At 46.1% G+C, this 128,346-nt stretch overlaps 2 protein-coding genes and 1 long non-coding RNA gene across 13 annotated transcripts; 2 read left to right on the top strand and 1 right to left on the bottom strand.

Moving 5' to 3' along the window:
• Positions 1 to 6,780: 6,780 nt before the first annotated feature.
• On the bottom strand, positions 6,781 to 56,488 carry LOC142467344 (uncharacterized). 7 transcript variants are annotated; one of them, XR_012788371.1, is made up of 8 exons: positions 56,294 to 56,488; positions 53,812 to 53,943; positions 49,050 to 49,142; positions 47,450 to 47,572; positions 42,957 to 43,709; positions 42,071 to 42,248; positions 9,706 to 10,429; positions 6,781 to 9,300 (listed from the first exon to the last, which is right to left on the bottom strand). It is a non-coding gene; the product is annotated as an uncharacterized LOC142467344 (long non-coding RNA). The 7 variants fall into 7 exon arrangements; XR_012788374.1 differs by having other exon boundaries at positions 6,781 to 9,864; positions 10,259 to 10,429; positions 56,294 to 56,478; XR_012788376.1 differs by having other exon boundaries at positions 6,781 to 9,859; positions 10,259 to 10,429; positions 56,294 to 56,478.
• On the top strand, positions 12,885 to 34,309 carry P2RY10 (P2Y receptor family member 10). 3 transcript variants are annotated; one of them, XM_075572910.1, is made up of 3 exons: positions 21,405 to 21,625; positions 29,450 to 30,478; positions 30,757 to 34,309. In XM_075572910.1, the coding sequence occupies exon 2, from the start codon at positions 29,495 to 29,497 to the stop codon at positions 30,464 to 30,466; it is 972 nt and encodes a 323-aa protein (XP_075429025.1). In that variant the 5' UTR covers positions 21,405 to 21,625; positions 29,450 to 29,494; the 3' UTR covers positions 30,467 to 30,478; positions 30,757 to 34,309. The 3 variants fall into 3 exon arrangements, with proteins under 3 accessions (XP_075429024.1, XP_075429025.1, XP_075429023.1); XM_075572909.1 differs by lacking the exon at positions 21,405 to 21,625 and adding an exon at positions 12,885 to 13,426 and having other exon boundaries at positions 29,450 to 34,309; XM_075572908.1 differs by having other exon boundaries at positions 21,406 to 21,625; positions 29,450 to 34,308.
• GPR174 (G protein-coupled receptor 174) lies at positions 55,619 to 72,057 on the top strand. Of its 3 annotated transcripts, XM_075572905.1 has the most exons (4): positions 55,619 to 55,804; positions 60,373 to 60,489; positions 63,875 to 64,048; positions 68,381 to 72,057. In XM_075572905.1, the coding sequence occupies exon 4, from the start codon at positions 68,882 to 68,884 to the stop codon at positions 69,872 to 69,874; it is 993 nt and encodes a 330-aa protein (XP_075429020.1). In that variant the 5' UTR covers positions 55,619 to 55,804; positions 60,373 to 60,489; positions 63,875 to 64,048; positions 68,381 to 68,881; the 3' UTR covers positions 69,875 to 72,057. The 3 variants fall into 3 exon arrangements, with proteins under 3 accessions (XP_075429020.1, XP_075429021.1, XP_075429022.1); XM_075572906.1 differs by lacking the exon at positions 60,373 to 60,489; XM_075572907.1 differs by lacking the exon at positions 60,373 to 60,489 and having other exon boundaries at positions 63,849 to 64,048.
• The last annotated feature ends 56,289 nt before the right edge of the window (positions 72,058 to 128,346 follow it).

The raw sequence follows: 128,346 nt of genomic DNA, 5'->3' as shown, positions 1-128,346 counted from the left end.
AGAGAGAGAGGAGGGGGGGAGAGAGAGGTGGGGGGAGAGAGAGAGGTGGGGGGGAGAGAGAGAGGTGGGGGGGAGAGAGGTGGGGGGGGAGAGAGGTGGGGGGGAGAGAGGTGGTGAGGGGGGGGGAGAGAGGTGTGGGGGGGGGAGAGAGGTGGGGGGGGAGAGAGAGGTGGGGGGAGAGAGAGGTGAGGGGGGGCGAGAGAGAGGTGTGGGGGAGAGAGAGAGGTGGGGGGGAGAGAGGTGGGGGGGGAGAGAGAGAGGAGGGGGAGAGAGAGGAGGGGGGAGAGAGAGGTGGGGGGGAGAGAGAGAGGTGGGGGGGGAGAGAGGTGTGGGGGGGGAGAGAGGTGTGGGGGGGAGAGAGGTGTGTGGGGGGGGAGAGAGAGGTGTGGGGGGGAGAGAGAGTGGGGGGAGGGGAGAGAGAGGTGGGGGGGGGGAGAGAGGTGGGGGGGGAGAGAGAGGTGGGGGGGGGAGAGAGAGGTGGGGGGGAGGGGAGATGGGGGGGGGGAGAGAGAGAGGTGGGGGGGGGGAGAGAGAGAGGTGGGGGGGGGAGAGAGAGAGGTGGGGGGGGAGAGAGAGGTGGGGGGGAGAGAGAGGGTGGGGGGGAGAGAGGTGGGGGGGAGAGAGGTGGGGGGGGAGAGAGAGGAGGGGGTAGGGGGAGAGAGGTGGGGGGGGGGAGAGAGGTGGGGGGGGAGAGAGAGGTGGGGGGAGAGAGAGAGGTGGGGGGGGAGAGAGAGGTGGGGGGGGGGAGAGAGAGGTGGGGGGGAGAGAGAGGTGGGGGGGGAGTGAGAGAGGTGGGGGGGGAGAGAGAGAGGTGGGGGGGAGGAGGAGAGGTGGGGGGAGAGAGTGGGGGGGGAGAGAGAGGTGGGTGGGGGGGGAGAGAGAGGTGAGGGGGGGGAGGAGAGAGGTGAGGGGGGGGAGAGAGTGAGGTGGGGGGGAGGGTGAGAGAGAGGGGGGGGGGAGAGAAGAGGTGGGGGGGGGAGAGAGAGGTGGGGGGGAGGGAGAGAGAGGTGGGGGGAGGGTGAGAGAGAGGTGGGGGGGAGAGAGAGGTGGGGGGGGGTAGAGGTGGGGGGGGGAGAGAGTGGGGGGGGAGAGTGAGAGGTGGGGGGGAGAGAGAGGTGGGGGGGAGAGAGAGGTGGGGGGGAGGGGAGAGAGAGGTGTGGGGGGGGGGGAGTGAGAGGTGGGGGGGAGAGAGAGGTGGGGGGAGAGAGAGGTGGGGAGGAGAGAGGTGGGGGGGAGAGAGAGGTGGGGGGGAGAGAGAGGTGGGGGGGAGAGAGGTGGGGGAGAGAGAGAGTGGGGGAGAGAGAGAGGTGGGGGGGAAGAGAGAGGTGTGAGGGGGGGAAGAGAGAGGTTGGGGGGGGGGGAGAGAGGGGGTGAGTGGGGGGGGGAGAGAGAGGTGGGGGGTTGGGGAGAGAGTGTGTGGGGGGGAGAGTGGGAGGTGGTGGGGGGGGGAGTGAGAGTGGTGGGGGGGGAGAGGAGGTGGGGGGGGAGTGAGGTGGGGGGGAGAGAGAGGTGGGGGGGGAGAGAGGGTGGGGGGGGAGAGAGGTGTGGGGGGGAGAGAGTGTGGGGGGGGTGAGTGGTGGGGGGGGGGAGAGAGGTGGTGGGGGTGAGTGGTGGGGGGAGAGTGAGGTGGGGGGAGAGGAGGTGGGGGTTGAGAGGTTGGGGGGGTGTTGGTGGGTTGAGAGAGAGTGGTGGGGGGAGAGAGGGGTGGGGGGGGTGAGAGGTGGGGGGGGGTGAGTGGTGGGGGGGAGAGAGAGGTGGGGGGAGAGAGAGGTGGGGGGGGTGAGTGAGGTTGGGGGGGGGGTGTGGAGAGAGAGGTGGGGGGGTGGGAGAGAGAGGTGGGGGGAGAGAGAGAGGTTGGGGTGGGGAGAGAGAGAGTGTGGGGGGAGAGAGAGAGGTGGGGGGGTGAGAGGTTGGGTGGGGGGGGGAGAGAGAGAGGTGGGGGGGGGAGAGAGAGGTGGGGGGGGGAGAGAGAGAGGTGGGGGGGAAGAGAGAGAGGTGGGGGGAGAGAGAGAGGTGGGGGGGGAGAGAGGAGGGGGGAGAGAGAGGTGGGGGGAGAGAGAGGTGGGGGGGAGAGAGGTGGGGGGGGGAGAGAGGTTGGGGGGGAGAGAGGTGGGGGGGAGAGAGGTGGGAGGGTGAGAGAGGTGGGGGAATGAGGTGGGGGGGAGAGAGGTTGGGGGGGGAGAGCAGGTGGGGGAGCAGAGGTGGGGGTGAGAGGTTGGGGGGGGTTTGGTGGGGTTGAGAGAGAGAGGTGGGGGGGGTGTAGGGGTGGGGGGGGTGGAGGTGGGGGGGGGGGTGAGAGGTGGGGGGGAGAGAGAGGTGGGGGGAGAGAGAGGTGGGGGGGAGAGAGAGGTGGGGGGAGGGAGAGGTGGGGGGGGAGGAGAGGTGGGGTGAGAGAGAGAGTTGGGGGGAGAGGGAGGTGGGGGGGAGGGAGAGAGGTGGGGGGGAGGGAGAGAGAGGTGGGGGAGAGAGAGAGGTGGGGGGGAGAGAGAGAGGTGGGGGGGGAGAGAGAGAGGTGGGGGGGAGAGAGAGGTGGGGGGTGAGAGGTTGGGGGGGCGGGGGTGAGAGGTTGGGAGGGGGGGGAGAGAGAGAGGTGGGGGGGAGAGAGAGGTGGGGGGAGACAGAGAGAGAGGTGGGTGGAAAGAGAGAGAGAGGTGGGGGAGGAGAGGGGTGGGGAGGGGAGAGAGAGGTGGGGTAAATGATGGGGAGGTGGGGTAAATTGTATTGTATTGTATGTCTTTTTTTATATAGCGCCATAAATGTACATATCGCTTCACAGTAGTCAATATATATCCATATACACATAACCAAATAATCATAAATAACCAGATCATGGGAATAAGATGCTTCAGACCTACTGTAACAGTAACATTAAGGAAGAGGAGTCCCTGCTCGAGGAGCTTACAATCTAATTGGTAGGTAGGGAGAACGTACAGAGACAGTAGGAGGGAGTTCTGGTAAGTGCGTCTGCGGGGGCCAAGCTTTATGTATCATGTGTTCATGATTATCCAGTGCTACTCAACTGCTTCTTAAGCAGATGTGTCTTAAGGTGAGTCGTAAATGAGGGGACGGTGGGGTAAATGAGGGGAGGTGGGGGGGAGAGAGTGTGGGTGAGGGGGAGACGAGTGTGGGTGGGGGGGAGAGGGAGGTGAGGGGAGAGAGCTGTGGGTGGGGGGGAGAGCGGAGGTGAGGGAAGCGGTCAGCGCACCTCTCTGGGATTTATAGGGCGCACCCAATGCATTCTGGGAACTGGGCAATACCTTTACTAAGCAGATAAGGATCTGCTGTAAGGTCTATTCCTGAAGCGAGAAGCGGGGTTTCTGGTTACATATTTGCACTTCACCAAGAGAGCTCTCTAACACCAAAAACTGTGACAAATGCCATGTATTGTTATTGAAATAAAAAATCCATATATCAAATGTATTCTGGTTTTAAATGCACTGTTTGTTCTACAAACCTTCTGATAATCGGATTGCAGTTCGTGCAGGAAAGGAATCCTTTGAGAAAAGCCTTTGTTTCCACGTGAATATTCCCCGGCCTGGGCAGAGGATTACTGGGGTGCAGGGGTCCCGCTCTGAGCTGGGGAGCGGGAGGTGATGTGCTGGGCCCGCTGTAACCCAGAAAGTTTGGGGGCAGCAGTGTATCTATATGTGAGGAGTGTGTTTGTATACTGGGTGTATGTATCATTATATTTATTTAGCGGCAACTCAGCGCTTTACAAAATGACAATACAAGGTAAATAGCTGAGAAACACTGGGAATAAGTGGAACGGGTAAATGACAACAGAAGGCAAAAGGAGGCCCTGCCCCAAAGAGCTCACACTCTAAGTGGTATGTTGGGAGACTTACAGACAGTAGGAGTTAAAGCTGCAAGTTGCGAGGGAAACAGAGGGTTGGATAAGGGGTGCGCAAACTGGGGGGGCGCCAGATTTTTTTTGGGGGGGGCTGGTCAAATGACGTTGCATATCGTGGTTTAGGGCATAAACACGGTCCTGTATTACTACTCACAGGGGGAGATAGGGGGGCTGAGATATACTGACCCTGCCGTGCTCAGCTCAGGAGAAGGACATAGGCAGGGCATTGCCCCATCCCAGTATTCTGTGATACATATATATATATATATATATATACACACACAATTTATTTTACCTATCTTTATACATAAACTGTGTTGCTTTTGGCTTGTGTATACTTTCCCTAAAGAAGTGTAATTTCCTGAGATTTATTTCCCCAGAGAGGGGTCTCTCCAGCTGGGAGGGTTTCACTATAATACTAAACTCAGCCCCCTTCTCTTATTTGTATTATGAGAATTAATGACATTATAAAACACTGTGTCATTTCTATTCAGTTGAATGGAAGTGTGTGTGATGTAAGTGATGTGATAACAGACCCTAATAATGTAGAATATAGTAACCAAACCTCCTCCAATCAACAGAGTAAGAAGTTCAGTGATGCACAGGTAATGATGAATGAACTTTCATTCATGTGAAGGGAAGCTGATACATTGTTACCTGTGTTAATAGCTTATCATTGTATTGAATAGGGGACAGAGTGAGACTCATATGAGCTAATTGATACAATTAATTCACATTGTTCTATCACAACTAATGATCCTCATACTACACCTGTGCTGCATCCTGATTGGTGGAAAGCTTGATTCCTATTGGCTGAAAGAGACCCATGTGACCCACAGATGAGGGTGGTGCTGGGTATAAAAGTCTGTCTTGCTGCAAAAAGCTTCCTAAAGTGTGCGACAATACACTCAACAAGAGAACTTGGAGTAATGAGGCTCAAGCCTCGGTATCCAATATCACCACTGACATATTTAATCTGTCAGTAAGAACAGAACGGTCAGTAGAGCATAGATGTGGGCTGGTGTGGGGGTGTCCATATGCTCAGGAGGCGTGCGTGGTTTCTGGGGGTACAGGACTAGTGTTTTAGCTGGGGCCCCCATGGTGATGTCCTTGCAAGCCCCCCTCTTTTGCACCACCTTGCAAAGTTCCCTCTATCCCCATATATTTCTCTTCATGCCCTCTTCTCTCACCTTCTCCACACAACCCCTTGATACCTATACAATCTCATCCCACACACAATATACAATACCCCTCATCTGCTATCACTTAATTACCCCCTCACACTCATTCCCCCCTGATACCTGTACAAGTTCTGCACAATACGACAGCTGTACCCTCCCTGTGTGTACTGCACAAGTTGTTCCTCCCCACACTATACACAAGCTCTATCCCCCCAACTTTTGGGTTGCTCTGTGGCTCTCCCCAGCTGCTGGGCTCCTGGCGGTGTGTGCTTGAGGCTGGGCCCACCCATAAGATGTGCACCAGTGGGTGCCTGGCAGTGAGGGATCTGCAGCAGCTGAGGAGAGCTGGGCCCGGTAGCCATATACAGAAACTGGGCTGGGTCCAACTTCCAGCGCTGGCTTAGCTCCCTGCAACCGCAGGCCTGGGGATACTTGTCCTGGCTCCCCCCTGGCGGCCCTGGCTGCTGGGTGGGATTGTGAAGTTGATGGGTTCTCTCTGCTTTTCTCAGGTCCCTTCTGTAACAGGCTGGAGGGGAGGCTGCATCATACTGGGAGAGGTCATTGTGTTGCTGCTGTGCCTGGGTGAGTCAGTGTTACTATGTGATATAAAGCTTTGCCCATGTTGTGGTTCTTCAGGCCTCCAACACGGTTGTATTTCTTTTGCTTCTCTAAGGCTTCCCTGTATCCATATGATGTATAACTGAGCTGTCATGTGCAACTTGTGCCTGCCTTGTGTTCTCTAGTTACCTGCAAGGCCGGTTTAACATTAGGTGGCAGCTGAGGGGGGCAGAGGGGGGGCAGCTGCCTAGTTTGCCTCATGCAATTTCCTAAATGGGTGGGGTCTGTATGCAGCTGGGGGAGGGGAGATTTCAGCTTCCAAAGGGCACAGATTTGTCTTGTCACAAAAACATTTAAAGAATATATGGGAGACTTTTTGGGTTTCTGACAGGAAAAGTGATGCACTGAAAATCCTGAGGCCTGATTAAATCTTTGTCCTGTACAATACTCCCATGTTTATTTTTATATTTAGCAGCCAAAGCACCATTTGTAACTCCTAGTGCACCCCAGGGGGGTGGGGGGTGTTTACATTTCATATAATTGGAAACCGTTACTAAAAAAACATAGCCTGACATTAAGCCAGGTGGTGATGGACCCTTCTTGGCTGGTTACATGTTCTGCCATCTCCCCACCTCTTCATATGACATTGTGCTGATCTCAGTGGTGGAAGTGGTACCCGTTACCACCAAATGCATATAGCAGAACATCCACCAACTGCATATAGCAGAACATCCACCAGTCCAATTAACCCCCCCCCCGCCCCCTTCTCGGCCAGAGGGGCCTGCAACACCTTGCTCCCCCACTAATTGAATAGCGATTAACAGCATTAAGCAGGGACCATTAAGATTACTGTAAGGCCAGTTTTCCCATGTTAGGGCCATTCACACGCGTGTGCAAGGGGCAGGCAGCTTCACAGTATATTGAATCAGGGCCCGAGAGATCCGAGCATACTGACCAACATCTGAAAACTCGTTTACGGGAGATTTGCGATGAAAATACGGGACATCTCTTCAGCTGCCATACACCTGCCCTGGGATAAAGGGAACACACATATAAAATAGGAGAGATGACCAATATGGTGCAGAGATATGTATGTGTCTTTATTTATATATAGCGCCATTAATGTACGCAGCGCTTCACAGCAGTACGTGATAATCGTATAAATAACAAATAATACAAATAACACATAATGGGAAGAAGTGACATTTAGGAAAAGGAGTCCCTGCTTCGGGGAGCTTACAATCTAATTACATTTATTACAAATTATTGTGCTCAGAATGACTAGGATTAACCATGTGTTTTTGTTAACCCAGAAAGGGGAGCGGTGTGAAGGAGAACGGCAGTGACGGACCTCAGGATGCCGGCTGTTGGAAAGCACCCCGGATTCCCTGCAGGTAACTGGGAGATGACTGGGTGCTCCCCCCTTCACTATAGGGTCAAAGTCAGTGCAGTTAGCTGGGCTCAGCACCAGCTGCACATTCACCTTTCACAGGAGCAGCTCTGTTTAATGAATATATTTATCATACTGACAAACTCGCCCTATTTATGAGTAAAACGGACAGCTGACTTGCTTCTGATTGGACCCATTGAAGGAGGAGATCCCGTCAGGTGAGATCCACCAGCCCCCCTCAGAACAATGTTGCTTGGGCCTGGTTGAGGCTTGAGTCCTGGCCCCCCAGGAAACTTGTTGTTGAGGGGGGGGGGTGCACCTGTACGCACACAATCGGAAAGGTGCAAAATACAATTTGTACAGTAACACGCCATCAACATGTGTGTGATGGGGGCAGGACACAGACATTGGGACACATAGGCCCTACATATTATATACAGGGGGTTTCACCCCTTGCAGGAACGGCCCTATAAAAATGCATTGTGTCTTTGCAGAATCACAGATAATTAAGCTGTGTAATTACACTACCAGTCACGTGGTAGGGCTTTTATTTTTGAAACACTAACAGACTTCTATGTGTATATCTTTATTAATATAGCACCCACAATGTACTCAGCACTTTACAAAAGAGACAATACAGTAAAGGAAATTATAATACAATGAGCGCAACAAACTTAATCAGAAAATAGGAAAGGAAATCCCTGCCCCGGAGAGCTTACAATCGAACTGGGTAGAGTTACAGAGACAGCAGGTGCAGGAGTAAGTGCAGTAGATGGCAGTGCTTGGCCACAATGGTTGGTAGGAGTGACTGTGGGACAGGATACTTCTATATACTACATATTACACTGCACTCAAACATTAAATACACTTTTTGAATTGGCAAAAAATGAATAGGAAATCCCATGAACATACTGTAGGTTGGAAAGCCCTGACTGGCATCCCGGAAAGACAAACGTATACTCGCTAGGGGCTGGCAAATATAATCCCGGGGCGAGCCCAGCTAACATGCCCAAGAATCAGGTGGCCACACACAGACGCACGCACACCAGGTACACACACCATACACAGACGCACGCACACCGGGTACACACACCATACAAATGCAGATACACACCGTACACAGACACACAACACACACATGCACCATACACATAGATACACCAGACACACACCAGATACACGTACAATACAGACGCACACAACACATACACGCACCATAGACAGACACACATCAGATACATACACTATACACAGAAGCACACGCACCATACAGACACACATGCACCATACAAACACGCACCATACAGACGCACATACACCAGATACACGCACCGTACACAGACACACAACACATACACGCACCATAGACACACACACCACCCACACACATACATACACTATACACAGACGCACACACACCAGATACACGCACCATACAGACACCCATACACCAGATACACACACCGTACACAGAGCCACACCAGATACATACACTATACACACCAGATACACGTACCATACGCACCATAGACACACACACACATCACACACACCAGATAAATGCACCATACACAGACGCGCACACAAACCAGATACACAACACTTACATGCACCATAGACAGAGACACACACCACATACACAAAAGACACAGTGCACAACGCTCATAGTGCATTAAAAGTATATTAAGACAACAAATTAATAAGGTAAGTATTGTGCGTACATCAAATAAACTTCAAATATGTATTTCAGGGGTAAGTTACCCATACACCAACACTGTGGACTGGATCAGATGTCATCTAATGGAACTGGAGCTGGTACGTGATTCCCAGGTTCCGGATGGGTAGGTATGGAGTCCTTTTAAACAGTCCTCGCTCAAAAGCGAGCAATGTCCAGCACACTTGCGGCTCACGGGGGAACGGCCGTGTCCCGCGGATCTCCGCGACGGCTGGTTTTCTCCTTCTGTCCTCCGCTCCAGCACTTCCGGATTATGACGTCATAAGGGGGGTTGCACCAAGGTTCGCTGACTTAATTATTTCGTTATAAGGAAACCAACTTTGTGTATGAGAGTAAAGGGTGTAGCTAGTCATACAGCATGTCGCATAGAGCAAGAATGTAAAGACCAGACTCCGAGATAGTTGTTGGAATAGAACGTCTGCGCGTGTCATGTTCTCTGGATAACAGACAGACGAATTGCAGAGTAGTTGGAGTAGGATAACATCAGGATGAGACGTTTCCCAGCAGCGAGAAGCAAGACATGACAAGGTCACCATCTTTGAGAGCACATGTAAGAACTTGATGTGAAATACGATGTATCTGTGAGCTGTGAGTAAATATTGAATAAACATTGTCTATGTGCTAAACCAGAAATCTGAAATGTCATATCTAAGGCTGAATCCCCGCTGGCGCTCAAAGCACGCGAGCCGAATGTCCTGCGTCTGCTCGCGCACCCACAGGGGGAGGGAGAGGGGGGCGGCATTGAGCGAGCGGGAAAGTTAAAAAAAATTGTTTACATAAGCGCTGAGCGCCGGTGAGCGTGTGTATACATACATACATACATACATACATACATACATACATACATACATACATACGTCACCTCACCAAGCACCGCCCGCTCAGCGCCAGCGGGGACCCAGCCTAAGAAGACATGACTGACATTTGATTTTATACTGCAACAATGTTGAGATGCTTTGTTTTTTTGTTTTTTTTCTTGATTTCCTCTTACCTCCCACAATGTACTTTCATTGTCTTGTTTGACACCACCACCTCCTCCTCCGTCGATCTCTCATTGGGGGTACCCCAGGGAGTATTTCCTGTGACCTCCTCTCTTTTCTCACACTAGGTGACCTCTTCACAACTCTTGGGTTCAAATATGACCTCTATGCTGATGACACACAAATGTACTTTTCAACCCCTGACTTTACTCCTGCTCTACAGACCAACTCTATAAATGGCTCTCCTCTGGCACAAACGTAACATGTCAAAGGGGGGAGGGGGAGAAAAAAAGAGGAGGGTGGGAGAGAGGAAGAGGAGGGGAGAGAGGGGCCAAAAGGATGTGGAGAATGGAGGAGGGAGCATGGGGAGAGAGGATCCGAGGGGGGTGTGGTGAGTGGAGGTGAGGGGCATGGGCTGAGAGAAGGTGGTTGTGGGCAGAAAGGAGGCGGGGAGGCGTGGGGACGCGAGGAGAGGGGAGGAGGTGGGGAGAGGTAATTATGTTTCTCGGGTGAGGTGGGGACCTGACGCCCCATGTAGAACAGGATATAAGCTTTTGATGTTACCACAGTTTCCTCTGGTCATTGAAGTGGAACCAGCGGCCCTCATATGTGGCATATGCGATGTAGAGACCGGAACCAACGCTGGGGGAGTCAAGAGACAGCCAGGCTTACGCTGGGGGAGCCAAGAGACAGACAGGCTTACGCTGGGGGAGCCAAGAGACAGCCAGGCATACGCTGGGGGAGACAAGAGACAGCCCGGCTTAGTAGCCATTTTAAAATAATTTGGGGTTATATATTTGTAATTTTTTTTAGTAATAATACACCCACAAAAAATACCAGTAAACACCTGAAAGACGCGAAAATTGAACACGGTGAAGAAATAACAAATAAATAGTAATAGTGTTAGGGGAGCTTGCACCTTTAATATCCCCCCTCTTTATTTCTATCCTCGTGTTTCTTACTTTGTGTGATGAGAAAATCCGGGGATTTAGGGGGATTTTAGGAGAAAGGAACCTTTGTGACAAAGATCTTAAGGGAGCAGTTACCCTACAAAAAAGGTGGGAATCAGGGAGCCTCCTGAGAGAAACTGTGTTTATTTAATCTCTAGGGACCCCCTGGATATTTACCGGGAAAAGTGCCGCCGATTCCTCCCCTCCAGGGGATACAAAATGGAGGTTTACATCCCCTGCATTATGTGGGCCAATCTTATTGGCCTTCACGATGCAGGGGATCGAAACAACCAGATAGAAGCAAAAAAAGTCAGCAGCAGCACGTCTACCCAGACCAAGGAGGTGGCTGTGAGTAATAGCAACCATTATTGTGTAGAAAAGGTGAAAGACAGGCGCTACTTTGTGAATGAAATAAATGAATAATATAGAGAAGTGATTCTGATGGAAATAATGACCAAACCCCTTGCTCAAACCTCACTGGTGGGACCTGTTTCACGGGTTCCAAGGATTAAGGATTATCTCAAAACATCCAGGGGGAGCATGTGGGGGAATAAGAGAATAAAAATATATATAAGTGCAGACGTAATGTAACATGTAGGTGTACAGGCAATGACTTGGCTCGTATAGCTGATCTACTCACAGGAGCAAAGGTATATATACAGCAGTTGGCAAATTGGGTTGCCCAGTGACATCTTATAATACCCATTAAGGGTTTAATTGTGATTTATATTCATTAAAAGCTGTTAAGTATAACTCCTGATATTAATAGAGTGAGGTTTCCCCATGTTTAAATGTTGCCTATGTTCGTTTTCTATTATCATCTATTCCAACCCCCACTCCCTAGTGCAATCTAGGCTAATTGACTTATTGACTAATTGAGCCGTTTTATTAACATAGAAAGATGTATAAATAGCCACCAATAGAACACAAACCACACTCCTGACGAAGCCGAGAAACAGTTCCTGGTAGCTGGGCGAAACGCGTAGAGTTTACCAGTGGACCAATTTTGGTCTAGGAGACGATCCGTAGAATCAGCTCTGAACGCCGTGACGTCACACCTTACAGACGGGCGCACAGAAGGAAGCTCCGGTCCAGGACACAGAGCCGCGGAAGCCAGCAGACTGACCTGAGGGAGGCGGTGAGCTGGCTCAGGACATCCTCCATTCACTATATGTGATACATGCTTTTATTCTTTGTGCAAATTGTAAGTGCGCGTTTTATACTGTGTTTTTATACATAAAGTTTTCATACTGATCGCACGATGTAGTTCTCTCCCTCTCTCTATATACACATACTACTGACGGAGAATTGCCAGGGGGTTCAGCTCACAGACATCTTCAAGGGTGGCAACCCAATTTGCCAACTGCTGTATATATACCTTTGCTCCTGTGAGTAGATCAGCTATACGAGCCAAGTCATTGCCTGTACACCTACATATTACATTACGTCTGCACTTATATATATTTTTATTCTCTTATTCCCCCACATGCTCCCCCTGGATGTTTTGAGAAAGTAATAGCAACCATACCTTTATGCCATACGGACATTACCAATGAGATTGAGAGTGGGTGGTCACTCCACTTACCCCCAGTTTTCAGGGATTATTGTTCATACTGAATGCTTTATGGATATACTCACTTTTTATGCCAATTATTGATGCACCTATACCTATGGTTCTGGACTAATAATATCATTGCTAGCGTGGTACTTGAGCACTCTTGCCACGCTTCTCATCAGGATTGAAACAACCAGAAAGTACAGCACCTTCCCCGGTAAATATTTCTGGGAGCAAAGGGTCCCCGGAACGGAAATGACACCAGTTCAGGCATGGGGGAGCACGTTTCCGATTCTATGTCACTGCGATGCATTGACCTTGGATTGTGTCTTTAAAGGTGTGATTCTGAACTGGGGCGTGTGGTTCACTATATATATATACATATATATATATATATATATATATATATATATATATATATATACATACATACATACATACATACATACACGCACACCCCAAACCCCAAACCTATATGCCCACCCTGGAATAAATAATATATATAGGGGAGGTCTAAGGTACCTCCAGTAATCAATTGGGTGACGGTGGGGTCATACTTGTGTAGCCCGGTCCTCCCTTTAGCTCTCATCACCTCCGCTGCAGGCGGGTAGCCGTTAAGGTCGCAGTCATTTTGTTTGTGCGCTCGCATGCACAGAAAAAGTTTGTGCGCTCGCATGCGCAGAAAAGGTTTGCGCATGCAAAGGTTCCAGCTGCCCCAGGGGCTGCACAACACATGACACAGTACAGCCAATAGGGCTGTTAGAATCTCCTGAGGGGAGATTGGAACTTTGGGTGTGCTTGAAGTTTGAGCTGACAGTTAGAAGAGTGGCAGTTAGAAGAGTGGCAGTTGGAGCTGGGACAAGGAAGGAGTAAGTTATATGTGCAGATGACAGTGGCATCTGCACTAGGCCAGATACCCCCTATTATGCCCCAGCTAGGCACCGACTCCCACATAGTTTGTGGCTGTGATAGGGACTTGCCCCTCAAATAGTGACCCTGCCCTGCTTAGCAATATTAGTGTTAGGGACACAGGGAGATGCCGCACGGTGGTTGCGGCCTGTGGTCCAGGACACAGATCGCCCTACATTAATAAAGACATTGTTTACAGTGGAACAATCCATGAGGGACCCACCTAACGTAGAGGTGGAGGCTTCGCAGTATCAGCATCGGATCTGTGGATCCCACCATCGTGGCATCAGCGCGCCAGGGTGTGGCATCACCCGGCAGGTACCCAACGCATCAGTGCACCAACTCAAACACTATAGTGGGGCAGCGCTGTCACACACACCTTGAGTGGGGGAGCGGAGCATTGGAGGGTACGGCCATGCGTGGCCTGGTTGGTGGTATATATATATATATATATATATATATATATATATCCTATGTTATGTATGTTCAGTAAAACTGTTATCTTTCATAAGACAAAAAACAAGCGCAAAACGCAATAGTGAAGTATATCAAGTCTTATTAAGTGTTTAAAAAAGGGTAATAAATCTGTGTACATCAAAGGAATAGAACATAAGCATTTCGTGTATCAATACACAAGTTACCACACAGCTGTCGACAGGATAGGCTATCCCTGAAGAAGTATCATCTAGATACGAAACGCGTAGGATTACTGCTTTTATTTGTCAACCTTTTATGCCAATTTTGTGTGCATTTGCACAAGAGATTTACTGCTCGTGTTTCTCCCGTTGGAGATACGCCTCTTGCGTGACGTCACACGCTTGCGCGAGGTGCAACGTCACTGCGGATCGACGGGCTGCTAGGCGTGGAGACGAAGGCACTGGTGACTCCTGCTCGTGCAGGCTTTACTCCTGTGTGGACTGAGAGACTTTGTTCGAGCACACACACAGTGGGGTTGTTCATTACAAATGATTCTCTGCTGCCTACGGAGGTGTAACAACAGTAGCCGTGAGATGATCTGCATGCCGGTGACCGATTACAGCAACGGAGCCAAATGATACCTGGAGAGTGCAGAAGTACACACCTACCTGAGGGTTTCTCCACAATCGCCTATCCTGCCGACAGCTGTGTGGTAACTTGTGTATTGATACACGAAATGCTTATGTTCTATTCCTTTGATGTACACAGATTTATTACCCTTTTTTAAACACTTAATAAGATTTGATATACTTCACTATTGCGTTTTGCGCTTGTTTTTTTGTCTTTTGTTTCTAGCTCTTGGGAGTGTTTGAGCCACTCCATATACCCAGCAGCATACGCAACTTACCAACGGATATGTATGGTCACGTAATTTTATCACTTACACATTAGGGTTGTGCTTGATTTTATTGTTTTAAACAAATTATCAAGGAGGGTTAATTTAATCACTTGAATTCACTATTAGACACTGTTCTGGTATCACAATTTGGTTATTTTTGGTTGCGCACTTTTCTTCCTTATGAAAGATAGTGAAAAAGTGTGTGTTTTATTGTATGCGGGTCCTGTAGCGGGGTTATTCTACATCATAGAATCCTGTAATAATAATAATAACATGTTCTTTTATAGCGCTGCTAGTTGTACGCAGCGCTTTACAGAGTCATTTTGCAGGCACAGGTCCCTGCCCCGTAGAGCTTACAATCTGTGTTGTACAGGTACAACTGTACAGGTGGAGGCGCTACCGACTGAACATCGACTCAGGTATACCCCAGGTTCCCTGTACCGGATACTCAGATCTCCTTTGCCCCACAGGTATTGCACCATATACACACACCGTAGCCACACATCTCTCAGGGGGTGGGGAAAGTGCGCTACATTTGGCTTGGGCGGCCATTATGGCAGCGACCTTCCAGTGGAGGTATTGTTTTATAACAAGTGGGTGGGACGACTACTGCAGTAGAGGTATAAGCCGGTGGTATCTGGCGGGGGGTATCCCAATTTAGCAGGGTACCCTAGTTTTGGTTATATTCTGTGTAACGGCATTTCTGGCCCGGCCTGACCCACCCAATCTCACATTGGCCCCTGTGGTCTAACCGGTCCCCATTACAGTGTGGTAGTGTCTGGTGGTGCACCTGTTGGCTACAGGACTCCTGAGTCTCCCGCATGATGGTGTGTGGGGAGGACCCGTCCAGACAGGCAGCTGAGGTAGTGTGCTGAGTCTCACCTAGTTCCAGTGCAGCGCCTCCACCTCATCAGGGTCCCTGCGTCCGCAAGGGGATGGTCCTGTTGAGGAACTCCTCCGTGGTGCAACCTCCTGTGTAATCATACTCTCACACACAGGGGTCTTTCTGATCAGCTCCATCTTTATTGTACAGGTGGGCATAGCTGCCCTCAACAATGGGGTGTACTCAGCCAATCATTTTCCAGCCGCTTCCCTTTGGTAGGTATGTCTCCTAAAATAGGGATTCACTGCTCTGTGCCAGGTCCCTGGACACAGACTCCTATATCAGCTACTATAACATAACCGTCCACTAGTCTCTGAACTCTGCAAACACCTTGCAAGAACTTGAACTCCTTCCTCAACTAACTGTTAGTCACTGTGCTGTGCCTTATGTAACTTCTGAGGCTGACACACCTCTGACATCACTAACCAGGGAGTCAGAGCATGTGACCAGTCCCATCCATACACAGGGCACCCCACCAGGGTGTGAGGGAAAACCTCCATGATTACTGCTGGCATGCCCACACTTACCAGGCCTTGCTGCCAGCAGGAGAGATGACTGTAGGCATTTTACATGACCGCTACATTCTCCCCCTGGTGAATCCCATCGCCCTCGCTGGGACCTAAATTTGTATACCTCTTTCCAGGAAGCACTGTAACAGAAAACATAATCAACATCACACGATTCAAATACAGTATACATGAATACAGTCATCCGCCAAGCCCGCCCCGACCAGCAGCCACGGACCCGCGTAATGCGCAGTACCACCTAAAAATAGTGATAGGGGTCCGGCTTCTTTACTTCCCTACCCCCCATATCTAGAACTGTAACTGAGTAATGCCGTGGTAATCCCTTCTCGGGTCTATATGTTACCTTGTGTTTGTGGATATTTCTACCAATGGCCCATATGCGGATCAAATGCTCTATCCGTTCCTCGGCCTTCTTCCCCACCACATCACTCCCCTTACTGACTAAGTGCATCTCAATATTTTCCCGGAGCCACCTATCCCTATTCTCCTCTATTTCATCCATTAGTGGTTCAGGAACATACGGGTACTCCAACCCGTGGGATGACTTGTAACGAGCCATTATGGCCCGTTCGGCCCTACTGATCCTAGTCAGGTCAGCCTTACCTGCCCTCCCAGGTAGCACCCATGATAGGGGTTCGTCAGGGTCCACGGGGTCTGACAAGATGCTGGGACCCATAGGTTCTATCTCCCTATGCTCTATTTGAAGCCAGCGCTCCTGCAGTTCCCTGTCCCTCTGTTCTGGGGTAAACTCTCCCACCGCCCACCAATAGTCCACTACATCCTCTCGCCGGATGAGGAACCGAGTGCGGTCCATCCAGGCCGAGTACCCTTCAAATAGTGGGGCCCACCAACGGTTCTCCCGGAATCTGTTTGACCTCCCTGATTCCCTATCATCGTCCATGGAAAATACCCCCGATGACCGCTCAGATCGCGGTACAGACCACCTAGACGATCCCGGGGCCTTTTTTACCGTCGCCGGAACTGCAGGGGGCAACCACAGGCCTACCGCAGCCACTCTCAATTCTCCCCCTCCCCTGGAGATACCTTCCGTAGCGCCACTGCGCTGTCTTTCCCCAGTCCGTCTCCCCTCCTCTTCTGAGGGGATGTCCACTGATTCGAGGCTAGGCGGGGAACCCGGGGACCGTGTGACAGGGGTAGGGGTCTTAGCTAGGGCATGGGGTTGGGCATACGGACGGGGTAGCGATTGCCACGGGGCTGCGACCCGTTCCTGGCTGTCCGTAGATATTTCAAAGGATGATACTTCACCCTCCTCAGTCCTCAGATCGCCCGTCCAGCTTCTGAGCCGTTGAGGTGATTGGGGACCTTCCCCCAATCGCCGAAGCGTCGCTGCATCTTCTCCATGGGTTCCGCCGTCACCACCGGAAGCGATGTCTTCCCCGGAACCGGAAGCGTCACCATCTTGCGTGGGACCCCCATGCGGGATCTCTTCTTCCACGACGACATCCGTTTGCTCCGCCGTCGCCGCCGGAAGTGATGCCGCCACTCCACGTGCGCTCGGGGCCTGGCGCGGCCCTTCCAGCGCTTCGCCGCCTGCTGCAACCAAGTAAGTGATAGGGCTGCTTGGCTTACCCATCCGCAGGGGTGTAGGCGTCTCTCTCCCGTCTCCTAGATCAGGTCCTGGGATGGCGGGACTCCGTCTGTCGGCTCGCCGATCTGCGGGGGACGCCCTGTTCTCAAGGCCACCACTCACCCCACGGGGTGTCGTCCTTCCGGTCTGCCTTTTTGGCTCTGCTTTTAACACCGCCAGCTCACGGAGGTCCTCGTCCGAGTAATCCCCTTTCCCTGACTTAGGGGTCTCCGAGCGGAGTGAAAGTCTCTTTTCCCCGATTGCGGGGGGTGATTCAACCGCCTCGATCGCCACTGACCCAGCCGACTTGACCGGCTCCAGTCCCTTGTCTCCGGGACTCGCGCGGTTGATCCATAGCGCGCCCGGGGACTCGGCGGAGCGCCTTGCCATGTCCACCGGGGGGTCAGCAGGCTGGATTGGAATAAATGTGGGCATAGGCCACAGGTATAAAGTCCCGCAATGAGGGCAACGTGCCGCCGTGTTGACCGTGCCTCCGGGCAGCCCACATTGTAGGCAGAGCCCGACCACCGTCTCGGTGTTGGCCACCCTCACTACTAGCAACCCGCCGGGTACTGAGTAGGGCTGGGTGGAGACCATCGTGCCCACAGTGGAGGAGCAGGCCATTCTTTGTACAGGAGCCACTTCCTGTACAGGTCTCTTCTTCTCAGGGGTTCCTCGCAACTGACTGGTGGAAGTTGCTGGATCCGCCACTCCCTGCTTCGGCTCCTCCCTTCTCTGACAGAGCTGGAACCCGCCCCCAGGGGTTGCAATTATGGGCGGGTCCCACAGGGGAATATCATGCCCCTTAATTAAGGCCGCACCTCTCTCAATCCTGGTGGGCGCGGTTAGCGTTTTCGCGCCAATTTCCCCACAAGGGTGGGGGTCTTTTCCCGCGGCTAGTTCCCGCCTTCTCCTGGCAGCCGCCCTTTGTGCAATATAACCCTCCTTTTTGCACGGCTCTTCCACGGCCAGAACTACCTTTTGTAGTGGCGCCGTCTGGATATCAGTCCCTGGGCCCAGTGGGTGCATCCCCACAGGCCATAGTTGAAATTCACTCCCCCTGGTAGAAATCAGGGGAGGGTCCCATAGACTAAGCGGTTGACTCAGCACGGGGGCTGAGTGAGTCACTGTCCATGCAGGCGCAGCCATAGCTTTCGCGCCATACCCCCCATCAGGGCGGGGCTTTGCTGATCGCGCCATTCCCGGACAGCTTTTTGCAAGTCCTGCACCAGCCACATTTTCTGTGACTGTCCCATGCGGTGTCCCTAGCAAGCGGGAACCACCATTTTGGTTGACTTTTAAGCCCAAAAAGTCCGTTTGTTTGCTCTCCTCGCGGGGTTCTCCCCCAATTATTACAATTTCCTCACACTCTTCAAGGGTGGCCCCTCGCTGTCCCAAACAGGATAAAAACGGGGCAGCCACAGCCTTCGCTCCGCTCCAGAGCAGACTGGTTAACGATAGCTCGGCGACTGTTTGCTCTTCAGTGGGGTGCACGCCACGGGTGCCCTCCCCATCAGCCTCTGGTCGCCATTTTGGGTTCTCCGCACCACGCGGATCCTCCATTCTTTGGGTTGTCTCTCTCTCGTACCAATTATCGTACATGGGGCTCCGCTCTGCGGGGCAGCCACCACACCGGTACAATAAAGATTAGCTTCAGATGCACCACCACATGTGTACCTTATCTAGGTGTGACCCAGTGTTGCACTACCTCAGGCTAGGCTCACTCTCTCAGTGTCTGCTGTAACTCCTTCCTCCCAGTCTGTGCTCCCTACGGTGAGTGTCTGGAATGGGCTAGGTACTCTGGCTCTGCCATGCAGTACTTGGGGCGTCTACCTCTCTTGGTCAGCCTAGCGCAGACCCTCTCCAGGATTCCTGACCAAGTTAACAGGCTATCCCTTCTGGCATCCTACCAACTAGCACTGCCTCAAGGTGACTCGGTCAGCTATAGCCCGGCTCCAAACCCCTCACTCCTTTCAGGCCCCTAGGTTGTCCCTGCGAACTGACAATATCCCGTCAGCCCTTGACCACCCCTAGGTCCGTCCCTACGCAGCACAGAGTGGCAGCAGACTCTATCCCTGTTTCCCAGTGTGCCTAGCTAGAGCCTGTCCTGATGACAGATCTGATCTCAGCAGCTCGCCTCCAAATGTAACGGCATTTCTGGCCCGGTCTGACCCACCCAATCTCACATTGGCCCCTGTGGTCTAACCGGTCCCCATTACAGTGTGGTAGTGTCTGGTGGTGCACCTGTTGGCTACAGGACTCCTGAGTCTCCCGCATGATGGTGTGTGGGGAGGACCCGTCCAGACAGGCAGCTGAGGTAGTGTGCTGAGTCTCACCTAGTTCCAGTGCAGCGCCTCCACCTCATCAGGGTCCCTGCGTCCGCAAGGGGATGGTCCTGTTGAGGAACTCCTCCGTGGTGCAACCTCCTGTGTAATCATACTCTCACACACAGGGGTCTTTCTGATCAGCTCCATCTTTATTGTACAGGTGGGCATAGCTGCCCTCCACAATGGGGTGTACTCAGCCAATCATTTTCCAGCCGCTTCCCTTTGGTAGGTATGTCTCCTAAAATAGGGATTCACTGCTCTGTGCCAGGTCCCTGGACACAGACTCCTATATCAGCTACTATAACATAACCGTCCACTAGTCTCTGAACTCTGCAAACACCTTGCAAGAACTTGAACTCCTTCCTCAACTAACTGTTAGTCACCGTGCTGTGCCTTATGTAACTTCTGAGGCTGACACACCTCTGACATCACTAACCAGGGAGTCAGAGCATGTGACCAGTCCAAACCATACACAGGGCACCCCACCAGGGTGTGAGGGAAAACCTCCATGATTACTGCTGGCATGCCCACACTTACCAGGCCTTGCTGCCAGCAGGAGAGATGACTGTAGGCATTTTACATGACCGCTACATCTGTATATTTGTAATAAAGCTGCAACCTGTTTTTCCAACCACGTGTATGTGCATTATTTAATGAAGGGTAGTTTTGGGGGGGTTCAGGGCGCAAATCCCCCCCGCCTCCAGGAGTCGGGGTATAAGTAAGTCATGGCCACTCATAACCACAATTTTAACTTCACACTAAAAGGAAGTCTTATGTTCTATTAATCTATGACTTTTTGTGAAATGAAAACGAAATCTTTGTTTTGTAGAGCAAGAAACAGCCGCAGGTGCATCCTGTTATATACCTCCTCATGGGAGGGAGGGAGAGCAGTGAGCACACTGGCAGGACGTGGCTCAGAATATTACACAATATAATCTGCACATGGCTCGCACACATACATCACTTTCCCATCAATAAATGTCTTTTTTTATTCACCCAATTTTTTTTTTATTGTTCTGCATTTACATCACAGATAAAATGTATGTGTTAACCCAATTCTGTTTCCCTTGCAGATTAAAAAAAATAAACCGGTGCTTCTGTGTAACTAGCACTGAGAAATCCCAAGTTTGCGCACCCCGGTATCTAGGTGTTAAATACGTTGCAGCGAAAGAGTTACAATAAGTATTCTCGGAATCAACAAGTAAAGTGCCACAACACCTTTTTTGTGCTATTTGGCTATTAATGGATTCAGTCTTGAGGACTGGAGTTGAGCACCACTGTCTTAGCAAACTGCAGCTGGGGATTCTGGGAAATGGCATAAAAAATGAGCACGCAGTGTCACCTTTTACTTCTGTGTCCATTTTAACACGGATCCCTATAAGCTTATCCCTGCCGTCTTACACCGCTTCGCTTCGCAGCACAGCCTGCAGAGACAGTAATGCCTACACCACATTCTGTGGTACAACTGCTGCCACTCATTGCTAGTGATGGTTTTAATTGCAGTGCAGTAGCAACGACAAAATGCAGGAAATACACATTTTACCTCATTTAATAAGACATTTATTTTATATCGATATTCCATGTCTTACTAAAAAATGTCCCCCCCATCTCTGTGCTGGATTCGCCTGTATTGTATAACTGCAGGTATTGCAGGTATTCCAGCAGTGCAAAGGTTACACTGTTACAGTGTAAGATACTGTCATTCACCATAGCAACACGCACGTTTTCTGTGGTTCGTGCTTCTAGCTGAGAACTTCCCGTTACATCTGCATACAGTTACTGACACGAAGAATAAACTTTGTGCTGAAGCTCTCTGTTCATATTTAAGTGTGTTGTGCGGTGTCCATACGTACCAGCGCCTCGCTGCAATAAAACAGGTAAGCACTGCTTATATTTGGCTTTGAAAACATAAATAACATAATATGCTATTATGGGTTTATATCAGGTGGTTCTGTAATCCATGGCTCCGACAAGCACAATGGGTCAGAATTACTATGTGGCAGTAATTGATTGACAAATAGATTATGTGAAGCGAATATGGTAAATAAACCTTTAGATTTGCACTAGAAAAAAATGTACATCGTTTTCACGCTATTTCACAGGAACGAAACGGATGTCTCTTCTTAACAGACACTAAATGTATACATTTAGGAAACCAGATTCATGTGATATTTATTCAACACTAATAGGGTGTCTTCCACCAGATAAACATTATAAAGCCACAGCGACAGTTCAAACTGCCCACACATACACCTAGTAACAGTGACACGTGGGTGTGGGTATGGGTGTGGGTATGGGTGTTCATGTTGGTATGGGTGTGGGTGTTAGTATGGTTACGGGTGTGGGTATGGGTGTTGGTAGGAGTATTTGTATGGTATGGGTGTTGGTATGGGTATGGGTATTTTTTTATTTTGCTTGAATTTGGCTGTTGAATGTAAGAAGCTTTCTACGCCAAAGCTGAAGCCAGCTCAGACCTCCTGAAGGTAATAGACACAGAGAAAAACATTGCTGTTGTTTGCAGATGCAAAGTTTGATCGTGTTTGTATTGCTGCTGCATGGTTTGTAAGCACATGTACTTCCATCAGTACTGATGGTTGCATTGACGCTAATACCATATTATAATGAGACACTAATGACATGGCGTTTTCACCCATATCTCAGAAAATCTGGCAATGCACCAAACACCTTGCAGCTTGAAATGCAAAATGTGGATTTTAAAAGCTAATACGGCCAATGAGTATATGGGACTGTAGGAGACGCCCGCTGAGGTAGTGACAGGAGGCCTGTGTTTGGAGAAATAAATATTGGCTTTTATTTAGCCAAAGTTTATCAACGAAATGAACAGGGCATCTCCTCAGCCAAAAGTTCAGCAATATGATGTGTAACTGCTAATACTATGCATCTCTGATCAGGTCCACTGCAATGGTATTTGGTACCCTAGGTGAACCTTCAGCTTGTGTCCCCACACCCTCCCACAAACACACACAAAATTCACTTTCAGATATTTTTCTTTCCTACCCAACTGAAAAATGTTAATGTTTCAGGGTAGCCCTGTATTTTCATCTTATCTTGGCTTATATAGCCAAGTATGTGTGTGTAAAGTGATTGCACCGGTTATTATTGCTGCACTATAGGTGTTGGTGTATAACTGTGTGTTCTGAATGCCGTGGGTGTGCTAGACTGGTAATACACTTACTCAGCCTGCACACCCAGGGATCCGAGTGTAAAGGGTCACACGAGGAGGTTGTGGACAATGGAGGGTGGAGATGGGTAGTCCTCTGGTCCGGGAGCCATTGGTCTGATTAATGGGACCATTGTCTGCCCAGCCCGAGAGACGCCTATCTCATCAAGAGGTAGTGAGCCGGTCTTGGGAACAGGAGGTAGGCGCTGTTCCCATTGGCTGGTTCATTATTCCCGCCCTCCGTTCCTCGGCCTCTAAGTCACGTCGCCTGTCCCGATTGGCCAACACAGTTGAGCCCTCATCTTGTGATAGGTCCACCACCAAGCTTCCTCTGATCCTTTGAGCACCAGTGTGCCCTGCACCAACTACTGGAGGTGGACTGGGTCAAGTACTTGGGACCCCAGAGGAGCAGGAAAGCCGCAATGGCACACCGAGAGATGGACTGGGAGGATGCTGGTGATTACGCCGCGGTGAAGGAGTGTTTGCTTGCCTGATGCGAGATTACCCCGGAGATTTACAGGCTTCAGTTCCGGGCCCTGGAGAGCGAACCCAGGATGCCCACATGAACTTTGCAGCCCCTCCACCACCCTGCTAGCATGTCCTTACTGCCCCCACCCTGCCAGTGTGTCCTAAACTGCCCCCACCCAGCGTGTCCTTTACAGCCCCCACCAACCCAGTGTGTCATTAAAGACCCCACCAAGCCAGCATGTCCTTACTGCCCCCACCCAGCCAGCATGTCCTTACTGCCCCCCTCACACCCTGCCAGCGTGTCCTTACTGCCCCCCCCCCACACCCTGCCAGCGTGTCCTTACTGCCCCCCCCACACCCTGCCAGCGTGCCTTACTGCCCCACACCCTGCCAGTGTGTCTTACTGCCCCACACCCTGCCAGCGTGTCTTACTGCCCCCACCCTGCCAGGGTGTCCTTACTGCTCTCCACCCTAAAAGCGTGTCCTTTCTGCCCCCACCATGCCAGCGTGTCCTTACTATCCTCACCCAGCCAGCATGTCATTTCCCCCCTCCCAACCCTGCCAGCGTGTCCTTACTGCCCCCACCCTGCCAGCGTGTCCTTACTGCTCCCACCCTGCCAGTGTGTCCTTACTACCCCCCACCCTGCCAGCGTGTCCTTACCGCCCCCACCCTGCCAGCGTGTCCTTACTGCCCCCACCCTGCCAGCGTGTCATAACCGCCCCCACCCTGCCAGCATGTCCTTACCGCCCCCACCCTGCCAGCGTGTCATGTTTGTATTATGGGTGATTTTAATCATCCAGACATAAACTGGGGCAATGAGATTAGCATTACAACATAAGTAACAGGTTTTTAGGGCTGCTTAAAGATAATTACATGACCCAAATTATTGAGGGGCAATACTGGATTTGGTAATAACAAACAATGTAGAGGTAATAACAAATATTCCAGTTCGGGAACATTTGGGTAACAGTGATCATAACAAGGTCTCATTTTAAATAAATGATCAAAAAACAGATTACTTGGGTTCAACAAAGACCTTAAACTTTCGAAAGACAGATTTGAATAAACTGAGGACTAATCTACAAGTAATACTGTACATTGGGATGACGATTTTGCAGGGAAAATGTAGAAGATAAATGGGTAGTCTTTAAAACATTGTTTGAAAAGCACACTTATCAGTGTATACCCTTAGGTAATAAGTGTAAACGAAACAAGTCAAAACCAATGTGGCTAAATAAACAGGTAGGGGAGAAAATGGAAAAGAAGAGGCAGGCGTTTAAATTCTTGAAGTCAGAAGGGACGGAGGCATCGTATCAGAATTATAAGGAATATAACAAAAATTGCAAAAGGGCAATCAAATTGTTTACCAGGTAAGAATCAATTTCAATAGTAGTGCCGCAGAAGGAAGCCACAACCTCTATATTAACAAACAATTGGTTAACCAAGGAAAAAGTTCATAGGCGGCTTGATAAAATTAAAGCAAATTAGGCACCTAGCCTCAATGGCATACATCCAAGAGTTCTTAAGGAGTTAATGTCAGTAATATCCAAACCATTACATTTACTATTCAAGGACTCCATTTCCACAGGCTCAGTACCACAAAGGACTCGGGTTCATCCCTGAAAGTTGGAGGAAAGGAGATTTCACCAGCAACAAAGGAAAGGGTTATTTACAGTAATGGCAGCTAAATGTGGGATTCATTACTCATGGAGACTGTGATGGCAGATACAATAGATATCTTCAAAAAAAGGTTGGACATCTTTTTAGAAAGGAAAGGTATATCATATAAGTAAAAATGGGAAGGATGTTGATCCAGGGAGTAATCTGATTGCCAATTCTTTGCGTCAGGAAGGAATGTATTTTTCCCTTAGTAGATATCATTAGATGATATATCACTGGGGTATTTTGTTTGCCTTCCTCTGGATCAATATACTGTAAGTACGGATATAGGATAAAGTATCTGTCGATTAACATTTAGCATAGGTTATTCTGGATCCAGGGTCATGTCTGGGGTATGAACGAACCCAGCTAGCTTCAACTCAGCCCTCTTTCCAAAGCACAACAAGTCCTGTATATTTTCTTCACTTTATTTAGGAAGGCAGCAATAAAAACAGGCACTTGTGGATAAGATGTTTGTGTTGGAAAGGTGTATCTCTGTGGGTGCTTTGTAGTAAGGGCAGGTGAAAAGAATTGGCTTTGCCATAGGGGTGTAACATGAATGTACTCACTCTGCCAATGTCAGGAAGTAAAAGACAGTGGGTACTGCTTGTGACACAGGGATAGGGGTCAGGCCATACTAACTGTCAGCAGCGACATGGGGTAATGGGAAAGACCATTAACTTGGGGGACTGGAGATGTTGCCAGGGCAACCAGGGGTGTGACAGACTGGAAGGAAAAAAGGCAACATAATGTATCCATTCAATCTGCACTGGGAGTGAAACTGCCAGGAAAGTAACATCCAAATACAGCTAACAGGCAGAACTGCCAAGGAAAGGGGGGGGGGGGGGGGGTGAAACAGAGAAGGCAGACATGGGTATTTCTGTTCCATGACATAGGTTGAACTTGATGGATGCTTGTCTTTTGTCAACCTCATCTACTATGTAGCTTTATAACTATATGAATGGGACTATATAATTATGTAATTATGCCCCCCTGTTGGCGTCGGAAGCTGGGGGCAACACGATTCTGTCCCGTGATGCCCACCTGCCCCTTGGTTGGCGCTTGAAGCTGGGGACATCACGATTCTGCCCCGTTGGACCCACCTGCCCCCCAGTTGGGACCTGAAGCTGGAGGCGTCAGGATTCTGCACCGTTGGACCCACCTATCCCCCCACCCCCCAGTGGGTGCCTTGAGCTCGGGGCATCACGATACTGCCCGTGAGACTCACCGGCCTCCCAGTGTATGCCAGAAGCTGGAGGCATCATGATTCTACCCTGTGAAACTCACCTTCCCCCCAGTTCTTTTAAGGTTAAACAAATGATAATTTGGGGCTGGATTGCTGCTTTGAATCTTTCTAAATGTAATGGCTGGTCACTACAAACTGGACTGGACCACGAGGCCGGGGTAGGGATATCGAAACATCGACCTGGAGCCGTGTAGCTCGCCGGTACACATATCCGCAATGGCTGAATCGCAGAGCGCGACGTATGCGTTCCAGATGGAGGACCAGAGAATGAATGGAGCCAGGAAGCGAGGATGCGCATGCGCAACAGCTGAAACACAGAGCGCGACGCGTGCGTTCCAAAGGGAAGACCAGGAAGAAGGACTTCAGGAGTGCACATGCGCAGTCACTGACGCAAAGCGCGACATATGCGCTTCACGGAAGGAAGCCTCAACATGAACTATGGCAGGGGATAAGTATCAGGAGAGATACAGCCAATGGGATATGACGGATTAATGAGATGCAGATAAGGGACCCGGATGAGACTTTATGTATGCACATTTTAAGGAGGTTACTAGTGTGCTCACTTTGATTGGAGACAAAGGTGTTTCTAGCACATATGTATACCATCAATAATGATTGAACAGAGAGCATTATGGGGTTTTGGGTGCTATATAATGGACTTCACAGGATTGTGTTATTATGCCACTATGTCACTTGATAAAGACCAATAAGGTTGAAACGTTGTTTGGCTCAATAAATAAGTTAATTATTTGAAATCCGTTTGTGCCCTGTGTTCCTTCAACTACTACTTGTATTGGATTGATGACAGGCTATCGTTCAAACATAGGAGCACCGGTAATTGTATCATCTTTTATTATACTCTTTTAAGGTGTGCAGCATTTATTTCATATACTTGGTCTCCATTCTTGTAAGGCCATTTTTGTGTCCAAGAGTTCTCGGTTGCCCAAGTAATAATTTCGTTTGGCTGGAGATCATTTTATGAGAAGAATGCACAAGGGTGCAACTTAGCTTTTGAGTTTATCCGCTGGGATAGCACCACTCCTGCCCCGACACCCGATGCATCTACCTCTAGAGTGAAGGGTAAAACAGGATCCGGATGCCCCAGAACTAGAGCCGAAGTGAAGGCTGTTTTTAGTCTGTCAAATGCCTCCGCCGCCTCAGCAGACCATTGAGAAGGATACGCCCTTTTCTTGGTTAATGCGGTGATAGGCGCCAAGACAGACGGAAATTTCTGGATAAACCGGTGGTAATAATTCGAAAATCCCAGAAACCGCTGAACAGCTTTCAGGCTAATGGGACGTGGCCACTCCAGAACGGCTTTGACTTTGGCTGGATCCATGGCTAATCCAGTGGCCGAATTGATATATCCCAGAAATGAGGTACTGGACTGGTGGAATTGGCATTTCTCCAGCTTTGCAAATAGACGATTCTTCCGCAATCGTTTTAGGACCTGAACATCACATGGCCTGAATGTTCCAGTGCTGACTTTGTCAAAATCAGGATGTCGTCCAGGTATACGATGACATACTTGTCGAGAAGATCCCTAAATACCTCATTCACAAAGTTCTGGAATACAGCCGGAGCATTACAGAGTCCAAGCAATGGATACATTACAATATTTTATGAATACCTGAAACATACAGGTCCATATTTACTAAGCAGTCTATTCCATAAGACACCTTCCAGCCCTAGAAGACACCTTACAACCCATTAAGTTCAGCTATATTTACTAATAAGCTCTAAGCATTATGGTACCTTACATACTATCCATGTATATGGTAAGTGTGAGTCAGTAAATATGACCTATGGGGGAAAATTTACTATAGTCCGTTGCAGAATAGAGCACTTTAGTTGTCATTAACTGCTATTCATGTCGCTAAATCGGGTGGATTTTATTATATGACCGCCAATAAATGTAGCTCAAGGCATCTGCACTAACCATTTAGCACAGGTAAATGCCACCTTCACTTTAGAACATACATATAGATCTAGAATATATATTTAAAGACAATTGTATTTTTGGGACCACAAGCATTTTAAAAGTAACCTACAGTATTTCCTCGATTGTAAGACGCCATCGATTGTAAGACGCACCATCGATTTGGCCCTTACAATCCAGGAAAATTACGTTTTCACTCTCCATGTTTCAGGAGAGGTCCCATGTTAGCGCACGATGAAGTTTGCGGTGGCGGCAGGAGAGGTCCCACGTCTGCAGAGGATTGAAGATGGACAGCGGACGGGAGTGCGATGGCGGCAGCAGGACAGGTCCCAAGTCTGCAGGTGAATGAAGATAAGAAGACAGTAGGTGTGGGGCAGCAGGAGATCATAATAGCAGGAGAGCTGAGCAGGAGCAGAGCGGCATAGGGGAACGGCTTGAGAGGTGCATACTGTAACCGGAAGTCAGACACCGGTCAACTTCCGGTGTTACAGTGTGTACCTCCCAAGTTGTTCCGCTCCTGCTTAACTCTCCTGCTATTATGATCTCCTGCCACCGCCACCCTACTGTCTTCTTATCTTCATTCGCCTGCAGACTTGGGACCTGTCCTGCCAGCGCCGCCGCACTCCATCTGCAGACGTGGGACCTCTGCTGCCGCCCGCTTCATCCTCCGCTGACATGGGACCTCTCCTGAAACATGTTAAGTGAAAAGAGGGGGTTAGTACTGTAGACCCTTTTTTCTTTTTTTTAATACATCGATTCTAAGACGCACCCCGATTTTAGAGATGTGAAAATCCGAAAAAAGGTGCGTCTTAGAATCGAGGAAATAGGGTATTATAAATATTTTAAACATCTGTCTTAAAAACTAGCTTTATTTTATGCTACCAAGATTACATAATGCTCACTGCGCCTATTACAGTACTGCCAAAATGCAATATGCAAAGACTGATCAGAGCGAGTGAACAGCTGTGGCTTTTTTGCGAGTATACCATGAAACAAAGTTACAAGTACAGTATAGCTATGGGCATGTATTTTATGTTAACCGCAGGTGAAACGTTGATATTGTACAAACACATTTAACCTCATTTTTTTTTACAAATCCAGGAAACCTTTCAACTTTTTGTTCAGCTCGAGTGCACAATTATTTCACAAATATGTACTCTGATTAATAATTAGATTGTAATTTTATCTTTTCTTCCTTTTCATATAGAAACAAAGATTTGCTCAACCAGGTCTACCAGGAAAATAAGAAAACATGCAAGTTGACAACTCCTCAAGCTGTAGTAATGGCTCTAACTTCCAATACTCATTGTACTCAACGACCTACATCCTCATATTCATACCTGGCCTTCTTGCCAACAGTTCAGCGTTGTGGGTTTTATGCATTTTCATCAACAAGAAGAACAAGGGCATTATTTTCATGATAAATTTGGCCCTAGCAGATCTTGCCCATGTGCTGTCATTACCGCTACGGATTTATTACTACCTAAACTGTACTTGGCCTTTTAAGACCTTTCTGTGCCTCCTGTGCTTCTACCTGAAGTACCTTAATATGTACGCAAGCATCATGTTCCTGACCCTCATCAGCGTTCAACGTTGTGTTTTTATCATGAACCCTTTCAAAGCCAAGGGCTGGAAACGCAGGTACGATGTTGCAATCAGTATTGTGGTGTGGATAGTGGTCGGGGCGGCCTGCTTACCCTTCCCATTGCTCAGAAGCTCTGGATTAAACAATAAAAACGCCACTTGCTTTGCAGACCTTGGAAGGACAAAAATGAAGGTGGCCAATATGGTGAGCATGGTGACCGTTGCAGAGCTCTCGGGATTTGTTATCCCGGTCATAATAATTGTGTACTGCACGTGGAAAACTAGAAAACAGCTGAAAACTGAAGCTTTGAATTGCCAAAACATGAATGAAAAGTGCAAAGCTCTGTGGATGGTTATAATGTGTGCCACGGTGTTCTTCATCTGCTTTGCACCATACCACATCAACTTCTTCTTTTATATGATGGTCACTTCGGATATCATCAAGAACGACACCGTTCATCGGATTGCTACAACGTTCCACCCTTACTCCCTCTGCCTTGCGAGTATTAATTGTTGCTTGGATCCCATCCTGTACTACTTTATGGCATCAGAGTTCAAAAGGGAAATTGCCAGACATGGATCAACGGCAATGCGCATGCGCCTCATGAGTCGGGAGAGTGCCTCGTCCATGAGAGAATGACACGTAGAAAAGGTGGGATATGTCTTTATAAACTGTACAAAGTCCCATGACTAGGAAATGGTTTTCCTGAAACCTGCCAGATGCATTTTTGTCTCATGGAAAGAAAGCAACGTTTTTGGGGTACGCTTGTTTGTAGTTGTTTATGCTACTGAGGGCAGGTTTGACTTTTAACGTCATAAAAGTTGCAGTTCCTCCCAAATTCCCCTTGAAAGCAAGCTTCCTTCAAAGCATTTACTCATATTTCTTTATTCTAGTCGTTTTAGGTTTTATTGTATTTTTTTTCATTAAAGAGCCCCAAAGCCTGAGTGACAACATGGCAACCACTGCTGTTTATTCTAACTTGCTCAACCTCACCGGGAAGATTACTCAGGTGTTGTTCATGCAGATTTCAAATGATCCTGAGCGTCTCTGATAAGACTCTATATCCACCAGAGCAGCAGATCATACAGTACGGTGAAGGGATCCTTACAATGAATATGATGTTCAAGAACTATGCAGCTCTTGGCTTTAACAGTATGTAATATAGTATTGTTTTTACACAGTTTTAGAGTCAAAATGATTTTAACATGACTGACAGTAATAATTAAATGACTCCCTTTGTTCTTACAACACGGGAACAGGTCAGTGCTCAGTAGCATGTTTGTATGTTGGAGAAAGTATCTGGCAGATGAACTCACAGTATGAATTAAATAATCCATACAATAAATCTATGCAAATAACAGCAAATAAACACAGGTAAATAAATGGATCCCTAGTATTTATGGGGGAAAGGGGGTTCACAAACCCATGGTTAGGGGTAATGCACTGCGTTACTATCCCGTGTTACCTGCCAGACATGGAATTACTGTGCCTTATTCCGTACGGGAGGTTAGTGACGCTCCTTCTTATGGGCTAAATACTTACTTACTTTACTTTTTGCCTCTTCACCCACTGATGGGTATAGGTGACTTCCACGGAAAACTTCACTTTAAAAAGATCCATGGAAGTTGTTTAGCTGGATATACCCGAGGGAACGCTAGGCCCAAGGGTCGTGGGCCAATACAATAAGGACCAAAGTGGTAATTCGGGCCTTCTTAACTGAAACCTCAGTTGGTGTCAATGGGAATTTTGCCAGAAAAACAGCCACTCCGGTCTTTACTGAATTAGCCTCTAAGCATCACAAAAACCAGCAGCAAAGTCATCAAAGCTCTACTTATAAAATGTAATACTCGTATGTGCCATTAGTTTGATGGCAAGAATATTATTTGAAAGTGAATAATTATATTAATATAATAATATATTATATAAACTTGGGAGGAAAAAGACATCTGCTGTGTAGTGTTTGCTACAATATGAGATTTAAAAGGCACATTCTCTGAGTATTGTAAGACTTAATAACAGTAGATTTATTCAGTACTTCTTAGTATGGAGAAATGCTGACACATTAAACCTAATCGTCGCAACTCTTAAAATACCTTTATAACTCAGTGCTAATCACTACAATTTGAAATCACTGCATCATTGAAAATTATTTAAAAATAAACCCCACCACATACCAATAAAATTATTGTCCACTTTAATGTATTTGTTGCTTTCCTTTTGCAGAGACTTTAGTAAACAAATCTTAAATTGTAAGGAACTATTACAAACTGGTAGAAAGCTTACACTTATTTTAAGCAGAAAATAATTGACATACTGTAGTTGTAATTTGTCATTCAGAGTTGCTGAAGTTGTAGCATATTTGTCTGCATTGCACTTCTGCTTAACTACCACTTCCTCTGTCACTATTAGCTAACGCCACAGAGTATATTATTTTCACATCTGAAGAATAAGATTTATTTATTTATAAAATGTTTTACCAGGAAGTAATACATTGAGTTTACCTCTCGTTTTCAAGTATGTCCTGGACATAGTTAATATGACAAATAATACATGGTTACAAATACAGTTACATAAATGAACAGGGTATACATTATATACAATACATTGCATGCACAGTTAGAGAAGATGTATATTATAGGCTTATGTAACAGTTACAGACCAGATACCCTGGCTCTTGTCTTAACTGGTATATGACAAGCTACCGGAGAAAGCACAGACATGGAGAACTAAAATGGACAGAGCTATGGAAATCCCATCACATGAGCAAAGTTTAGAAGACCTAGGCTTGCAAGTGGAAGGCAATATACTAGCTTTCTATAAATACGCCAAAAGGATACACCAAGCAATATTCAACTTAAAAGATAATACAGCACATGTTTCAGTGATTGTGGTATATTTTAATAAGCACTTAAAATATATCACAAACTTAAACACATGTACACTGGCTACTTGATCTGTAAACTACTCATAGGTGATCAAATAGCCACGGGACTACACCAGTGGCCTTTCAACATCTCCTTGGGGATCCCTAACCAGACCTTCAGTTAAGCAATACTCTGCGTGTCGTTTCAATGCATTGTCCAGTTTGTGAATCCATTGGCCAGTACTAAATCTGGTGTGGCCAGCGTTTCCCGAGGAAAACCACTCAGCTAATCATTCATTAAATGCGTTTTTTCACTCAAGGAAAAAGATAATTTGCTTTCAGAAATAACACATAATGCAATGGAAGAGCAGAATGTGTTGGACAGGACACAACACTCGATGATCAGCCCAAGAGATACATTGTTACAACACTTCACTCACTTTGTGTAATTGGAGCTGCAGGTGGTAACCTGTATTCATTTCAAGCTTCTCTTGGTTTAGAACAGAAAAAGACCGCTTATAAGCTGCAGGTGGCCAAGCCGTACATGTGTGCAATGGCAACAGGTAATAAACAAACGGAGCTGATGCCGGATACATGTGAAGTTACTGTGGTGCAGCTAAATACTCATGGGGGTTTGTAGGGAGCAGGAGGGGACCATAATGGAGGCAGCATGGGCAATAATGAAAAAAGCCACTAAGTCCTCACGTCCCCGGATCGCCCGGTGTGGAGTAACTATTACTCATGATTGAACACCGTCCTGCATCCCTTCCCTGCTGATTTCACAGACGCTGCCGGGTTCTGTGCGTCTTCCGAATGGCTTCCGACAGTGCAGATTCGATCCTCTCAAGCAGACAATACAAAAATAGATCAAAATAATAAACCGCTCCAAAAAATGAAAAAACAGGGAACTCACCAGCAGGAGAAAATTAAAAACGATTAGGACCACATAAAAAAAACACACGAGCAAACAGTGAGTGGACTCTCCTCTTGGTTTAGACCAGTGATCTCAAACTTTTCAGTACGAGGGACACACCGTATAATCTACACATTTTCACGGGCCAAAGGAAAAAAATCTTTTTATCATTTTTATATATTTATATATTTTATAAATGAATGAATAAGTTTTATTTGGATCTTTTGGGGTAATCCGCATGATATGATTCAGAACAAAAGAGAAATGTGACAATTACAAAGAAAGGATGCCGCGCTTACACCGGGAAATGATATATAATGAGCAAAAATATATATATTTCAAGCTGCTGCGGGCCGGATAAAATCTTGTGGGGGCCTGATGTGGCCCCCAGGCCGTAGTTTGGAGACCCCTGGTTTAGACACTTACAATAAGGATACACCCTTTGTACAACACTTTGTACTTATCTGCATCAAAACATCCATGCTTATCTTTGCTATAGGCCTCTATGGTATTCCAATAGACATGAGCCTTTTTTGAACTGTTATTAAAATGGGCAGCTACTGTATGCATTGCAAAGCGATCCTGTATATTAGATACACTTCTAAATGTTTGTTATGCGAGTTACGGGAGTTACGGGGAAAGCTATTTGTGTTCATAGAATGTTTACAAAAGCTGTAAATATATCTGTCAAAATAAAACTTTCTTTCGTGAATAAGCTGTTTTTGGAAGTTGAAATATAAAGCAATGGAGGGACAATTGGTGAATGTACAGGTAACCCTTCGAATACAACACAGTGCGAGCACTTCCTGTCCTGAGAAAGAGGGTTAGTGAACATCGCATAGTTACAACGTGAAGCATCGGAACCACAAACAATGAGCACATGCAAATACTGCGGGTACACGTTATTCGCTATGTTATTGTGGTATATGGGTCCTTGCTAGGGATGCCAGGTGTCCAGTATAGAACAGGACTGGCCTGGATTTGGACACTGTCCAGTAAAAACATTAGAGTTTATACCGGACATGTACAGAGGCGGCCGCCTTTAGTCTACAGCGGCCGCCTCCGCGGTTATTTTTTAAATGCGTTCAGATGCGGGCTTTTTTTTTTCTTTCCAGCGCCGCAGGCGCTTCCTTTGTTCAGCGCCATTAGGCGCTGATTGGAGAACCGGCTGCGCGCAGCCGTGAGATGCGGCTGGCGCGCAGCCAATTTCGGCGGGGAAAACTAAAAGCCGCAAAAAAATGCAGTTAAGCTGTAGAATAAGCGTGGCCGCAGCAGTATGTGTATACCAGTGTTACCTCTCTGGACATAGTGACCTGACCGGCTTGGGGGGCCACGGGATTTCCCAGAGCAGGGCTGCTGCTAGGGGCTGGGCAGCTTCCTCCATCCTGATTGGTTGCATCACCTAGCAGGAGGAGGTGTCAGGATCCTGGGGGAGGGGCCAAGGAGAGGAGGAAACAGCATGGAGCAGAAAGAGGCGAGAGGGGTGTGTGTATGCGTGTGTCTCGAGCGGTTCTCACCTTTCACCATAGTGTCCAGTATTTTTGGAGAAGCCACCTGGCAACCCTAGTCCTTGCAGGTGAGTACCTCCTATGCAATTTGTTATATGGAAAGATCAGTTCACTAATACATCACTTGTACACCTGGATTTCATGTATATACTTATACACACACAATATATAAGTTGTGATAACTTCCCTGTAACATGCTGATTAATATCAAATTAATCATTGACATTAAATCTACTGTAAATAGCATAAGGTTCAGAGATTGAACCAGTACGAGACAGGCAGTGAAATGCGTCCCGGACCCCACACACAGGCGGGATAGGGGCGAGAGACGCCTGTAAAGCTGTGTTTGGGGAGGTATATAAGGACAAGATGAGTCTCCGGACCTGTAAATATGGGTCCTTGATGCAACAGCCAACATGATGAATAATTTGATTCATTTGTATATGTTTTTTCTTCTCATACACATGGGCCAGTTACAGTCGCTCAATCTTTTGGCCTAAAAAGTGTTAAGCTGCAGCGCCACCTGCTGTTCCACTCGTTATTATAACTTACAGTGAACTCGCAACTACCACGCGGAGCTTGAAATGAATCAGGAGGATGGCGCAGCTAAAGATACAGCATGCTGCTAGAAAACCATGACCTTAAAGAAACCGTTATCTGATTCTCCTGTTATGCACAGTGAAAGTAAACGAAATCACTTATCAACTGAGGGTCAAAAGTCAGATAAAGACAGCTTTCTGTTCTCTAAGGCTAAGGCCCCGGTCACGACGCTGTAACGCGCGCCCGCGCTTTTGGCGGCGCGTTCAGCCGATTCCCCGGTCTGCAGCTCAATGCAGGAGCAGAGACCGGGGGGGGGGGGGCGTGGCGGAGGAGAGATGGGGGCGCGGCCATGACGTCACCCGGCAGGTTCGCCCTCATTGGCTGAACCGCCGGGGGGCGTGCTTAATCGCTCGACGCGAGTCCTGCTCTCAATTCTATTGAGAGCAGGAGTAGCTCTCGCGCGAGCGCTGCGGTCCCCCCTCGCAGCGGGCCCGGCGCCATTGCGGGGAGGGCTCTCGTGCACGCAGCGTCCGCCACAGCGGATGCTGTAGTAGGCAGCAGGGGCAAGGCCTAAGGCTGAGGCCCCAGTGCCCGCTTACCTGTCTCGTTACCCGAGTCAGCGCGACCTGGTGGACTCCAGGCAGCGCGCGACGGGGATGCGCAGCCATGATGTCACGCGGATGGTTCGCCCTCATTGGCTGGACCGCAGCCGCGACGTGGCCAGCGCTCCGTCGCCACAAGAAAAGTGGTCACGTATTGCGATCTCTACACGCGCGTGCAGACCGCTACTGGGCCCGGCCTCATAGAGTAGCGGATCTTGTTCCCGCCGCACGCGCAGCAGCTAACCCTGAGGCCTGCCTTAGTCTTGCCTAGTAGTTCCCTGAGTTCCCAAGACTGGGGGTGACCAACTCCAGCCCTCAAGGGCCACCAACAGGTCAGGTTTTCAGGATATCCCTGCTGCAGCACAGGTGGTGAGCCACGGATTGAGCCAACTGTGCTGAAGCAGGGATATCCTAAAAACCTGACCTGTTGGTGGCCCTTGAGGACTGGAGTCGGCCACCCCTGCTGTCGGGGTTGTCCAAGTGGTGGAATTCGGACTAGCTGTGACCCACAAACATAATGAAGACAACCCTCAAAATGATAGAGCGCGGCAGAAGAAACCAGTAACATAATGTTTATTAAAGAGATGTACAGTATGGCTGGAAACTAGTGCCGATCAGGCAGAGAGAGCATAAGAAAAGTGAGACGAGAAGTTATTTCAGAATATTACTACTGAAATCAGAGGACACATTAATACTGCAGGTAAGCAGTCCGACCCCTGGGGTGACACTGTATACCTCTAAATAATGGGTTTCCATGTAAAATACATGAATTCATCAGTACACAGGGATTGGAAACAGTGCATCTTTTTAACACGTTTAAGTTAAAAGGGATGTTGCCATTCACACATATTAAACAAACAGCGGTTTCCATGTTTCCGATATGACAGGAAAAGAAATCGCGGCCAAAATACAAAGGAAATTCAAATTGTGATAACACAGCAAAAAAATTTAAAAAAAATAACTGATGAGAACATACACAGAGCACGTAACTCCTGCAGTTTCAGATTTGTTTGCTGTTTTAACCAGAAAATATTTTTGCCAATGGCACTGCTGCTTTAATAATTTTTCAGATCTAATAATGTATACGATACTACAGTATATAGATGTATACCAATTATACTATATAGATGTACAGTGGGTCCTCGGTTATCCGACGTGAACGCGTCCCGCAAACCGCCGCCAGTTAACGGGCCGTCGGTAAGCGGGTCCAATGTTAATCGGTGGCGTGACTGTCGGATGCGCAATTTCGGCATCGGACAATGCGTCCGGTTACTGCATTGTGCGGTGTCGGGTACCGCGTTCGTCAGTAAGCGAAACGTCAGATAACGAGGACTGCCTGCATACTATATGAGCTTGTGACATTAACATTTGCTTATATTGTGGTTTAAAAATACGGTACATATATAATTTAAGGTTGTTATTATTTTCTCATACAGCTCTGCACATCGAATGTTGCCGGCACAATGAGTCTGCCCCGCAGAGCTTGCAATCTGATTTTGATGCAAGAGGCACCGGGGACATAAGCCAACTTTCCCAGGGTCACAAGTAAAGCCGACACTGGGATTCAGCCCGCGGTTCCCTCCCAGGTGGGAATAGCACCAGAGCGACGCCTTCAGCTGCATAGGAAATCCCCAGAAATGTCCCATGTAGCAGGTGCAGAATGAACGGTGTAAGTACTGGAAATCACAGGTCTGCTGGTTACAGCTACAAAGCGCCAGCGCCTCGTGTTAAAAAAGAAAATATGACTTTTCCTATAGTCTGATTTGAAACCAGGCTTACTGTATTGTGCACATGTATAGCAGATAGCGCACACATATAGCGTGCACATGTATAGCAGATAGCGCACACATATAGCGTGCACATGTATAGCAGATAGCGCACACATATAGCGTGCACATGTATAGCAGATAGCGCACACATATAGCGTGCACATGTATAGCAGATAGCGCACACATATAGCGTGCACACGTATAGCAGATAGCGCACACATATAGCGTGCACATGTATAGCAGATAGCGCACACATATAGCGTGCACATGTATAGCAGATAGCGCACACATATAGCGTGCACACGTATAGCGGTTAGCGCACATCTATAGAAAGAAAAAGAAAACTGCGCACAAATTGTAAAATTAACTGATGTGAATGTGACAATGCTTATATATAATACCTTATATAAAACCCAGTGGTTAAACCATATATGTGCACAATAGGAAAGTACTTTTCAACCTTTTCAGTGATGAGATGTTCTGCTGCTCGTCAGTAATGATGGCGCAACACCATAAAGATCACTTGTGAAGACAAAAAGGTAGCGCGCGGCCTCTCAGTGTAAAATAGTACAGGTATAATTATAAATATTAAAGTGGTATAATATGCAGGTACTGCACGGACACGGCAGTGGGACAGGGCATGTTCGGGGTACATGTTACCGCTCTGATGATGGATCAAATACGTAGGGTGAGCGTCAGCTAATCCTACGGTTCTCCTGCTCCAGTCACTGCAAAGGCTGAACAGGGCTGAACAGGGCGCCGGTGTGGCACTCAATCCAGGAACACGTCTGCGTGCTTGAAGATTCACCAGCGTACTGTCCCTTTAAGGCGACAAACTCTGTACCAGTTCAGCAGTACAGCAGAACGAATCAATGCCACCCCAATAAACTACCGGCTCTGGGGGAGACCCACAGTATGAGCTCTGACTCCACGGCGCCACCCGCTGCACACTGACGCCACAGGGTATTGCCGTGGACCACGACCAACCCGCGCTGGGTAGTAGTAAGCTGGGGGATACACTTCTACCTCCTGATGAAGTTAGTTTGACTAATGAAACGTTTAGAAGTGTAACCGAACAGTTAATTGGCAAGTATTATCCCCCAGCTTACTACTGTGGCTTGTCCGGTTAGCCTTCAGCTTTGGAACTGAGCCTGCGCGGGTTGGTGGTGGTTCAGGGGCCTTTCCTGGCTCCGATGAATATGGATCGCCTATTTATTTTTAACTTATTTTGCTTGTGAAATCTGCCACTGTACTTGTCCCACACTTCAACAACTTTAACATCCAAATGTCTCGTCTGGCAACTGATTTTACCTTGAGTCAGTTATCAAAAATGTCTTCAAAAATAGTGATTGAATGAGAGCACAATAGAACAGTAGAACTAATTCCAGTCGGATGCAAAAAAGTAAATAAACAGAAAAATGTATATATCCATTATGTATGTATGTATCTGTATGTATGTGCGTGTATGTATGCATGTATTTGTACGTATGTAGGTGTATGTATCTGTATGTGCGTGTGTGTTTATGTATGTATCTGTATGTATCTGTTTGTATGTGCGTGTGTATGTATGCATGTATCTGTAGGTATGTACGTGTATGTATATATGTAGATGTAAGTATCTGTATGTATGTGTGTGCATGCATGTATCTGTATGTATGTAGGTGTATGTATGTATGTAGGTGTATGTAGGTGTATGTATACATGTATCTGTATGTATGTATGTGCGTGTATATATGTATGTGTGTGTTTATATGTATGTGCGTGTATATATGTATGTCTTTATGTATCTGTATGTTTGTAGGTGTATGTATGTATGTATGTATGTATGTGCGTGTGTATGTATGTATCTGTATGTATGTGTATGTATGTATGTGCTTGTATATATGTAGGTTTATGTATGTATGTGCGTGTGTATGTTTGTGCGTTTGTGTGTATGTATGTAGGTGTAAGTATGTGAATGTATGTATCTGTATTTAGGTGCGTGTGTATGTATGCATGTATCTGTATGTGTGTGTGTATGCATGTATCTGTGTGTGTATATGTATGCTTGTATGTGTGTATATGTATGCTTGTTTGTGTGTGCGTGTATGTATGTGAACGTATGTATGTGAACGTATGTATGTATTTATGTATATATGTGCATGTATATATGTATGTGCGTGTATATATGTATGTCTTTATGTATCTGTATGTTTGTAGGTGTATGTATGTATGTGCGTGTGTATGTATCTGTATGTATGTGCTTGTATATATGTAGGTTTATGTATGTGTGTGTGTGTGTATGTATGTGAATGTATGTATCTGTATGTAGGTGCATGTGTATGTATGCATGTATCTGTTTGTGTGTGTATATGTATGCTTGTGTATATGTATGCTTGTATGTGCGTGTATGTATGTGAACGTATATATGTGCGTGTGTATGTATGTGAACGTATGTGTGTATATATGTATCTGTATGTATGTGCATGTATGTGTGTATATATCTGTGTGTGTATATATCTGTGTGTGTATGTATGTGAATATATATATATATATATATATATATATATATATATATATATATATATATATATATATATATATATATATATATTCACATATATATATGTATGTATGTATGTATGTATGTGTGTATGTACAGTATGTATGTGTGTATGCACTTTACAAAATTACAATACAAGGAAACCTAACTATTTAAAAAGTTGGTGTTAAATAAGATCATAAACATAATGAAACGTTACATGACTAAAAGGCGAGTGACTGGTTCCCTTTGTTCTGTAAATAAAAAACAAATGACTTCAAATAAAATATACTCAAACTTATAAAAGTAAATTGTGCAAAAAAATGTCATTTTCAACTAGACCTCACCACCAAAATAAAAAAAATACAGATATTAGTACGTAAAAGTTGTCTGATGCCCAGTAGACATTATGCAAGTTTAAGGGACTATAGGGCTTTTAAGAGGGCAGATATTTGAAGGCTAAATGAAAATATAAGTAAAATCAAATGCGTATTTCCGACATGTCTGTGAGAGACAAAATGATCTCTTAACCACCAGGGGGCCTCGTTTATTGATGAGTAAAGAGTATGGAATGGAATGTGAACTCATTAGGTGCGTATAACTGAGCCTTATTCTATGTAGTCCAATCCGGCAGCGGAATGCTGTTTTTGGACGGAAATCCCCATTGAAGTTAAAACAGCCCAAACAGCCCCAATCTCCCGATATAGAATTCCTCCCTGAGACGTTCCTTGTGCAGTTATAAATCATCATTTATGCACAAGAACCCATTTCTACTATAGGAACCTAAATGTGTAAAGAAAAAAACACGTATGTGGCCCATTTTATAAAGGGCCGTTTCAAGATTATGGAATAAGTGCCCGTACAGGTTAGCGATTTAGCGGACCCGATCCAGGCGTTAACTTCCATTCAATCAAATCAATAGGAGATAACACAGAATATAATATTATTATTATTATTATTATTATTATAGGAGATAATAATAATATTATATTCTGTGTTATCTCCTATAATAATAATAATAATAATAATAATAATAATAATAATAATAATATTATAGTCTGTGTTATTATTATTATTATTATTATTATTATTATTATTATTAGAGATAACACAGAATATAATAATAATAATATTATTATTATTATTATTATTGATAACACAGAATATAATAATAATAATAATAATAATAATATTATTATTATTATTGATAACACAGAATATGGTGTGTTAACCCAAACCTGGCCCGTAGAAATGTTCAATGTCATCGACTCCACCCCTGAGACTATCGTTCGACCAGGAGGATTTTCTATAGCAGTGTTTCCCAACTCCAGTCCTCAGGGAACCCCAACAGGTCAGGTGTTAAGGATATCCCTGCTCCAGCACAGGTGGGTCAATCAGCGGCTCAGTCATTTAGATCAACAAATAAAGCATAACTAGTTGGTGAATTGTCCGGACATAAACATAATCCTTTGGCTAATAACAGAATTTCATGTGGTGTGAGTATATGTTCAGATAAATTGTAAATACCGTGCTCTGCTGGACTACTACTGGTTCGTTGTTTTTCTTCCTTTGCACGCACTGGCTTCCTCTTGATCCTCTAAACTTCTTTTCCCCCTTATTGGGATATTGAGGCCTGGTATCTGCTGTCTCCCCCACCGTGGGTAATTGCCCCCCTTGTCCTGATTGTCTTGCTGTAAGGGTTTCTCTAAAAAAGAAGAAGAGATCGAGGAAGTAGCACTATAGACAGGCAAAGATACCATAGATGTTTCTATTAAACGGGTTTTAGATCTGGCCCCACTTATATGTTCATTATGCTCATAATCTCTTTTACTCTCTTGATGATGGCCCATAGAGAGTTCTTCAAGAGCAAACGTATAATTTATGTTATTATTTTAGGTCTAGTTCAGATGTATTATTTATTAGATAGTTACGTATTTTTATTAGTCATGTTTAGTTGTAATACAAATTGTTATATTCTTGCTCCGCTGACCTTCTCTATTCGTCTACCCACCTGCTCTTGCAGGCTGTTGCTATCATCTCTCTGTTGGGTTCTAAGTTTGCATGTGCTGTCCAGATAGACCTCATAAAAGAGGCACAATGAAAGATCTATCATTTCTCATGTTCTGCTCATTGTAATGATATTCTTTTTCAGAGTACTGTTCATTGGGGTTTGTGAATCCAAATTGGTTATGTATCATAACTTAAGTTATTTTAATTTTATGAATTTCTACTTGATATGTTTAGTCATTGTTTCTACTAGTTGTATCAAGTGATATTAATCTATTACTATGTATCTTTGTTTATTAATTTGTGATGTAAAAATCCATGTAGTGCATTATTCTGGGACTCTTCTGGCTATTACCCTATAGATGTTGGTATAGTATTTTTATTAATTAAGATTATTAGGAACTACCATGATGCTGATTTGCACTTGATTAGCTCCAGCTGGTCTTTTAGGATTTAAATGGGGGCGTATCCAGGACAGACTCAACCACTGAAGAAGTTGCATAGACGCAACAAAACGCGTAAGGTGTTATCCGGCTCCAACCCACGCTGCAGTGCTACCTCACTTCGGACCAGATCCCCACTAAAGACGGAATACATCCAGAGGACGAAAACGTAAGTGGATGAGAGAGGGGGGGGAGACGACGTCTCCCAGGTGGTGGTATCTTTTGCCGAAGGAACAGGTCTCGAGCGCGACGTCTCCACTTCAGGTTCCAGGAAAAGCTACACACCGTGGAGCAAGCAAAAGGGAGATCATGAGGGGCAAAAGTAGCCGAGTCGGAGTTTGAGTATTACACCCATGAATGCATTTTATCCTTTGTTTGTTTGCGAGTTGAACAATTGTAATTTACCTTTTTATTAAAATAGTGCAAGCAATATTTCACTAGTACAGTGCGTCTTCTCTTATTTTTTCTCATATGTATATATATTCAATTGAAAAGCACTTAGTGAAAGTGTAGTTAAGGTTTGTAAGCAAACCCTTCAATAGTCTGAAGATTTCAAAGTTAAGGTGACACGTAACCTCAACTTCCGCCCCACGCTTTGCTGATGTTATCACACATGACGTCCTCCCCTGAAGAAGCGTGCCGTTGCACGTGAAACGTACGTCGGGGTAAAGTGACGTCACGCCGGTGACGATCACCGGAAGAGACAGCGAGTAAACCTGCCGGGAACACACGGAGACACGGTTATATTAATACCCTAAACAGAGGTGTTTCTTCCTAAACACAGCTACTTGCCTCCGATCATATACATGGACAATACAGGGCAATGTCACCTTAGTATATGTCAGGCAATTAATTTGTGTGCCAATAGAATTATATATCTACATGGTGGTTGCGTCTGTATGTATATGCGATAATGTGGAGAGTGTATTTCCAATTTTGGATTAACTTTCGGCTGACTCCACATATTGGCTTTTAAGTATATACATTGACAACATCACCATATAACATCTTAGGTATTTATACTTTATGCCAAAATAAACTATATTTCTATATGGTGTTTTGGTTTGTGTGTATATACAAGAATTGAGAGATACTTACCGTTCTGTTTATTTGAATATACAACCACTTTAACTGAATTTAGGCTGTCTCCTTAAATGTGTTTAACATTGATAATTACCTACCTGCTCCATATACCGATTATTTTGGTTATCTACTTTGTGTTCCCTTTAATATGGATAATTCATCCGGGTAGAAAGAGTTGAATATCTACCGGTTTATATTCTCTACCGTCTCTTCACTGGGGATTTTAGCCTTTGTCTGCACTCTATATATTTGTTCACGTTCTTCGTCGCTATTAAGATTATTAATAAAACGTTATTATTTTATTTTAATGACATATGATTGCACCGTTAAGTCTGATCATTACTCCCTCTATACAAATAGGTAGCTATATCGCCCAATACCATGGGACTGTATGTATATAGCCTATATATATGGATTTAACATTTTCCTGTTATATAGACTTTTGCCGGAACTATTCTAGGGCTTTAGTGACCCCTGGCGGTCATTATATAAAGTGTTCACATATGATGTCACTAATGACATGTTCCCATCACATCAGAGAATGTGACAGCCCCAAATATCAGGCTTTTCTATACCCTTTTCCCCCACCTCCCCAAACATCACATCTCTTTGATCCCTCTCTCCTCATGCTCACAAGACGTATCAGGCTTCTGTAATCCCTTCATCCCTCTTGCCCCCCAAGCCTATGGCTTCACTGATCCCTTTTTCCTCTCACCGCACAAGCATTGGGTTTCTCAGGTGCCTTTCTCCACCTGCCAACCAGAAGCATGAGACTTGCCTTATCCCTTTATCTTCCTTACATCAGGCTTCTCAGGTCTTCTCAGGTCTCCGTGTGTGTATGTATATCTAATATCTTCTCACTCCGCGTGTGTGTATGTATATCTAATATCTTCTCACTCCGCGTGTGTGTATGTATATCTAATATCTTCTCACTCCGCGTGTGTGTATGTATATCTAATATCTTCTCACTCCGCGTGTGTGTATGTATATCTAATATCTTCTCACTCCGCGTGTGTGTATGTATATCTAATATCTTCTCACTCCGCGTGTGTGTATGTATATCTAATATCTTCTCACTCCGCGTGTGTGTATGTATATCTAATATCTTCTCACTCCGCGTGTGTGTATGTATATCTAATATCTTCTCACTCCGCGTGTGTGTATGTATATCTAATATCTTCTCACTCCGCGTGTGTGTATGTATATCTAATATCTTCTCACTCCGCGTGTGTGTATGTATATCTAATATCTTCTCACTCCGCGTGTGTGTATGTATATCTAATATCTTCTCACTCCGCGTGTGTGTATGTATATCTAATATCTTCTCACTCCGCGTGTGTGTGTGTGTGTGTGTATATATATATATACACAGATATACGTGTGTGTGTGTGTGTGTGTGTGTGTGTGTATATATATATATATATATATATCCTCACTCTATATGTCCCTGCTCCACATTGTCAATCCTCATACATCTCCTTTACCTCTCTGGATGTATGTGTCCAGCATTACCTTTCTGGACATAGTGACCTGACAGGCTTGGGGTGGGGGGGGTATTTCCCGGTAAGGGAGAGAGCAGGGTTGTTAGGGGACTGGGCAGCATCCTCCATTCTGATTGGTTGTTGCTGGGTAATGCAGCAAATCAGGTGTCAGAAGCCTGGGGGTTGGGCCAAGGAGAGGTGGAAACGGCAGGGAGCGAAGAGGAATGTGTGTGTGTGTGTGTGTGTCTCGAGTGCGTCACACCTTTCACCATTCTGTTCAGTATTTTTGGAGAAGCCACCTGACAACCCAACATATATCATATTGTTTTTAATTTGAGAAATCTGGTGGTGTTTTTCAGGGGTGGGGGGGGGGGGTAACTACTGTTGCCAAGGTTTATGAAAGGAGAATTATTACTATACTAGGAAACATTGCTTGTGTCTCTGCCACATCTCCTATCTGAACAAATCTGCATACACTGAGTACATTTGATGCTGACAATAACAGATACAATGATAAATCAGTCACATGACCACGTTGCAACTCCAATTTTCAATAGCTTTTTTTCTTTAAACAACTAGAATTAGGGATATGGGGCCAGTCAGAACTAAACCGCACTATTTTTAGCTCTGGAGAGCTAACACCCCCCATTTAGTTGCTGGCGTTACATCCCCACCATTCTGAGTTACCAAATGGGAGAAAAAACTCTGGCAAATAAACCAGTTAGTATCTCAGGAACTGGGGGGTCTCGGAGCTATGAATTGTGCGGGTCAGCTCCAGAGGAAACCGCTTGTAAATCTGCTTTAATACAAAGACCCAAGGCATCTTTCTCCCTTCATCGTTCGTGTGACCACACTGGTTTCTCAAACCTTTCATAGCATGTGTGTGTATATATATATATATATATATATATATATATATATATATATATATATATATATATATATATATATATACACAGTGGTTGACAAATCACCAAAAAATCTACTCGCCACCTAGTACCAAACGTGTGCTGATTGGGCCAATATTTACTCGCCCGGGGCGAGCAAATGTATAGGTTTGTCGAACACTGTATATATATATATATATATATAATCTATATATATATATTTCCAACTCGATGTAAACTCCTTAAGAGCCAGGAAAGGAGGGTTACACTTTCATAGCACTCTATATAACAATCTATACTTCTTACAACATAACCCAGGCTAATTGTCATATACAGTACAGAGCGGTCATGCCAGTTTCAACATAGTATTTACGAACCGTTACCATGGCACATGAAAAAGGGTGTTCTGCTTTTTTATAATTAGACAAATTACAATAGAAACAAAATATATATATATATATATTTCTTAGAGGGAAGCAGATTCCTGCGTGACACTGTGTGTCTCTATATTGGCTGAAGGGAAAAAACTGATCACCAGCAGCTAACCTCCTAAACTGATCCAAATGGGCAGGCACTACGGTGAAAAACCTTAGCGCAGAAACAGCAAAAAGAGGAAGTTATCTGTTACCGTGGCACGTTTCAGCTACATTTGCCAAACGTTTAACATATCGGTCAAGTGTGCGTGTGAAGTTTTATTTCAGTTATTACTCCGTTCTCATTCTGTTCCAGGGCAGGAATAAATTCTTGTGATTTTGTACAAATTTCTTGCTAAAAAGGGACAAGTGCGACGGACAGAGGCCCAAGGAGCAGTATAATAAAGGTTAAGCCCGGTCCCTGGCCCCTGTCCATATGACCACCAGCCCCCTGAGCTACCCTGTTTTAATATACTATTTAGCTCCTTCATACCCTGTAACACTGACCCTTTTATTTCTGTTGTGTAAACGTAATAAAACATAAAACTGTGTGTTTGGTGCAACAATAAAGTAGATAAATGAAAAAGGATACCTGGCGCTGACAATTACACTATGTCCATATCAAACAAAATCAGTCTCTTGAAAATTCCCCAGAGTCCAAATCTTAAAGTTGATGTCTGTAGATTTTCTTTACTGCTGCAGCATCCCAATCTACCTGGAAATGATAAAGAGGCACACCATTGCGCAGTACTGCTGATTTCTAATGGCTTCCCCTTACATAAACAGTTCCCAATGTAGACTGTGTCTACTTACAGGAGTGCCTCTTTCTGGATACAGTGGAGACAATCTGTGCTTTAATCCCTTTAACGTCCACTTGTGCCACGAATTCCCCGGGGGAGAGAGACGCAGGCGCATCAGACCGGCTGAGGTTAAGCACTGAGAGGTCGGACCTCAACCGGAGCAGACAAGGGAGTAACACCACAAGCTGCGGACGGCATTCTCGTGACGTTTTAAACCGCATGTATTCATGTGAGTATATGTAAGTGATTTTAAGGCTTGTTTTAGCCGTGCATTTTAGGCTTGCATTTAAAAGACTGATTGTGTTTCATATGGACATAGTGTAATTGTCAGCGCCAGGTATCCTTTTTCATTTATCATATCACTGTATGCAGGTTGGAGATAATTTGCATTGTGGGAAGCCTGTGGCAGCTTTAGCCTTTTGGTATCACAACTGTTTTTTATTGCACAATATTTTGTTGCACGTGGAAGTCACACATTATAGGTTAAGCGCTATAGTTAGAGTTAATTTTATTATTCCAACAATAAAGTAGAGATGGATTCTCAGGACATGTGGGGCTGAGAAACCCTGTGTTCAGCCGCATGTCCAGAGAACATGGCTGCTGCTGGGGCTGGAGGGGGAGGAGAGGGGCAGCAGCCAAAGAAAATGGTGTCCTGTGCAGGTGTTATGGCCACTTTGGACCATATAGAATGACCCCTGTGAGAGTCTGCAGCACGTCCTCAGATACCACCTGCCTAAGAGTCCACCCTAAAATATTTCGTCAAACAAGAGGAGGTTCTCACCTACTCTTCACACATTTGAAAGTCCCCTAAAAATTAACATATTTAAGGAAACGTATCTTATACCTTCCTGCTACCCCAACCCTTCCTTTTCCTACATCAATAATATCTGTTATAAGATAAGGGAATTGCAACTTCTAGACTCGTAAAAAGCAACCACAGAACCACGCACATTATGACATCTCTCCAACTATACCCACTTACGCCTTACTTTTAAATTGTCAGTTCTATGGTGCAGGGATATCTGCCACTTAGGTCCCAGCAAATGGGAACATTGTAATATGTCTCACGTGTTCTATTGCCTTTCACACCCACTGTTGTACTATGAAAGACTCTGAACCTTCTCACCGTGAGATCATTGGAAGAACCAGTGGGCCAGCAAATGCTGGGGGTGTAAGATACTTTCCACTGTATGCAGTGATATAAATGGCAGAAGAGTACAGTGTCACGGTAGCTTGTGACAGGTTGTAATTTACACCAAAACTATATATAAATATATATATACCTGGGTTTGAACTGGGACGAGACTTAGATATGATAAAATGTAATTTATTCCTTGATAAAGGTGAACACAACAGATATGTACAAATAACAGGCAAAATATAGACACTTACGTAAAATGGAAATGATGAAGCAGTCACAGCTGGACTGGCAGTTCATACAGCACTCTTCATAGTCATCAAGACACCCAAAAGCATGGAAGACCTCTGGCAGGAAGACAGTGCATAGCGTTTCTCTCAGCAAACAAGATGGTATAGAACAGACTGAACACTTGAAGAACTTGCAAAACATGAACAACAAAGGAATATAGGGAACAGCAGTTTATATATCTTTTGTCCCTCTATTCTTAACCTTAAGCACAGGGGATTGGTTTTCAATTACCTCCAGCCACTCACTAACGTGGGAAAGCATTCTGACCCATGCCCCCCTGCTAGTTGGCACATGCGCAGTAGAACTCTGGGGTCTCATTTCTGAAGCCCCACATTTGCATCAGGAATGCCAGCCAGTCTACCCATTTGGCTTTCTGGCAGGAAAACCTTTGTTGGAAGGTGTTAAATGGAACACTTATAAACTGCTCTGGTTTGAGCTTCCTCCGCCCTTAGGTAAACAGAGAGGGTGACAAGACCCTTTGAACAGCACTCAAATCCTAGACATTAGGGCGCCTCTTGGGGCCATCTGCTATCTTGGTGGACAAAGGAATTTCCCCTAAGTCTTTGTCCCTACCTTGGGACACAGTATCAAACATAAAATATAAACATATTGAAATTTCTGGTTCCATTGGGTCTAGCAGAACCAAACTTCCCAGTTCTAATGGCCGGAACTGGAGCACCATATGATCCAAAAAGCGACTTGCTACGACCTATGGAGCCGGAGTTACACAAATGCACATTAAATAATTTTTCATTTTAATACAAAAATCTCCGTTAACAGAAATCTCAGCTTTTCACTAAATCCCCATTGAAAACAACAGGCTCCGCCACCATGGGTTTCAATGGAGCAACTCCGCCGTTGTATTCAATGGGGTTTCCTACCATAAAAAACAGGAAAAAAGTGATGCATCCAAATTGGTCAAAGTTCCTCAATAACATATGTGAATGATACTGGATAGCAATGGAAAGTCCATGAATAATATGGCAATTATCAGGTGCGGGCTAGGAGTCTAGTGGGGTCCACATGACCACCACAGTTGAAACACCATTACAGCCCCCCCTAGTAACCAATATAAAATGAACAGAGGCACTGGTAAACATATGCATATATGTAGGGGCGCTCTGGCCCTATTACCTTAGTGCTTGCAGGACTTCCAGATATCCAGGGCGTGCAGTTCATCCAGGTAGATAGCCAGCAGGAAGATAGGTGAAGATGTGTTGCACTGCCTCAATTTCCAACACCCAATGAGACCGGAAAAAATACAAAGTGAGCACTCAGCTAAACAACAGGTCAGGTTTATTGCAGGGTGGTGCAGCAAGGGGACAGCAAAGCCACACGAACACACCTACGCGTTTCGTGCATGGGGCACTTTATCAAGGTGATAAAGTGCCCCGTGCACGAAACGCGTAGGTGCGTTCGTGTGGCTTTGCTGTCCCCTTGCTGCACCACCCTGCAATAAACCTGACCTGTTGTTTAGCTGAGTGCTCACTTTGTATTTTTTCCGGTCTCATTGGGAGTTGGAAATTGAGGCAGTGCAACACATCTTCACCTATCTTCCTGCTGGTTTCCTACCATAGACTTTCAATAGGGAACCGCCGCCATTGAAGTCTATGAGAAAATCCACAAATCTTTACAGTCGTCCATACTCCGTCTGGGTGGTCTGAGGGGGCTGGAAATGGGCATGCATTAAAGCCGGAACCTTGGCTACATGTCACCCAAATCCCATCCCTCTGGGCATTCCAGAACCGGAGATATGGACTTACACATTTCAACATTTTACACTTAGTCATTTTTTTCACCATGCGGCTTTTCCCCCATTAGAATCAATGGGAAAAAGTCCCGAACTTTCAAGGGGGTCCATACTCCGTCGGGTTCGTCCAAGAGGGTCAAGGATGGTTCTGCAGTGATGCCGGAGCAGTGACTACAGATACCCCAAACCTTGATCCTCTGGTCCCTCCGGAACCGGAGATATGGATTCCTAAAATTCAGCATTTCACACTTAGTCATTTTTCTGAGCCGTTTCTGCCGCCGCCGGCAAAGCCTATGGTGTGACCCGCTCTATATGGTTTGACCCTTATCGGGGGTCCAGAATTCGGGGACCCGGTTGCGGTCGAGTGGGGGGAAGCCTAGGAACTAGGGGCAAAAAGAATTTTATTTCTAGGGCCCCCAGGACAGTTTATTCCCACGCCAATTAACGTTGAACTTGACTCAAGTAATTTTAACTATTTTAAAGGACATTGTATCCACTTTGCGGTTAAGCGGTTTGGAAGGCAGCCAACTCATTCCTGAAAAGCTCTTTCGAGGGTTTCTCCATTGAAGTCAATGAGCCCATAGACTTTCAATGGGAAACCGCCGCTCTCCCTCTAGGACGCCATCTGCTGGTCTTCTCAGGAACCGGACTTCACAGCAAGATTCACCATTAAAAAGCATTGAGCCCTAATGGCGGCTTATGGGAACCTGCAAAATGGTGCCTGAAAAGGCGGGAAAACTTCACAAAGAGCTATAATCATTAAAGGACTATTAACCCTTGTACTCCCGGATGGATTCTAGTGTGTGTGTGATGCAGACACTGACTAACACAGACATTACAATGGAACAGGGGAACAGGGGAAAATACAGTTACAGGTCATAACAAGGGTTAAATCACATTTCTGGACCTCAGTCCAGTTAACCCCTTGTCTCCCTGGTGCGGTCAGGGGTGGCCAAATGGGGTGCAACCCCTTTAATACCGGGCCACCCCCTTTCTCCCTCTACATACAGTTAAATATATCTCTGGTCTAAAGAGCTTACAATCTGATTTTCAGATCTGTAGAGCAGTAAGATGAAAGGACTACACCAAAACATTGTACTGATTTGCACCATCTTCATGTATATAGAGCTATTTTTATCCCGACCCTACGTATATGTTCTATAGGGCAGGCTGGTGGAAAGACAGACAGACACGCACAAGTTAAATGATGGAGCTACCGACCAAACCAACCCGTAAAGTGCATTAGTGTCCAGAGCTGGGGAAGGGTCACTGGGATTGGAACCGTCGCTCGTTACTTTGTTTCCCGATGTCGGCTTCTAAATAACTGTGTGTTTTTTTTTTACTTTTCTTAATTATGATGCGGTGGACTGCGCCTATTTTTTGTGGTTTTCTCAATTGTCCAGTGTTGGAATGAGGAGCACAGTGCAATGGTGCTCAACTCCAGTCCTCAAGGGCCACCAACAGGTCACGTTTTCATGGTATCCCTGCTTCAGCACAGTTGTCTCAGTCAAAGACTGCACCACCTGTGCTAAAGCAGGGATATCCTGAAACCCTGACCTGTTGGGGGGTCACGAGGACTGGAGTTGAGCGCCCCTGGCATATAGTATGATCTACACCAGACCTAGATACAGTATATATATACACACACACACTTGTGGGACCTCCTTTAGGTTACCATTGATGAGGGCTATTTATTAAGGCAGTACTGTATGTAAAGAAGACTCTCTTTATTTGTTTTCAAGTTGATAAGGCCCGGCTTACCATGCTGATGGCGAATTGAAGCAACTTGAGGAATTTGTCCCACTTGTAAGACCAGCTCTTCCACAGCTAAGTCAAAATGCCTTTTTTATTACTCTCAGGCCCAAATACAGCCAGCTTCAAACATTTAACATCATGTTAAAAGTAACGGTGTATCTTCAAAGTACAGATACATATTGGCGAGCCAGGTTTTCGCCGGTAAAGAGCATAGTGTTAACTATAACGAATGTTCGTAATAATGACATGCAAATCATATGCAAATGAGGTATTACCATAGCATCGCAAATCCACTAAAGTCTGTTAAGGTTCATGCAGCGACCTAACGATACATTTACGTTATGCTTAGAGCCTTAAAAAATGATTATCTGATTACAGCAAAAATACCAATGATATCAGCGTTAACTTAACCAATACGGGTGTCAGTGAAAGCAGAGGACTAATGGCGTTCAATGGGGAGGGTCAAGCTCATTGGGAATGAGCAGATGTCTCAAAATGAGAAGATCTGGCAAGGGTCCGTGTTTGAGCCTCTGGAAAGGGGGGGGGGGGGAAAGCTCCACCTATCGTCTGTAAAATGACACTTAGAATTAAGATACAATGCAGATTTTTCATTTCCAGCCCTTACTGATATTCTATGGCTCTCACAGACTGAGACTTAGGGGCCTATGCTATGAGGGTTCAGAAGCCACTTATCGGCCAAAATGTCTACTGCTATTCAGTAAGTCTCGATAAGTGGACGATAAAGGCATGAATCGCCAACATTTTGAGCCTTCAAAAAAAAAAAAACCGCTGGGTGAGCAGTGATTAGCCACTTATCGGCAGGTTCTGAAACTCGTGCAATTCTAGTAGCCGTGATTAGGTAATCGAGGCTAATAAATCGCGGCTCTAGAATGGCGAGTTTCTCCCAAAATCCTCACGCCAGGAAAAGTTGGCGTGAGGCTGGTGAGAAGCTGCTGAAGCGGCGAGAAGGAACTTAGAAAAAAAAATGCTTTTTTCCTGCATCGGATTGATGCCGGGAGTCTCCGGAGCTGATATCCATTAATATCAGCACGGGAGACCCCCGGAGTGAATCCCATGCAATAAAAATGCTTTTATAGGCAACTTAATTACCTTAGCGGCTAACCACTAAGGCAATGAAGGGGTTAACCACTCCCGCTACCCACTATGGGACAAATACCCCTTCACCCCCATGGCTACCCACAATAAACACTAATACCCACCTCTTTTACGCCCACATGATTGATACCAGAGGCCGTGGCTGTCCGGGGGACCTTGGGATGCCCCGCGGGTGTCTGGGGGTCCTCAGATGGTCCCTGCGGGAGTCTGTGGGCCCTCGAGTGGTCCCCGCTGGCCTGCGGTACAAATCCTGGGGTCAATTTTGTTTCCCAATACACTGAAATAAATACACCCAACCCCCCCAACACATACAGTAATGGGCAAAATAACTATTATCCAGATAAGGATAATAGGTCATTTGCCCATTATAAAATAAAATGTTAGCCAGCCAGCATAAATAAAGTAAATAAACCTTTCTACTTACCCCTGCAATCATGAAGGGCAACTTCGTCAGCATACACCAGGTCCATGTTCTCCGATGCCAGCAAGAATACATGAAAAAATACACTCTAATGGCCCCTAACCCCTTAATCACCTTAGCGGTTAATAACCACTATAGTAATTTATAGTAATCTGGATAATAGTTATTTTGTCCATTACTGTACTGTATGTGTTGGGAGAGGGGGGGTGTATTTATTTCAGTGTATTAGGGAAAAAAAGTGCCCACAGGATTTGTACCGCAGGCCAGATGGGACCACTAGAGGGCCCACAGACACCCATGGGGTCCACCTGAGGACCTCCGAACACCCGTGGGGTCCACCTGAGGACCCTCGGACACGCGCGGGGACCACCTGAGGCCTCTGGTATCAATCATGTGGGGGTAGAGGTGGGTATTAGTGTTTTTGTGTTTTTAATGTTTATTGTGGGTAGCAGCTGTTTTAATATAAATTTTAATACAAGTGAAGATGAGCTGGGGGTCTCCGGAGCAGAACCGCGTTGATTTGAGGTCCGGTGACCCCCTGTTTCCTGAGATACAGGCCCCGTTATGGGGTGCCGGTATCTCCTATGCATTTAAATGTCCCGCGTCACCTGACCGTGGGTATAAAATGCATAGGAGATACCGGCACCCCATAACGGGGCCTGTATCTCGGGAAGCAGGGGGTCCCCGGACCTCAAATCAACACGGTTCTGCTCCGGAGACCCCCTGCTCATCTACACTAGTAATAAAATGTATATTAAAAAACATTAATTTTGGGCGAGAAACGCGCAGGGAGAGGCGGCTGCTCAGAGAGAGCCGCCTCTCCCCGCGCAGCTCTCTCTGCAGCAGAAAGGAATCGCCGGGTTAGGCCTTTTCAGAGAGGCGATCACCACGTCGCCGGCTACTCACCCGTTTTGGGAATTTTGTTATCCCAGGTAATCGAGGTTTTCTGAATACCATGATAGCAACGCTCCACAAAATGGCGATTTAAATGGCCTGGCGATTTTTTTTATGAACGCTTGGTGCATAGGCCCCTTAGTGTCCCAGGCTTTTAACATCACTGGTCTCATATAAAGTTTTTCATAGAGTAACTCAGGGGTGAGCAACTCTAGTCCTCAAGGGCAACCTGGTCAGGTTTTATGGGTATCCTGGCTTCATCACTGGTGGCAATCAGTCCCTGCTTCAGCACAGGTAGATCAATCAGTGCTGAAGCAGGGATATCCTGAAAACCTGAGTTGTTGGTGGCCCTTGAGGGCTGGAGTTGGCCACCTCTGCTGTAACTGATAGAAGCCAGTACTTTTCCATAAAAATGCAATTTTCGGTTCCAAAACGTCAGAGTCTCAGTGATTTGGGTCCCCCGAGGCCGACATCTGTGCATCTTTAATAAGGCAGGAAAATAAAAAGTCACCCCAAAAACGACCTGCTGCTTTAATTTCTCAGACAGAGAGAGAAACACATGGCGTGTGACAAAAGGAAACGTGCTGAGGGGGAGTTATTCTAAGATTCGACTCCAAAGTGGAGTTTGTATGCATCGTGCTAACGACGGAGGGTGTAGCTTCCTAGATACCGAGATACGGAGAGTATTGTACTGTACTTTCATGCTGCAAACCAGAACACACATCACTTTTACACTGGAACTAGATTAATCCAAGGAGAATTGACAAGTCACAGAGAAAAAGGTAGGATCTGTTACAATAGCTCAACAATGTTTCACGCTTGTACTATTTGTTTTTTGTTGCACATTTTAGGATGAGATCACTAGCTACATTAAAGTCTGGTTTTACATAAGATTTCTGTAATTCTATGTGCGTGCATGTATATCTTTATTTCTATAGCACCAGCCATGTACTGTACATAGCGCTTCACAGCAGTAATACAGAATAATATAACACACAGTGGGAATAAGAGCTTCAGATGTCATTCAAAAAATAGGAAGATGGAATATTTATCTTTGTACATGATCCCGTCCACCTTTTCCTACAGCATTTGTTACTGGAATAGATTCATATTTTTTTACATTAGAATAAGAAATCAGAAAGTATTCCTAAAATTAGTCGCTGTTAAGCGTTGTGTGTCTGTTTCACAGACAGAAGCCTGGCTTATAAGTTAGTCATTAATAATACACAGAAACAGAGAATGTGATGGCAGATAACAGCCGATTGACTCACCATGTCTGCCCGGTGTCCTAGCTGCTGTAAAACCGAATACAGGACCAAAATAAAGCCATTTGCCTAGTTTAATATCAGCAATAGAGGTACCGTGGCTATACTTTGCCCACAAACAAAACATAATTGTTGGGCAACGAAAGAGAAAGACGAGTGCAGATGTCTCCCTCTCACTGATGTGTATATTAAGCTGTTGCTTGTAGATAACATGTCTGGGCAAGGACATGAATGGTGAAAACAAACAAAGCACAGAAACAATACATTTTGGGGCTCAGTCGTGCATATTAAACATTCTGTGTGTTCTGCTACTATTAAATGAATGGTTGATGAAGCGATTGCCATGTAGTCTTGTTGCAAATGTTGGCGTCCCTCAGCCGATTGTATCGCGTGTAATCTTTTTATTATATCATATAAAAAGAGGAACAAGTGCACCCTTGGATCAAGCTGCTCGGATGAGCAGAACAGTAACTTTTCAAGGCGCCTTATAATACAATGCAGGGTCTTCAGTAATACTTTTGTGTACCTGGCCACTTCCTGTACGTGCTGAGAACTGCTAGCAGAGAGAATCCGTTACAACCCTGCACAATAAACATCATATTAATAAAAACAATTAAAAATAAGACTGTTAGGCATATATGAAAAAAACTTTATATGGTCTTATTAGCATTGTGTTTAAAATCCATGTACCAACATGCAGTGTCAAGGATGGCTACATTACTGTCCTATTGAAACATATAATGTACAGGCAAACAGATAGATTCAGTCCATCATTGAATTGGTTTTACTGCCTTTAATGGTGTATTTACCTGTAAATATCACTCCAGCCTTACAATCGTAGTAGAAGAAAAAAAAAAACCACATCATTATATGTATGCATGTCTTGACATATATATCACCATTAATGTATATAGCGCTTCACAGCAGTAATACATGTGACTATCATATAAATAACAAATAATACAAATAACACATACACGTAATGGAAATAAGCGCTTCAGACATAAAATTAACATTTAGGAAAAGGAGTCCCTGCCCAAAGAGATTACAATCTAATTGGTAGGTGGGAAGAATGTACAGACACAGTAGGAGGGCGTTCTGGTAAGTGCGTCTGCAAGTGGCCAAAGTTTATGTATCAGGTGTGAAGTATCAGCCACGGAGCTGCTCATATGCTTCGTTAAGCAGGTGTGTGTTTATATCTATATATATATTATATCTGTAAATGTCACTCCAGCCTTACAATGGTACAGTAGTAGAAGAAGAAAAGGCACATCTTTATATCTACATATGAAGTTATCACACGGTGTGCATTACCTGGTACCAACATAAATGCAGAAATACAGAGACAATTTACATGATACTGGGTACATTTACCACAAATTGCATGCCAAAAATGTTACATTGTTGTTACATTACACAGAGACAATACAATATATAACATGACATCATTATTTGCCATCTTGAAGCAGAGCAACGATATGTATTAAGTACATACAGTAGGTTGGGTCTCAAGGTGAATTCATTTTTATTATAGATACAAAAGGCAGTGATATAGTGTAAATGCAGTGATATAGTGTAAAGGCAGTGATATAGTGTAAAGGCAGTGCTGGAGCAAAGTTGAACAAAGCTGCATTATTCCAAAAAGACAATTTGCACTAATATATCATCCCGAAAATGTAAAAAAAATAATAATCTGTGAACTAAATATCACATTTTTCTAAAGTGACATGATTCAAACCTGATTTCTGAGTTTCTGTGTTATTTCAACTAATTCTGTGGTCATTATAAAGGAAATATTCAACACCTGGAAATATCACGGGATTAGCACTAAGCCATGATGTTAACATGATCACTGATATCACAGAGTTGAGTAAATATGGGTTTGTAGCCAATTTGCTTGAAAATGTAACAGTACGTTTTCTGTAACCATGTCTTGTTATCTTGCTAGTTGCCTCTCTAGTTATAGATTTAGATTACAATCAGATAAACCAACTACGGTATTATGGACCAGTCCCATGTGGCAATATATATATTGGCGATCCAATATAGGGAAGGTACAGACGCATGTAACTCTTCACCAAGCATTATGTTTGTTCACTTGATCAGGATGTAAATGTAACAAATATATATAAAATAACATTTTGAATATGTACTGTAGCTGTGGTATAGTGGTTAAAGTGTTGATCTTCAACACAAAAGCATGTGGGCCCAATGCCAACCCAGACCTATTTATACTCTACACAGTATATCTCTTGGTCCTCCCAATGACCACAAGATGACAAATATACCGACAAGTTGAACTCTCAAAAGCAGAATGCTACATTCCCAAAATATACAACGCACACGGTTGTTGTGGGGAGCAAGATAAAGAACTAGCAGGCATGAAGGTTTGAGAATATGTATTATGGGGTCAGATAGACCCTGACAAAGGCTATTTCATGTTCGATCCCTTTGTGTTAGCTTTGCTTTGTTTGCATTAAAGAGATTTGGGGAGTTGCTACTGGAGCAGTTTAGAGGATGAGTTGCGTTGAGAAATGTTATCATCAGAGTTGGGATCTGTATCTGGTGCAGTTTTTCTTTCACTTTGCGTCAAGTGATCAGAGCCAGGAACATTATGTATCACATTTCATACGTCTGATACTTGGCCAGCCAGACACGAAGGTCCTTATTCAATAAGCTTCGTCAATGGCAGTTTTCAGTTGATGTTGGTGTTTGTCTGCTTTGGACTTATTGAGTAAGGCCCAAAATCTTGCATCATGTCAGGAGAAAACCCTGCTCACTTGATAGATATTACTCATCAGGGCCTTGGTGTCAAGACCAATTGCACCCGATGTGTCACAGAATTATACCATATGTGACCCCCAAATGCTTAAGTGAGGATGCTGCTGTGATTGGTCATAGTTAAATGATTACAATATTTCTCTCATGTAGAACCCTTCTGGAAGAACAATATATATATATATTTTTTTTTATATAGTGCAACTAATGTATGCTGCGCTTTACCAAGAGGCATTATCGTACAGTAAGAGCGACAAATAATGAAGTAATATTGTATGGGATTAGGACAAAACACCCCATTCTAAAGGCTTTCACTCATACAGCACTAAATACTCATGTTACTTTAAATCCACTACAGTATCAGACATTATTTGCAATGTTTTGCCATTTTAACGATGATAACTAGAGGAGGTGTTTACAATAAAATTACAAACAAAATCCCCTATGACTTTTACTTCCACACAGGGGAAGTCCTCCAGGTTTCCAGATACATCATTCTGAAGGATTCACTTTGCAAACTCCCCGTCTAGGAATGCTGTCATGGGGTCATATTCTTGCCATTGTGGCTCGCCCATTTATTTAAGCTTCTGCTGGCGCTAAACTTCATCACCTCCAGGAGAGCCTTCAAACTATATCTTAAAGGGGGAGAAAAGCTGGCACGGCTACAAAAATGGGATGAGGAAGTTGGACTGATTGGGAATGTGGCAATAATAAATCCTGCAACCTGAGATATATGTATGTACAGTATATATAGCATTATGTTATATTATTATGTCACATGTATTACTGCTGTGAAGCGCTATGTAAATGGATGGTGCTATATAAAGATATACACACATGCATGAGGCTCCCCAGGTGTTATACTCAAGCTCAAAACTAAGACACATGATAATGAAAGGGTTGTCGTTAGGACTGGATACTCTTCCAATGGTATCACCATTGGTATACAAACATCTGCAAATATATATCATAAAGTAGATCATATTTTGCCACCGTTTGGCACCCAAGAGTTGCCAAGCACTGCGCCTGCTCTACATGACTATATCTTCATTTACTAAACACTTAGCGGTTTCCTCTTATTTCATTGCATTGAAATGACTCAAAATTCTGAAAGACAGATTTAATCAGTTCTGGTTTTGTAACTCTCATTTCTTACAAAGGCCCTGGCAACATCCTCCAAAGTTCATCTACTAGGATCGGATGCATGTTTTAAAAAAATATAAACAAACAGACTGCGCCTGTCTCCTGTAAGATGAAGGCACTTCCATTATATGAAGTATTTTCTGCAATCCACATTTATATTTAAGGTGTTCCTCCGTAAAAGCAGTTGCCATCAGAATCCCTAGAAGTGAGAGCCAGAAATGTCACAAGCAGGGTGTGATTTGCGACAAGTCGACACGCCGAAACGTATTAGCTGAAAGATGGTACGATAAATATATTATAGATACCTGGGATTGTTCACTTAATGACCAATGAGTTATTGCAACATTTTTGTTAAATTAGGAATGTATACTTTTCTCTACAGGTTTAAAAAAAAGTAATCTAAAAAATAAGTAGTCTCTTTTAACACATCGATTGATGGCTTGTAATTAGTAATGACCCTTGGAGGGTTTAGATAATTAGTATGTGCCGTATTGTTATTTTCAAATCATAACCAGATTACTGCTAGTAAAGCCTGAAAAGCATTGCTCTGCAAAAGGGGGCTAGAAACTTCTAAAATCAGTAATTTATGTTAAAATAGGTCATGTAAAAAAATGGCGTCTCGCAGTTGTGAGAAGGGTAAAATGTTTGCTAATTGGCAGCTCACGTCTCTTCTGCTGAATACCAGTGAAATGTCAAGAATAGTCCAAATGTTCTTACAAATCTGAAACCATTAAAATAATATTTTATATGGACTGTAGCCAATTACGCACAACTGAAGAAACGGAAACACCCCAAACACGCACCGTACTCAAAAGAAAAACAGGATTTTGTTCTGTGTGACTTCGTTTCCCAGAAGGGACCCGAACTGAACGGGGGCAAGGAATGGATTTCATTTTCCCCTATTCCTCACTGCTCCTGCAATTATGTTAGGCTGATATACAGTGCACGTTGTGAAAGTTTATACACACACACTGTAATTATGCCACTGGTGATTACACACTGTTCAGAAGAACAATCCACCATAAAGGTATCTGTGCAACATGTCACTGGAGGAGAAACTCCTCCCAACCTTAGCAGAAATATGAGAAATATCATCCAAAGGTTTCATTACATTTAGCAACTGCTACATTTCCCCAGTCACACACGGACAAAGTGATTTTTTGTCTGCAATTTGTGGGAAATTTGATGCATTTCCGGATAATATTAGTGATTAAATGCCTCTGAATATAGGCAAATCACCCAAAAGGCGCCTGATTCAAGTCAGCCGGCGAGCGATTAACATTCCCACGCAAAATCACACAATTATACTTTGGCGTTAGATTACGTAGTACTTTCCGCTTAAACTTCATAAACCACCGTCTTGAATTGTTGAGGAATTGTCCTGTTAAAAGTTGCTGCTAGTCTTAAAGAAGAACCCCTCTTTACTCTCAATCCTACATTACCGTTCGATTTTGATGGACAGGGTTTGTAGCTTTTGCTATAAATATGAAAAAGGGAAATAGAATTAAAAAAAACACATGGGAAATATTTAGGGTAAGTACTATCCTTTTATATGTTTGGCTGAAATATTTATTAAAGCAGAGTATGTGCGACAGATCAGTGGTTTCCAACCCTTTCCATTTACACCATAAAAGCACAGCGTCTTTGTAACAGGGGATGTATGTAACAGGGACTTATCCCTGTTGAAGAAACTACCTCTAAATCCAGCAGGGAGCTGGTTGAGTGCAGCCAGGCAAATGACCAGACTCCACCTGCCTAATTAGGACAGGTTTAAAACTCCTGCTGAAACAGACCTAGAGAGTTTTTGTTCAGCACACAAGGTTGCTGACATGAGGAGAAGGGTCTTAAATGCACCGGAGGACTGTGTGTTGACAGCAAGACACAAGGGGACCAGACTTGTTTTCCTGGATACAGAGTACACATGAACCTGCCAGAGGCTGGACCCTGAAGCACACCAAGACACCACTGACCGGATGGGCCACCTGCTTTAAGGTATCGCTGAGACTTTGGGGTGATAAGTGGGTAAATGGCTTTTCCACACTGCTAGCCTTGCACAGAGGGACTGGGGTAGTAAGTAAGCCCTTACACAGGGATAGGGATGTGCTGTTTTTGTATATTTTTGTTTGCGGTGCTGTTTGCGGTGCTGTTTAAAGGCTCAATAAAGCCATATGTTAATTTCACCCTAAACGGTATCCATTTGCATACCTCTACACACATCTCTTACAGCCTTCTCATATGAAAATGCAGGTCCAACACGCAGAATTCATTCATTTTTCAGTAACAATTTGAATTTCATGCACAAGCCAATGAATATAAAAAGGGTAATCTGGGAGGTTTCACAGGGTGTAAGTATTTGAGGTAAGGGCAAAGGGGCTTGTAAAAAGGTATGAGTAAGTATTTGGGTGAGCGCAGTGTTGGTAAGAGGGGGTTAGTAAGAGACCATGGCAAAATGCAATAGGGATTTGTAACAGGGACAAAAGATGTCTTGATGCACACAGAAGGACTGTATGCTGACAGCAAGACAAAGGGACAAGAACTCTATACCTGGACATTTCCATAGCACACAAGGGCGCTGACCCAGGAGAGCAGAGAAGCCTTCCCCTACAGCTACAATAACAGAAACAGATAAGAGACCTTTGATCTGGTTGATCATTTATGTAACTGTATTTGTAACCATGTATTATTTTGTTTTACTCTGTGCCCAGGACATACTTGAAAACGAGAGGTAACTCTCAATGTATTACTTCCTGGTAAAATATTTTATAAATAAATAAAATCCTGATGACAAGGAACCCTTTGTAAGCATTGTATTTGGGAGGGGGGTGGGGGGGGAGGGAAGGGGGGGAGTTGAGAAATCCCAAAAAGAGAGATCCTGGGGATCCATTCCTTGGATGTCCTGTCCTGTCATTATGCAACATGAAAGCATTGTGCACCTCCTCTCACAGCCTCACCATCACATGCAGCCATTATAATACCACATCTCACGTGTCTGCAACACTGGGGCCAGTTCTAAAGTTTAATTCTGAAAGTCGTTAAGCCGTAGAGCTAAAAATAGAAACCTTGATTGCAAAGAAAAGGGGAAGCTTTGTGGGAGTTTAGCGAATGCAATCATGAAAACAAAAGACAACTTTGCATGGTGTTATTTCAGTCTTAAAGCCGCAATCCCACCAGAATCTATATGAATATAACTCATATAATATTAATATTTTGTTCCCTGAGCATCACATGCTCTTTTTTTGTTTTGTGTTCAAGTGTTTTCGTACTGTAAAATTAATAATAATAATAATAATCTTTCTTAGTCTCTAGCTTCGGAGTTTACCATGGTAACCCTCACACTGCAGTGCTGCTCGCAGGAGAGCTCAATTTTAACTGCCTGGACACTGATTTAAAAAAATTAAAAAAGTGTTGGAAAGGGCAAGAAAGCCCGTCTAAAAGTAAGGGGTTTCAAAATATAAGCAACCCCCCCCCCTTGATCAGTGCAGGTCTGCTGCTTTAACAATGTCTCGCAGAGAATTCTATTCTCTTCATTGAAATGTGTATATTCGTACTTATACTTATAGGGTTTCCACCTGCACCGCAGTTGACTTTTAGCTTGTTACAGACTGCAGATAATTAATACAAATATCTATCCCATATGTAGGATTTTCACGTGCGCTGTATTTGCAGGTTACCCACGTAAGCCGTAGCTATAGCGCCCGACGGATTCAATCCATCGCTCTCCAAGTGACCTCGTATTTCTTCACCGTGCGGCCGTCCCATTGGACAAAGCAAACTTCTTGCACGGGGCAACGCCAGATTTCATAGTCACAACGAAGTTTCCTATGAGACTAACGCCCACTCGTAAGTAGTTTTACCGATATGCAGTATTTTTGGAAGGGGATTTCCACCGCCGCGTTGTGCACAGAGCACATGTACACGAGAAAAATTCCACCATCAAAGGAACTTTTTACGACAGGAACTTTAGTTATAAAGTATAGACTATGTAAAAGATTTAACTTATGGAAAACATGTACTGTTCTCAGACTATGCATACACACATCAAGTGATTCATGTGGTAACGGAAAATGTGTCTTTGAGTTAATATTATTAGGTGTGGTGAACATAGAAACGTTTTATGTTATATCAATGAGCAAAGAGGATTAGAGATTTGGAATCGAGGTTTTTTTAAATTTTGTAAAATCAGTGAGAAATGCGATTGAACGCGTGCTGCCAAAATTCTACTGAAATGGACAAAATTGTTCAAAAGAAAAGTCGGTATTTTGCATTTTTAAAGTGGCAAAATAGCAGTCCCACCACTTAAATAATATTTTATTACAAGTTCCATTGAATTTCGAAAGTAAAAATTAGGTCTTAGATAATCGTAGCATGTACGCTATGTTTTACTGATACCAAACCTGCCGTGTTTCTTCCTCGGTGCTGCAAGGGGAAGTCTGGAGGTGTCAGCTTGCAAAAAACCTAATGTAACAATGTAGCTGTGTTCATTAAATAAATGCAAATCAGACAGAGATGTTTTGCTCTTTTGATCTCATCCATGCCTCTGAAGGGGCGATCCTGCCTAGGAACATAATTCCAGTGATGTTTAAGGGGCCTCACCTTGGTAATTAATGCCTTTTTTTACCCAAAACTGACACCTATAAATATTTATATTTTAAAGTGAGACTTGGGAGGGGTTTGATTTCCTCTGACTGTTCCCTTTCATGTGATGTCACTGTGTGATGAGCGAGTGCTAGTACAGGCCGAGTCCCCCCTCCTCTGGTCTTGGTTCTCTGATAAGGGGGGAGGGGGGAGATAAGGGGAAAGAAAACACTTGATTGACAAACACTTCCCCATTCAGAGGCCCCTAAGAAATGAAACTGGATGACTAGGCAATATTGTGCCTCAAAGTTCTAATCAACAAAGTGTTAAGTCGGTAACGGCCAGTGTCCTGATGGAGGGCCAATGCGGATAAGGATGTATTCTAGGGAGAGCGCACATTGTGACATGACACACAAGGAATGTGTCAGCTCATGTTTACAAAACATGAGGTAATATTACTAAACCAGTGCTGTTTTGAGTTGAAGTCACTGTATGTTACTAAAGCAGCAGCGCCTGCCAGTAACACTAAAACAGGAGGTATGTTTTCTTACATGCATTAAAAATATATGTAACCCCCCTGACCGTCTTAGAGAGAGATTACATCGGAGTGCTGTGATTGGCTGCTCAGTATGGGTTGGCGTGACTCAGGGTGTTGGATTTGGGCGGCTGGGCGAAGAGGTGGCAAGGGAGAAAATAATGGGCGCCAGGAACGTTGTAGTACAGCAACAGTCTTTTATTCGTGTCCCCAGGCACGGGGAACGCTCACACATGACAACGTTGTGCTGTTTTCTCATGGTTATTCAGAAGTACTGCGCTGCCATAAGTGCCTGCTCATAACACTCAGAGGGAGGTATATCTGCTTGGTTGCTTTACTGGTTTTGGACCAGACCCTCCTTTCTCAGAGTGGTATCTGTGAGACCAAAAGCCTCCTTTATCTTATAGATTTTTACAACATTATTTATTCCCCATTTATTGCTATCCCAAAGGGAGAAGCGCAGGGATTCACTTTCTGTTTTTCACATTTTATATATTTGTTTTACATTTTCTGTTGGGCCAAATTAAATCCCTAGCAGCACGCTTCCAGTGGGCACCACTATTAGGGTGTGAATAATGTATTTAGCCAAATCACCTGCAACTGCTTATTGGGCAGCTTGTGGGAGGCCAGTCCCTTCTTTTTCAAGGTATAAAATCTCCCAGTGTGGTCCCTGTATTTTCACTATTCACTTTACTTGCAGACATGTAAGTATCTTCACTGGTATATACCAGTTTTAACTGCACTAGGTTATATAAGCATATGCTTGGGTATATTAACCCCTTCTGGGTTTATTTCACATAGCATTAGTATGCATTTAGCATAGGGACCTGCTACTGAGACTTACCTTGACGTGGTTAGCAGGCTTGGCATTATTTGATCAAAGGATGTAACCAAAAGTCTCCTTTATCTTGTAGATTTTTACACCATTATTTATTCCCCATTTATTGCTATCCCAAAGGGAGAAGCGCAGGGATTCACTTTCTGTTTTTCACATTTGTATGGCCAATCCCTTCGCCAGCTGCATGCTCCTTACATGGAGAAGCGCGATGATTATATATTTGTTTGGTATTTGAGATACCCCATTTAATACTGGGCCCTTGCTGGGACCGTGGCTTATCACATGCAGGTGGAGGTGTGGTACCTTGTATTCAGTCTGTGAAGTGCCACTTCCACACCGGTTGAATCGGATACCTAAACAGATCTGCAGGTAGTGCCGACACACCCAACACCCAGGAGCCCTTTATATAGGGCCCTCGTGGCATATCGTTTTTCCCTCTCTGGGGCCTGCTGGACTCCGTTAGTCATCTTCTTGGATCCCGACATAAAGAGCACTGCCCATACCAATAACATAATAAAAAAGGGGGGTTGAGGGGGCCTGGTCTGCTCTACTACTTTATGGTTTTATCCCCATCGCCTCTCCCCGAGGCGCCTCTCCTTTTCTCCTCCTGGAACCCAACTTCTAGAATCTTCTCAACCTAAATACTCTCCCATGATGTCAGAATATCTATGGTAACACAGGGGGGGGGGGGCAACATACACTAACCTGCTAGAAACCCTTTAGGAGGGTTACATATCTGTATTTTGTCACTTTTGCGAGTCAGTTTTAGAAATCACTTGAAAACATTTTAAGTTTGTCCCTGGGATCCCCAATTTGACATGCAAACCATACACATTAATGTTCTGTCGAGAATGCCGAGGGAGTGGGAATAAATACTGAACGCGGAGTATAACGGTTTGGCCAGATGATCTGGGCTTCCTTGTGCTGAAAATCTCCCCAAATAGTCGGCTGCATTATCCCCAGAAGTACAAATGTAAAGCGCTTTGTGGGTTAAACTCTTAATATAAATGCTAATTATTAAGACTTTAGTTTACACACAAAAATAGGTTTTAATATATACATCTATGTCATGTACTGAAACCTGACCCCCAAAATTGGGGAAATTGGTGAATGTAAGGCTTCGAAGTAATGCAATCTTAAAAACAGCAAGACATTGGTGAGATTTCTAAGCAGCATTGATTCAGATTTCTAATGTTATATTCTAAAGCACTTAAAGTAAGACAAAGCTACCGGCTTTGCGTTTTCTGCCCTTCGGTATCAGGTCCCCACTGGCATCAATTGGAATGATTTTAGAAACGAATAAAATCCCTTCACCATTTTTATTTATTTTAGCAAACATTTTCTTAGTCACATTTTTTTCATTAATGTCCATAGTCAGAATACTGATGTATTGTCATTGAACAGGCTGGTTATGTTTCTGGCCACGAAGATGCAATAACAATTTGGCAATGCAATACAATAGAATAACACTACAAGAAGATGCTTCCATCGAGTAGCAGGTTCCTGGTGGGCTGGGCAGTGCGGTCTTACAATACTTCTCTTCAATTTCCACGTGCTGCATTTTGTACACATTCTCACGTTAACGCTGCTTCATCTCAGATATTGGTCAGAGTCTCCTGGCAGCAAAACTGGTGCAAGCAGCAGCCCAACGTATAGCAGGGTTGGCCATTTCAGGTCCTCAAGGGCCAACAACAGGACAGGATTTCAGAATATCCCTGCTTCCACACGGGTGACTCAATCACTGGCTCAGGCAGAATGACTGCTCCACCTGTGCCGAAGCAGGGATAGCCTGAAAACCTGTCCTGATGGTGACCATGCCTGGATTTATAACGTCATCTTTTACAAAATCGCTTCAATGAATTTCTTCCTAGGATAAATCTGATGCAGTTTTGAGCACAACCGTTGCAGACTTTGATCAATACAATAGTGAAAATGTATTAATAAATGGCTGAGAGGCAATATGACATGAGAATTGGGGGGGGGGGGTAGCTATTGTCACTGAATGATGTGGACAGATGAGAGGTTTTCTATTACTGTAAACTTGCTCATCACTAAACATCAATAGAAGAAAGAGGGGGTTCTCAATGCATACTAGTTTTTTTTTTTGTAAACTTTTCTGAATTTAAGGAAGAGTTGGAAACAGTATTTCAACTATATATTTATAAAATGTTTAGTGCTTGAGGAAGATATATGTGAAAGCTAATTTCCTCTCTGTGTTTCACAGATACATTTCTGCAGTAATTGATGTCTCCGCGTGGTTTGGCCTGAACATTGTCGGAGAAGAATGTTTGACTCTCGTTTACCAGATCTAAATATTTGGAGAGTCTTGGATGACAAGGTTACATCTACCAGCCTCGACATAAAATTCTAAGCAGCTAAAGATGGAATTAAAGGAAGACTTTATCCCACGGTGGTTTAAGCCACAGAACTTTAAACACTGTGAGCGGATCAGCTGCAGCACGCCAAGATACTGTCACTAGAGACAGGGCGATGCATGAATTAGAGCACATGGTCAAATCAGAAGATTTAGAAGTTAGATTGTAAAGACTTTAGAAGCAACACAATTATATGATCCTATTAATGCAGGACTCAGATATATGCATAAAACAATCTGAGACTAATCGTTAGTAGTCTGCATTAACTTGGGAACCAAGGTCTACGTTTTAGGTGTGTGTAACATTTAATTTCATTGTTTCACTTATTCTGCTGTCTCTCACATTAGAAAATGCCTAGTGGTGCTGTTAATGGCAGTGACTGTGATGCAGATGCAAAGTTTCTAAATTACTTGTATGCGATCACGTACACTATTATTTTAGTCCCTGGTTTAATAGGCAATGTGCTGGCTTTATGGGTCTTCTACGCCTACATCAGGGAGACTAAGCGGGCGGTGATATTTATGATCAATCTGGCTATTGCAGATTTAGCCCAGGTCCTTTCCCTGCCACTTAGGATATTTTATTATCTAAACGAGTCGTGGCCTTTTGGTAATTTTCTGTGCATGTTCTGTTTCTACCTGAAATATGTGAATATGTATGCAAGCATTTATTTCTTAGTTTGCATTAGCGTTAGGCGCTTTTTGTACGTCATTTACCCCTTTAAATTTAATGATAGCAAACGGAACATTGATGTGTACATCAGCATTACAGGCTGGATAGCGGTTTGTCTCAGCTGTTTGCCATTTCCTCTACTAAGAGCCAACAATAATACAACTACAAATGAAAAGTGCTTTATGGATCTCCCTCTGAAGGACATCGGGGTTTCAAATTCCATAATGACCATCACATTGGCCGAGTTGTTTGGCTTTGCGACTCCTCTACTGATTGTTGTGTATTGTTCCTGGAAGACTATCGTATCATTGCGAGAGCCACATTCAATCGCCCATGACCTTGGAGAGAAAAAGAAAGCGTTGAAGATGATCTTGACCTGTGCAGTCGTCTTCTTGATCTGTTTTGCACCTTATCACCTTAGCTTTCCCTTACACTTTTTGGCGAAGGCCGATAAAATATCATCATGCTCACAACGAAAGGCGATCCTGACATTACACCCAGTGGCCCTGAGTCTTGCGAGCATGAACTCATGTCTAGATCCAATCATCTACTACTTTACAACAGATGAGTTTAAAAGAAGGTTATCAAGGCAAGATATGGCGGACAGTATGGAGCTACAGATGTACTGTAACAAAGTCTTTGCGAAGAAGAATTCCAGACCTGAACTTTAGGTTTTCAGCAATGAATGCTGCCCTGGCATCTAAGCAGCCGCTAAAAGTGCCTACTAAATATTTGTGATATTGAACGCATGGCACGTGATCCTCCCTATTTATAACAATTTGTTGGGCAAAGCTGAAATTTGACCACAACAAACGTACGTAGTGACTCACCAGTATCAGTGCCATAGACGAGTAATGCTAGAAGTTGCCCTCTGAACTATGACCCTGAGAGAATAATGTTGTGGAGCACATGTCGTTAGCAATTCAATATAGTCTTACATGACAGTGCAGGTCATTATTGTCCGATAACGTCCGCTTCCAACTATATCGAATGACCCCTTTAGCAGGTGTCCCCCTCTCACTAGTCACTAGTTTAACCAGCAGTAGCAGATGATCAGAAGCCCTACCAGTGGTTTGAGTGGTGGGTGAACAAGATATCTGCATCCTATAGGGTCACTGCCCTAATAGATGCTGGGGCAAAGAACAAACCATATTTATCAAACACAATCCTACTGCTTCACCAAGTTTGCCTTGAAACAGAGATGTACATGAAACATAATCTAAGCACACCCGCTTGGGGAGTTTCTATAGCACTTTTTCCTGTTTGCTTATCTACAAGGGACAGAGATGGCAATGCACTGCCAGCTTAAAGGGCCAGTTCCACCCAAGACCAATGGGAATTCAGGGTAATTATAACAAGGGTCATTTTCTGTTATGTTATCCACCCGAATGATAATGCAGTCAGATTTATCCCCCCCAGCCCCGCTGTTGCCAGACAGCGATCCAAGGCCCATATTCACTAAATAGTGCTATGAGTGCTATGCGTAAGCACTCTAATGCCCATTAAATGAATGGGAGCTGAGACATGCTAAAGCTTTGCACCTTTAGTGAATATGGAAATGTATTTAACATGCAGACGTAAAGCTAAGAGCAGCAAAACTATTCCAAAATCTCTACTTACAGTGTTTACAAACATTCCCAAAACAACTTCAAAAATGTGTTTAAAATACCTGATTAATACCTAGAGGGAAGATTTTTTTATTTTTTTTTATCCATGAAGCATTTCTCCCACTTGTTAATAATATATAATAGTAATACTGTACGTCGGCCGGCACCTTTCCATTCTGTGCTGGAGGGCCCTTCAGTGCTCTCAGAATCCAATCCCTTCCAGAAGCAGGCGGGTGGAACCTGCATTTGTGTCTGATTTGATTGCACTGTACCCAAGAAATATGAAAGCTAAATTTATTATATTTATTCACTCTGCTTATATCTTGGCACTACTAGAAATACCCTTCCACTTATTCTATCCTGTGGTGCTGTTAAGGTGTCCACTCACCAGCTTCCAAACCCTATACTTGAGGTGTCTGCTTGTGTTGTCATTATAAAGTGTGTGTGTGTGTGTGTGTGTGTGTGTGTGTGTGTGTGTGTGTGTGTGTGTGTGTGTGTGTGTGTGTGTGTGTGTGTGTGTGTGTGTGTATATATATATATATATATATATATAATCACTTTCTAAATACTTATAAGTTCATGTCTCAAAGGGCACCACAGGCTCGAATAAGTGAGCTATATTGCTAGTGATGCCAAGATGAATGTGGCATGTTTGGATCGTCAATAGGACAGTAATTCACTGCGGCGGGGGCGGCTATCTCCAGTCCCCCAAGGGCCATCAACAGGTCAGGTTTTCAGGATATCCCTGCTTCAGCACAGGTTGGTCAGTCGTTGACCGAGCCACTGATTGAGCCACATGTGCTGAAGCAGGGATATCCTGAAGACCTGACCTGTTGGCGGCCCTTGGGGACTGAAGTCACCCACCCCTGCGTTACGGTGTAATGCTGCAAACATCACTGTTTATTCTTATTCCATAAGAGCACCAGCGTTCGTTAATTATTTTATTTATTGCTGTACTTAAAAGATGTAATTGAGTCATGTGGAACTGTAGTTCTTAAATATTGTTTGTTATCAATTAACGTTGAACCTTTTTAGCCGTTGAACAACTAACTGTAGGTTGTTTTTTTTTAATTGCTTTATGTTTTGTCAGCACACTGAATTTTTAAGCAGAAACTATATAGAGATTGAGGTCTGTGGATATCTCTATAGAAAAAATACTTTTCCCCATGGGAAATTTGGCTTGCATATTTATTTTCTTATTTTTCTAAAAAAAACAAACAAAAAAAACAACAACAATAAAATGTGATCGGATTATAACCAATTGTTTCAATGTTTGTTATTTAAACCCAAAGAGGGACAGGCCGAGAATGAGATGAGTAGGTTGGTAAGACACCAGACTGCATCCTTACTAATAGGCAGTCTCCTAACAGAAGACCTGAGCTGCAGGTGAGATATAGGCCTGTTATATTCAATTAACTATACAGTGTCTTCCAGCTATAGAAGGTATCTTATGGCAGAAGAACGCTTAGTAAATCTGGACCTATAACTTGTTAGAGACATTGTAGGGAGGAGGCGATACGGAGAAAAGGTTTGAACGTCAGGCTGTGTTTGGACAGTTCTTACCCAGAATCCTCGGCTGCAGTGGAGGCACGGTATGCTAGGAGATAATGGGGAAGGGCATGGTTGCAGACCCGTCGGAGACGTGGGATTTGTATTTGCTGTACATTGCACGGTGGAGGGGTTGTGTCACTGTTTAGTCACCCTAACTTATTTTGTGTCTGGAAGGTATTCTTGAAGAAGTGGGTGTTAGAGCGAGAGCGTCTGAGAGCATCATTGGACATTTATACAAGAGGGACAGTCCGACTGAAGGCTGGGAGAGAATAGTGGGCAGGGTGACAAGGTGGGTAGGATGAAGTTGCTGTGGGAAATGTATGGGGCTCAGATTGTCTACCTTTCTTCTTTACTTACAGTCCCACTGTTTTTTTTTTTAAGAATAAAAGGATTTTAGAGTGTGAGAGGAGGGCGGAAAGTATGAAAGGAGGATGGGGGGGGAGTGGGGAGAGGGAGGGAGCGAGACAGGTGGTGTAAGAGAGGGAGGGAGTAGCGGTGGAGGAGTGAGAGAATGGAGTGGGAGAGAGAAAAAGAAAGAGAGAGAGAGAGAGAAAAGAGTGTAAGACGGGGAGAACAATGAGAGGGGGAAGGGTAAAAGTGAGCGAGAGAGGGGGGAGTGAGAGAGAGAGGGGGAAAGGAGAGGATGAGAGGGGGGAGTGTGAGAAGGGGAGAGGGGGAAAATGGAGGCGGTGAGAGCAAGGAGGTGGGGGAGTGTGAGAGAAAGGCTGCCGAAACAGGGGTCTCCGGTAAAAGTCTAGTCCCAGAGAAAGTTGTCGCGGTTATGATTGTTTGATCTTGGACCTATTAGTAGTCACTGTAAATGGGACCAGCTCACTAACTAGAGAGAAGCCCGGCTCCACGTATTTATAAGGAAGCATGTACCCAAGAAAGACAGATCCCTATATGCTGCACGCAAAGGAAAGCCTCCTAATTACTTACACTAAATAAAACTCATTATATCCAAGACTCATGATGTCTCGAATCTCTACCCATTGATTTCTCTATCTCTCAATTCTCAGACCTGTTTATTTAGTGCAACGAAAATAAGCCCAAGAATGGGGGGGAAATAAACCAAAGAGACGTCTTTCGTGAAGCCACAAGCGCGACTCAGAGACACAGGGCGTGCAGGGTTAAGCTACAAGAAAGCTACCGAGTAACATTATAACCCTGTGGCAGGATGAACTGTAGGCGAGGTCAGACAATAGTCCACACGTGTAGTTTCAGGTTAAAGCAAATGTTAAGTGGTTTTATTTCTCCACAGCCGAACTCTCCCCGCACACTGTCCCTTTAAGGCAATACAAAACCCATAGGAAATATTGCCGCAAAATAACACCTACTCCACATTGGGAGAACTTACTAACAATCCAAGCCCTATCTATCAGGCTGGCTGGCTATCTCCAGTTCCCAACCTTTTAACATATAACACAACAGTCAGGAAACAATATTACAGTTCTTAGTGTGTTTTAGAGAGAGGGTTGGAAACCCATCTGGCTAGCAGCTTGCATAGGACAGCTATGCAAGCTGAGACAGTCTTCCTGGGTTAACCTTCTGAGTGCTGGATAAAGGACTCAGATGTATGTTAGCAAGGCATAATTATTAGTACCTGACTTCACCCTGACACAAACCCGTTACTGCTCTATGTAAACCTGTAGCCAGCTATTCAAACTTTTACTTTGAGCCAATTAGCTAAGCTACTTAGCTCAGTTCTTATTAGACATTACTACAGTGGGCCAGCTAATTGATAAATATAGAAATATTCTTCAGCCTATAATATCACTCTATTTATTGGGAGCGCCTCTCCTTTCTCGTTCTTTATCTCATCTCTTAGGCTTAAAGTCATTCATCAATGAGCGACTGAACAACTAAATCAGGAGTGGCCAACTCCAGTCCACGAGGGCCACCAACAGGTCAGGTTTTCAGGATATCCCTGCTTCAGCACAGGTGGCTCAGTCGAAGGATAAATATAGAAACATTTGAAATAATGTCTATTTCTAAGTATTGTCTCCATGGTACTGCAGGAAACTGGTCCAAAATGGGGCACCAGGATATTATCCCCCTTAATCGTCCACCCCTCTTTAACTGCATCTCTTCAGACATTGTTAGATGGAATGTAACCCCTAGATCAAGGGTGGCGAACTCCAGTCTTCAAGTGCCACCAACAGGACAGGTTTTCAGGATATCCCTGCTTCAGCACAGTTGACTCAATTAGTGGGAAAGTCATAATGACAAAACTACCTGTGCTGAAGCAGGGATATCCTGAAAAGGGCCACCAACAATTCAGCTTTTCAGGATATCCCTGCTTCAGCACAGGTGGCTTGGTCATTATGACTGACCCACCAATTGAGCCATCTGTGCTGAAGCAGGGATATCCTGAAAACCTGTCCGTGGCACTTGAGGACGGGAGTTCGTCACTCCTGCCCTAGGTCATTGCTAGCTAGAGTAAATGTGATTAAAATAAATATCTCCCGTCCTATAAATTATACGATAAGCATGCTTCCACTAAAAATTACAGATAGTGTACTTAAAAAAAAATAATTCATTACTTTAAAAAAATCCTTAGAACAAGGTACAAAAGAAATGAAACACTCTAAATTACAAAGGTTTGCAATAAACTGATATACCTGATCTTTTAAAAATTTCCTGTCCCTTTTAGTATTCATTTAATATATATGCTAACCACCATCCCAGCGCTGGAGATTATGATCCCATTCATTTGAATGGGCCAGAACTCCTCTCCAGCAGGGAAAGCATTACACAGCACATTGAATAAAAGTCAGAGGGGTTGTGAACGTTCAGCACAGCCAGAGGTTGCTCTCTGCGGACAAAGTGCATGTACAAGTGTAACACGCCGCTCACCCGTCTCTATTCCTGGAATTACTTTCTCACCAACAATAAAAGATATTCACTTCAGCAGGATGTTTCAGCGTCCGCTGTTCTCACTTTTGCAACAGTTGACTTAGCACCTACAGTAACTGGCTCCCTGTGCTGTTTCATTGATGTGGTTACATATGAACATTCGAACAGTCTAATTTTTACTGGAACCAAAACGCTGTGCAGCGTAAACCGCTTCACTTCTTACCGAGAAAACGTCGCTTTTTAGAACTCAACATTGGTTTATGAGTAAACAGAAACTCAGCACTCTTGTTTTCAGTGATCTTGGCTTTGGTTGTTCTTTGTTGTTCATTGCAAAAGGGATTTATAAATTGGTAGTCACTAAACCTTTCATTGGGTCGTTTCTTAGCGAAGTAAATCGAGCATCGGCTAAGAAATCCACAGTTTGTACACTATTGTGTTGATCATGTTTTAAGGTGAATCAAATAGCACTGAATGCGCCGGCATGTTGAAACTGAATATTATAGTTTAGTGAAGCGTCTTGTTTACCAACTGCACGGTTAGAACGGCCCAAAAGTCAGCTTTCCGCAAAGCCCAACTTGTACATAAGGCCTGTTCTATAGTGCCCGCCCTTGCTGCGCCGTGTGCGTGCGCGGCATTTATAGTTGACTAACGTCAGCCTTTTTATAATGGCGACGCCCGCGCGGCAAGGAGAGTGGAACCGGCCGACTGGGGGGGAAGATGAAAAAAATAAAAAAATTGTGCTGCTAACGCCGCGGAAAATGTAAGTATATGTGTGTATATGTGTGTGTGCGTGTGTGTGTATCTGTGTGTGTGTATCTGTGTGTGTGTATCTGTGTGTGTGTGTGTATGTGTGTGTGTGTGTGTGTATGTATGTATAACGTTATTAAAAAAAAAATTATAACAGGATTTATTTATTTGAAAACACACAATATATATACATATACACACACACAGCAAAGGATGAGAAGTGAATCTCTTGATGGTGCTTCTAAATCCAGGATTGTGCAATGTTGGCAATATTGCCTAGGAGACCGGGGTATATTAATTCAATAATAAATGTGTAGATGTGTAGATGTGTGACAGGGTATATGGCTCACCATATAAAGCCTAACATGGACAGAACAAATGTAACCACTCTTAAAAGCGAAACCACATGGAAGCCCTTATATAAAGAGACTCCCAGTGCAATCACTATGTGGATAGAAAGTATCCTGTATCATAGGCTGGAGCCCTGCAAATACCCTATAGTCACAATAACAATAAACATAGTAGGTCACTCACATAGTAAACCCCTTCTGCTCCATGACAGCGTGCATCCGTTCCGTTTTGTAGATAGAGTATGCGTAGAAAGATGGTGGAGCACTGCAAAAAAATAGGGCTGGAAGCAGATCCGTGAAAGATAAAAATGCTTTAATCCAAATGCATGGTAGCAACAGCTACATTAAAGGGTCCTCTAACGCATTTCGCGCTTTAGTAGCGCTTTATCAAAGAGGATTTTTTAATTTTTTTAAAGTGCTCCACCATCTTTCTACGCATACTCTATATACACACACACAGTCGCGCACAGTATATTCACAAAACGTGTGCGGCACGTTCACGTGCCTTCGCACAGGCACACACGGCCACACACAGTATATAACAGCCCTAAAAGGTGTAGCTAAGAGTCTCTTGTTGGAAAATGACGACAACCTTTTAAAACAAAAGTTTCTCTTCCACTCTCGATACGTTTCAAATCTTAGCGGATAATGGAGTCTCCTGGAGCCCAATTGTCCTCGTATTTCTTCCTGGAGTCCCACAGTCCGACAAATATTGAATCGCCATTGGGTTGGAAGATGAGATTGCCAGCAAGCCTACAGATAAGGGCAACAGAGATAAGAAGTGTTTAGACATTAGATCACAGATACATTCCACAGACGCATAACACCATGTCTCTTGGGGGAATGTGTATTTTGGATGTTCAAAGGCTGCCAAAGCATCTCAAACTAGTCCAGTAAGTGCATTAATGCTGTTAACGCTGCAAAGCTAATTACTTCCAGGTTAGTATCTGCGATAAATACTAAGTGGTAGTGCAGATTAAGCAATGATTTGCACAGGTAGAAGGGACTCAGAGTAAACCCAAAGGTCCAAAGAGCCTGAGGTTTCCGAATAAGAAGGGAACAGAGATAGGACTGTTCCGAATGTTGATTTTGTCAAGGTATCACTTATTTGAGGGCTCATAACGCGTTTCGAAGCAGATGTTCAATCTGACACATTTAATTAGAATCTCTTGGGTTTCCCAATGAGGATTAGTGCTAGAAAATATTAGGCACAAATGGTTTCTCAAAGTCGTTTTCTCAAATTTAGACAAAGACATTGTTTGAAGATAAGACTTTGAAGTCTCCCACATAAAATCGGAGAGAACAATGGTTATAACTTCCAATTAGCAATACAGCTGGCAGAGGGAAAACAAAATGACGACGCTCAATAGGAGTTTGTTTATTTTCAGGGGTCTGTGAGGGAAGTCAGATTAGATATTCTTGATTAGGAAATCCCTTATTGCCAATCGCAAAGGACATAAAACAGCTACGCCTGCTGCTGCGCAGGAAACGATACAGAGCGCGGGCTGTCCCACAACCAAGGTGAGCCTGTTCCTTCCCGGTGTGGCGCTGACACAGCTCCCCGGCAGGTAACAGGCGAAGCAATAGATTTAATGCACCCAACACGTTCCACCAACAACAATGGTCGGTGTCCAAGATATTCTCAATGCATTTGAGGACAAGTAAAAATAGCATCTATGTGCTGACCTTTCTTCTAAATAATATTATGAATTCAAACACTAAATCTTCCATAGAGTTTAAACTTCGTTGCCTTAAATTAGTGTTCACCGCCTACCCCTTAAATTCTCTAAGAGAGCAGTATTGGGGTACAGCAGGTCACTTTGGTGCATAAACAGCTTTCTTTTCTACGGCCGACCAAAATAAAAGTGTAATACTGCAATAGAAATAGCTGCTGTGTTCCCTTTGCTGTTAGCAGCTCTCATACGGACAAGTATTCAGCTACAGCGGCGGAACTACCATATGTGCCGGTGGCACAGCAAGACCAGGCCCCGGCGTGTTAGGGGCCCAAACACTGGCTGTTCTGCAGAGTCAGCGGCACACACTGCCTTGTGCCTCATTCCCCAACCCCCCTCCCTTAGGATCTGCCTCGTTCCACCCCCCACCACTGTACGCCCCCCAGGCTCTGCCTCGTGCCTCCCTCCCCCAAGCTCTGCCTCGTGCCTCCTTCCCCCACCCCCTTCCAAACTCAGCCTCTGCCTCCCTACACCCCCAGGAGTGGGGGGAGCATGCGGAGGAAAGGGCGGTGAGGAGGGAATGTGCAGGAGAGAGGATGGCGAGGAGGGAGCGTGCAGGAGAGATGACGGCAAGGAGGGAGCGTGCGGGGAAGAGGGCGGCGAGGAGGGAACGTGCGGGGGAGAGGGCGGCGAGGAGGGAGCGTGCAGGAGAGAGGACGGCGAGGAGGGAGCGTGCACGGGGAGAGGGCGGCGAGGAGGGAGCGTGCAGGGGAGAGGACGGCAAGGAGGGAGCGTGCAGGAGAGAGGACAGCAAGGAGGGAGTCTGCACGGGGAGAGGGCGGCGAGGAGGGAGCGTGCGGGGGAGAGGGCGGTGAGGAGGGAGCGTGCGGGGGAGAGGGCGGCAAGGAGGGAGCATGCGGGGGAGAGGGCAGTGAGGAGGGAGCGTGCGTGGGAGAGGACGGCGAGGAGGGAGCGTGCGGGGGAGAGGACGGCGAGGAGGGAGCGTGAGGGGGGAGAGGGCGGCAAGGAGGGAGCGTGCGGGGGAGAGGGCAGCAAGGAGGGAGCGTGCGGGGGAGAGGGCAGCAAGGAGGGAGTGTGCGGTGAGGAGGGAGCGTGCGGGGGAGAGGACGGCGAGGAGGGAGCATGCGGGGGAGAGGGCGGCGAGGAGGGAGCGTACGGGGGAGAGGGCCGGCGAGGAGGGAGCGTGCAGGGAGAGAGGGCGGCAAGGAGGGAGGGAGCGTGCGGGAGACAGGGTGGCGAGGAGGGAGCGTGCAGGGGAGAGGGCAGCGAGGAGGGAGTATGAGAGGGGAGAGGGCGGTGAGGAGGGAGCGTGCGGGGGAGAGGACGGCGAGGAGGGAGCGTGCGGGTGAGAGGGCGGCAAGGAGGGAGCGTGCGGCGAGGAGGGAGCGTGCGGGTGGAGAGGGCGGCGAGGAGGGAGCGTGAGGGGGGAGAGGGCGGCGAGGAGGGAGCGTGCGGGGGAGAGGGCGTCGAGGAGGGAGCGTGCGGGAGAGAGGGCGTCGAGGAGGGAGCGTGCGGGGGAGAGGGCGGCGAGGAGGGAGCGTGCGGGGGAGAGGGCGGCGAGGAGGGAGCGTGCGGGGGGAGAGGACGGCGAGGAGGGAGCGTGCGGGGGAGAGGGCGGCGAGGAGGGAACGTGCGGGGGAGAGGGCGGCGAGGAGGGAACGTGCGGGGGAGAGGGCGGCGAGGAGGGAGCGTGCGGGGGAGAGGGCGGCGAGGAAGGAGCGTGCGGGAGAGAGGTCGGCGAGGATGGAATGTGCAGGAGAGAGGGCGGTGAGGAGGGAGCGTGCGGAGGAGAGAGGGCGGCGAGGAGGGAGGGAGCGTGCGGAGGAAAGGGCGGCGAGGAGGGAGTGTGCGGAGGAGAGAGGGCGCCGAGGAGGGAGGGAGCGAGCGGAGGAAAAGGCGGCGAGGAGGGAGGGAGCGAGCGGAGGAAAGGGCGGCAAGGAGGGAGGGAGCGGGAGAGAGGGCGGCGAGGAGGGAGCGTGCAGGAGAGAGGACGGCGAGGAGGGAGCGTGCAGGGTGAGAGGGCGGCGAGGAGGGAGCGTGCAGGGTGAGGGCGGCGAGAAGGGAGCGTGCAGGGTGAGAGGGCGGCGAGGAGGGAGCGTGCAGGGTGAGAGGACAGCAAGGAGGGAGTCTGCACGGGGAGAGGGCGGCGAGGAGGAGCGTGCGGGGGAGAGGGCGGCGAGGAGGGAGCGTGCGGGGGAGAGGGCGGCAAGGAGGGAGCATGCGGGGGAGAGGGCAGTGAGGAGGGAGCGTGCGTGGGAGAGGACGGCGAGGAGGGAGCGTGCGGGGGAGAGGACGGCGAGGAGGGAGCGTGAGGGGGGAGAGGGCGGCAAGGAGGGAGCGTGCGGGGGAGAGGGCAGCAAGGAGGAAGCATGCGGCGAGGAGGGTGCGTGCGGGGGAGAGGACGGCGAGGAGGGAGCGTGCGGGGGAGAGGGCGGCGAGGAGGGAGCGTACGGGGGAGAGGGCCGGCGAGGAGGGAGCGTGCAGGGAGAGAGGGCGGCAAGGAGGGAGGGAGCGTGCGGGAGACAGGGTGGCGAGGAGGGAGCGTGCACGGGAGAGGGCAGCGAGGAGGGAGTATGAGAGGGGAGAGGGCGGTGAGGAGGGAGCGTGCGGGGGAGAGGACGGCGAGGAGGGAGCGTGCGGGTGAGAGGGCGGCAAGGAGGGAGCGTGCGGCGAGGAGGGAGCGTGCGGGTGGAGAGGGCAGCGAGGAGGGAGCGTGAGGGGGGAGAGGGCGGCGAGGAGGGAGCGTGCGGGGGAGAGGGCGGCGAGGAGGGAGCGTGCGGGAGAGAGGGCGTCGAGGAGGGAACGTGCGGGGGAGAGGGTGGCGAGGAGGGAATGTGCGGGGGAGAGGGCGGCGAGGAAGGAGCGTGCGGGAGAGAGGTCGGCGACGTTGGAATGTGCAGGAGAGAGGGCGGTGAGGAGGGAGCGTGCGGAGGAGAGAGGGCGGCGAGGAGGGAGGGAGCGTGCGGAGGAAAGGGCGGCGAGGAGGGAGCGTGCGGAGGAGAGAGGGCGCCGAGGAGGGAGGGAGCGAGCGGAGGAAAAGGCGGCGAGGAGGGAGGGAGCGAGCGGAGGAAAGGGCGGCAAGGAGGGAGGGAGGGAGCGGGAGAGAGGGCGGCGAGGAGGGAGCGTGCAGGAGAGAGGACGGCGAGGAGGGAGCGTGCAGGGTGAGAGGGCGGCGAGGAGGGAGCGTGCAGGGTGAGAGGGCGGCGAGGAGGGAGTGTGCGGGGGAGAGGGCAGGAGAGGTGCCAGTGAGGAGGGAGCGTGCGGGGGAGAGGGCGGCGAGGAGGGAGCGTGCGGGGGGAGAGGGCGGCGAGGAGGAAGCGTGCGGGTGGAGAGGGCGGCGAGGAGGGAGCGTGCGGGGGAGAGGGCGGCGAGGAGGGAGCGTGCGGGGGGAGAGGGCGGCGAGGAGGGAGCGTGCGGGTGGAGAGGGCGGCGAGGAGGGAGCGTGCAGGGGAGAGGGTGGCGAGGAGGGAGCGTACGGGGGAGAGGGCGGCAAGGAGGGAGCGTACGGGGGAGAGGGCGGCAAGGAGGGAGCGTACGGGGGGAGAGGGCGGCGAGGAGGGAGCGTGCGGGTGGAGAGGGCGGTGAGGAGGGAGCGTGCGGGTGGAGAGGGCGGCGAGGAGGGAGCGTGCGGGGGGAGAGGGTGGCGAGGAGGGAGCGTGCGGGGGGAGAGGGCGGCGAGGAGGGAGCGTGCGGGTGGAGAGGGCGGCGAGGAGGGAGCGTGCGGGTGGAGAGGGCGGCGAGGAGGGAGCGTGCAGGGGAGAGGGTGGCGAGGAGGGAGCGTGTGGGGGAGAGGGCGGCAAGGAGGGAGCGTACGGGGGGAGAGGGCGGCGAGGAGGGAGCGTGCGGGTGGAGAGGGCAGTGAGGAGGGAGCGTGCGGGTGGAGAGGGCGACGAGGAGGGAGCGTGCGGGTGGAGAGGGCGGCGAGGAGGGTGCGTGCGGGGGGAGAGGGTGGCGAGGAGGGAGTGTGCGGGGGGAGAGGGCGGCGAGGAGGGAGCGTGAGGGGCAGAGGGCAGCGAGGAGGGAGTGTGAGGGGCAGAGGGCAGCGAGGAGGGAATGTGCAGTGGAGAGGGCGGCGAGGAGGGAGCGTGCGGGGGAGAGGGCGGCGAGGAGGGAGCGTGCAGGGGAGAGGGTGGCGAGGAGGGAGCGTGTGGGGGAGAGGGCGGCAAGGAGGGAGCGTACGGGGGGAGAGGGCGGCGAGGAGGGAGCGTGCGGGTGGAGAGGGCAGTGAGGAGGGAGCGTGCGGGTGGAGAGGGCGGCGAGGAGGGAGCGTGCGGGTGGAGAGGGCGGCGAGGAGGGAGCGTGCGGGGGGAGAGGGTGGCGAGGAGGGAGTGTGCGGGGGGAGAGGGCGGCGAGGAGGGAGTGTGCGGGGGGAGAGGGCGGCGAGGAGGGAGCGTGAGGGGCAGAGGGCAGCGAGGAGGGAGCGTGAGGGGCAGAGGGCAGCGAGGAGGGAATGTGCAGTGGAGAGGGCGGCTAGGAGGGAGCGTGCGGGGGAGAGGGCGGCGAGGAGGGAGCGTGCGGGGGGAGAGGGCGGCGAGGAGGGAGCGTGCGGGGGAGAGGGCGGCGAGGAGGGAGCGTGCGGGGGAGAGGGCGGCGAGTAGGGAGCGTGCGGGTGGAGAGGGCGGCGAGGAGGGAGCGTGCGGGTGGAGAGGGCGGCGAGGAGGGAGCGTGCAGGGGAGAGGGTGGCGAGGAGGGAGCGTGTGGGGGAGAGGGCGGCAAGGAGGGAGCGTGCGGGGGAGAGGACGGCGAGGAGGGAGCGTGCGGGTGAGAGGGCGGCAAGGAGGGAGCGTGCGGCGAGGAGGGAGCGTGCGGGTGGAGAGGGCAGCGAGGAGGGAGCGTGAGGGGGGAGAGGGCGGCGAGGAGGGAGCGTGCGGGGGAGAGGGCGGCGAGGAGGGAGCGTGCGGGAGAGAGGGCGTCGAGGAGGGAACGTGCGGGGGAGAGGGTGGCGAGGAGGGAATGTGCGGGGGAGAGGGCGGCGAGGAAGGAGCGTGCGGGAGAGAGGTCGGCGACGTTGGAATGTGCAGGAGAGAGGGCGGTGAGGAGGGAGCGTGCGGAGGAGAGAGGGCGGCGAGGAGGGAGGGAGCGTGCGGAGGAAAGGGCGGCGAGGAGGGAGCGTGCGGAGGAGAGAGGGCGCCGAGGAGGGAGGGAGCGAGCGGAGGAAAAGGCGGCGAGGAGGGAGGGAGCGAGCGGAGGAAAGGGCGGCAAGGAGGGAGGGAGGGAGCGGGAGAGAGGGCGGCGAGGAGGGAGCGTGCAGGAGAGAGGACGGCGAGGAGGGAGCGTGCAGGGTGAGAGGGCGGCGAGGAGGGAGCGTGCAGGGTGAGAGGGCGGCGAGGAGGGAGTGTGCGGGGGAGAGGGCAGGAGAGGTGCCAGTGAGGAGGGAGCGTGCGGGGGAGAGGGCGGCGAGGAGGGAGCGTGCGGGGGGAGAGGGCGGCGAGGAGGAAGCGTGCGGGTGGAGAGGGCGGCGAGGAGGGAGCGTGCGGGGGAGAGGGCGGCGAGGAGGGAGCGTGCGGGGGGAGAGGGCGGCGAGGAGGGAGCGTGCGGGTGGAGAGGGCGGCGAGGAGGGAGCGTGCAGGGGAGAGGGTGGCGAGGAGGGAGCGTACGGGGGAGAGGGCGGCAAGGAGGGAGCGTAGGGGGGAGAGGGCGGCAAGGAGGGAGCGTACGGGGGGAGAGGGCGGCGAGGAGGGAGCGTGCGGGTGGAGAGGGCGGTGAGGAGGGAGCGTGCGGGTGGAGAGGGCGGCGAGGAGGGAGCGTGCGGGGGGAGAGGGTGGCGAGGAGGGAGCGTGCGGGGGGAGAGGGCGGCGAGGAGGGAGCGTGCGGGTGGAGAGGGCGGCGAGGAGGGAGCGTGCGGGTGGAGAGGGCGGCGAGGAGGGAGCGTGCAGGGGAGAGGGTGGCGAGGAGGGAGCGTGTGGGGGAGAGGGCGGCAAGGAGGGAGCGTACGGGGGGAGAGGGCGGCGAGGAGGGAGCGTGCGGGTGGAGAGGGCAGTGAGGAGGGAGCGTGCGGGTGGAGAGGGCGACGAGGAGGGAGCGTGCGGGTGGAGAGGGCGGCGAGGAGGGAGCGTGCGGGGGGAGAGGGTGGCGAGGAGGGAGTGTGCGGGGGGAGAGGGCGGCGAGGAGGGAGCGTGAGGGGCAGAGGGCAGCGAGGAGGGAGTGTGAGGGGCAGAGGGCAGCGAGGAGGGAATGTGCAGTGGAGAGGGCGGCGAGGAGGGAGCGTGCAGGGGAGAGGGCGGCGAGGAGGGAGCGTGCAGGGGAGAGGGTGGCGAGGAGGGAGCGTGTGGGGGAGAGGGCGGCAAGGAGGGAGCGTACGGGGGGAGAGGGCGGCGAGGAGGGAGCGTGCGGGTGGAGAGGGCAGTGAGGAGGGAGCGTGCGGGTGGAGAGGGCGGCGAGGAGGGAGCGTGCGGGTGGAGAGGGCGGCGAGGAGGGAGCGTGCGGGGGGAGAGGGTGGCGAGGAGGGAGTGTGCGGGGGGAGAGGGCGGCGAGGAGGGAGTGTGCGGGGGGAGAGGGCGGCGAGGAGGGAGCGTGAGGGGCAGAGGGCAGCGAGGAGGGAGCGTGAGGGGCAGAGGGCAGCGAGGAGGGAATGTGCAGTGGAGAGGGCGGCGAGGAGGGAGCGTGCGGGGGAGAGGACGGCGAGGAGGATTGCAATAGTACTCTGTTAAACATGCCCCTACCATCAGGCCACTTGTGCTAATTGGGACGGCCCCTGCAGCAGCATTCTTTGCATCTGTGCCACGGGACAGAACATTTCCATGCATGCGAACCCTCCCACACAGAGGAGGCTTGCTGTGATAGGAGAGGAAGAGTTGGAGAAGGTGTAAATTCAGATATTTCATGATGCTAATATATATACACACACACACACACACACACACACACACACACACACACACACACACACACACACACACACACACACACACACACACACACACACACACACACACACACAGTGCTTTAGTCTCTGGTTACATCCCTACATGCAGAAATAACTAGATATGGAACAGCCTAGTTTTTTAGCCATTACTGTTGCCTACGTAATATTAATTTTTGTAGCCATATAAAAATGAAATGTTACACAGAAATGCAGGTTATGACTTAGAAATAATAACTTCTAAGCAAACACAGATCTGTTAGACATATGGAATTACATTTTTGGTCCGATTTGCTTAACTAGATAGGTTCAATCAGATATCACATACGTTTAATGTTCTAAATTTGTGGCTAGCCTATCCAGCCCTGTGTATAATCTTGGGGAAACATTGGTGTCCTTGTATGCCTCAGGCATATTTCCTTTAACAGGAAAGCTAACAAAGGAACGTATTCTGTCCTGGAACAGGATTGTGTTCTCTCTGTCTTCAGGCTGCTAGCACTCCTCAACCCCTTGTGGGTTTCTTGATTTCAGCCACTTGCCTTGGCAAGCCCCCCTGACTTTTAACCTGGATGGACTGCTCCCCCTCCCTTTGACAGGTGGTCTTGCTCCAGTTAATTTCCTATCAGCCCAAACCAGCATGCTGCCTTAGTACCAGCAGCCACCCTGAGCAGTCATCTCTCCTATCCTGGTAAAGTTACTGATTTTTACCTATCCCTATATCTTGCATTTAGCCCACTTCCCTCATAGCCCCGATTCCCCTCCATTGCTCTTATGGTCCCAGTGTTCCCTCAGTACTTCCCCCCCCCCTTTTTTTGTATGTTGTTGCCCCAAATAAACACCTCAGCAAGTAAGAAGGTTGCCTTGCTTGATATATGGATTGAGTTAGATGAGATGGGACTGGCGGGTTGTCAGGGTGTGCTTGGGCCAGAACACATTCGAAAAGCTAAAACTCAAACTTCTCATTTAGTAAAAAAAAACAAAACCATGTCCTTCCCCTTCCGGATTGTTAATACCCATGTTTAATAATTCAAGGTATAACGATGACACATAACGACTTGGGATGAATGACTAGAAAAGCATCAATAGAATAAATATTCTGATCAGAAGGAAACAGCACATGCTTTACTACTGATTACGAACACTGAAATAGAAGAGTCAGATTAATACAGAGGTTAGGACGCCAGAACAAATAGTGGTATTTGTGTAACAGAAGCACAGTAAGCCGATACATCGTAGAGGGTTGCGTGAGCTACACATGGAAACAGTGGTTTCTAACCTCTTATTAAAATACATGACTGTGTCTTGACAATTAAGTATTCATCATTAGTATTTGGGGTTTGTGTGTGGAACCTCTGGCAACTTCTCACAGATCCCCATCTGCGCATCTACCATTGTTACTGTATCTCAGTAATGCCAAAAACACCATCTGCCAGGTCCTTACGGTATATCCGTACATTGTACCTGACCTGCCCATTATTACACCTTGTACAACAGTGCTAGTATGTATATTATTTATCAAATGTTTTACCAGGAAGTAATACATTGAGAGTTACCTCCCGTTTTCAAGTATGTCCTGGGCACAGAGTTATAATGATACATCGTTATGTTAAATGAACAGAGGTTATATGTGTAACGGGTGTACCCCTGGGGTACGGTATTACTGGTACTGCTTCACTGTTAGGATAGCATAAGACCTAAGCCTCCGCCGCTGGGAGCCTGGGGTATACTTACACTGGGTGCAGCGCCTCCACTGATGAGGGATCCCAACGAGGTGGGAGTATGCACTTGTCAGAACCCACATATATATAATACCACACGTGATTGGATAACAGTTTTACTGACAGGATAATAGGAACCATTAGCATATAACTAACATACATGTAACTTCCCTTGATGCACACCTCCACCTATGTATCTCCTCCTCCAAAGTACTTGGGGGCTGGGCACCCATTCCCTGATGTCCCGTATGTCCAAACCCACCCAATGTGTGCTGGAGATAGCGCTATCCCGTGACGTGTTGGTGCACTCTTTATAAATACCTGCCCGGGCTCCAGCCATGGGTGCCGCTATACCACTGGGTTTGGATCCGCCTGCTCCGACGTGATGTCCTCCTACGCGTGGGGTGAATTCCGGCGTGGATAATATCACCACGGCTCTGTATCTTGGCGAGGATCCGTCTGCAGCTGGCAGGCCGCAGTCGCTGCTTGGCGTGGCCTCTGTGAAGATAGTCTTTAGGTATATAAGTCTCTGGGAAGATAGTCTTCATATATAGAGGCGTCTGATCCCAGACCCAGGAATCAGGCTGCGCGCCACTACACGTCTCCTTACTTAACCAAATAGCTAAAGGGGCAGATCTCCTTAACTTAAGGCCTGTCCCTGAAGCAACCACAAACTGGGGGCAAGGGAAAGAATTATCTGGGGTCTGTGGGGGTGACTGGTCTAGTGCAAGGGACTACTGCTCTCCTGCACCCTCACCTACCCAGCTCCCTGCTTCCACTGACGCTTCCAAAACACCGCGAAATGTATCTAATTCCCTGTGGTACGAGGTCCTAAAGTCCTATTGGCTCCCTGGCGTCACATGGGGTCCCCTAAGGCTTATGGGACTCGTAGTCCCGTCCAAGAGCCTTCCCTGGTAGGCTAGGGTTCGCGTGCTTGCTGCTCGCGCATGCGCAACTGTCCCGGCCGCCCGAACCTACTGCGCATGTGCAACTATTCCAAGATGGCGGCGCCCTGCACGGGAGCTGCCGAGAGCCCTAGCGACGCGCCCGCGGCCCTAACAACCGGCCGCTCGCGTCCCCGGCAACCTCCGCTCCGGTTCCCATCTGCCCCTCACTCCTGCAATCGCCTACGGGTCCGCCATTGGGCTCGGCTGCACCCGCGATCGCCAGCCAGGTGAGGGAGGGGCGACGGGCAGAGGGGGACCTGGCTACATATGTTATATTTACAGACATTTTATTGACAGTTGAGATATGATTATGGGTGTATGTAACATTTACAGACATGATTAAAGTTGTGTTAGGAGAGGTAGGATAGGCCAGCAATGTGTTAGGAGAGGTAGGTTAGGCTAGCAATGTGTTAGGAGAGGTAGGATAGGCCAGCAATGTGTTAGGAGAGGTAGGATAGGCCAGCAATGTGTTCGGAGATGTAGGATAGGCCAGCAATGTGTTAGGAGAGGTAGGATAGGCCAGCAATGTGTTAGGAGAGGTAGGATAGGCCAGCAATGTGTTAGGAGAGGTAGGATAGGCCAGCAATATGTTCGGAGAGGTAGGATAGGCCAGCAATGTGTTCGGAGATGTAGGATAGGCCAGCAATGTGTTCGGAGATGTAGGATAGGCCAGCAATGTGTTCGGAGAGGTAGGATAGGCCAGCAATGTGTTAGGAGAGGTAGGATAGGCCAGCAATGTGTTAGGAGAGGTAGGATAGGCCAGCTATGTATTCGGAGAGGTAGGATAGGCCAGCAATGTGTTAGAAGAGGTAGGATAGACCAATGTGTTCGGAGAGGTAGGATAGGCCAGCAATGTGTTAGGAGAGGTAGGATAGGCCGGCAAAATGTTAGAAGAGGCCCTGCCTCATGGAGATTACAATCTATAAGTATATGGTAAGCATGGTATAAAAAACACAAATAAAGAAAAGAAAATGCAGATGTAGCAGACTCTATTGTACTTCGCTGGCGCGCTCCCGTGGGTGAGTGGTAGCCCCGCCCATTTCACACACCGGTGTTTGAAGACAATGACAGTGTTTCAATACGCCACCGAGTGTAATACTGCCCGCTGCATCTGTATATATTGTACCTGCCACCGAGTGTAATACTGCCCGCTACATCTGTATATATTGTACCTGCCACCGAGTGGAATACTGCCCGCTACATCTGTATATATTGTACCAGCCACCGAGTGTAATACTGCCCGCTACATCTGTATATATTATACCAGCCACCGAGTGTAATACTGCCTGCTACATCTGTATATATTGTACCTGCCACCGAGTGTAATACTGCCTGCTACATCTGTATATATTGAACCTGCCACCGAGTGTAATACTGCCTGCTACATCTGTATATATTGTACCTGCCACCGAGTGTAATACTGCCCGCTGCATCTGTATATATTGTACCTGCCACCGAGTGTAATACTGCCCGCTACATCTGTATATATTGTACCTGCCACAGAGTGGAATACTGCCCGCTGCATCTGTATATATTGTACCTGCCACCGAGTGTAATACTGCCTGCTACATCTGTATATATTGTACCTGCCACCGAGTGTAATACTGCCTGCTACATCTGTATATATTGTACCTGCCACCGAGTGGAATACTGCCTGCTACATCTGTATATATTGTACCTGCCACCGAGTGTAATACTGCCTGCTACATCTGTATATATTGTACCAGCCACCGCGTGTAATACTGCCTGCTACATCTGTATATATTGTACCTGCCACCGAGTGTAATACTGCCTGCTACATCTGTATATATTGTACCTGCCACAGAGTGGAATACTGCCCGCTGCATCTGTATATATTGTACCAGCCACCGAGTGTAATACTGCCTGCTACATCTGTATATATTGTACCTGCCACCGAGTGGAATACTGCCTGCTACATCTGTATATATTGTACCTGCCACCGAGTGTAATACTGCCCGCTACATCTGTATATATTGTACCTGCCACCGAGTGGAATACTGCCTGCTACATCTGTATATATTGTACCTGCCACCGCGTAGAATACTGCCTGCTACATCTGTATATATTGTACCTGCCACCGAGTGTAATACTGCCTGCTACATCTGTATATATTGTACCAGCCACCGAGTGTAATACTGCCTGCTACATCTGTATATATTGTAACTGCCACCGAGTGGAATACTGCCTGCTACATCTGTATATATTGTACCTGCTACCGAGTGTAATACTGCCTACTACATCTGTATATATTGTATCTGCCACCGCGTGGAATACTGCCTGCTACATCTGTATATATTGTACCAGCCACCGAGTGTAATACTGCCTGCTACATCTGTATATATTGTACCTGCCACCGAGTGTAATACTGCCCGCTACATCTGTATATATTGTACCAGCCACCGAGTGTAATACTGCCTGCTACATCTGTATATATTGTACCTGCCACCGAGTGTAATACTGCCCGCTACATCTGTATATATATTACCTGCCACCTCGTGGAATACTGCCTGCTACATCTGTATATATTGTACCTGCCACCGAGTGTAATACTGCCCGCTGCATCTGTATATATTGTACCAGCCACCGAGTGTAATACTGCCCGCTACATCTGTATATATTGTACCTGCCACCGAGTGTAATACTGCCTGCTACATCTGTATATATTGTACCAGCCACCGAGTGTAATACTGCCTGCTACATCTGTATATATTGTACCAGCCACCGAGTGTAATACTGCCTGCTACATCTGTATATATTGTACCTGCCACCGAGTGTAATACTGCCTGCTACATCTGTATATATTGTACCAGTCACCGAGTGTAATACTGCCTGCTACATCTGTATATATTGTACCTGCCACCGAGTGTAATACTGCCTGCTACATCTGTATATATTGTACCTGCCACCGAGTGTAATACTGCCTGCTACATCTGTATATATTGTACCTGCCACCGAGTGTAATACTGCCTGCTACATCTGTATATATTGTACCTGCCACCGAGTGTAATACTGCCTGCTACATCTGTATATATTGTACCAGCCACCGAGTGGAATACTGCCTGCTACATCTGTATATATTGTACCTGCCACCGAGTGTAATACTGCCTGCTACATCTGTGTATATTGTACCTGCCACCGAGTGTAATACTGCCTGCTACATCTGTGTATATTGTACCTGCCACCGAGTGTAATACTGCCTGCTACATCTGTATATATTGTACCTGCCACCGAGTGTAATACTGCCCGCTACATCTGTATATATTGTACCTGCCACCGAGTGTAATACTGCCTGCTACATCTGTATATATTGTACCTGCCACCGAGTGTAATACTGCCTGCTACATCTGTATATATTGTACCTGCCACCGAGTGTAATACTGCCTGCTTCATCTGTATATATTGTACCAGCCACCGCGTGGAATACTGCCTGCTACATCTGTATATATTGTACCTGCCACCGAGTGTAATACTGCCTGCTACATCTGTATATATTGTACCTGCCACCGAGTGTAATACTGCCTGCTACATCTGTATATATTGTACCAGCCACCGCGTGGAATACTGCCTGCTACATCTGTATATATTGTACCAGCCACCGAGTGTAATACTGCCTGCTACATCTGTGTATATTGTACCTGCCACCGAGTGTAATACTGTCTGCTACATCTGTATATATTGTACCTGCCACCGAGTGTAATACTGTCTGCTACATCTGTATATATTGTACCAGCCACCGAGTGTAATATTGCCTGCAACATCTGTATATATTGTACCTGCCACCGAGTGTAATACTGCCTGCTACATCTGTGTATATTGTACCTGCCACCGAGTGTAATACTGTCTGCTACATCTGTATATATTGTACCTGCCACCGAGTGTAATACTGCCTGCTACATCTGTATATATTGTACCTGCCACCGAGTGTAATACTGCCTGCTACATCTGTATATATTGTACCAGTCACCGAGTGTAATACTGCCTGCTACATCTGTATATATTGTACCTGCCACCGAGTGTAATACTGCCCGCTACATCTGTATATATTGTACCTGCCACCGAGTGTAATACTGCCTGCTACATCTGTATATATTGTACCTGCCACCGAGTGTAATACTGCCTGCTACATCTGTATATATTGTACCTGCCACCGAGTGTAATACTGCCTGCTTCATCTGTATATATTGTACCAGCCACCGCGTGGAATACTGCCTGCTACATCTGTATATATTGTACCTGCCACCGAGTGTAATACTGCCTGCTACATCTGTATATATTGTACCTGCCACCGAGTGTAATACTGCCTGCTACATCTGTATATATTGTACCAGCCACCGCGTGGAATACTGCCTGCTACATCTGTATATATTGTACCTGCCACCGAGTGTAATACTGCCTGCTACATCTGTATATATTGTACCAGCCACCGCGTGGAATACTGCCTGCTACATCTGTATATATTGTACCTGCCACCGAGTGTAATACTGTCTGCTACATCTGTATATATTGTACCTGCCACCGAGTGTAATACTGCCTGCTACATCTGTATATATTGTACCTGCCACCGAGTGTAATACTGCCTGCTACATCTGTATATATTGTACCAGCCACCGCGTGGAATACTGCCTGCTACATCTGTGTATATTGTACCTGCCACCGAGTGTAATACTGTCTGCTACATCTGTATATATTGTACCTGCCACCGAGTGTAATACTGTCTGCTACATCTGTATATATTGTACCAGCCACCGAGTGTAATATTGCCTGCACCATCTGTATATATTGTACCTGCCACCGAGTGTAATACTGTCTGCTACATCTGTATATATTGTACCTGCCACCGAGTGTAATACTGCCTGCTACATCTGTGTATATTGTACCTGCCACCGAGTGTAATACTGCCTGCTACATCTGTATATATTGTACCTGCCACCGAGTGTAATACTGCCTGCTACATCTGTATATATTGTACCAGTCACCGAGTGTAATACTGCCTGCTACATCTGTATATATTGTACCTGCCACCGAGTGTAATACTGCCTGCTACATCTGTATATATTGTACCTGCCACAGAGTGTAATACTGCCTGCTACATCTGTATATATTGTACCTGCCACCGAGTGTAATACTGCCTGCTACATCTGTATATATTGTACCTGCCACCGCGTGGAATACTGCCTGCTACATCTGTATATATTGTACCTCCCACCGAGTGTAATACTGCCCGCTACATCTGTATATATTGTACCAGCCACCGAGTGTAATACTGCCTGCTACATCTGTATATATTGTACCAGCCACCGAGTGTAATACTGCCTGCTACATCTGTATATATTGTACCTGCCACCGAGTGTAATACTGCCTGCTACATCTGTATATATTGTACCTGCCACCGAGTGTAATACTGCCTGCTACATCTGTATATATTGTACCTGCCACTGAGTGTAATACTGCCTGCTACATCTGTATATATTGTACCTGCCACCGAGTGTAATACTGCCTGCTACATCTGTATATATTGTAAATGCCACCGAGTGTAATACTGCCTGCTACATCTGTATATATTGTACCTGCCACCGAGTGTAATACTGCCTGCTACATCTGTATATATTGTACCTGCCACCGCGTGGAATACTGCCTGCTACACCTGTATATATTGTACCTGCCCCCGAGTGGACTACTGCCCGCTACATCTGTATATATTGTACCTGCCACCGCGTGGAATACTGCCAGCTACATCTGTATATATTGTACCTGCCACCGCGTGTAATACTGCCTGCTACATCTGTATATATTGTACCTGCCACCGAGTGGAATACTGCCTGCTACATCTGTATATATTGTACCTGCCACCGAGTGTAATACTGCCCGCTACATCTGTATATATTGTACCAGCCACCGAGTGTAATACTGCCCGCTACATCTGTATATATTGTACCAGCCACCGAGTGTAATACTGCCTGCTACATCTGTATATATTGTACCTGCCACCGAGTGTAATACTGCCTGCTACATCTGTATATATTGTACCAGCCACCGAGTGTAATACTGCCTGCTACATCTGTATATATTGTACCTGCCACCGCGTGGAATACTGCCTGCTACATCTGTATATATTGTACCTGCCACCGAGTGTAATACTGCCCGCTACATCTGTATATATTGTACCAGCCACCGAGTGTAATACTGCCTGCTACATCTGTATATATTGTACCTGCCACCGAGTGGAATACTGCCTGCTACATCTGTATATATTGTACCAGCCACCGAGTGTAATACTGCCTGCTACATCTGTATATATTGTACCTGCCACCGCGTGGAATACTGCCTGCTACATCTGTATATATTGTACCTGCCACCGAGTGTATTACTGTCTGCTACATCTGTATATATTGTACCTGCCACCGAGTGTAATACTGCCTGCTACATCTGTATATATTGTACCTGCCACCGCATGGAATACTGCCTGCTACATCTGTATATATTGTACCTGCCACCGAGTGTAATACTGCCTGCTACATCTGTATATATTGTACCAGCCACCGAGTGTAATACTGCCTGCTACATCTGTATATATTGTACCTGCCACCGAGTGGAATACTGCCTGCTACATCTGTATATATTGTACCTGCCACCGAGTGTAATACTGCCCGCTACATCTGTATATATTGTACCAGCCACCGAGTGTAATACTGCCCGCTACATCTGTATATATTGTACCAGCCACCGAGTGTAATACTGCCTGCTACATCTGTATATATTGTACCTGCCACCGAGTGTAATACTGCCTGCTACATCTGTATATATTGTACCAGCCACCGAGTGTAATACTGCCTGCTACATCTGTATATATTGTACCTGCCACCGAGTGTAATACTGCCTGCTACATCTGTATATATTGTACCTGCCACCGCGTGGAATACTGCCTGCTACATCTGTATATATTGTACCTGCCACCGAGTGTAATACTGCCCGCTACATCTGTATATATTGTACCAGCCACCGAGTGTAATACTGCCTGCTACATCTGTATATATTGTACCTGCCACCGAGTGGAATACTGCCTGCTACATCTGTATATATTGTACCTGCCACCGAGTGTAATACTGCCTGCTACATCTGTATATATTGTACCTGCCACCGAGTGTAATACTGCCTGCTACATCTGTATATATTGTACCAGCCACCGAGTGTAATACTGCATGCTACATCTGTATATATTATACCTGCCACCGCGTGGAATACTGCCTGCTACATCTGTATATATTGTACCTGCCACCGAGTGTATTACTGCCTGCTACATCTGTATATATTGTACCTGCCACCGAGTGTAATACTGCCTGCTACATCTGTATATATTGTACCTGCCACCGCATGGAATACTGCCTGCTACATCTGTATATATTGTACCAGCCACCGAGTGTAATACTGCCTGCTACATCTGTATATATTGTACCTGCCACCGAGTGTAATACTGCCTGCTACATCTGTATATATTGTACCTGCCACAGAGTGTAATACTGCCTGCTACATCTGTATATATTGTACCTGCCACAGAGTGTAATACTGCCTGCTACATCTGTATATATTGTACCTGCCACAGAGTGGAATACTGCCCGCTACATCTGTATATATTGTACCTGCCACCGAGTGTAATACTGCCTGCTACATCTGTATATATTGTACCTGCCACCGAGTGTAATACTGCCTGCTACATCTGTATATATTGTACCAGCCACCGAGTGTAATACTGCCTGCTACATCTGTATATATTGTACCTGCCACCGAGTGTAATACTGCCTGCTACATCTGTATATATTGTACCTGCCACAGAGTGTAATACTGCCTGCTACATCTGTATATATTGTACCTGCCACAGAGTGTAATACTGCCTGCTACATCTGTATATATTGTACCTGCCACCGAGTGTAATACTGCCTGCTACATCTGTATATATTGTACATGCCACCGAGTGTAATACTGCCTGCTACATCTGTATATATTGTACCTGTCACCGAGTGTAATACTGCCTGCTGCATCTGTATATATTGTACCAGCCACCGAGTGTAATACTGCCTGCTACATCTGTATATATTGTACCAGCCACCGAGTGTAATACTGCCTGCTACATCTGTATATATTGTACCTGCCACCGAGTGTAATACTGCCTGCTACATCTATATATATTGTACCTGTCACCGAGTGTAATACTGCCTGCTGCATCTGTATATATTGTACCAGCCACCGAGTGTAATACTGCCTGCTACATCTGTATATATTGTACCAGCCACCGAGTGTAATACTGCCTGCTACATCTGTATATATTGTACCTGCCACCGAGTGTATTACTGCCTGCTACATCTGTATATATTGTACCTGCCACCGAGTGTAATACTGCCTGCTACATCTGTATATATTGTACCTGCCACCGCGTGGAATACTGCCTGCTACATCTGTATATATTGTACCTGCCACCGAGTGTAATACTGCCTGCTACATCTGTATATATTGTACCTGCCACCGCATGGAATACTGCCTGCTACATCTGTATATATTGTACCTGCCACCGAGTGTAATACTGCCTGCTACATCTGTATATATTGTACCAGCCACCGAGTGTAATACTGCCTGCTACATCTGTATATATTGTACCTGTCACCGAGTGTAATACTGCCTGCTACATCTGTATATATTGTACCAGCCACCGAGAGTAATACTGCCTGCTACATCTGTATATATTGTACCAGCCACCGAGTGTAATACTGCCTGCTACATCTGTATATATTGTACCAGCCACCGAGTGTAATACTGCCTGCTACATCTGTATATATTGTACCAGCCACCGAGTGTAATACTGCCCGCTACATCTGTATATATTGTACCAGCCACCGAGTGTAATACTGCCCGCTACATCTGTATATATTGTACCTGTCACCGAGTGTAATACTGCCTGCTACATCTGTATATATTGTACCTGCCACCGAGTGTAATACTGCCTGCTACATCTGTATATATTATACCAGCCACCGAGTGTAATACTGCCTGCTACATCTGTATATATTGTACCTGTCACCGCGTGTAATACTGCCTGCTACATCTGTATATATTGTACCTGCCACCGAGTGTAATACTGCCTGCTACATCTGTATATATTGTACCAGCCACCGAGTGGAATACTGCCAGCTACATCTGTATATATTGTACCTGCCACCGAGTGTAATACTGCCTGCTACATCTGTATATATTGTACCAGCCACCGAGTGTAATACTGCCTGCTACATCTGTATATATTGTACCTGCCACCGAGTGTAATACTGCCTGCTACATCTGTATATATTGTACCTGTCACCGAGTGTAATACTGCCTGCTACATCTGTATATATTGTACATGCCACCGAGTGTAATACTGCATGCTACATCTGTATATATTGAACCAGCCACCGAGTGTAATACTGCCCGCTACATCTGTATATATTGTACCTGCCACCGCGTGGAATACTGCCTGCTACATCTACAGTATATATATTGTACCTGCCACCGAGTGTAATACTGCCTGCTGCATCTGTATATATTGTACCTGCCACCGAGTGTAATCCTGCCACCGAGTGTAATACTGCCTGCTACATCTGTATATATTGTACCTGCCACCGAGTGTAATACTGCCCGCTACATCTGTATATATTGTACCTGCCACCGAGTGTAATACTGCCTGCTACATCTGTATATATTGTACCTGCCACTGAGTGTAATACTGCCTGCTGCATCTGTATATATTGTACCTGCCACTGAGTGTAATACTGCCTGCTACATCTGTATATATTGTACCTGCCACCGAGTGTAATACTGCCCGCTACATCTGTATATATTGTACCTGCCACTGAGTGTAATACTGCCTGCTACATCTGTATATATTGTACCTGCCACCGCGTGGAATACTGCCTGCTACATCTGTATATATTGTACCTGCCACCGAGTGTAATACTGCCCGCTACATCTGTATATATTGTACCTGCCACCGAGTGTAATACTGCCTGCTACATCTGTATATATTGTACCAGCCACCGAGTGTAATACTGCCTGCTACATCTGTATATATTGTACCAGCCACAGAGTGTAATACTGCCTGCTACATCTGTATATATTGTACCTGCCACCGCATGTAATACTGCCCGCTACATCTGTATATATTGTACCTGCCACCGAGTGTAATACTGCCTGCTGCATCTGTATATATTGTACCTGCCACCGAGTGTAATACTGCCTGCTACATCTGTATATATTGTACCTGCCACCGAGTGTAATACTGCCTGCTACATCTGTATATATTGTACCAGCCACCGAGTGTAATACTGCCTGCTACATCTGTATATATTGTACCTGCCACCGAGTGTATTACTGCCTGCTACATCTGTATATATTGTACCTGCCACCGAGTGTAATACTGCCTGCTACATCTGTATATATTGTACCTGCCACCGCATGGAATACTGCCTGCTACATCTGTATATATTGTACCTGCCACCGAGTGTAATACTGCCTGCTACATCTGTATATATTGTACCTGCCACCGAGTGTAATACTGCCTGCTACATCTGTATATATTGTACCAGCCACCGAGTGTAATACTGCCTGCTACATCTGTATATATTGTACCTGCCACCGAGTGTAATACTGCCTGCTACATCTGTATATATTGTACCTGCCACAGAGTGTAATACTGCCTGCTACATCTGTATATATTGTACCTGCCACAGAGTGTAATACTGCCTGCTACATCTGTATATATTGTACCTGCCACCGAGTGTAATACTGCCTGCTACATCTGTATATATTGTACATGCCACCGAGTGTAATACTGCCTGCTACATCTGTATATATTGTACCTGTCACCGAGTGTAATACTGCCTGCTGCATCTGTATATATTGTACCAGCCACCGAGTGTAATACTGCCTGCTACATCTGTATATATTGTACCAGCCACCGAGTGTAATACTGCCTGCTACATCTGTATATATTGTACCTGCCACCGAGTGTAATACTGCCTGCTACATCTATATATATTGTACCTGTCACCGAGTGTAATACTGCCTGCTGCATCTGTATATATTGTACCAGCCACCGAGTGTAATACTGCCTGCTACATCTGTATATATTGTACCAGCCACCGAGTGTAATACTGCCTGCTACATCTGTATATATTGTACCTGCCACCGAGTGTATTACTGCCTGCTACATCTGTATATATTGTACCTGCCACCGAGTGTAATACTGCCTGCTACATCTGTATATATTGTACCTGCCACCGCGTGGAATACTGCCTGCTACATCTGTATATATTGTACCTGCCACCGAGTGTAATACTGCCTGCTACATCTGTATATATTGTACCTGCCACTGCATGGAATACTGCCTGCTACATCTGTATATATTGTACCTGCCACCGAGTGTAATACTGCCTGCTACATCTGTATATATTGTACCTGCCACCGAGTGTAATACTGCCTGCTACATCTGTATATATTGTACCTGTCACCGAGTGTAATACTGCCTGCTACATCTGTATATATTGTACCAGCCACCGAGAGTAATACTGCCTGCTACATCTGTATATATTGTACCAGCCACCGAGTGTAATACTGCCTGCTACATCTGTATATATTGTACCAGCCACCGAGTGTAATACTGCCTGCTACATCTGTATATATTGTACCAGCCACCGAGTGTAATACTGCCCGCTACATCTGTATATATTGTACCAGCCACCGAGTGTAATACTGCCTGCTACATCTGTATATATTGTACCTGTCACCGAGTGTAATACTGCCTGCTACATCTGTATATATTGTAACTGCCACCGAGTGTAATACTGCCTGCTACATCTGTATATATTATACCAGCCACCGAGTGTAATACTGCCTGCTACATCTGTATATATTGTACCTGTCACCGCGTGTAATACTGCCTGCTACATCTGTATATATTGTACCTGCCACCGAGTGTAATACTGCCCGCTACATCTGTATATATTGTACCAGCCACCGAGTGGAATACTGCCAGCTACATCTGTATATATTGTACCTGCCACCGAGTGTAATACTGCCTGCTACATCTGTATATATTGTACCAGCCACCGAGTGTAATACTGCCTGCTACATCTGTATATATTGTACCTGCCACCGAGTGGAATACTGCCTGCTACATCTGTATATATTGTACCTGTCACCGAGTGTAATACTGCCTGCTACATCTGTATATATTGTACATGCCACCGAGTGTAATACTGCATGCTACATCTGTATATATTGAACCAGCCACCGAGTGTAATACTGCCCGCTACATCTGTATATATTGTACCTGCCACCGCGTGGAATACTGCCTGCTACATCTACAGTATATATATTGTACCTGCCACCGAGTGTAATACTGCCTGCTGCATCTGTATATATTGTACCTGCCACCGAGTGTAATCCTGCCACCGAGTGTAATACTGCCTGCTACATCTGTATATATTGTACCTGCCACCGAGTGTAATACTGCCCGCTACATCTGTATATATTGTACCTGCCACCGAGTGTAATACTGCCTGCTACATCTGTATATATTGTACCTGCCACTGAGTGTAATACTGCCTGCTGCATCTGTATATATTGTACCTGCCACTGAGTGTAATACTGCCTGCTACATCTGTATATATTGTACCTGCCACCGAGTGTAATACTGCCCGCTACATCTGTATATATTGTACCTGCCACTGAGTGTAATACTGCCTGCTACATCTGTATATATTGTACCTGCCACCGCGTGGAATACTGCCTGCTACATCTGTATATATTGTACCTGCCACCGAGTGTAATACTGCCCGCTACATCTGTATATATTGTACCTGCCACCGAGTGTAATACTGCCTGCTACATCTGTATATATTGTACCAGCCACCGAGTGTAATACTGCCTGCTACATCTGTATATATTGTACCAGCCACAGAGTGTAATACTGCCTGCTACATCTGTATATATTGTACCTGCCACCGCATGTAATACTGCCCGCTACATCTGTATATATTGTACCTGCCACCGAGTGTAATACTGCCTGCTGCATCTGTATATATTGTACCTGCCACCGAGTGTAATACTGCCTGCTACATCTGTATATATTGTACCTGCCACCGAGTGTAATACTGCCTGCTACATCTGTATATATTGTACCAGCCACCGAGTGTAATACTGCCTGCTACATCTGTATATATTGTACCTGCCACCGAGTGTAATACTGCCTGCTACATCTGTATATATTGTACCAGCCACCGAGTGGAATACTGCCCGCTACATCTGTATATATTGTACCTGCCACCGAGTGTAATCCTGCCACCGAGTGTAATACTGCCTGCTACATCTGTATATATTGTACCTGCCACCGAGTGGAATACTGCCTGCTACATCTGTATATATTGTACCAGCCACCGAGTGTAATACTGACTGCTACATCTGTATATATTGTACCTGCCACCGAGTGTAATACTGCCTGCTACATCTGTATATATTGTACCAGCCACCGAGTGTAATACTGCCTGCTACATCTGTATATATTGTACCTGCCACCGAGTGTAATACTGCCTGCTACATCTGTATATATTGTACCAGCCACCGAGTGTAATACTGACTGCTACATCTGTATATATTGTACCTGCCACCGAGTGTAATACTGCCTGCTACATCTGTATATATTGTACCTGCCACCGAGTGTAATACTGCCTGCTACATCTGTATATATTGTACCTGCCACCGAGTGGAATACTGCCTGCTACATCTGTATATATTGTACCAGCCACCGAGTGTAATACTGCCCGCTACATCTGTATATATTGTACCTGCCACCGAGTTTAATACTGCCCGCTACATCTGTATATATTGTACCTGCCACCGAGTGTAATACTGCCTGCTACATCTGTATATATTGTACCAGCCACCGAGTGTAATACTGCCTGCTACATCTGTATATATTGTACCAGCCACCGAGTGGAATACTGCCTGCTACATCTGTATATATTGTACCTGCCACTGAGTGTAATACTGCCTGCTACATCTGTATATATTGTACCTGCCACTGAGTGTAATACTGCCTGCTACATCTGTATATATTGTACCAGCCACCGAGTGTAATACTGCCTGCTACATCTGTATATATTGTACCAGCCACCGAGTGGAATACTGCCTGCTACATCTGTATATATTGTACCTGCCACCGAGTGTAATACTGCCCGCTACATCTGTATATATTGTACCAGCCACCGAGTGTAATACTGCCTGCTGCATCTGTATATATTGTACCAGCCACCGAGTGTAATACTGCCCGCAACATCTGTATATATTGTACCTGCCACCGAGTGTAATACTGCCTGCTACATCTGTATATATTGTACCTGCCACCGAGTGTAATACTGCCCGCTACATCTGTATATATTGTACCTGCCACCGAGTGTAATACTGCCCGCTACATCTGTATATATTGTACCTGCCACCGAGTGTAATACTGCCTGCTACATCTGTATATATTGTACCTGCCACCGAGTGTAATACTGCCTGCTACATCTGTATATATTGTACCTGCCACCGAGTGTAATACTGCCTGCTACATCTGTATATATTGTACCTGCCACCGAGTGTAATACTGCCTGCTACATCTGTATATATTATACCAGCCACCGAGTGTAATACTGCCTGCTACATCTGTATATATTGTACCTGCCACCGCGTGGAATACTGCCTGCTACATCTGTATATATTGTACCAGCCACCGAGTGTAATACTGCCTGCTACATCTGTATATATTGTACCTGCCACAGAGTGTAATACTGCCTGCTACATCTGTATATATTGTACCAGCCACCGAGTGTAATACTGCCTGCTACATCTGTATATATTGTACCAGCCACCGAGTGTAATACTGCCTGCTACATCTGTATATATTGTACCAGCCACCGAGTCTAATACTGCCTGCTACATCTGTATATATTGTACCTGCCACCGCGTGTAATACTGCCTGCTACATCTGTATATATTGTACCTGCCACCGAGTGTAATACTGCCCGCTACATCTGTATATATTGTACCTGCCACCGAGTGTAATACTGCCCGCTACATCTGTATATATTATACCAGCCACCGAGTGTAATACTGCCTGCTACATCTGTATATATTATACCAGCCACCGAGTGTAATACTGCCTGCTACATCTGTATATATTGTACCAGCCACCGAGTGTAATACTGCCTGCTACATCTGTATATATTATACCAGCCACTGAGTGTAATACTGCCTGCTACATCTGTATATATTGTACCTGCCACTGAGTGTAATACTGCCTGCTACATCTGTATATATTGTACCAGCCACCGAGTGTAATACTGCCTGCTACATCTGTATATATTGTACCAGCCACCGAGTGGAATACTGCCTGCTACATCTGTATATATTATACCAGCCACCGCGTGTAATACTGCCTGCTACATCTGTATATATTGTACCTGCCACCGCGTGGAATACTGCCTGCTACATCTGTATATATTGTACCTGCCACCGAGTGTAATACTGCCCGCTACATCTGTATATATTGTACCTGCCACCGAGTGTAATACTGCTCGCTACATCTGTATATATTGTACCTGCCACCGAGTGTAATACTGTCTGCTACATCTGTATATATTGTACCTGCCACCGAGTGTAATACTGCCTGCTACATCTGTATATATTGTACCTGCCACCGAGTGTAATACTGCCCGCTACATCTGTATATATTGTACCTGCCACCGAGTGTAATACTGCCTGCTACATCTGTATATATTGTACCTGCCACTGAGTGTAATACTGCCTGCTACATCTGTATATATTGTACCTGCCACCGAATGTAATACTGCCTGCTACATCTGTATATATTGTACCTGCCACCGAGTGTAATACTGCCTGCTACATCTGTATATATTGTACCTGCCACCGAATGTAATACTGCCTGCTACATCTGTATATATTGTACCTGCCACCGGGTGTAATACTGCCCGCTACATCTGTATATATTGTACCTGCCACCGAGTGTAATACTGCCTGCTACATCTGTATATATTGTACCAGCCACCGAGTGTAATACTGCCCGCTGCATCTGTATATATTATACCTGCCACCGAGTGTAATACTGCCCGCAACATCTGTATATATTGTACCAGCCACCGGGTGTAATACTGCCTGCTACATCTGTATATATTGTACCAGCCACCGCGTGTAACACTGCCTGCTACATCTGTATATATTATACCTGCCACCGAGTGTAATACTGCCCGCAACATCTGTATATATTGTACCAGCCACCGGGTGTAATACTGCCTGCTACATCTGTATATATTGTACCAGCCACCGAGTGTAATACTGCCTGCTACATCTGTATATATTGTACCAGCCACCGAGTGTAATACTGCCTGCTACATCTGTATATATTGTACCAGCCACCGAGTGTAATACTGCCCGCTACATCTGTATATATTGTACCAGCCACCGAGTGTAATACTGCCTGCTACATCTGTATATATTGTACCTGCCACCGAGTGTAATACTGCCTGCTACATCTGTATATATTGTACCTGTCACCGAGTGTAATACTGCCTGCTACATCTGTATATATTGTACCTGCCACCGAGTGTAATACTGCCTGCTACATCTGTATATATTGTACCTGCCACCGCGTGGAATACTGCCCGCTACATCTGTATATATTGTACCAGCCACAGAGTGTAATACTGCCCGCTACATCTGTATATATTGTACCAGCCACCGAGTGTAATACTGCCCGCTACATCTGTATATATTGTACCAGCCACAGAGTGTAATACTGCCCGCTACATCTGTATATATTGTACCTGCCACCGAGTGGAATACTGCCTGCTGCATCTGTATATATTGTACCAGCCACCGAGTGTAATACTGCCTGCTACATCTGTATATATTGTACCAGCCACCGAGTCTAATACTGCCTGCTACATCTGTATATATTGTACCTGTCACCGAGTGTAATACTGCCTGCTACATATGTATATATTGTACATGCCACCGAGTGTAATACTGCATGCTACATCTGTATATATTGAACCAGCCACCGAGTGTAATACTGCCTACTACATCTGTATATATTGTACCTGCCACCGCGTGTAATACTGCCTGCTACATCTGTATATATTGTACCTGCCACCGAGTGTAATACTGCCCGCTACATCTGTATATATTGTACCTGCCACCGAGTGTAATACTGCCCGCTACATCTGTATATATTATACCAGCCACCGAGTGTAATACTGCCTGCTACATCTGTATATATTATACCAGCCACCGAGTGTAATACTGCCTGCTACATCTGTATATATTGTACCAGCCACCGAGTGTAATACTGCCTGCTACATCTGTATATATTATACCAGCCACTGAGTGTAATACTGCCTGCTACATCTGTATATATTGTACCTGCCACTGAGTGTAATACTGCCTGCTACATCTGTATATATTGTACCAGCCACCGAGTGTAATACTGCCTGCTACATCTGTATATATTGTACCAGCCACCGAGTGGAATACTGCCTGCTACATCTGTATATATTATACCAGCCACCGCGTGTAATACTGCCTGCTACATCTGTATATATTGTACCTGCCACCGCGTGGAATACTGCCTGCTACATCTGTATATATTGTACCTGCCACCGAGTGTAATACTGCCCGCTACATCTGTATATATTGTACCTGCCACCGAGTGTAATACTGCTCGCTACATCTGTATATATTGTACCTGCCACCGAGTGTAATACTGTCTGCTACATCTGTATATATTGTACCTGCCACCGAGTGTAATACTGCCTGCTACATCTGTATATATTGTACCTGCCACCGAGTGTAATACTGCCCGCTACATCTGTATATATTGTACCTGCCACCGAGTGTAATACTGCCTGCTACATCTGTATATATTGTACCTGCCACTGAGTGTAATACTGCCTGCTACATCTGTATATATTGTACCTGCCACCGAATGTAATACTGCCTGCTACATCTGTATATATTGTACCTGCCACCGAGTGTAATACTGCCTGCTACATCTGTATATATTGTACCTGCCACCGAATGTAATACTGCCTGCTACATCTGTATATATTGTACCTGCCACCGGGTGTAATACTGCCCGCTACATCTGTATATATTGTACCTGCCACCGAGTGTAATACTGCCTGCTACATCTGTATATATTGTACCAGCCACCGAGTGTAATACTGCCCGCTGCATCTGTATATATTATACCTGCCACCGAGTGTAATACTGCCCGCAACATCTGTATATATTGTACCAGCCACCGGGTGTAATACTGCCTGCTACATCTGTATATATTGTACCAGCCACCGCGTGTAACACTGCCTGCTACATCTGTATATATTATACCTGCCACCGAGTGTAATACTGCCCGCAACATCTGTATATATTGTACCAGCCACCGGGTGTAATACTGCCTGCTACATCTGTATATATTGTACCAGCCACCGAGTGTAATACTGCCTGCTACATCTGTATATATTGTACCAGCCACCGAGTGTAATACTGCCTGCTACATCTGTATATATTGTACCAGCCACCGAGTGTAATACTGCCCGCTACATCTGTATATATTGTACCAGCCACCGAGTGTAATACTGCCTGCTACATCTGTATATATTGTACCTGCCACCGAGTGTAATACTGCCTGCTACATCTGTATATATTGTACCAGCCACCGAGTGTAATACTGCCTGCTACATCTGTATATATTGTACCAGCCACCGAGTGTAATACTGCCTGCTACATCTGTATATATTGTACCTGTCACCGAGTGTAATACTGCCTGCTACATCTGTATATATTGTACCTGTCACCGAGTGTAATACTGCCTGCTACATCTGTATATATTGTACCTGCCACCGAGTGTAATACTGCCTGCTACATCTGTATATATTGTACCTGCCACCGCGTGGAATACTGCCCGCTACATCTGTATATATTGTACCAGCCACAGAGTGTAATACTGCCCGCTACATCTGTATATATTGTACCAGCCACCGAGTGTAATACTGCCCGCTACATCTGTATATATTGTACCAGCCACAGAGTGTAATACTGCCCGCTACATCTGTATATATTGTACCTGCCACCGAGTGGAATACTGCCTGCTGCATCTGTATATATTGTACCAGCCACCGAGTGTAATACTGCCTGCTACATCTGTATATATTGTACCAGCCACCGAGTGTAATACTGCCTGCTACATCTGTATATATTGTACCTGCCACCGAGTGTAATACTGTCTGCTACATCTGTATATATTGTACCAGCCACCGCGTGGAATACTGCCTGCTACATCTGTATATATTGTACCTGCCACCGAGTTTAATACTGCCTGCTACATCTGTATATATTGTACCAGCCACCGAGTGTAATACTGCCTGCTACATCTGTATATATTGTACCTGTCACCGAGTGTAATACTGCCTGCTACATATGTATATATTGTACATGCCACCGAGTGTAATACTGCATGCTACATCTGTATATATTGAACCAGCCACCGAGTGTAATACTGCCCGCTACATCTGTATATATTGTACCTGCCACCGCGTGGAATACTGCCTGCTGCATCTGTATATATTGTACCTGCCACCGAGTGTAATCCTGCCACAGAGTGTAATACTGCCTGCTACATCTGTATATATTGTACCTGCCACCGAGTGTAATACTGCCCGCTACATCTGTATATATTGTACCTGCCACCGAGTGTAATACTGCCTGCTACATCTGTATATATTGTACCTGCCACTGAGTGTAATACTGCCTGCTGCATCTGTATATATTGTACCTGCCACCGAGTGTAATCCTGCCACCGCGTGGAATACTGCCTGCTACATCTGTATATATTGTACCTGCCACCGAGTGTAATACTGCCCGCTACATCTGTATATATTGTACCTGCCACCGAGTGTAATACTGCCTGCTACATCTGTATATATTGTACCAGCCACCGAGTGTAATACTGCCTGCTACATCTGTATATATTGTACCTGCCACCGAGTGTAATACTGCCTGCTACATCTGTATATATTGTACCAGCCACAGAGTGTAATACTGCCTGCTACATCTGTATATATTGTACCTGCCACCGCATGTAATACTGCCCGCTACATCTGTATATATTGTACCTGCCACCGAGTGTAATACTGCCCGCTACATCTGTATATATTGTACCTGCCATCGAGTGTAATACTGCCTGCTGCATCTGTATATATTGTACCTGCCACCGAGTGTAATACTGTCTGCTACATCTGTATATATTGTACCTGCCACCGAGTGTAATACTGCCTGCTACATCTGTATATATTGTACCAGCCACCGAGTGTAATACTGCCTGCTACATCTGTATATATTGTACCTGCCACCGAGTGGAATACTGCCTGCTACATCTGTATATATTGTACCTGCCACCGAGTGTAATACTGCCTGCTACATCTGTATATATTGTACCAGCCACCGAGTGTAATACTGCCTGCTACATCTGTATATATTGTACCTGTCACCGAGTGTAATACTGCCTGCTACATCTGTATATATTGTACATGCCACCGAGTGTAATACTGCATGCTACATCTGTATATATTGAACCAGCCACCGAGTGTAATACTGCCCGCTACATCTGTATATATTGTACCTGCCACCGCGTGGAATACTGCCTGCTGCATCTGTATATATTGTACCTGCCACCGAGTGTAATCCTGCCACCGAGTGTAATACTGCCTGCTACATCTGTATATATTGTACCTGCCACCGAGTGTAATACTGCCCGCTACATCTGTATATATTGTACCTGCCACCGAGTGTAATACTGCCTGCTACATCTGTATATATTGTACCTGCCACTGAGTGTAATACTGCCTGCTGCATCTGTATATATTGTACCTGCCACCGAGTGTAATCCTGCCACCGCGTGGAATACTGCCTGCTACATCTGTATATATTGTACCTGCCACCGAGTGTAATACTGCCCGCTACATCTGTATATATTGTACCTGCCACCGAGTGTAATACTTCCTGCTACATCTGTATATATTGTACCAGCCACCGAGTGTAATACTGCCTGCTACATCTGTATATATTGTACCTGCCACCGAGTGTAATACTGCCTGCTACATCTGTATATATTGTACCAGCCACAGAGTGTAATACTGCCTGCTACATCTGTATATATTGTACCTGCCACCGCATGTAATACTGCCAGCTACATCTGTATATATTGTACCTGCCACCGAGTGTAATACTGCCCGCTACATCTGTATATATTGTACCTGCCATCGAGTGTAATACTGCCTGCTGCATCTGTATATATTGTACCTGCCACCGAGTGTAATACTGCCTGCTACATCTGTATATATTGTACCTGCCACCGAGTGTAATACTGCCTGCTACATCTGTATATATTATACCAGCCACCGAGTGTAATACTGCCTGCTACATCTGTATATATTGTACCTGCCACCGAGTGTAATACTGCCTGCTACATCTGTATATATTGTACCTGCCACCGAGTGTAATACTGCCTGCTACATCTGTATATATTGTACCAGCCACCGAGTGTAATACTGCCTGCTACATCTGTATATATTGTACCTGCCACCGAGTGGAATACTGCCTGCTACATCTGTATATATTGTACCTGCCACCGAGTGTAATACTGCCTGCTACATCTGTATATATTGTACCAGCCACCGAGTGTAATACTGCCTGCTACATCTGTATATATTGTACCTGCCACCGAGTGTAATACTGCCTGCTACATCTGTATATATTGTACCAGCCACCGAGTGTAATACTGCCTGCTACATCTGTATATATTGTACCTGCCACCGAGTGTAATACTGCCTGCTACATCTGTATATATTGTACCAGCCACCGAGTGGAATACTGCCCGCTACATCTGTATATATTGTACCTGCCACCGAGTGTAATCCTGCCACCGAGTGTAATACTGCCTGCTACATCTGTATATATTGTACCTGCCACCGAGTGGAATACTGCCTGCTACATCTGTATATATTGTACCAGCCACCGAGTGTAATACTGACTGCTACATCTGTATATATTGTACCTGCCACCGAGTGTAATACTGCCTGCTACATCTGTATATATTGTACCAGCCACCGAGTGTAATACTGCCTGCTACATCTGTATATATTGTACCTGCCACCGAGTGTAATACTGCCTGCTACATCTGTATATATTGTACCTGCCACCGAGTGGAATACTGCCTGCTACATCTGTATATATTGTACCTGCCACCGAGTGTAATACTGACTGCTACATCTGTATATATTGTACCAGCCACCGAGTGTAATACTGCCCGCTACATCTGTATATATTGTACCTGCCACCGAGTTTAATACTGCCCGCTACATCTGTATATATTGTACCTGCCACCGAGTGTAATACTGCCTGCTACATCTGTATATATTGTACCTGCCACCGAGTGTAATACTGCCTGCTACATTTGTATATATTGTACCAGCCACCGAGTGTAATACTGCCTGCTACATCTGTATATATTGTACCAGCCACCGAGTGGAATACTGCCTGCTACATCTGTATATATTGTACCTGCCACTGAGTGTAATACTGCCTGCTACATCTGTATATATTGTACCTGCCACTGAGTGTAATACTGCCTGCTACATCTGTATATATTGTACCTGACACCGCGTGGAATACTGCCTGCTACATCTGTATATATTGTACCTGCCACCGAGTGTAATACTGCCTGCTACATCTGTATATATTGTACCAGCCACCGAGTGTAATACTGCCTGCTACATCTGTATATATTGTACCAGCCACCGAGTGGAATACTGCCTGCTACATCTGTATATATTGTACCTGCCACCGAGTGTAATACTGCCCGCTACATCTGTATATATTGTACCAGCCACCGAGTGTAATACTGCCTGCTGCATCTGTATATATTGTACCAGCCACCGAGTGTAATACTGCCCGCAACATCTGTATATATTGTACCTGCCACCGAGTGTAATACTGCCCGCTACATCTGTATATATTGTACCTGCCACCGCGTGGAATACTGCCTGCTACATCTGTATATATTGTACCTGCCACCGAGTGTAATACTGCCTGCTACATCTGTATATATTGTACCTGCCACCGAGTGTAATACTGCCCGCTACATCTGTATATATTGTACCTGCCACCGAGTGTAATACTGCCTGCTACATCTGTATATATTGTACCTGCCACCGAGTGTAATACTGCCTGCTACATCTGTATATATTGTACCTGCCACCGAGTGTAATACTGCCTGCTACATCTGTATATATTGTACCTGCCACCGAGTGTAATACTGCCCGCTACATCTGTATATATTGTACCTGCCACCGAGTGTAATACTGCCTGCTACATCTGTATATATTGTACCTGCCACCGAGTGTAATACTGCCTGCTACATCTGTATATATTGTACCTGCCAACGAGTGTAATACTGCCTGCTACATCTGTATATATTGTACCTGCCACCGAGTGTAATACTGCCTGCTACATCTGTATATATTATACCAGCCACCGAGTGTAATACTGCCTGCTACATCTGTATATATTGTACCTGCCACCGAGTGTAATACTGCCTGCTACATCTGTATATATTGTACCTGCCACCGCGTGTAATACTGCCTGCTACATCTGTATATATTGTACCTGCCACTGAGTGTAATACTGCCTGCTGCATCTGTATATATTGTACCTGCCACCGAGTGTAATCCTGCCACCGCGTGGAATACTGCCTGCTACATCTGTATATATTGTACCTGCCACCGAGTGTAATACTGCCCGCTACATCTGTATATATTGTACCTGCCACCGAGTGTAATACTGCCTGCTACATCTGTATATATTGTACCAGCCACCGAGTGTAAAACTGCCTGCTACATCTGTATATATTGTACCTGCCACCGAGTGTAATACTGCCTGCTACATCTGTATATATTGTACCAGCCACAGAGTGTAATACTGCCTGCTACATCTGTATATATTGTACCTGCCACCGCATGTAATACTGCCAGCTACATCTGTATATATTGTACCTGCCACCGAGTGTAATACTGCCCGCTACATCTGTATATATTGTACCTGCCATCGAGTGTAATACTGCCTGCTGCATCTGTATATATTGTACCTGCCACCGAGTGTAATACTGCCTGCTACATCTGTATATATTGTACCTGCCACCGAGTGTAATACTGCCTGCTACATCTGTATATATTATACCAGCCACCGAGTGTAATACTGCCTGCTACATCTGTATATATTGTACCTGCCACCGAGTGTAATACTGCCTGCTACATCTGTATATATTGTACCTGCCACCGAGTGTAATATTGCCTGCTACATCTGTATATATTGTACCAGCCACCGAGTGTAATACTGCCTGCTACATCTGTATATATTGTACCTGCCACCGAGTGGAATACTGCCTGCTACATCTGTATATATTGTACCTGCCACCGAGTGTAATACTGCCTGCTACATCTGTATATATTGTACCAGCCACCGAGTGTAATACTGCCTGCTACATCTGTATATATTGTACCTGCCACCGAGTGTAATACTGCCTGCTACATCTGTATATATTGTACCAGCCACCGAGTGTAATACTGCCTGCTACATCTGTATATATTGTACCTGCCACCGAGTGTAATACTGCCTGCTACATCTGTATATATTGTACCAGCCACCGAGTGGAATACTGCCCGCTACATCTGTATATATTGTACCTGCCACCGAGTGTAATCCTGCCACCGAGTGTAATACTGCCTGCTACATCTGTATATATTGTACCTGCCACCGAGTGGAATACTGCCTGCTACATCTGTATATATTGTACCAGCCACCGAGTGTAATACTGACTGCTACATCTGTATATATTGTACCTGCCACCGAGTGTAATACTGCCTGCTACATCTGTATATATTGTACCAGCCACCGAGTGTAATACTGCCTGCTACATCTGTATATATTGTACCTGCCACCGAGTGTAATACTGCCTGCTACATCTGTATATATTGTACCTGCCACCGAGTGGAATACTGCCTGCTACATCTGTATATATTGTACCTGCCACCGAGTGTAATACTGACTGCTACATCTGTATATATTGTACCAGCCACCGAGTGTAATACTGCCCGCTACATCTGTATATATTGTACCTGCCACCGAGTTTAATACTGCCCGCTACATCTGTATATATTGTACCTGCCACCGAGTGTAATACTGCCTGCTACATCTGTATATATTGTACCTGCCACCGAGTGTAATACTGCCTGCTACATTTGTATATATTGTACCAGCCACCGAGTGTAATACTGCCTGCTACATCTGTATATATTGTACCAGCCACCGAGTGGAATACTGCCTGCTACATCTGTATATATTGTACCAGCCACCGAGTGTAATACTGCCTGCTACATCTGTATATATTGTACCAGCCACCGAGTGGAATACTGCCTGCTACATCTGTATATATTGTACCTGCCACCGAGTGTAATACTGCCCGCTACATCTGTATATATTGTACCAGCCACCGAGTGTAATACTGCCTGCTGCATCTGTATATATTGTACCAGCCACCGAGTGTAATACTGCCCGCAACATCTGTATATATTGTACCTGCCACCGAGTGTAATACTGCCCGCTACATCTGTATATATTGTACCTGCCACCGCGTGGAATACTGCCTGCTACATCTGTATATATTGTACCTGCCACCGAGTGTAATACTGCCTGCTACATCTGTATATATTGTACCTGCCACCGAGTGTAATACTGCCCGCTACATCTGTATATATTGTACCTGCCACCGAGTGTAATACTGCCTGCTACATCTGTATATATTGTACCTGCCACCGAGTGTAATACTGCCTGCTACATCTGTATATATTGTACCTGCCACCGAGTGTAATACTGCCTGCTACATCTGTATATATTGTACCTGCCACCGAGTGTAATACTGCCCGCTACATCTGTATATATTGTACCTGCCACCGAGTGTAATACTGCCTGCTACATCTGTATATATTGTACCTGCCACCGAGTGTAATACTGCCTGCTACATCTGTATATATTGTACCTGCCAACGAGTGTAATACTGCCTGCTACATCTGTATATATTGTACCTGCCACCGAGTGTAATACTGCCTGCTACATCTGTATATATTATACCAGCCACCGAGTGTAATACTGCCTGCTACATCTGTATATATTGTACCTGCCACCGAGTGTAATACTGCCTGCTACATCTGTATATATTGTACCTGCCACCGCGTGGAATACTGCCTGCTACATCTGTATATATTGTACCAGCCACCGAGTGTAATACTGCCCGCTACATCTGTATATATTGTACCTGCCACCGCGTGTAATACTGCCTGCTACATCTGTATATATTGTACCTGCCACCGAGTGTAATACTGCCCGCTACATCTGTATATATTGTACCTGCCACCGCGTGTAATACTGCCTGCTACATCTGTATATATTGTACCTGCCACCGAGTGTAATACTGCCTGCTACATCTGTATATATTGTACCTGCCACCGCGTGGAATACTGCCTGCTACATCTGTATATATTGTACCAGCCACCGAGTGTAATACTGCCCGCTACATCTGTATATATTGTACCTGCCACCGCGTGGAATACTGCCTGCTACATCTGTATATATTGTACCAGCCACCGAGTGTAATACTGCCTGCTACATCTGTATATATTGTACCTGCCACCGCGTGGAATACTGCCTGCTACATCTGTATATATTGTACCTGCCACCGAGTGTAATACTGTCTGCTACATCTGTATATATTGTACCAGCCACCGCGTGTAATACTGCCTGCTACATCTGTATATATTGTACCTGACACCGAGTGTAATACTGCCTGCTACATTTGTATATATTGTACCTGACACCGAGTGTAATACTGCCTGCTACATCTGTATATATTGTACCTGACACCGAGTGTAATACTGCCTGCTACATCTGTATATATTGTACCAGCCACCGAGTGTAATACTGCCTGCTACATCTGTATATATTGTACCAGCCACCGAGTGTAATACTGCCTGCTACATCTGTATATATTGTACCTGCCACCGAGTGTAATACTGCCCGCTACATCTGTATATATTGTACCTGCCACCGAGTGTAATACTGCCCGCTACATCTGTATATATTATACGAGCCACCGAGTGTAATACTGCCTGCTACATCTGTATATATTATACCAGCCACCGAGTGTAATACTGCCTGCTACATCTGTATATATTGTACCAGCCACCGAGTGTAATACTGCCTGCTACATCTGTATATATTATACCAGCCACCGAGTGTTATACTGCCTGCTACATCTGTATATATTATACCTGCCACCGAGTGTAATACTGCCTGCTACATCTGTATATATTGTACCTGCCACCGAGTGTAATACTGCCTGCTACATCTGTATATATTGTACCTGCCACCGCGTGGAATACTGCCTGCTACATCTGTATATATTGTACCTGCCACCGAGTGTAATACTGTCTGCTACATCTGTATATATTGTACCTGCCACCGAGTGTAATACTGCCTGCTACATCTGTATATATTGTACCTGCCACCGAGTGTAATACTGCCCGCTACATCTGTATATATTATACCTGCCACCGAGTGTAATACTGCCTGCTACATCTGTATATATTGTACCTACCACCGAGTGTAATACTGCCCGCTACATCTGTATATATTGTACCTGCCACGGCATGGAATACTGCCTGCTACATCTGTATATATTGTACCTGCCACCGAGTGTAATACTGCCTGCTACATCTGTATATATTGTATCTGCCACCGAGTGTAATACTGCCTGCTACATCTGTATATATTGTACCTGCCACCGAGTGGAATACTGCCTGTTACATCTGTATATATTGTACCTGCCACCGAGTGTAATACTGCCTGCTACATCTGTATATATTGTACCTGCCACCGAGTGGAATACTGCCCGCTACATCTGTATATATTGTACCTGCCACCGAATGTAATACTGCCTGCTACATCTGTATATATTGTACCTGCCACCGAGTGGAATACTGCCTGCTACATCTGTATATATTGTACCAGCCACCGAGTGTAATACTGCCTGCTACATCTGTATATATTGTACCTGCCACCGAGTGTAATACTGCCTGCTACATCTGTATATATTGTACCTGCCACCGAGTGTAATACTGCCTGCTACATCTGTATATATTGTACCTGCCACCGAGTGTAATACTGCCTGCTACATCTGTATATATTGTACCTGCCACCGAGTGTAATACTGCCTGCTACATCTGTATATATTGTACCTGCCACCGAGTGTAATACTGCCTGCTACATCTGTATATATTGTACATGCCACCGAGTGTAATACTGCATGCTACATCTGTATATATTGTACCTGCCACCGAGTGGAATACTGCCTGCTACATCTGTATATATTGTACCTGCCACCGAGTGTAATACTGTCTGCTACATCTGTATATATTGTACCAGCCACCGCGTGTAATACTGCCTGCTACATCTGTATATATTATACCTGCCACCGAGTGTAATACTGCCCGCAACATCTGTATATATTGTACCTGCCACCGCGTGTAATACTGCCTGCTACATCTGTATATATTGTACCTGCCACCGAGTGTAATACTGCCTGCTACATCTGTATATATTGTACCAGCCACCGGGTGTAATACTGCCTGCTACATCTGTATATATTGTACCAGCCACCGGGTGTAATACTGCCTGCTACATCTGTATATATTGTACCAGCCACCGGGTGTAATACTGCCTGCTACATCTGTATATATTGTACCAGCTACCGCGTGTAACACTGCCTGCTACATCTGTATATATTATACCTGCCACCGAGTGTAATACTGCCCGCAACATCTGTATATATTGTACCAGCCACCGGGTGTAATACTGCCTGCTACATCTGTATATATTGTACCTGCCACCGAGTGTAATACTGCCTGCTACATCTGTATATATTGTACCTGCCACCGAGTGTAATACTGCCTGCTACATCTGTATATATTGTACCTGCCACCGAGTGTAATACTGCCTGCTACATCTGTATATATTGTACCTGCCACCCCGTGGAATACTGTCTGCTACATCTGTATATATTGTACCAGCCACCGCGTGTAATACTGCCTGCTACATCTGTATATATTATACCTGCCACCGAGTGTAATACTGCCCGCAACATCTGTATATATTGTACCTGCCACCGCGTGTAATACTGCCTGCTACATCTGTATATATTGTACCTGCCACCGAGTGTAATACTGCCTGCTACATCTGTATATATTGTACCAGCCACCGGGTGTAATACTGCCTGCTACATCTGTATATATTGTACCAGCCACCGGGTGTAATACTGCCTGCTACATCTGTATATATTGTACCAGCCACCGGGTGTAATACTGCCTGCTACATCTGTATATATTGTACCAGCTACCGCGTGTAACACTGCCTGCTACATCTGTATATATTATACCTGCCACCGAGTGTAATACTGCCCGCAACATCTGTATATATTGTACCAGCCACCGGGTGTAATACTGCCTGCTACATCTGTATATATTGTACCTGCCACCGAGTGTAATACTGCCTGCTACATCTGTATATATTGTACCTGCCACCGAGTGTAATACTGCCTGCTACATCTGTATATATTGTACCTGCCACCGAGTGTAATACTGCCTGCTACATCTGTATATATTGTACCTGCCACCCCGTGGAATACTGCCTGCTACATCTGTATATATTGTACCTGCCACCGAGTGTAATACTGCCCGCAACATCTGTATATATTGTACCTGCCACCGAGTGTAATACGGCCTGCTACATCTGTATATATTGTACCTGCCACCGAGTGTAATACTGCCCGCTACATCTGTATATATTGTACCTGCCACCGGGTGTAATACTGCCTGCTACATCTGTATATATTGTACCTGCCACCGAGTGTAATACTGCCCGCTACATCTGTATATATTGTACCTGCCACCGAGTGTAATACTGCCTGCTACATCTGTATATATTGTACCTGCCACCGCGTGTAATACTGCCCGCTACATCTGTATATATTGTACCTGCCACCGAGTGTAATACTGCCCGCAACATCTGTATATATTGTACCTGCCACCGAGTGTAATACTGCCTGCTACATCTGTATATATTGTACCAGCCACCGAGTGTAATACTGCCTGCTATATCATTATATATTGTACCTGCCACCGAGTGTAATACTGCCTGCTACATCTGTATATATTGTACCAGCCACCGAGTGTAATACTGCCTGCTACATCTGTATATATTGTACCTGCCACCGCGTGTAATACTGCCTGCTACATCTGTATATATTGTACCTGTCACCGAGTGTAATACTGCCTGCTACATCTGTATATATTGTACCTGCCACCGAGTGTTATACTGTCTGCTACATCTGTATATATTGTACCTGCCACCGAGTGTAATACTGCCCGCTACATCTGTATATATTGTACCTGCCACCGAGTGTAATACTGCCCGCTACATCTGTATATATTGTACCTGCCACCGAGTGTAATACTGCCTGCTACATCTGTATTTATTGTACCTGCCACCGAGTGTAATACTGCCCGCTACATCTGTATATATTGTACCTGCCACCGAGTGTAATACTGCCTGCTACATCTGTATATATTATACCAACCACCGAGTGTAATACTGCCTGCTACATCTGTATATATTGTACCTGCCACCGAGTGTAATACTGCCTGCTACATCTGTATATATTGTACCAGCCACCGAGTGTAATACTGCCTGCTACATCTGTATATATTGTACCAGCCACCGAGTGTAATACTGCCTGCTACATCTGTATATATTGTACCAGCCACCGAGTGTAATACTGCCTGCTGCATCTGTATATATTGTACCTGCCACCGAGTGTAATACTGCCTGCTACATCTGTATATATTGTACCAGCCACCGAGTGTAATACTGCCTGCTACATCTGTATATATTGTACCTGCCACCGAGTGTAATCCTGCCACCGCGTGTAATACTGCCTGCTACATCTGTATATATTGTACCTGCCACCGAGTGTAATACTGCCTGCTACATCTGTATATATCGTACCTGCCACCGCGTGTAATACTGCCTGCTACATCTGTATATATTGTACCTGCCACCGAGTGGAATACTGCCTGCTACATCTGTATATATTGTACCAGCCACCGAGTGTAATACTGCCTGCTACATCTGTATATATTGTACCTGCCACCGAGTGTAATCCTGCCACCGCGTGTAATACTGCCTTCTACATCTGTATATATTGCACCTGCCACCGAGTGGAATACTGCCCGCTACATCTGTATATATTGTACCTGCCACCGAGTGTAATACTGCCTGCAACATCTGTATATATCATACCTGCCACCGAGTGTAATACTGCCTGCTACATCTGTATATATTGTACCTGCCACCGAGTGTAATACTGCCTGCTACATCTGTATATATTGTACCTGCCACCGAGTGTAATACTGCATGCTACATCTGTATATATTGTGCCTGCCACCGAGTGTAATACTGCCCACTACATCTGTATATATTGTACCTGCCACCGAGTGTAATACTGCCTGCTACATCTGTATATATTATACCAACCACCGAGTGTAATACTGCCTGCTACATCTGTATATATTGTACCTGCCACCGAGTGTAATACTGCCTGCTACATCTGTATATATTGTACCAGCCACCGAGTGTAATACTGCCTGCTACATCTGTATATATTGTACCAGCCACCGAGTGTAATACTGCCTGCTACATCTGTATATATTGTACCAGCCACTGAGTGTAATACTGCCTGCTGCATCTGTATATATTGTACCTGCCACCGAGTGTAATACTGCCTGCTACATCTGTATATATTGTACCAGCCACCGAGTGTAATACTGCCTGCTACATCTGTATATATTGTACCTGCCACCGAGTGTAATCCTGCCACCGCGTGTAATACTGCCTGCTACATCTGTATATATTGTACCTGCCACCGAGTGTAATACTGCCTGCTACATCTGTATATATTGTACCTGCCACCGAGTGGAATACTGCCTGCTACATCTGTATATATTGTACCAGCCACCGAGTGTAATACTGCCTGCTACATCTGTATATATTGTACCAGCCACCGAGTGTAATACTGCCTGCTACATCTGTATATATTGTACCTGCCACCGAGTGTAATACTGCCTGCTACATCTGTATATATTGTACCTGCCACCGAGTGTAATACTGCCTTCTACATCTGTATATATTGCACCTGCCACCGAGTGTAATACTGCCTGCTACTGTACATCTGTATATATTGTACCTGCCACCGCGTAGAATACTGCCTGCTACATCTGTATATATCGTACCTGCCACCGAGTGTAATACTGCCTGCTACATCTGTATATATTGTACCTGCCACCGAGTGTAATACTGCCCGCTACATCTGTATATATTGTACCTGCCACCGAGTGTAATACTGCATGCTACATCTGTATATATTGTACCTGCCACCGAGTGTAATACTGCCTGCTACATCTGTATATATTGTACCAGCCACCGAGTGTAATACTGCCTGCTGCATCTGTATATATTGTACCTGCCACCGAGTGTAATCCTGCCTGCTACATCTGTATATATTGTACCTGCCACCGAGTGGAATACTGCCTGCTACATCTGTATATATTGTACCTGCCACCGAGTGTAATACTGCATGCTACATCTGTATATATTGTACCTGCCACCGAGTGTAATACTGCCTGCTACATGTGTATATATTGTACCTGCCACCGAGTGTAATACTGCCTGCTACATCTGTATATATTGTACCTGCCACCGCGTGTAATACTGCCCGCTGCATCTGTATATATTGTACCTGCCACCGAGTGTAATACTGCCTGCTACATCTGTATATAGTGTACCTGCCACCGAGTGTAATACTGCCTGCTACATCTGTATATATTGTACCTGCCACCGCGTGTAATACTGCCCGCTGCATCTGTATATATTGTACCTGCCACCGAGTGTAATACTGCCTGCTACATCTGTATATATTGTACCTGCCACCGAGTGTAATACTGCCCGCTACATCTGTATATATTGTACCTGCCACCGAGTGTAATACTGCCTGCTACATCTGTATATATTGTACCTGCCACCGAGTGTAATACTGCCTGCTACATCTGTATATATTGTACCAGCCACCGAGTGTAATACTGCCTTCTACATCTGTATATATTGCACCTGCCACCGAGTGTATTACTGCCTGCTACATCTGTATATATTGTACCTGCCACCGAGTGTAATACTGCCTGCTACATCTGTATATATTGTACCTGCCACCGAGTGTAATACTGCCTGCTACATCTGTATATATTGTACTTGCCACCGAGTGGAATACTGCCCGCTACATCTGTATATATTGTACCTGCCACCGAGTGTAATACTGCCCGCTACATCTGTATATATTGCACCTGCCACCGAGTGTAATACTGCCCGCTACATCTGTATATATTGTACCTGCCACCGAGTGTAATACTGCCCGCTACATCTGTATATATTGTACCTGCCACCGAGTGTAATACTGCCTGCTACATCTGTATATATTGTACCTGCCACCGAGTGGAATACTGCCTGCTGCATCTGTATATATTGTACCTGCCACCGAGTGTAATACTGCCCGCTACATCTGTATATATTGTACCTGCCACCGAGTGTAATACTGCCTGCTACATCTGTATATATTGTACCTGCCACCGCATGGAATACTGCCTGCTACATCTGTATATATTGTAACTGCCACCGAGTGTAATACTGCCTGCTACATCTGTATATATTGTACCTGCCACCGAGTGTAATACTGCCTGCTACATCTGTATATATTGTACCAGCCACTGAGTGTAATACTGCCTGCTACATTTGTATATATTGTACCTGCCACCGAGTGTAATACTGCCTGCTACATCTGTATATATTGTACCTGCTACCGAGTGTAATACTGCCTACTACATCTGTATATATTGTATCTGCCACCGCATGTAATACTGCCTGCTACATCTGTATATATTGTACCTGCCACCGAGTGTAATACTGCCCGCTACATCTGTATATATTATACCTGCCACCGAGTGTAATACTGCCTGCTACATCTGTATATATTGTACCTACCACCGAGTGTAATACTGCCCGCTACATCTGTATATATTGTACCTGCCACGGCATGGAATACTGCCTGCTACATCTGTATATATTGTACCTGCCACCGAGTGTAATACTGCCTGCTACATCTGTATATATTGTATCTGCCACCGAGTGTAATACTGCCTGCTACATCTGTATATATTGTACCTGCCACCGAGTGGAATACTGCCTGTTACATCTGTATATATTGTACCTGCCACCGAGTGTAATACTGCCTGCTACATCTGTATATATTGTACCTGCCACCGAGTGGAATACTGCCCGCTACATCTGTATATATTGTACCTGCCACCGAATGTAATACTGCCTGCTACATCTGTATATATTGTACCTGCCACCGAGTGGAATACTGCCTGCTACATCTGTATATATTGTACCAGCCACCGAGTGTAATACTGCCTGCTACATCTGTATATATTGTACCTGCCACCGAGTGTAATACTGCCTGCTACATCTGTATATATTGTACCTGCCACCGAGTGTAATACTGCCTGCTACATCTGTATATATTGTACCTGCCACCGAGTGTAATACTGCCTGCTACATCTGTATATATTGTACCTGCCACCGAGTGTAATACTGCCTGCTACATCTGTATATATTGTACCTGCCACCGAGTGTAATACTGCCTGCTACATCTGTATATATTGTACATGCCACCGAGTGTAATACTGCATGCTACATCTGTATATATTGTACCTGCCACCGAGTGGAATACTGCCTGCTACATCTGTATATATTGTACCTGCCACCGAGTGTAATACTGTCTGCTACATCTGTATATATTGTACCAGCCACCGCGTGTAATACTGCCTGCTACATCTGTATATATTATACCTGCCACCGAGTGTAATACTGCCCGCAACATCTGTATATATTGTACCTGCCACCGCGTGTAATACTGCCTGCTACATCTGTATATATTGTACCTGCCACCGAGTGTAATACTGCCTGCTACATCTGTATATATTGTACCAGCCACCGGGTGTAATACTGCCTGCTACATCTGTATATATTGTACCAGCCACCGGGTGTAATACTGCCTGCTACATCTGTATATATTGTACCAGCCACCGGGTGTAATACTGCCTGCTACATCTGTATATATTGTACCAGCTACCGCGTGTAACACTGCCTGCTACATCTGTATATATTATACCTGCCACCGAGTGTAATACTGCCCGCAACATCTGTATATATTGTACCAGCCACCGGGTGTAATACTGCCTGCTACATCTGTATATATTGTACCTGCCACCGAGTGTAATACTGCCTGCTACATCTGTATATATTGTACCTGCCACCGAGTGTAATACTGCCTGCTACATCTGTATATATTGTACCTGCCACCGAGTGTAATACTGCCTGCTACATCTGTATATATTGTACCTGCCACCCCGTGGAATACTGTCTGCTACATCTGTATATATTGTACCAGCCACCGCGTGTAATACTGCCTGCTACATCTGTATATATTATACCTGCCACCGAGTGTAATACTGCCCGCAACATCTGTATATATTGTACCTGCCACCGCGTGTAATACTGCCTGCTACATCTGTATATATTGTACCTGCCACCGAGTGTAATACAGCCTGCTACATCTGTATATATTGTACCAGCCACCGGGTGTAATACTGCCTGCTACATCTGTATATATTGTACCAGCCACCGGGTGTAATACTGCCTGCTACATCTGTATATATTGTACCAGCCACCGGGTGTAATACTGCCTGCTACATCTGTATATATTGTACCAGCTACCGCGTGTAACACTGCCTGCTACATCTGTATATATTATACCTGCCACCGAGTGTAATACTGCCCGCAACATCTGTATATATTGTACCAGCCACCGGGTGTAATACTGCCTGCTACATCTGTATATATTGTACCTGCCACCGAGTGTAATACTGCCTGCTACATCTGTATATATTGTACCTGCCACCGAGTGTAATACTGCCTGCTACATCTGTATATATTGTACCTGCCACCGAGTGTAATACTGCCTGCTACATCTGTATATATTGTACCTGCCACCCCGTGGAATACTGCCTGCTACATCTGTATATATTGTACCTGCCACCGAGTGTAATACTGCCCGCAACATCTGTATATATTGTACCTGCCACCGAGTGTAATACGGCCTGCTACATCTGTATATATTGTACCTGCCACCGAGTGTAATACTGCCCGCTACATCTGTATATATTGTACCTGCCACCGGGTGTAATACTGCCTGCTACATCTGTATATATTGTACCTGCCACCGAGTGTAATACTGCCCGCTACATCTGTATATATTGTACCTGCCACCGAGTGTAATACTGCCTGCTACATCTGTATATATTGTACCTGCCACCGCGTGTAATACTGCCCGCTACATCTGTATATATTGTACCTGCCACCGAGTGTAATACTGCCCGCAACATCTGTATATATTGTACCTGCCACCGAGTGTAATACTGCCTGCTACATCTGTATATATTGTACCAGCCACCGAGTGTAATACTGCCTGCTATATCATTATATATTGTACCTGCCACCGAGTGTAATACTGCCTGCTACATCTGTATATATTGTACCAGCCACCGAGTGTAATACTGCCTGCTACATCTGTATATATTGTACCTGCCACCGCGTGTAATACTGCCTGCTACATCTGTATATATTGTACCTGTCACCGAGTGTAATACTGCCTGCTACATCTGTATATATTGTACCTGCCATCGAGTGTTATACTGTCTGCTACATCTGTATATATTGTACCTGCCACCGAGTGTAATACTGCCCGCTACATCTGTATATATTGTACCTGCCACCGAGTGTAATACTGCCCGCTACATCTGTATATATTGTACCTGCCACCGAGTGTAATACTGCCTGCTACATCTGTATTTATTGTACCTGCCACCGAGTGTAATACTGCCCGCTACATCTGTATATATTGTACCTGCCACCGAGTGTAATACTGCCTGCTACATCTGTATATATTATACCAACCACCGAGTGTAATACTGCCTGCTACATCTGTATATATTGTACCTGCCACCGAGTGTAATACTGCCTGCTACATCTGTATATATTGTACCAGCCACCGAGTGTAATACTGCCTGCTACATCTGTATATATTGTACCAGCCACCGAGTGTAATACTGCCTGCTACATCTGTATATATTGTACCAGCCACCGAGTGTAATACTGCCTGCTGCATCTGTATATATTGTACCTGCCACCGAGTGTAATACTGCCTGCTACATCTGTATATATTGTACCAGCCACCGAGTGTAATACTGCCTGCTACATCTGTATATATTGTACCTGCCACCGAGTGTAATCCTGCCACCGCGTGTAATACTGCCTGCTACATCTGTATATATTGTACCTGCCACCGAGTGTAATACTGCCTGCTACATCTGTATATATCGTACCTGCCACCGCGTGTAATACTGCCTGCTACATCTGTATATATTGTACCTGCCACCGAGTGGAATACTGCCTGCTACATCTGTATATATTGTACCAGCCACCGAGTGTAATACTGCCTGCTACATCTGTATATATTGTACCTGCCACCGAGTGTAATCCTGCCACCGCGTGTAATACTGCCTTCTACATCTGTATATATTGCACCTGCCACCGAGTGGAATACTGCCTGCTACATCTGTATATATTGTACCTGCCACCGAGTGTAATACTGCCTGCAACATCTGTATATATCATACCTGCCACCGAGTGTAATACTGCCTGCTACATCTGTATATATTGTACCTGCCACCGAGTGGAATACTGCCTGCTACATCTGTATATATTGTACCTGCCACCGAGTGTAATACTGCATGCTACATCTGTATATATTGTGCCTGCCACCGAGTGTAATACTGCCCACTACATCTGTATATATTGTACCTGCCACCGAGTGTAATACTGCCTGCTACATCTGTATATATTATACCAACCACCGAGTGTAATACTGCCTGCTACATCTGTATATATTGTACCTGCCACCGAGTGTAATACTGCCTGCTACATCTGTATATATTGTACCAGCCACCGAGTGTAATACTGCCTGCTACATCTGTATATATTGTACCAGCCACCGAGTGTAATACTGCCTGCTACATCTGTATATATTGTACCAGCCACCGAGTGTAATACTGCCTGCTGCATCTGTATATATTGTACCTGCCACCGAGTGTAATACTGCCTGCTACATCTGTATATATTGTACCAGCCACCGAGTGTAATACTGCCTGCTACATCTGTATATATTGTACCTGCCACCGAGTGTAATCCTGCCACCGCGTGTAATACTGCCTGCTACATCTGTATATATTGTACCTGCCACCGAGTGTAATACTGCCTGCTACATCTGTATATATTGTACCTGCCACCGAGTGGAATACTGCCTGCTACATCTGTATATATTGTACCAGCCACCGAGTGTAATACTGCCTGCTACATCTGTATATATTGTACCAGCCACCGAGTGTAATACTGCCTGCTACATCTGTATATATTGTACCTGCCACCGAGTGTAATACTGCCTGCTACATCTGTATATATTGTACCTGCCACCGAGTGTAATACTGCCTTCTACATCTGTATATATTGCACCTGCCACCGAGTGTAATACTGCCTGCTACTGTACATCTGTATATATTGTACCTGCCACCGCGTAGAATACTGCCTGCTACATCTGTATATATCGTACCTGCCACCGAGTGTAATACTGCCTGCTACATCTGTATATATTGTACCTGCCACCGAGTGTAATACTGCCCGCTACATCTGTATATATTGTACCTGCCACCGAGTGTAATACTGCATGCTACATCTGTATATATTGTACCTGCCACCGAGTGTAATACTGCCTGCTACATCTGTATATATTGTACCAGCCACCGAGTGTAATACTGCCTGCTGCATCTGTATATATTGTACCTGCCACCGAGTGTAATCCTGCCTGCTACATCTGTATATATTGTACCTGCCACCGAGTGGAATACTGCCTGCTACATCTGTATATATTGTACCTGCCACCGAGTGTAATACTGCATGCTACATCTGTATATATTGTACCTGCCACCGAGTGTAATACTGCCTGCTACATCTGTATATATTGTACCTGCCACCGAGTGTAATACTGCCTGCTACATCTGTATATATTGTACCTGCCACCGCGTGTAATACTGCCCGCTGCATCTGTATATATTGTACCTGCCACCGAGTGTAATACTGCCCGCTACATCTGTATATAGTGTACCTGCCACCGAGTGTAATACTGCCTGCTACATCTGTATATATTGTACCTGCCACCGCGTGTAATACTGCCCGCTGCATCTGTATATATTGTACCTGCCACCGAGTGTAATACTGCCCGCTACATCTGTATATATTGTACCTGCCACCGAGTGTAATACTGCCCGCTACATCTGTATATATTGTACCTGCCACCGAGTGTAATACTGCCTGCTACATCTGTATATATTGTACCTGCCACCGAGTGTAATACTGCCTGCTACATCTGTATATATTGTACCAGCCACCGAGTGTAATACTGCCTTCTACATCTGTATATATTGCACCTGCCACCGAGTGTATTACTGCCTGCTACATCTGTATATATTGTACCTGCCACCGAGTGTAATACTGCCTGCTACATCTGTATATATTGTACCTGCCACCGAGTGTAATACTGCCTGCTACATCTGTATATATTGTACTTGCCACCGAGTGGAATACTGCCCGCTACATCTGTATATATTGTACCTGCCACCGAGTGTAATACTGCCCGCTACATCTGTATATATTGCACCTGCCACCGAGTGTAATACTGCCCGCTACATCTGTATATATTGTACCTGCCACCGAGTGTAATACTGCCCGCTACATCTGTATATATTGTACCTGCCACCGAGTGTAATACTGCCTGCTACATCTGTATATATTGTACCTGCCACCGAGTGGAATACTGCCTGCTGCATCTGTATATATTGTACCTGCCACCGAGTGTAATACTGCCCGCTACATCTGTATATATTGTACCTGCCACCGAGTGTAATACTGCCTGCTACATCTTTATATATTGTACCTGCCACCGCATGGAATACTGCCTGCTACATCTGTATATATTGTAACTGCCACCGAGTGTAATACTGCCTGCTACATCTGTATATATTGTACCTGCCACCGAGTGTAATACTGCCTGCTACATCTGTATATATTGTACCAGCCACTGAGTGTAATACTGCCTGCTACATTTGTATATATTGTACCTGCCACCGAGTGTAATACTGCCTGCTACATCTGTATATATTGTACCTGCTACCGAGTGTAATACTGCCTACTACATCTGTATATATTGTATC

Source organism: Ascaphus truei, chromosome 16 (assembly GCF_040206685.1).
Source record: "Ascaphus truei isolate aAscTru1 chromosome 16, aAscTru1.hap1, whole genome shotgun sequence".
NCBI lineage: Eukaryota > Metazoa > Chordata > Amphibia > Anura > Ascaphidae > Ascaphus > Ascaphus truei.
This window is presented reverse-complemented; position numbering and strand designations above follow the sequence as displayed.

Coding starts and splice junctions, on each gene's coding strand:
- P2RY10 (XM_075572909.1), top strand. CDS start 29,495: ATGCAAGTTGACAACTCCTCAAGCTGTAGTAATGGCTCTAACTTCCAA.
- GPR174 (XM_075572906.1), top strand. CDS start 68,882: ATGCCTAGTGGTGCTGTTAATGGCAGTGACTGTGATGCAGATGCAAAG.